This window comes from Sinohyriopsis cumingii, chromosome 14 (assembly GCF_028554795.1).
Source record: "Sinohyriopsis cumingii isolate HCF-2022 chromosome 14, ASM2855479v2, whole genome shotgun sequence".
Lineage (NCBI taxonomy): Eukaryota > Metazoa > Mollusca > Bivalvia > Unionida > Unionidae > Sinohyriopsis > Sinohyriopsis cumingii.
The window spans coordinates 32,193,028-32,314,923 of NC_142974.1; the positions used below are offsets into that span (position 1 = coordinate 32,193,028).

Consider the following 121,896-nt stretch of genomic DNA (forward strand, 5'->3'; position numbering starts at 1 on the left):
TGGAAAATCAGTCCAAATTTGGGACGCACTTTCAATAATATACAACAACTTGTCATTCGTTAGAATTGCTTCATTTGTTCTTTGACATCACCTGTTTGACTATTAATATTTCTCCTGCAGGTAGATCGTAGAGCACTAAATCATTTCTTTTCCATCAGACAGATCCAAAATAGTCACTTTAGCTCTCACTACTATTTGCTAATTTCTCAACTCAATACATTTCCAACAAACCAGCAAAGAAACTTTAATCCACACAACGAGGTAATTAGTCTAATTTTCCTTACTGTCGTATCCAGCTTAAATGTTATGTTTTGTCACGAAGATAATTATTGACTATTATCACTAACGATAATTACCAACATGACAAAAGCTGAGGAACACAGCATTTTTCAGCTCAAGGTAACTTGACAGACGGTCACTAAAGAGCAAACTGGAACTTTATCCTTTGTTGCATACCGCTCATAGATTCCGAAGTGAAACCAACTAACCTGACTGAATGGAAAAGTTGATTGCATGAAAACCTCATTTCCGTTTTAAACAGTGAACACGTGTGTGAGAACAACTAATTGCAAATGACAAAATACGTTATTGCAAAATGTAAAATGTCACACATTGTCAGTTTAGAAGAAAGAAAGTAAAAGCAATGAGACTAAATGAACAGAGAGGGCGAGCCCATCCATCGCTACAGAGACAGTTTATGTCAGAAAGATGTCAAAAAGCAACGTTAAAATACCACCAACTACAGTGAGTGGGAAATAAAATTGACCAATGAACGGAGGTAGGTACAGCCAGATTTGTATCAACATAGCTGTTTTGCATCACGATTGACTACTATTCATAATGTTTTTAATAATTTTGATACTATTTGTATCTAATTTGGTCCATACCCTAACAATATTAAATATTTGAACTTAATTACGATTTTACTACTTTGTCATTACTCACATCAGTGTGACCCCTCTCTAGCAAACCATCACTATCATGATGCCAAATTTATGTAGCAGAAGAGGTGGCCTTATTAGAGGGGGGCAATCGTAAACTTCGACGTAAACATGTGTTCAGTTTGCAACATTTGGTGCTTAAAATAAGAGATTCCACAGGTAAACTTTCAACGTTCCTGCAATTTCTGTATTTCATCGGACCCTTAATATATATATATATATATATATATATATATATATATATATATATATATATATATATATATATATATATATATATATATATATATATATATATATATATATATATATATATATATATATATGTGTGTGTGTGTGTGTGTGTGTGTGTGTGTCTTCAGAAATATTAGATGGTTCTACAATGATCTCTTCCTCTTTCCGATCTTATTACCTGTGTAACATTTTAACCCTGGGACATAATCACTTCAGTTCCGGTGTATAAGGTTGCTTTGCATGGATTCTAGCCACATGGATATAATGGATTAAACATATGTCATTGTTATTGTCGGTGGTATTTCATAATACTTTGTTTGGTAGTCACAAGATGATCTGTTTGCGAAGGACGCTGAGCGGATGAGATGAAGTTTAAATAACATAGACTGATGTTTTTAACTGGTAATGTCAAACTCGACACTAAAATGTTGTACATGTTAATTTTAGTCGGTAAAGTTGGAAAGTGTTAATTGAGCAACTTTACAAAATTAGTTCCAGATAGAGTAATTCAAACTGTCGTGGTTGATCAAATGTTGCATCCATCCAAGCGTAGACTCCAATACGTGCTCAATAAAGGCATTCGAATTTCCTGCGGGTACTGGGACTTTAGCTCTTTAAATTTGACCTAGTAAGTCGTTCGAAAGTTGATGGAACTCTCCTTGTTCGTCGATTGAATATGGAAATAATCCTCAGTTTATACCGAGCGAGATTCGCTATTGGTTGATCTGAACTTTCAAGATCGTGGCGGTAGTAATGATGATAATGACACATCATCTCATCGTAAACATGGCTACGATGCACTATTCCAACACTGCTGCCATTACCTCGAGGACAAATTGATGGTGTCGTTGAGCTTCATTGCTGTCTTCTCCACAGAACGCAGAGAAACGTTAAAAGCAGACGACTACTTAAATTGAATCATTCTGTGATTTAATTATTCTCTTTTGCTCATACGTCACATAGTAGTTGCACGTAAGGCGGTGGTATCATTCAGTTCCAATTAAACTTTCAGCTGATGAAGATGGTGAATGCGCTAATGTTCAAATGTGTAGTGACAGATTCACAGATGATGGCTTGACATTCCGCAACGTCTTGAGAGAAGACTTAAAACCTCTACGACACAAAAGGCACATGTTATGTCTGTAAAATGAAAGTCATTTGAGCCCACGAATGTTCATAACATTAAGGAAAAGAAACTACTGATCCAAATAAATAAGAAACCTGGCACTGATATAAAAGTTTTATCTTTCGACTTTTCTTTTCCACTAGCAAGGAAATTGGTCTACACACAGTTATCCAAGCAAATAAAATTCAGTAAGAGAAACATAAACAAAAAGATGACATTTCAGAAAATTATTAGATAAAACAAGGCGTTACCTATAAAAGCTTCAAATCATGAAAATGAAAATAATAAAGTTAATTTCTGGTAAACAACCACTGCAATTATTCACACTGATTCTTATTATCTGAGAATGTATTAAATGAAAATGGAAAATCCTTGATTTGTTAATTGCAATCCTTTCGTTTTTAATAGTCATCCCTATGTGGGCACAAAATCCTACGATGACAAACATGTACATCAGTCACACCTCCAGTTTTATATATTTGCTTTGTTTGTGATTTGTTTTATTTTTAAAGTTCTCATTTTTTATGTAAGGTTTAGTATTTTTTAATTTTAAAAATGTTTTTATTTTTGTTTTTTATTCTCCATAATTTATATTTAAATGTTTATTTTGCTGCTTTAAAAAAGTAATATTTTTGTGTTTTGTCTTTTTAACTTCAGATTGTGTCAATACTACAGGCATCCTCCATTTTAAAAATATACCAGTTTTTTTCTTTTGACTATGGTTAACTCCGCTTTATTTTCCAAATATAATTTTACCTTTAGTCGCGGCTATCTTCATCAACATTTCGTATTCAGCATAATCACTTGACCATTTAATATTAAGGCAATTGCCGCCCAACAGGGGTTCTATCATCAGTGTAAAGAGGATGTGCGTTGTGTTCAAATAGTAGATTGCGGTCAATAGTGGTCTACAATGTTACATTATCGTAATCCCCGTAACAGCCCACAGGCTAAACCAATGGACGATATTGGCATTATAGTCTCATTTTGTCCCCAAACTAGCTCAGTAGAAGACAACCTGAGATTTCCTGTTGGTCTCAATATTAGAACATTTATTCTTATGGCTATCCACTAACTGCTAATACTATAACTATGTTCAATTCAAATTGTAAGTATATAGTTTGCTTCATTTTATAAAGAGAAAATACATTGTCTTATTGCTACACGAAACCAAGTATGATTCAATAAATAGAGTTTGCAGATTAGTGCCTTTTGAGATACAAAATAGGCAGTGACGTTTTGTATGATATTGTTGTTGTTGGTTAGGTTTAACGCCGTTTTTTCAACGTAAAAAAAGAACCCGGGAAAACCCCAATTACAACCACCGACCCACAGGAAGCTACTGGCAAGCTTTCTCACATATCCGCATTGCTTGTCATGACAACATTAAATAAAAACGAAGTAAGTATACGCTGTATTCATTATGCTGTCGGACTGTCTGGCCTAAGTATAGTATACAAGTGTTAGATAGATCTATAGTGGGTGTTTAAGATTTGGTGCATACAAATCAGCCAACATACTGAATCTGTTTACAGTTTGGGGTAATTTTCCAATGGATGATTGTTGTGGGCTGTATTGCGACATACGTCACGTGGGAGGCATTGCGACATGTTCACTTATTAGAATTGTGGGAATGTTTATAAAAAGGAAGAAGAGAAAAAATATCCATTCATAATTTCTATTTCACTGTATTGCTTTAATATCAGTCCAGAGATGTATTTAATGCTATGTTTAGATTTAATTTGAGAGAATCCAATTTTTCAAATTGTTTATGGAATTTAAAAGATAGAGCTTCCCGATATCAATTACATTTCTACAAGAGATATTCATGAGAAGTGAGCTGACGTATCTACTAAAACCGCAAATCACATTCTGCACTGTCAAAAAGGAAACACAGCTTTATTTCTTTATGCAAGATAAATTTTGTTCTCATTATTTATTACCCCACCCAGCTTAACCGTTTTTCTGTAATATTATCTTGCTTACAAATTTAAATAAATCTTTTCGCACATTGTTATTTATACATATTTTTTTCGTAACTCAAGCTACATAATTGTATCTAAAAATTTTTTAAAATTTTCATAACAATAAATTGTACAAATTTTATTTAGTTAGATTTTACCTGACTAAGCAATTAATTAAGAGTATTAGGAGCGTAAAATTAAATATGATCTATCAATAGATACTACGTTTGTGCTGATAATTACTAAAAATAGTCTTAATAATGTGACCTGACGACATTTGTTTAATGTTTGATTGGCTAGTGGGACTTGAACGGTTCTACAAGAATTCAGTAACTTTAGATTGGTAGAGTCACAATAATAGGCACTTCGGGAATAAATTGAGTTGTAAGATCTATTGGTTGGGGTATCTTGTGAAATAAGTCACAATCGAAGGTGTATATAAGAAGAGAACTGAGCAATCAGACTCATTCCTATTGTTGGAGTTATTCTAATGTCTTGTGTTCCTATTGTAAGTTTGCAGACTTGTTTTATGTTATACTTAGGTATTGTTGGAGATGAAAACCATTTGTTTGGACTGTTCGATGGAAATAAAAACATCTTATTATCTGGATTATCATATTATTCTGGAACTTTTCTCTGTAAGGATTCCTGGACAACGCCATCTTGACAACGTCACCATTCTTGGCGGACCAGTTAATTTGCGGTTTTTAAACTTATATGAAAATTTTCATTCTTTTGTACTTTTATATAATTTTTCAAGATTTGTTTGGATTCACTTCATAATCCTGTACGTTCTTCATACATTATCAGCTCTGATATTTCTATTTTGTTGGTCAAGTTTCACAAACCTTGTTGGTTTTGCTTCTTTCTGTTTCTTATTTTGTGACCATATTGTCGTACCTTTGTGTATCGTATAGATGCATTCAAGAATTATGGGAGCAGACTAAAAGCTATGCAAGTGTTAAAGGAAAATTATTTCCGTTCCAAAGAGTTAAACTGCATTTTCCCATTATAAGAATGTAATGAAAGTGGGTTTTCCCATAATATGCTATGCCATAAATCAGCTGTTCGAAGACGTGTATTGCTTTTAAGCTGATTATGTTGTAGTGAGGACCCTCAGGAAAAGTGTTTGGGGTTGTGTTTTTGCGGAACAGTGGCAGAGGTTAGTTATTTAGTGCCGAGGCATAAATTGTTTTTTATCAACACACTCGTCTAAGAGCTGATAGAAAATTCAACACATATTGTACTATGAGCAAGAATGGTACAATACATGTCCTTCCTTGCTCGCAGAAAAGATCATTTTTAAATCATTTGCTTGAAACAAACCTAACGGTGCCATATTGAAATCTCCCGTTGTCTAGAAAGTATAGTTGGCAATTATTGTTCCGGAAAATATTCCTTGATGAAATTTGCAGATCACTTAGTGAAATCTTAAACGTTAAGTTGACAGGCGCATGAAATTCCAGACTGGTCGCTTGTAATGTAATGTCGTATGGAATGTGATCTTCATAACTACATAGCTATCATGCATATCAACTGTAAATATGTTGTTATGTGCAATGGGATATATTTAATTGCCAAAGGGTGCTTCTCGTATCATTAACAGTTCTTCTGGTAATATTTATATACACTGTTGTGTAAGAATTGTGTATAACATCAGTATGACTAACTCTAGGGAAATCTATAATTTGTAAAGCAGTTAACATGTGTAAACATTGAACTCAACTGAAAGCAAGGAATTCAAATACTTTTTCCCTGACACAGCACTGAGCGGAAAACAAGGACATTAATAGCATAATGCGACTTTGAACCATTGCACATACGCACATGTATGAATCGTGATTTGTTGCAATGGATACGCCTTTCTATTACACCGACCAAATATATATTCACAGGTCCTTCGTGGTCTCCATGGATTATGATAATTCACTCTGCATTGTACAATGCCCAGTTACGAGAATGTTTTCCCAGCATTCGTTTCCTCTAATAATCGAGCCATGCGTCCAGAGAGCCTGTTAGAAATTATCATACACATTGTTATGAATAAACGTATTGTTTGATTTAGGTGATAAAGTTTGCCAGTAGCTTCCAGCTGGTTGGCGCATTTTTCTAGAAATCTTCAGGGTTCTTCCTCCACTAGTTACACTGGTGGCCATGTATAGCTTACTCATCTCCTGGCTTCATCAATAATTTGAAGGGTTTAGTGGAACGTTTTTCTATATGGCAAAATAACATAATACTAATACCAAAGTAACCTTAGATCCAGTATATCATTTCTATTCTAAAAAAGCCATGAAACCTTAATTCACTTTCATATTAGTAATGTATTTTAAATGGTAAATTAATACAGATTATGCTTATGGTAAATCATTTAATAAAGATATTGTTTATCTACTGGTTATTAATAGCGATTGAAGCTATTTAGCTGCATACATGGTCAATAAAACAATTTTGTTCTGTTTGTATTGGCAAATAAATGGGGACATCATATATTTAAAATATAAAGCGGAAAATAGAAATGTAAAATAATGAATTTGAAAACAGTAGTGATCGCAACAAGCGTTGTGACGTACTGAATTTTCTTGTGCGGCAATGCGTTAGACGAGCAAAGAACAAAATCATTTAAGTCACAGGTAATACTCTCTCTCTCTCTCTCTCTCTCTCTCTCTGTGAAAACCTCTGAAAATATTTTGGTAGTACCAAGGAATCACGGTATTCAGTGCTTTCGCTATATTATTTGATATATCGGTATAGTGTAAAATCATTACATTATTAAATCTCAAGAAATATATATCTACAACAACCAGAACAGTCGAGTCCATCTTGAATGTAGGCGTGTTACATGCTAATTATTAACAGGAAAGTAGCAAATAATTCCAAAGAATTCCTGAGAATGTTATATTTTCTGCATTGTGGTAACCAAAATAGATATATAATGTGTCTCGAAATGATTATTTGCAATAAGTAATTAATTATGAATTATTAGTTTTCAACAATAAAATAACACAACAAATGTTGCTTTAGATGAAACTATGCTATTATGAGCACTGTTCATATATGGGTCACCATGGCAACAAGACACTTGCAATGTACTCGTCTCTCCTAGCGCATATGTGCACTATCTCTTATGCAGCATTCAGTTGACTGTTTAAGAGCGGCGTACACCAACACTTAGTGTGTCTGCTATTAATACGGTTGTTAATAAATGCATACAGTAGGCATAATTTGTAATTGGTTAGAAATGTCATTACAAATCAAGCAAGTATTGCATTATTTGTTGTAGATTGTTTAGGAAATTTCGTTGACAAAATCCAGTACCGTATGTTTGCTTTCCTTGCGAAACTATGTGACTACTAGTCATATGACCGTATATAGAATTTCTTGGTTGACGAGTTTAAAAGGGTTACTATTCCTACGTAAAAAGACGTCAGTCCATGAGTAATTAAATAAATAATTACTTTTGTTTCTTGAGGAGTCAAACCATATATATGTTTTGTGAGTTCGTGTGACCCCTGGAGGTATTTCTCTATCTCTCTTTATATATATATATATATATATATATATATATATATATATATATATATATATATATATATATATATATATATATATATATATATATATATATATATATATCCATACATATATATATGCATGTGTGTGTGTGTGTGTGTGTGTGTGTATTCTCTCTGCTAGGAACTTTGGTGTCAGTTGAGCCAATTTTATTCTGGGGTGCGGACGTGTTTTATTTTTCTGTAGAAATTTTTCTTTGTTGTTATCGGTTCAAGCTGCTAGACCTTCCTCGTTTTCTGGAATTTTGACCAGGACAAATCGTCCTGAAAGTTAATTATTTACTTATATCAACTTGTTTTCAGTCCTCAAATTCTGCTGACCTTTCATTTATTATACATTAAGTCACACTCGTACTGGGTCATTCCATCTGTTAAAGATCTCAGCGTCTTTTGAAATCAGAAGTATACGATTGATTGAGCCCCTATTTTAATACTTCGCTCTATTCTAGAATTTGTACGACTTGGGTTAGGGGCAGGATGGTCAATACAATTATCAGGCTCGATGTTTATGTCGTACGCAAAATTGAACCAGAGAACCATAAAGATGTATGTAGATATACTTCCCATCGTCTCTTCCATAAATTCATTTCATCAACACATGTGCCTAAGGGTGCTTTGTATGTCTCTTGTCCTTATTACACTGCTAAAATACTTTCGAAAAGGATTTGCAAACGATCCCTGTTTGTTTTCTTTCAATTGGTTACGTACCACTAGCTTGTGTTTTCCAGCTGGTTACGTACTACTGGATTTTATGTTAACCTTCTGTTTCCCAGTTGGTTCCGTTCCACTGGAATTTATTATTACCAGTTGATTCCGTATCACTGGCCTGTGTGTTTACTAGTTGGTTCCTTACGTTTTACGTTTGCTATGAGTTTCATGCTAAGTGTACTAGGGTCCACTCCTCAATACTTGACGCTTGATTAGTCATTTATGCTTTCTGCTTCCACCACTTCGCTCCATGTCAATTTGCTATGTGTTGCTCATCTCGTTTAGGTCCACTGACCTGTAATTGTTCTGTTGGTACTGGTTTTATGTTGCATTCCGCACCTCAAAACATTGATCCATAATTTTCATAATGATCAGATTTGGTTCCTTTTTTCATTTTCCTTCTAACTACTATCGAGTTCGTGTCTCATCTCACTACAGTGAACAGTGATCTTCATAATGTTATACTAAGGGTCATGCATTTGCAACGATAGCTACGTAGTAATTCACTGAAATTTATGTAATTATAAACTTTTTGTGGCATTTCTTATAGAATGCCCCTTACAAAAAAAGTCGCGGTGGGGTCGCAAATGGCAGTGAAGAGAGCCAGGCCATCAAGATCCAAAACCCAAGAGGCAGTGAAGAGGCCCTTAAAGAATGCACCATTGTCAACACTAACGGCTGCCAAACTTCAACCTGAAACATGAGCGAAGGGGCTTGGATGGACCCCCATCTTCTTAATGTTGTAACCCAAGAGGTCTCCGACAGGCTTACCATCCCAGTGACATATAATGTAAATAACACATTTTATCAGCTGGTACCTATGCTCAGGCCGTCCATGGAAAATAGTCCACAAAGTGGGTTTCAACTTATACCATATGTAGCAACAGGCAACACACCAGCAGTATCCATGGCTCCAGAGCCATTGTGGAACCACGGCTTCCCTTTCATGTACAGCTGTGGATACAGGTAAGGTTGTCCAAATCGTTTTTGCCTCCGGGTGGCTTTCGCAATCACAGTTTGAAAGCTCGTCGGTCACACCATCCACTCTAATCCCTGATAAGGTAAAGCAAACATAAGGACGGGCTCATACATTGATGTTTCTTCCCACCTGGAAAACTCGCAGGTTGGGGGTTTCACATTTCCGTTAGATACGCACATTACTGGTCCTGAACTTAGCATTGTACTAAAAGTTAAGGACGTCCAACGCACAATAGGACAGTGAATTCTCGCTTGGAGCCGGTTCACAAGTGTCCTATGTGAAAAATATCCCCTGGTTAGTACCTCTCTTTCCCACCACATGGAAACTCTCCTTACACTTGAGGATAGACGCGCTGATTGGAGGTACTATGATGAAAACTTTAGACAATTGGTCGCAAAGGGGGAAGCTAAATGGGCCACCACGAATATAGAACTCTACATAAAGATTGTGCTTGAGTCGGGTCATAACAATTACACACAAAACAATACCTCACAAATTACAAACATAAATTAACAGAAGAGAGTTTGGTTTGGTTACCAAAAAAGCGGTCGTTGTTCATCTGGATTTTCATGCAATTTTCAGCACAAATGATTCAATAGTTTAGGGGAACAATCGTTTATTCGCTGTCCCAAGCCAGTTTATATGTCCTTCAGGGTATTTCCAAAATACGGCCAGCAACCACAGGAACCTACAGCAACCAGCTTTTTCGTTTCCAATGATCCAAACAACCTCAAAACACTAACCCGAACAATAAGAAACCTGTCGGCAAATAGTTTTGATCCTTTGCCTACCCAGGTCAGAATTGACCGCTTGCAATATTGGCTCCACGATTTTGATCTTGCCACAAAGGAATGCCTGCTTTTAGATTTTTAAAAGGGTTTCGATGTAAGGTTTAAGGGGACATTGCAAATACACGTATGTAATAATCTGAAATCAGATCAAGCTAATGACCAAATTAATGAGGAATCAGTGTATCACTTTGCAGAGCCTTTTCTTACAAAACCATTTCCAAATTTACATATTTCGCCCCTGGGTCGAGTAGAAAAGAGAATTCCTGGGTATTTCATACTAAGGCATCACCTTTCCTTCCCACCGGGCGATTCGTTTAACTATGGAATTCCAACTCAACAATCAGTAGTACATTACGAAGGCATTGATAGTGCCATCACATATATAAACAGCTGGGTAGGGTATGTTTTATGGCAAAAACAGACATATCAAGTGTTTTCAGTATTCTTCCTATTTGTCCCATACAATATCGTTGTTTTGGCTTGCCGTGGCGGAATATATAATACTTTGACAAATGCTTACTAATGGGTTACAGTTCTAGTTGCCAGATATTTGTGACCTTTAGCAATTCTTTTCAATGGATAGCGAACATAATGTTATCTATAAAACACATGACACATATTTTTGGACGATCGTTTTATGCTAGATGCAACTCGTGTCCAATGCCAGCATAAGCTGCATCGCTTCGTGACTGTATGTGCCGACATTGGCGTTTTATGGCTGCGGATAAAACACTTGCCAGGTCAATAACCATAACATTCATCGGATACGAATTGGATTCCATGAGAATGGAGGTTCGCCTTCCCACGGACAAACTAAAAAAGCGTAACAAACTCATACATGTATATCTGGCCTGAAGTAAAATTACCCTGAAGGAGTTGCAATCCATCATAGGTACTCTTAACATAGCTTGCGCAGTAGTTTTGCCAGGACCAGCTTTTCATAGGCGACTCATCAACTTGACAATATGTATCTCAAAACAGCATCATCACAGTAGACTAACAATATAGGTAAAATAAGATTTAAGGGCCTGGCAAAACTTTTAAACTGGTTTTAAAAGTAGATCTTTATTCTTACTTGACATTTGGATGACTTCCGACACGTTGCACGTGTACACGGATGCTTCTGCTTCAGTCGGATACAGTACGATCCTAGCTACACACAATTTATATGGCATTTGGGATCTGGCATGGGCGAAGCAAAATATAACACTTATAGAATTCTACCCCATAGTTCTAACAGTTGAGGTCTGGAGTGAACACTTATCTAATCAATGTATCTATTTCCAAACAAGCGATAACCTAAGGCCACAAATGCATGCAATTCATTCACAAATTTGTACACTCTTGCCTTAAATTAAATATCGTGTTCAGGGTAAAACACATACCTGGTATACGAAACAGACTTGCCGATGTCCCTTCTCGCCAACAGGTTTCGAGTTTCCACGCAATGGCTCCCTATGCGGAAACGCTCGTTCATCGCATTCCGCTTCTTCCAACCTTGCCTAGCTGGAGAATACGCTGTCCCATTTGCTTAAAAATATTCTACAACAGCTACACAAACCATATATAAGCGTGTTTGGACGATATATAAGAAGTTCACATCAGACACTTTGACCGAGTTATCTCTCCCAGTTTCAATAACAAATTTGGCCCTTTTCATAGCGCACTTAATCAACCAGAAATTTGCTGCAACTTAGATATCCACGTTTGTTTCTTCAGTTGGATATGTTCACAAACTTAACGGCTTCTTCGTCCTTCCTTATTCAAAACTATTCAAACCATTCACAAAAGTAAATATCATGATTTCGTTTACCAACTGGCAAAGTTGCGCTGGATAAGCTTACAATTTCTATGAGGTATACCATCGCAGACCATTTCAGGCGTTACATTGTATTTGTCCATGTGTACATTGGCTTTCCATGCGTTTCTTAGAACAGGATAGATTACAATGCAAAGAACTGCACATCAGAATGATAAATGTTTACAATTTTCTCAAGTCACTTTTTCCTACAAGCGTCTTACAATCACGTTTCGACACTTCAAACACGGCTCGGGACAACCTTATATATTGCATGTTGCTGCCCAACAAAATCCTGTGACATGTCCGATAACTCATTTACAAGTATACATAACCCTCAGGGGTAATACTCCAGGACCACTTGCTATGAACCAAAATGGACAGCCAGAATATAATTTAGTACAGAACATAGAAGAGCGCTTTGCTTTAGTGGCTTTAGCTCTAGCCATTTTAAGTCCCATAGTTTCAGAATTGGGGCCGCCACTGAGGCCAAACAAGGTTTCAGTGACAACCAAAAAAAGGGAATTAAGCCACTTGAGATCAGATGCATTTAAGAAACACACACGGTTAGGCAAAAGGGTCTCATCATTGTAACACTTTAATCACTTTTTCTAAGATCAACATTCTACCGTGTGGGCTTCTTTCTCTTTCAGGTCTCGTGGGTTGCACAGACCTTGACCCCTGGGCATCGAATGTGCTTTGCTGGGATATTCACTCGACCCGGACAAATCTATGTCTACCTGCCTTGTCGACCGCCAGGAGTGTATGAGGATAACCTAACAGCTCCGGAAGACCAACAGAGTATTCAGGAAGTACGCGCATCAGTTTTAATGTTCCTTCCCTATCCTCTATACATGCTGAACATATCATAACTACTTGGGAGTATGAGAGTGCTCTACTGCCCCGGCACTACATAATTCATCAGTTTAAATTTGATCAAAATTGATGTTTTTATTTATTTTTATGCTCGACATTTTTGTTCTTTCTCCCACCCACCTTTCTGTGGATACCAGAAACGCAGCAAGCTCTATGTGCTTTATTTCTGTTTATGGCGGTTTCAGCCTCAAAACATTCTGTATTATACGCTATTTCTCATTGCTCATTTTCTTAGCACGTTTACTCTATAGCCTTTGTCCTAATCGTTGTTATGATGTAAATGCATAGCATATTTCTGGTTCACTAATATCGTTTGTGTTCAATACAAAGTCACGAAAGTGGCAAGCATCAAACACAACGTTTGTCGTTGTTTTAAGTATGTACCATATGCCTTGACAGTGTAACAATTTAACGACTGACCTAGGCAATTCTGTCTTTTCACTCTTTATCTTTCTTTCTTTCGACTATATCGATCTCGGAAAGAGTAGGCTGGTGTATGCACATTTGTTTTTACAATCTTATCAAACAAGTCAATAATATAGAATCCTGTGTTTTCATTCACTTTTCTGACAATAACTTGCCATATATATATATGGGCCCCTAGTGCCATCTCACCTCTGTCTGCGTAGGTTCGAGTCTATGATTCGGGCCATGTGGGTATGTGAGAAAGCTTTCCGGTAGCTTCTCATGGGTCGGTGGTTCTTCCCTGGATTTTCCCGGGTTCTTCCTCCACCAATCATACTAGCCATGCATAGCCTATCGTGTGCTGACAAATGGCGTTAAACCCAACAACAACAACAACAACAACAATATATATATATATATATATATATATATATATATATATATATATATATATATATATATATATATATATATATATATAAAGAATACAAATCATATGACGAATAACAATCCTTTCAAATGCACTAGATCCAACAAGGGATCACGTGTGTCAGGGATTTATTAAGATGAATGCAATAAACTGACAACGAAAATTTTCTTTCAAATAATTCTCTAAATTTGCCTAATTCCTGTGACTATTATAACAATGAAATATCCGGGATACAATTTGCGCTTACATAACTTTAAATAGAATAACAGATTTCGTTATGGCTCATCAATTTCTAGGTCAATATAAATATTTTCCAGTATCAGCAACAAGCTGAAAAAAAATAGTTAAAAGATAATAAAGTTAAAAAGTTGAATTCCTGTAGAAACAGCCATGTAAAGTTTCGCAAACATGCCGTTTTTACTTTTTTTGTCTCGTCTACGTTTTGTATTTATTATTTCATTAAAGATTCGAAAGCGCTTATGCTGGCCATATCCTATTTTCGCGCTGTTCGTTGTTAGTTTACTGCATATATATATATATATATATATATATATATATATATATATATATATATATATATATATATATATACAGTTGAAATAAACTAGTTGAAAATTAATAAATTTAAATGTTTAATTCCCATAGAAACAGCCATGTAAAGTTTGGCAACCACAACGGTTTGTGTGTTTTATTTGTTTGTCTTTTCTATGTGACAACGAAATTACATGTATTATTATTTTGCAAACTAAATGCTTTTTTCATGACATTTACCAAAGTTAAAACACGGCATTAGTCAACATTCTGTCGATGTGTAACAAGTGCACATTTCGATAACATATTTGCAATACAATATTACCTTCCAACCCATGTAGATCCTTCGTTATAAATGACTATGAATGTGTTAAATATATACTGAAGTATCCTTCATTGCAATAGAGGTTACCTTACGAACGTTTAATATACCTGCACCCGTATTAATAAATCACCAGGAACGGCTATGATTTCTTTTTATTGGGGCTTGATCTCGAACAATCCATGGACAGCAATGCCATTTCTGTCATCAAACTACCGATTGACCATAATACCACTAGTGTCAATTTTATAACATGTGGCTAATAACTCTGGTAGACGGGGGAAGTATGCAAATGGTACTGTGTTATTGTTAGGGCGTGGGTGTGGTTATAGCGTGCACACAGATATATTTCCAATATGATTAGGATTACGATTAAGATAGAAGGAAAACCATCAATAAGTGAATGTATTAACTGCTTTGACCATGGTTTACAAACAGATATCAATATAATGAAACAGATAATATGAAGAAATACAATTCCAAGAAACTGAAAAGGAATAGTGCAAGCTCAAAAACATAATTCAAGATATTTTCTGCCTTATAAAGTACATGTCCAGCATGTGCACTTTCATAGATAGCGCTCAGGAATAATGTATTCGAACAACAGATGTTACAGTAGAAGTTCACGATTCCATTTGCTTGATCCAGTGCACTTGAAATTACTGTTATTAGCCATATGATTTGTATTCTTTATATACATTTTGATTAGCAATGACGCACATCCCTAATGAAGAGATGTGTCTTGTGGAAATCCACCCTTAACAGATGAATTTGATCAAGGAGTCGGAGAAAGAAGAAAAAGACAATACAAAAGATACGATGAAGCTTAAAGCTTCCAACCTATATGAAAAACAGCATAAAGTAAGTTTACACGGGAGTACGAAGGGCATCTCAAAACCATTATCATGGACTGATAATAATGTATATAGTGCCATAGTTTTCAGTTGATGCAAGCAGCAAATTTAAAACACAACCATAATTTACATTAACGATGGCACAATGGATATGCATTATATCTAATGAATGAGGTTATCTTTGCTGGAAATTAACGCGATGACTGAATGCGTAAGTATATAAGATATGCATTACTTCCAAAAAGGACAACATTACTATCGATTAACACTTTTTTTTATTCCATCAGCGACTGCATTATATAGGCCTCATTGTCAGATAACTTAATGTCATAGTGTTAACATTCACTCTCATGCCTTTTACGCCTAGGATTCCTATTTAGATTTGTCACTTGATCATCTTAGAGTAGTTAGGCTCTATTTTAGACGAAGAAAACCTTCTGTACGCGTTGACGCTACATTCGGCTTTAGTAGATCGAACACAAGCTTATTTCAAACGTTTTGACATTTTGAATCAAAAAGAGAAAATCAAAGCAAAAGTATAAAAGTAGGAAATAGTTGTGGTGGTGCCTTCTTTATATTATTTGCATCTTGATCTCTTTTAAAACAAAACACTACTAGGTCTAAGTAATATTATATACAGGAGTAACGGATCATACGTCCAAACAATATCAGAAATTGACTTATAAGAGTCATTTATTAAACATAGGAATTTTGTTTGGTATGTCGGCTTATTAAAGAAATGAAATTAGGTCCAAGCTGTGATGAATGAAAAATTACATTATGAACGTATCGATTTTAGCATGGTTCTGATTCACACGGGTCGCACATTGTGCTAGCCGCTGGCAAATGCGACTACAATATGTTGCTAGTGAGACTTTGCGATAATTCCAGGTTTTTGATAGAGAACACTCTTCCACTTAGTCAATTATTACTTTTGAAACATCTTACATATGGTAGAAATATGAAACGTGGACTATTTATTTCCAATAAGATGCATGACGCTGAACACAAGAAAACATCAGACAGGTGAGTGTTTGTATGAAACAAATGTTCAATATATAAATATTTTGCTTCCAAACATTTTAGTCATAAAGTACAAGATGTATAATACATAAGGTAAAGCATCGAAACGAAAGCCAATGGTTTATACTATTCCTTTACAAACATCTGAAAATAAGTTCATATATGGAGAACAATATTAAGTTTAAATGACACCAAGGTTTAAAAAATTGTTGAATAAATAAAACGGAGAGTTAAAATTAGCATTGAGCTAAGTTATATAGTGCACAAAAAGAAACAACACAGAGGGTGGTGAACTATGAGGATGTAAACGAAAGAACATGAAAACTTTTTTAAAATGTAGGACATGGTTTTCTTCTACGATCTGTACAACTTAAGGAGTTCTTCTCGATGCATTCAAGAGAGGCAATGCTTGAAAATGATATCTTAATTGTAGAATATACTGAACATGCCATGGTCGGGGTGGTCTTTCTGCTCTGCCGTCATGAGCAATACGAGATTTTTTTCTATGCCTACGAATTTCTCGAGTGAGAGAGCCATGCTAATTGCGATGTGGAGATGGAACGTGTTGACGAGATCTTTCCGATTTTCCAAGATAACGTACGTTTTATACTGCTTCTGATCCATGTCTCCGATTGGTACTTCCTCCATGGTATTCTAAACCAAGATACTTTTAATATCTTCTTCAGCGTTTGTTACTTACACGTGCTGTCAAAATTGTTTGCACGGTCGTAATAACATATATGTTTAAAGAAATCAATCTTTCAAACACAATCACAACATTACTGAGAAGACCTCTTGGTACATAAATATATACCATGGAATGATCTACCTTTAAAATTATTTTTAATATATCTGAAGATAAAAAGTAAAACTGTCCGGGATAGGTTCTGGAATTATGCGAAACAATTATGGTCACAGACGAAAATATGAAAACACAATTATAGCAGGGCTTTGACTTGGAAAATTCATTTTGTGTCCGCATAATGTTTGAATACTTTATAGAAAGATAACACGTGAGTAAAAACTTATTATCGGAAAAACAATCCACTTGGACTAAACATACACTTTCCCAAAGACGTGTATTTCGCAAAAATTCATTCCCTATTTCTTAAAAAGCGAAGGATGAGGGAAACAAGGTTATTCTGGATAAATCGTTCACAACTAGAAAACAGATAATATTTCCCTTTGAATGAATGAACATAGTAAAACAAAATGGAACCAATGGAACCCGAAGGGCCGAACCTGAGCCACATAGAGGGCGAATGTATTGGATTATTGTTAAGAATCTGTGGTCTTACATTAGGTGCCGGGCAAGAGAGAATAGAACACATAATTTATTTCCTTTCAATACCAAGGGAACATTTAAAAAGAACATACCCTATTGTGAATTAAATCCCAAATTGTCCTAAATATGATATAACAAGTCCAAAATATGTTGTTTCAACTGAATTCCAGTGGTATTCCAAATAAATTCCAAACGTGTTGATTTGCCCGTAGTCTCAAACGTGCTAATGTGCCAGTAACATGAAGTGTGGCTCTGTGCTAAGAGCTTTTAAAATGTATCACAATAATATAATCCAAATTATCCTTGTCTGAATTCACTATAAATCCAAATTAATGTTCCAGTCCATGAATACTATTGGGCACATTGTAATTCCAGTGAATAATTATATGAATAAATTAATCCAATCCATCCAAATAAAACAACGGTCACAATTATAACAATATTTATGCTTCAGATGTTAAGGTAAGAATGAGTAAAGTCAATGTAAACGATATTATACACCCTTCTACTTGTCGCAGGTCGCAATTACCATTTTCCGAAAATACTATTCCAATTTAATGGAATTTTCTATTCGCTAAAAGAAGAATGTATCTTTAACTCAGATTCAAGTATCTGAATATTTATTCCACAATAATAGAGATCAAACTGAGTATGTATTATGGTGTTTACAAAAAAGAACGTTACTAATCAGATATACCATCTTACTGAGTTTTGATAATGTCAAGAACAAAAAGTACATGCATATAACATGCAATCATTCAAACAATCCAATAAATAATACAAATTAAATATAAATATAAACTAAATATAAATTCTACGCAAAACAGAGTGTAATAAAAGTTTTATGAAGTCCATTTGATTATATTATTCCATTACGATTAGAATCAGGTTGGTTTTTATGACATTTGAATTTACGTTGTTTATATTCCAACGGAACAACGAGATATACATGATCTTCTTAATTTTGATTTCATTACTAAACTACAGACTGGAAGTCAGTCGTTCCATGCAAATGGAAACAGTAGTAGTTGTGGGTGATCTTAATATTTGGACCGATCTTGTGCAGTATTAAACAAAATGAACTTTTCATTCCTAGCACATGACGAGATAAATTATATTGACCTTCCAATTTCTCCCGCTATTCTGGACCAAAACATTTTACAGTTTTCGAAATCTCCTATTCCACTTATGTAAGAAAACTGGTATTCGGATTACCAATGGAAGATTAAGTAATGACGCAGATAAGGGTCAATACAGTATGTTTCACAAGTCGCTGAAGAACAATTTTATTATCTTTTGATTATTAAGAATAATTATCCATGACTAAATCCCTAGTTTTGGATTCTTGTGAACTCATTCAACGGCATTTTAATAATTTTGTGATACATCAAGACTGTTGACACATCAGCTTATCCAAATTTATTGGCACATCAACACATTCACTAAGTATTCAAGGGAAACAACTATTTATTGAGATTTACTAAACTCATTAGTTTTGCTTCTTCTGTGACTTACTTTAAGACTATTGATTCGCATCACTATTGGCCGTGTGTGTGTGTGTGTGTGTGTGTGTGTGAGGATAATGTGACTCGGTGGGACATCATGTTACATGTCTGCGGCATAATGCCCCAGTGCTAGAAATCACTATTAACTGCCACACTGTAGACATCGAATAGATATGACTGAAAAATTGTTAAAGCTACGTTAACAATACAAATCAAACTCTCTCTCTCTCTCTCTCTCTCTCTCTCTCTCTCTCTCTCTCCAGGGATTTATGTATCCACACGTTTACATGTTTAAATCGCCACTACTGATTCATTTATCCATTCATTGTGAAACAATTCAATGAATAGGAATTAGATGTTGTACTGACGTATTTCTGCTCGGTTCTGTTAACAATTGTCAAATATATGCTTCTTTTCAAGAGTCCGAAAAGGGCATTCTCTAAGAGACTTGTTAATAAGATAAACTTTTGTCAGAGTCTATTGGCCATGACACACACATACAGTTATTTGCATAACTAGGAGAGGAGGACTCACTAAGAGAGAGACTTTTCAATCTATGTTGCATTTCGTCAGGCGTTATTAGAGGTTTTTCTAGCGTATGAACATGTGTTTCATCTGTATGATATAAATAAATGCTTCAGCGTTGTAAACTTCTTGAGTTCTTTTGGAGAAGCTATGTTGCATGTAAGGAAAGGAATATGTACTGTGATGGTTTATGAATAATTCACAGGTTGATAACCAGCCTTTGTAACATGTAATGATAGATTACAGATTAACGTGTTACGGTTCAGTATGTAGTTGTTGTTTGTTTGTTTTTTGTTTGGGGGGGGGTGGCTTCTCGAATCACATCGATTGATTTGCACCTCTTTGTACGATATTTACTCCAGTGAGAAGCTTGTTAGTTTGCATGGTGATTCGTTGGCTCTCCTATGTTTGCCTCCTGCTCTTTCGATTGCACATGACATCCATTGATTGGTTTTAACGTTCTTCTTCAGCATGCTTTATTCAGTATGCATTGCTTACAAATCAAGACAATGTTGTCAATTATGGCCTGTACTTATTTTGTCAATATCTATATTTCAAGCAATGCCAGTCGGTCGTGTATGCATTGTGTGTAAGGGTAATATAGTCGCAATGGCAGTGTATCTATGCAACGACATATAATAGTTTAACGTAGAAAAGACCCCCGAAACCTGCTGAGAATTAATATTTCATGTACGTAGATTATTGCATTAATAAAGGGAAAGCCCATAACATAGTGATTGCATGTTTTGTATTGATCGTATGTACATATTGCATAGTGATTGCATGTTTTTTGCTGATCATTGATGCCTATCACATAGTAATTGCACGTTTTTGCTGATCATTGATACATTTCACATAGTGATTGCATGTTTTTGCTTATCATTGATGCCTATCACATAGTGACTGCATGTTTGTGCTTATCATTTATGCCTATCACATAGTGATTGCATGTTTTTGCTGATCATTGATGCATATCACATAGAGACTGCATGTATTGTGCTGATCATTGGTGCATATCACATAGTGATTGCATGTTTTGTGCTGATCATTGATGTCTATCACACAGTGACTCCATGTATTGTGCTGATCATTGATGCCTATCACATAGTGACTGCATGTTTGTGCTGATCATTGATGCCTATCACATAGTGACTTTATGTACTGGGCTGATCATTGATGCCTATCACATAGTAATTGCATGTTTTTGCTGATCATTGATACATATCACATAGTGATTGCATGGTTTTGCTGATCATTGATGCCTATCACATAGTGACTGCATGTTTTGTGCTTATCATTTATGCATATCACATAGTAACTGCATGTTTTTGCTGATCATTGATGCAAATCACATAGTGACTGCATGTTTTGTGCTGATCATTGATGCCTATCACATAGTGATTGCATGTTTTTTGCTAATCATTGATGCCTATCACACAGTGATTGCATGTTTTGTGCTGATCATTGATGCCTATGACATAGTGATTGCATGATGTTTGCTGATCATTGATGCCTATCACATAGTGACTGCATGTTTTGTGCTGATCATTGATGTCTATCACATAGTGACTGCATGTTTTGTGCTAATCATTGATGCCTATCACATAGTGACTGCATGCATTGTGCTGATCATTGATGCCTATCACATAGTGATTGCATAATTTTTGCTGATCATTGATGCCTATCACATAGTGATTGCATGAGTTTTGCTGATCATTGATGCCTATCACATAGTGATTGCATGTTTTGTGCTGATCATTGATGCCTATCACATAGTGATTGCATGTTATCTACGGAGCCTATAATTAAAATATTAAAGTTAAAGTCCCCTGCCACAAATGCTAATTCAATCCGGCATTCATAGTACGATGTAGAGACTATTCCACCATTGAAATATCTGCGAGGTTTGCATTGGGATGTCTACAATACTGTTGTGAATATTCCCTTCTAATAAGAAATGGCTGCAATGAGCCAGTGAAGACCAAACTATTAAATTCGCACAGTTCCCACAATTATGCATGCAGTATCTATGATGTGGACAAACATGTTTTGAATTTAATGGAAATAAGCTGTGAAAGGTAAAGTAGATTGGGAGATAACTCAAATGAGATAGCTATATTGCGTGATGGAGCTACTAAAGGAAGCGGTAGAAGCTGAACCCTTATTATGATGAACATCACCTGCGTATAGTAGTAAGTGCCGCAGTCATTTAGTCATGATTAAGGACCATGGAACAGGTCCAAGAAAATATGCGAACATAGTATTATTTCAATAATAATAATTGCCTGAAGACAACGAACAGAGCAATCTCTCAGGTTGTTCCAATTTGTAATTTGTAAGGATAAGGGAAATTCAAACAAGACGGATGTAGTACTTTTATTGTATATTTGGATCATAAACATAATCTATATATTATAAGATGTAGCAAACGTTTGGAAGAAGAAGAATATAATCTATTGATCGAAACCGGATGTTTCTACGAAATTGTATGCAATTTTCAGCAGTTGATGAACTGCTGCTGTCAAGAATATGTGTTTACATACATTACCTAATTTGCTGCATTGTACCAGTGCACTACTTCAAAAAAAAAAATTTACTGCGTGATTCCAGTTGTTGTTGTTGTTGAATGGTATAACACCATTTTTCAGCACAAGAAAGGCTGCATATGGTGGCCAGCATAACTGGTGGAGGACGAACCCTGGAAAACCCCGGTGAGAACCGACGAGAAACTACTGGCAAGCTTTCTCACGTACCTACGTTAGTCGAGCCCGAGACCTAAACCGACGCAGACAGGGGTGAGATGGCAATGATCCGTTACAGTGAACGCTTTATACCACTCGGCCACTCGGGGCCTCGCCTGGTACCACTAATATTACATACATATACATTGCCGAATTATACGATTGAGATTACATGCATATACATCTCTGCGCGGTGCCAATGACATTAGATAAATATATTTTGATGCATGGTACCAGTGACATTACATACATTTACATTGCTACTTGGTACCATGGACATTTCCAACATGTACATTGCTGTATGGTATCAGTACAATGACATTACATACATATTATTTGCTGCGTGGTACCAATGCCCATACATGCATATACATTGCTGCGTGGTACCAATGCCCATACATGCATATACATTGCTGCGTGGTACCAATGCCCATACATGCATATACATTGCTGCGTGGTACCAGTGTCATTACATATACTTTACTGCGTGGTACCAGTGTCATTACATATACTTTACTGCGTGGTACCAGTGTCATTACATATACATTGCTGCGTGGTACCAGTGTCATTACATATACTTTGCTGCGTGATACCAGTGTCAATACATATACTTTGCTGTGTGGCAACTGTGACATTACATTCATATACTTTGCTGCGTGATACAAGCGATATTATATACATATACATTGCTGCCTGGTAACAGGTATATTACATACAAGCAAGATTTCGATTTCAATCCCTAGTAAAAGAAACACTGTAAGGAGCGAACATGACCAGAAGAAAAGATACAAATCAATATTAACGATGAACGATATGCAAGTTCTGGAAAAAGACCTTCATGTGTATTTGTGATCGATAGTTAATGAACTTGAATTTTCAAATCAATGTACATCATAGTGTTGCAATATGAACTATCTGTATTTTTTGGTGATTGCATTAATGTACATTCCAAGAGATCTAACGAAACAATAATGCAATTATATATCAAGAGGTTATTGTTTTAAATACGATATTATTGATTACGGTTAAAGGAATAGACACGCATACCAAATTTTAAAAATGAAACATTGTGATAGAGTAAGAATATGTTTTCGCAGACATGTTTCACTAATGCATACTATTATATACCAGTCTGCAACAGCGCTGAGTAATGGAAATTTAGTACAAATGATAGTTGGATGTTAGGAATGATACTTCATTACAAGTGATAGTCGGATGTTAATAATGAGAACTTAGTACAAATGTCGGTTGGATGTTTGGAAAGAGAATTTAGTACAAATGATAGTTGGATATTAGGAATGAGAATTCATTACAAGTGATAGTTGGATGTTAACTTGTGAGAACTTAGTACAAGTGATATCTGAATGTTAGGAATGAGAATTTAGTACAAGTGATATAGGATGGTAGGAATGAGACTTCCGTACAAGTGTCATTTATCTAAGGATTCTTATTTTGTCCATTTTTTTGACGAGAATTAAATGGTTGGCAAGAGGGCAAAGATGTAATTGATTATTCGGAACAAAGCAATTAAACGGGCGATTTATCAGGATATTTTTCTTCCTTCCTTTTTTCTTCGTTTGGATCTTTTCATTGACCATGATTACTCATGTCATATGCCTGTCAATTTGTGACGAAATAATTTTCTTCGCTTGGCTTTTTGTTATTTAGATTACTATATTCATGGCATACGCTTACCACTGACGTCTGTTAAGGGCTGATTTCAATTTACTAGTTCGCGTGAACATTCACAGCAGATTTTAAAGAGCTTTATATCTGCCTAAAGGTTTGTTACAAATTATACTCCATTGATTGATTTTAGAACCCTTGCACCGATATGAGCATACATTTCGTAATTTTGGAATCTATTTACAATTCAAATATTAATCACCATACAATACGGTGTTCACAGCATACTAATGCAAATCAAGCAGTTTTGTTGCCTTTCGTCCATCCGTCTTCGATAAAATTATATATAGACTTTATCAATAATGCTTTTAATGATCGAATAAAGAAGATTAAAAGAAAAGCCAGACGTTGCAAGAAACATCTTTACCGTCAGATATTTAAATGTTCTTATGGCATTAAATTATGAAAGTATACAATTTCTGTTGTCTCTTATCGACATTCTCAATTTAATAAATTGTGCTATGTCGTTTAAGTCTATGGGTACCAAAATAAGTACCTACTCATAACTACTACCCAAACGTTTTAAAATCACGAAATTTCCTCTATCATAGTATTAAACGTTGAAGTGTTTAGGCTTTATTAGCGAACTATTTCATTTGACGTATGAGGCAACAAGAACTGCTCTTTCTCTGACGTACACATTCTGACTTAGGAATGCAATTCAATCAAGTACCATTAAGTCTGTCTCGTCAGTTTAGAAACTTATACAATGCCATTGACCTTTTGTTTCCTTTATATTTCATTATTTTTTCCACATCTTCAGACAAAAAAGTTACAAATATTGGCAGGTGTCTTACACGTGCTCGAAGACGGCGATTGCTTGATGCAATAAGAACAAAACGTAATAGTCCCTTCAAGCAAGACGGTCAAAATCTTTGATTGTCGTAACGTCGTGAATTCAGGTAATAAAATATGCACTTTTCATAACAATAACAGGTAATTGGACTGAATACAGTGATCTTAAAAACCTCGAAGAACCTATGAACAAGAAAAATCTAAATAAGTTGACCAAATTACGTCTCATACAATATACGTGGTTAAGTAATTACTTAAATATGTTCTGTTAAGGCTTTATTGTGATATTCAGTCTTGGATGATATGAAAGAAATCTCACACGCAGATAAGCGACTGCTGATCCTGATCCATTCTTGTCCATTTCTAAATTTACTTTGACTATTGAAACAACACCTCATGTCATTAAAGTGTGGGTAAGTTCATGAGTGAGTGACAACTGATACCATGGATACCCGAATGGAATGGAATTGTCTTTTAAACCATACGATGAGTCTAAATGCATTTTGTAATTGTCACATAAGCTGTGACTTATAAAGAGTGTCTGCTTGGACAATGAGTAGATGCATTAATAATTTAAAGCTGAATAAAATAACCAACTGCTAGACCTTTATGGGTATAATGATGATCAATCACTTAATAGATATGAAAATATAAACTGTTATGCTAATAGATATCAAAATATAAACTGCTATTTTTGTATCCTTTTTAGGGTGTAGGTGTTAACATAAGAAAAGCTAGGATATAAAATTGAGCTAAAACAACAATCGAGGTTCCGCAATACTTCAAGTAAATTACGAATATTTTGTATATGAATCAGTCGTTTTGCCAGTAAGAAACAGGAGATTAATCCCGACGTGTGCTTCTCGCTAATACTAATTAATTGTTTATTTAATAGATTCTTCCGACAGTTCTAGAAGACTATTGGTAATATTATTGATTTCGGAAGAAAACACTGTCTGTTTAATGTATTTCCAAAATTCTGTTTTCGCATGACATGCATTAATGAAATTATATTTATTGAATGACAAATATATCATCTACTGAGATAATGTGTTTTCAATAATGGTTTTTCTGACTTTGATGAGACCCAATATTCATTTTTATGCATCGCTTTATTTATGTAGAAACGCTTAAATTGTGAATCAACAAGTACATATATTAGGTGATGCCTTTTGACTTCTCAGATGTATACAAGCAGCTAAATTTTAAATATATGAATATATCTCCAGTAGTTTAGTATTGCAAATGGATATTTTTTAAAAAAACTCCTCTGAAAAAAGATACTGTTTATCTTCTTGGTTTTGCATATTTAATGTCTATAAATATAATTAAATTTTATCCAAACATGAATTCAACCTTACAGGCTCAGAAGCAAGTATTACAGTACATCTTGTAAATAATAGTTGTCTTGTTCATGAATAATGGACCAAGTATTATTCCATCATGTCAGATGAAACGATCCATGGATTAATTTGTAACATATTATAAGCAACGTAACGCGATCTTAACTGATTATCGTCAAAGAAGTGATAGAAAATGCATCCGTTCAGATTAAAGACATAATTGATACATATTTTACAAAATAATAATTAGCATCATAAGCACAGAAACGTCAAAGACTATACGTATAATGCCATCGTGTCTCCTACATTACTCGTCACTATATCTAATACTTTGTCAATTTTGTATACTAGTTATACTTGATTTATCTAAACTCAGTTTCTAAAGATTTATCTCTCTATTTAGCAATCTGGCAGCTGCATGCATCCTTTCCGTTTAAATTGTTAACAATCTAGAAATGTTAAATACTTATAATAGTCTGTCTAGGAGCTCCTTTTAGACATACAAAGAACTAGACTGATGTAAAGGTCAATGAAGTAAATTGAGATAGGATAATTGGCCGACACAGTTTTGTATCCATTACGATAGCTTTGTACAATTACATCTGTAATTGTAATAATCGTATTAACTAAGATTTCAATGGAACTTACCTATACAATTTCTGACCCTAAATGGTGCACGAATTTTGCTCTTTTTAATATCAGAACTACTAATTGAAATATAAGTAATTATCATAGCATGTATGCTACAATTGCTTTTTCCCTGGTTATACATTAAGGTTACATCTTTTTGTTTCATACCAGTGCACTTTCAGAATGACCATAATGTGACTTTGGTACCTTCTTGACCATCGTTTTGAAAATTGTGGCAAGGCTAATTCGTTTTTACCACTATCTTACTGTGAGTTGATTTTATGCGTTTGGTTCGTTTCAAATTACTTATTCGCGCGAGCACACCTACCGAGTTGAAAATGGGTGATACCTGCCCAGCTAGCTATTGCAAATTACACTGCCGTGCCGATTTTGTTAATGGTAACCAATATAGGCATGCATGTTATCGTTATCATGCCTTTTAAAATCACCATACAAAAAATTGCCATGTTATACTAGGTACGTATCATACTTGTATTAAGAAAGCAATTTCGTTTTCATTTTGGATATATTTAATTTAGGCAGAATCCGACTTCTGCTACTGTCCATTAGGAGGTGAGCATTTCTGCGTAATAGTGTTTTCTGTATTATTGAATTAAAATTATATTTGATTTAATTAAATTATTTGTAGTTTTAACATCTTATTTTAATTTCAATACATGTCAAAATAATGTAATATTGTTTTCTGGGAATGTTGATATTTTTCAGAACATTTAGTTTGACCTGATTCTTTTCATAAACACCTAATAAACGAAACTGTATTTCTATTTTTGACTTAGTTCCCGACCTTGCTTCATAAATCACTAAGACAAGTAAACAACTTTCTGATTTTGTTTCATTCTCTAAGTAAAATGATTGGTTTTTATCAAAGTCATACTGGAAGTGTGTGACTTTAGATTGTAAATAGCCTCTATTTCGCAATTCTGTTTTTTTCCCGAAATTGCGCAGTAGCTATGTTTAATTGTGATGTTTAGAGAGATACGGAATGTGTTTGCTTACGACCAGTTTTAATTTTATTCAAATTAATTTGATTCTAAAATATCAATTTTTCTCCTGAAAATATTTTAGTGCTCATACCAAATTTTTGGACAAAGACATTTCTTTAAATTTTATTCGGAATTCAAACACCAGAATATTATCTTCTGTGGTTCACAAAGAACTGTAGACACATCGGCGGTATACTGACTACATTATACGTCAACGCCTTCCATTTTGGATTTCATTAAAACATTTCATTACTAGACATCGAAACCTGAATTCGTGTATTATTATTGGATTATTTCTGGATTTGATTTCTTAAAACCCTGCGGTCTTATTTTTTCATTTTCACAATGTTTTTCAAGGAAAATAAATTAGTTGCTAAATGTTTCAAAGCTTGTTATCTTCACTCTTTCTTTGTTACGTATTTTAGAGCCTAAACACGTATCTTAAGAGTGTATACACTAACATTTTATATATTTTATTTAATTAAGAAAAATTTTATCCTGTTACTAATTATACTGAAAAAGTTAAGTCCTTCTGCATTTTCGAATCTGAATATTTATCAGAGAAACATGTTTCATTGTGCGAGTGCTATATCTTCACCATTGTAATGTGTGTTCGTCTAGCTACACCAGGACACACTAATACATAATTCAAGAAACATCACTCAAACCCTAACGACAGAACTCAAATGATTACCAGCATAACGTACTAATATCGCTCATTTGTAAATCAGCGACTCAGAGAAAAGCAACGTCCTCTATATCCGAAATGGTCTAGTCCTTCAGAGTTTGTTCTTATGGTTGGAGCATAAGAGGAAATGATCTTAGCTATTTCTGTAGAGTTCATTCGACTGGTTAGTAATTATTTCTGAGTCACTGACTCATATGGCCTTACTAGCAGATCTACGCTGTGCTAGGCTGATCTGAATATTTTAATTTTATAATTAGATTTGAAAACGGCTTAATTTAAATATTGTTTGATGCAGTGCCCGATGGAAGTGTACTTAGACAATTCCAATGGATTTTAATTGACTTGTCATTTTGTCTTCAAAGCTAATTGTATTTGCTTTGTTGTTTGTTTATTTGCATTCGCATCTCGAAATTCCAGTTGACGCACAATGTCATTAATGGAAACGGTGTATGTTTATGATCATCGGAAGAAAGATAATACGTGTCTGGCTGAGCTGTGCAGTGTGAATAAAAAAGAAATGATAACACAGAAAATAGCTTTGTATTTTTCTTGATGGAGATGATATGCTTGTGACTTTAAATTTCCTTTTTTTGTTTATTTATCGGCGTAATTTTTACAAGTGTGATACATAAGCTTTTATATCATTTTTGTATCTAGTAGAAGCATTGTAAGTTAGGAGCAGTGTCAAGTAGGATCAATATCAGATAGGAACAGTGTCAAGTAGGATCAATAGCAGATAGGAGCAGAATCAAGTAGGATCAATAGCAGATAGGAGCAATGTAAATTGTACATTCTGTCCATTAGTCATACTGGTTAATTTGGTTATCGCCTATCTTACAAATGCGATATTCGTAAATATTTCGATTTTTGCTGGTTGCTTCAGGGAATGATGTGGGAAGGGCTGTGATGGAATCGTAACCAAATAATTCAACCTGTGATACTTTAGTTTTGAACAATAGCAATTTTACATATAAGGCAGCTTTAGTACAAGGCAGCAAATATTGTCCAAAGTAGGGCGAAATATAACGCATATTTTAAAATGTATGATGCTAAAAGTGCTCATTTTAGGTTTCATGATTATGAATTTCATTCTGCAGGTATTTCTTACAAAACAACGTTGGTAACTGCACTGGCTTTATTGTTTTTAGATTACCATGTTAAAAGTATAGTGAGTTAGTGTTCACTCACAATGTCTTTCGGAAATAATTACTAACCTGTCGAATGACTAACTCTGTCCCTCACTCTGTGTGTGTGTGTGTTACTCACGCTCAGTCTGTTATCTTAGTGAAAATACTTTTTCAGATATCACCTGCTACTTGTTCAGTCTCACTTTCTGTTATGCTGAAGTCTTCACGAAATTATCAATATTATACATGCATTTGTTTAGTAAGAAGAGAGTTAATCTTTGCAAATGTAATTTAAACTATTTCCATAACAACCGAATGGTGATTGATTGATTGGTTTCATGATAATTTTGTGCGTTCTCGTGTCGATATTTGGAAGAAAACAAACTTGCTTACCCGGTTCTTTTACTTTATTGTCGAACATATTTATTAAAGCGATTAATCGTCAACGGTAATTCAGTATCCTCTTGTATGGTGTATATTTTATGTCAATCATTCTAGTTATATTTAGACATACCTGTTTATTTATTTTAGGTCGCAAGAAAACGTATTGGTAAATTGTTTTAAAAAAAAGTCACAAATAGAACAAGAAATGGTAAAGAACAGCCACGTCTATCAAGTCGAGTCAGAAACGTTTCATAATTCCTTAGATCGTAGAGTTATCTTAATATTATTTTTTCATGATGTAATTGTTGTTTACTAAACTAAACCGAGCATTTCTATTGCGTTTGCACGTATGCCGTGATTACTTGTCATTGTGAAAGGCATGTAACAAACATTAATCTCTCAAATCTTGTTTGCTTCATGCAGTTCATGATTAAAAATCATCAGACAAAAATTTCACCTTTTTCGACGAAATTGGATAATATTGTTGTGACACAATTAAAGTAAATGATATAACATGTATTTACGAATCTAGGGAAAAGGGAAACCTAGATGATCAAATGTTAGCCGAAATAAGTCTGCCAAGACATGTAACAATTGGAAAGCACTGACCGTGAGTATAAGCAGGCTGAACCATTTTCTTTGAAAGCATTTGAGATATGCAATATTTCATCTTAACAATTCATCGTTACAACAACGGAATGATTTCTTTAATTTTTGACTGGTACAAAACCTGTGGTTAATTTTAAACTAGCATTCTGACTTAGGAACCGTAATGGTTTATTTAATATGATGTTATAGTTTTGATGAAAATCGAAACTCTGAGATTTCATTCATTTGTGTAAAACAAAAACTACTATTGCTGCTTGCGGCAAACAACACCACGTTTGATTTAAAGGCATTTAAGAACACATATTTTGAAGAAACTAAGATACTTCCACCTATATTAATTAGATTTCAAGCGGACATTACCCTGTATATGTCGTTATATCCTGTAGTTTGTTGCATGGCAGATGATGCTTTCATCCATAAAATTGCAATACTTCTACAAAACAAAATGTGTTTTGAGAGCACGTATTTATTGGATATCAAATCTATAATCTATTGACTAATTCCATAATCTGTTGATCAAACATATCGTGCGTTGATCCATTATATCGTGTATTGGTCTTATCTATTATGTAATGACCAAATATATCATGCATCGACTTAATGTGCTTTCAATCATGATGTCCCTGACTTTGATCAGAGTCCAGGGAACCAACATTGTTTTAAAGGCAATTCAACGCGTGTATATATTAAATGAGGCAATGTGGTTCCAAGATCAATTTGACTTCCACGTATTGAATGACTAAGTTACCTACTGCAAGTTATTGATTGAAGTCTCCTGCGGGAATTAATCAGAAAAGGTCATTGGATATAATAGTATTGCCAATTTTTCATTCCATGTTTATATCTGCGCACAGTTCATCTTAATATAACAGACACGTGGTTGAAGCAATTAGGTATAATTACGTCTTAGTCTGAAGTTACCATTTTAATTCCCCATTGTATTTGCTCCAAATGTTTTTGAAAGTAGTGGACTAATGTAACAGAAAAGAAAGCATATTATACTTATTAGAAAATATTCCTTGAGGAGTTAAATACAATTTGTATGCATTATTTGAAACTGTACAAAATGATGGCATGTCTATAATCGTGTTCTTCAATGACTGGCATTTAATGCGCTGGTTAAATGGTATTGTTCAACAGTATGCAGTCACAATAAACTTTAATAAATGATTTTTCTTACAAAGACTAATTATAAAGAGATTATATAATATCTTGGTAAGTAATATCAGGTTGAAAGGTCATAATTGATTGATAAGAGGTATTTGATTTGATTTACTAGTGTGTTTTGTTCTTTAAAAAATTGGGTAATCAAAGTATCACGTGGATAAGCACAGCGATAGCTCTTAACCCGGATGTTGTATACTAATACTCAATTTCTTAAATGGACTGAGCACTGAAAAGTCCATGCCAGAAAAGGTAAATTCAATTCAACATTGAACCTAACTTTACTATTTACATATTCTGCAGTTTAGTCATGAGCGCCATCAGCATCAAAACTTAAAGAGTTAAATAAGTTCTAATTTGACCCTTAATTGCCTATTGCTGACTACAACAATATTGAGGACATACACATTTGTGAAAAAAAAACATTCATCTATGTTTTTATTTCTGGAATATTTTACATTTGCCCAGCCTAAACCTGTGTGATACCAAATGGATATTTGATCTCGATGTTTTATCAAATATCGCATGAAGTATGTTTACATGTATTGCATTCAAATATTTGCTTAGATATAATGTACTTTCATTCTGATACACTTCATATTGTTACGTTCCACAGTAGCAACGTTTTTCCCAAACACTAATAAATGGCACGTAAGTAATGTTTACAACAGTGCCACTATCATAACAATATTGAAATGCTACATAACTGCTCCTTTGGATGCATGACCAAAGCATGACCATTTTGTTTCCAGAACCTGTTCCTTTGTTTTGGTTTTTTTTTTTTTTTGTTTTTAGTTCTTTAAAATCATTATAGACCTCATTTTACTTCATCATAGTTGATGAAAAGTGATTCTTACATTTAAATACGTAAACAAAGGTAAAAATAAAATTCTCCGTTTTGAAGTGGTAATTTGGGATATGCTGTAGAGCCATTACCTGCTGCTTAACTTGATGCTGCTATCTTAAAAAGGGGAAAACAGTGACTCATAAGACATATACTACCACGGATCGTTCGTCCTTCTGCAGCAGAAATTGTACGTTATCAATAAACGTACAATTGGGCACATTTTTAAGTAATATTACTGTTTTTTAAAGTTAATTATCTGAATCATGTCGCCTAACAAACACAGACTATTCTGCGTAGCAATGTTTGTTAATATTGAAAAATTAAACATTAATAACCATTTGACAAGGAATGCTGTTTAAGAAATGAAACGGTGGATGAATGTAAATGCTTATGTGCTAAATTCCTCGTAAATGGCCAGTAATCAAGGAACTGTTGGATAATACACAATTAGTTGTCGGTGCATTTATATCCGTCAGTTTCTGATTAATTAAATGTATTGTAAGCATGTATTTTTGTAAACAAAATAAATCAAAGTTATGTAGAGAACAACTAAACTTCAACATTATATGCATTTTGTGGCAAGCAAAACCAGATTTGCTACGATGAAAATAAGCGATTCACATAGCTTACATGCGGCAAGTTTCATTTATTCAGTTATGGATTAAAGTTTCTCAATATATACTAATACAAATTTAAATTTAGAATAATGTAACTTTATCAGCTTCCCTCTGTATCATCCTACTCAGTTATAGGCGAACCTAAATACTACTGACGTACTTTACAACATATTTAATTTTTTTGCGCTAAATATTGAGCAGTCTCTAGCTTGCAGCGTTTTAAAATGAAAAGAACTGTATTTTTAATGATATATGATGGTAGACAGTCATAATCATTATAATACACGTAAACGCTCCAACGTCAAGTATATGGTGACGCAAATGTGGAAGACTTCTACGACCAGTTACAAGACGTTATGGATATAACACCGAAGAAAGACATTTTGGTTGTGCAAGGCGACTGGAACGCCAAGATATGCGATGACGCTTGCATAAACTGGAAAGGAACATGTGGGTGATGCTGCAATGCACAGACGAACGAGAGTGGACTGAGGCTCAAGGAATTTGCTAGTTACTATGACCTTATGCTGGCAAACATCTTTGGCCAGCACAACGTATCCATATGATGGACATAGCACAGTCCAAGCGGATACCATCACAGTCAGATCGACTACATCATGGCGTACAGTCAAGTGTAAACATCGCCAAGACTTGAAGCTTTCCCGAAGCTGACATAAAAAGTGACCATGATCTGGTGATAATGACCGTCAGGCTTCATCTAAAGAAGGTCAAGAAAGATAGCCACACGAGAATAAAGCCGGAAACTTGAAGAAAAATACATTATAAAAAGATAGACAAAGTAGTGCGCTTAACTTTATAACCACCGAGCCACAATAGATTCAGAGGTACTGAACGTCCCTCTAACAACAAACAAGAACCACCTTATCATAAGTGAAGAAGTAGAAGCCGCATTGAGGTCGCTGAAAAAGAACAAGTAAGTAGGAATGGACAACATTCCAGCATAACTGGTCCAAGCTAGGAGAAAATCAGTGATTAGCGGCCTCACAAATATCTGTAACAAGATCTGGCAAACAAAAGTATGTTCATCGCCGTTGACCCAATCACGGATTTTCACCTTCCCCATCTTCCAAACCACCGTACAATAAGTCTTATAAGCAATCCAAGTAAAGTCATGTTGAGGATACTGCTGAACAGACTGATACCACAGGCTCAAAGGAGCATTGCCAGAGAGCAGGCAGGTTTCAGAGCAGGGCGCAGAACAACAGAACAGACCTTCAACCTCAGGATATGTTGTGAGAAACAACTCTTACACCATCACGATATGTACCTTGATTCGTGGATTTCAAACATTCATTTGACAGGGTATGGCATGCGACCAAGAGACTGTACAACATTGATGTCAACCTCATCACATTAATAGAGCACCTCTATGACAAGGTCACCGGTGCAGTATATTTCAACGGTTGAATAGGGGACTGTTTCACAACGACAGTCGAAGTCAGACAAGGCCGTCTGCTCTCTCTCACTCTACTCAACATATTTCTGGAGACAATCATGGATGACGCGTTTGAAAAGCATAAAGGGACAGTCATCATCGGAGGCAGAACAATCCCCAACTAAAGGTCTGTCGATGACATTGGTGGACTAGCAGGAAATGTGCGAGAACTATCTAGCTAAGTACAGCTCCTCGAGAAAACATGTGCAGCCTACGGCATGGAAATCAGTGTAGAGAAGACCAAAATGAATATCAACAAGACCATGGGCATCAGCACTGACACCAAAGTCCAATGTACGAAGCTAGAAACAGTCCATAGCTTCAAGCATTTAGGGCGAACGGTAACAGATGAAGGATCGAAACCTGAAGTACTCTCCAGGATTGCACAGACAAAAGCAGCGCTGACAAAACTGAAGTCCATCTGGTACGACAAGAACATCGCACTCATTTCAGTGGTCAGACTGATATACTCACTGGTGATCTCCATATTTCTCTACGTCTGTAAAGCATGGACCATAACAGCTGACTTAGAAAAAAGGATACAGGACACAGAGATGAGATGTTTCCAAAAGAACCTCATCGTCACATACAAAGACCGTGTCACCGATGAAGAAATACGGCAAATGATCAGACAAGCCATTGGGTCTAACAAAGATCTCCTGATTGCAGTGAAAAATGTAAACTACAGTGGTATGGGCATATATCACAATCATCAGGACTTGTCAAGACAATCCTGCAAGGCAAGGCACTGTACAAGGAAGAAGAAAGAGAGGCAGTCAGAGAAAGCGGTAGGAAGATCACATTCGAGAGAGTACATGCTTGTCATTGAGCGACTCACTGAGAAAGATGGAGTAATGATGATGATGGTAATCGTAGACGACTGGAGAACAGTATAAAATATGCATTACTATTTATTATCATACTAAACTTTCAACTATATGTTATGAATTATCATAAACATGACCGATGTCTATCTTAGCAAACTTCAGATTATTGTATCGATATCCAAAATTTTATTCTACATTAACATCATATATATGGTTTAGAGTTTTAAAAAATGTTGATTTAATTTATAATTTTGTCCGTATTTTGATTGTATTAATATAAATATAATGTAGACTATATATATATATATATATATATATATATATATATATATATATATATATATATATATATATACATATATATATATATATACTTTGTATTAATAGTCACTAATAGTACAATTGCTGACAATAATCTAGATCATAATTAATAGTTAAGAATCACCAAAACGTATAACCTCTTGGCCTTAGTCTAGATTATATTATTATTCACCATCAGTATTATCTCTAGATTATAACGAAGATTATATTAATAGTCATGATCAGTATTATCTCTAGATTATAACGAAGATTATATTAATAGTCATGATCAGTATTATCTCTAGATTATAACGAAGATTATATTAATAGTCATAATCAGTATTATCTCTAGACCATATTCTAGATGATGGTAATAGTCACCATCACTATAATTTCTAGACCATAGTTTATATTATATAATGGCCACGATCAATAATATCTCTAGACCATATTCTAGATTAGGTTAGTAGTTACCGTCATTATAATCTCTACACCATAGTTTATATTATATTAATGGCCACGATCAATATTATCTCTAGACCATATTCTATATTAGGTTAGTAGTTACCGTCACTATAATTTCTAGACCATAGTTTATATTATATTAATATTCACCATCAATATAATCTATAAGCTACAATGTAACTTCAGCGACTATCAAAGAACTACCTGAACATTTACTTCAAGTGTTGGATAGGAACAAAAATCTCTTCAATATTTTAATTGCTTTTTTTAAGAAACTTGCTTCCTCTTACGAAATGATAGAAAGTAATTATTTAGAAAATGGTAAGTTGGGTAATGCTTTACCTATGTAAGAAGCGGTCTTCGACCTATTTTAGGACGCACATCTTGAATTTTATGTAAATCAATTTGTATAATAGATGCATATTCGTTACGTCGTACACTCCTCTCAAGCAACAGACAGCCATTGACTAACCTCTAGCTGAAACGCACACGTATTCTAATCATCAATAACAGAACTTGCCGATAGAGAGAAACAAAGTTCTTCTTACCGTCAGGCTTCAATTGATTCTGAATCTATCCGAGCAATTGGAGTGTAGGACGAAAGGTCTGCCACTGCAATCGTACGGTTCATCCCAGAGGTAGGTGAAATTATAATATATTAACTCATCGGAACATACGTGTCAAATTTCAGACGTATATTGTAATGTTCTGTGTGCAATATGGACTTTGGTCATAACTAGATTTTAAAATGGAGGATTATGAAATTTGATTAATGGTAGGGCATTTGAAATATTGCGATATTCAGTCTCAGTCAAATTGTATCCCATTTGTTTAATCATTTAAATTTTTTTGAACTTATAAATTGTCCAAAAGTTTGGATAATTTACTTTTGCTTTTATTTAAAGTTTTGAATTTTGTAGAGAAAACGGTGTATTTCAAGGCTTATAAAAGAAAAATATCCTTATGTTTCACGTGCGTGATCATAGTGTGTCGTTCTCTCTTGGTATCTTAATTGCTGAGAAGGCTAATCCCGAGTAAATAGCCGCATTTTCTTTATTCGTTTATGCATCCCTTATCTTCGGGTTTTTAGCTGTCTATTTATTATTAGAGATATAAAAATTCCAAAAGGGTTTTATTCTTGGGTTAGTCCCTAAAGGTTAGTGAGGGTAGTTCTTGTTTATTTTACAAAATTTATTGTTTTTCCCCTTATAGTTGTTCTGTTTGTTCATTTCCAAACATGTGGTGTTTTCTGACGCTCTTCCGAAGGCCTTTTCACTTCGCGTCATACATGTAGGTTCCCTGTATCCCTTAGCTAGAAAACAGTGCACAGGACAGAATAATGTATCTGTGCTTTATTAGTATTATTTAGTGCAAACAGTTACTTAGTATTGCGTTGTTGGTTAGATTTTATTGTTTTCTCTAAACAGTCTGCAATAGTTTGGTTTTGTATATTGGTACTGTGAGGTGAGAGATGAAGGCCGGACATCAGTCTGTATTTGACGCTACTCGCCCCTTGTTGGGCGGTATGCCGAAGCCCCTCCCGCATTTCCCCTGTCCCTGGCCAAGACACACAACCTTGAAAAGAAGACTTATTGTTAAAGAGAGGATTCTTAAGTAGGATTAGATAAAAGAAAAGAAAAGAAAAAAAAGAAAACACACAAAAAGCATCGTTATTTAATCATTTGTACTACTTGACCACTAGATAGCATAGTAGATGTAATGTAGTCAGTTATTTTTAAAACCACTTTATTTTAAAAATTTACATCTAGATGTAAAATATTGCTTTTGTGATACTTTTACTTTTTACATATTTGCAGAATTAGCAATATCCTATTTATTTTTTTTATTTATTTTTTTTTTTTTTTTTTTTTTTTTTTTGTTGCACTGCGCGATCGCATGGAGTTTTGTGAAATTGGCAACTTAAAATAAAGGGCATTTCGGTATTGTTCTGATCATATGACGTCTGAGAGCTTCTTCGCCTGTGAGCCAGGCGTTGTGCAGATAATTAAAAAGTATGCTTTGAATTTTGACGGATCTTATTTTCTCCCAATTTTTCCAAGTTTTTCCCCGGTTTACCCACCCCCAGTTGTCTCTTGTTCTACTCTACATCTTATACTTTTCGTTACATCCTCTCTTATCCAGTCATATGTTTTTCCTGTATCCAATGTCCATAATTCTGCTTGATAACTATATTTTAAAAGTATTTCCTTAACGAATCTGAATTTTCGTGGCACTTCGATTTTTTTTTTCTTCTTTTTTTCGTAATTTTATTATTTCTGAATATCTCCTGTCGGCCCCTTATGGTGAAGCCTAACCAGTACATTTACAGTGCCTTATGTGTTCAGGTTGTAAATTTTTCAATCTATTTATTATATTAGTTACTTTTGGTAGTAGTGGGCTTGGTAGTCCTAATCCCCCTCTACTTTGTGCTATATACAGAGTCTCTTTAATCATATAATAGGTTTTGTAATTCCATATTTAGTTTATTATTTCCTTATCCAACTTATTCAGAATGTTATGTTTCATGTATATTGACCTAATTGTATAATTAATATTTGAATACATTTAGCAGTTTTTCGTCTCTAAAATTCAGACGCGAGTTGAATCAATGACGTTGAATTAGGTAATAGTACATGTTTATAATAAAAAGAAACATTTTAACTTTATATGGGGTGACTTTTTAAAATCTTCTAAATAAAATTACAAACGAGGAAAATAGATGTGCATTGAAGCTATGTTTATGTTTATAGCGTTAAAACTCTTTTTGTAATATGCCTTACATTTCTTATACTAAAATTGTTTTCTATTGTATTGCTAGTACTACATATTCATCCGAGTCATTATTTATTCTGTTCTACAAAAAATCTTTCGCTTTAATTAAAGATGCGAGATTTGTATTTTTAGTTAGCGACAAGGAGCAAACTAGGCCTGATGTAAGGTGTCATATAAATTAAATTTGCTAAAGGATAGCAAATAATTGAAAAAGTAGTTCGAAGGTACTAAATATATGTCTATGATATCCTGATTTTAAAAGTTTAAATTCTAAGAATTTGCCTCTCGTCATGTTTTCCATGTAGCTGAGTTTACTAACGCAAACGTCTTCATGGTAATTGGATTACCTGGTTAAAAATTATCGGGAATTACGTTTCCTTCTTTCATTTTATCTTTCTTTCTTTCTTGATGGTTGTGTTGAAATTAGACCACACACATTCGTTAATTAGTTTCTTGAGTTAATTTCAATCAGCTTTGTCATTAGTGATTGCTCTTTAAATACACGCTTTAAAAGAAATTTTAAAGCAAAATAATCAATTTTGTAAACGTGGATGGTTTCGTGAGCTAATTACCATGACAAAATATCCTAAAAATAAACTTAGATGTTACTCACAATATTTATATCAAACTTTCTTTTTTCAAACATAACCTTTATTCGCTGGACAGTGAGTGTCTGTTTAGTTTAAACGTAATGAGCACATATGCTTGTGTGGCCTATAATATGTCAGAGATGACCCTCTAACCCTAAACTAGTGGCCGAGTGGTCTAAAGTGCTCTCCGTTATGGATCACTGCCATCTCACCTCTGTCTGCGCGGGTTCGAGTCTAGAATTCGCCCAATGTGGGTATGTGAGAACGCTTGCCAGTAGTTTCTCGTGGGTCGGTGGTTCTTCCCGGGTTTTTTCCGGGTTCTTCCTCCACCATTAATACTGACCGCCATGCATAGCCTATCGTGTACTGAAAAATTGCATTAAACCCCACAACAAGAACAACTAACCCTAAACTGAAATCAGCATAAGGACCTAAATTTAACACGCACTGAGTATACACAGAATTTAACATGGGAATATCACTCTGGCCTGTATAAGAACGAATATTTGTTGATGTCACTTGGAGGACCAAAATGTCACACGGACCAAAATATGTGTGGGTTCATGGAAATTAAATATTGGCTGCTAGTACAAAAATGGCGTTCTGACAACAAAGATCATTTATAATAGCCGGCCATTACAATCATGACACTAAAGAGTCCAACACGAATTTAAAATGGGTAGGAATTATGGCGTCTAAGTGGAATTCGACATGAGCGAGGTACTATGGGGTCTTACCGGTGTAACGGTAAAACTGCCTTTACGTATCTTCTCTCCATTACCCGCACACTGTCCTATACATATACATCTACTATCCAACATGTCGTTTTGACAGACCAACACTAATATGTATTTTGTCGTAACATGGCAGAGATGGGTTGTAAATGAATGAGGTATAAATAACAATATTTTAGGTGCTTGTTGCAAACAAATTTAAATTATCCTCCTCATGTCCACACTATTGACGTTTACGAACAAAGTCAAGCGCACCAACTCCTGCCATCCTCTTCAAAAAAGAACTACTATCCCTTACAACCTTGATAATCCCTATCATTTTACCAGTTTAGTCAAACACGCAAATCAGTTTGACTTCATATGCACAAATATAAACAGATCTTTCTGATGCACACGCATACCCATTTAAATCATGTGAGAAGAGTACGTTAGTTTGAGAGTTTTTGCAGATTTATAAGTAGTGAATGGGGATACTGTAGGGACAATGGGACTTACCATTAAAAACATGAGAGTTGTACCCTGGGGACAATGTAAAATTTAACATTAGAGAAAAAAAATTGTACCCTAGGGACAATGGGAATTTAACATGGGACTATAGTTTGGGTCTGTCTAGGGACAAGGGGAATTGAACAGGGGAATAGAGTTTGGGTCTGTCTAGGGACAAGGGAAATTAACACAGGGAGGGTCTCTATTTTTTTATTTAAAAAAAATAATAAAATAAATAAAATTGGGGTAGGCAATTGAAAGTCAAGATCTTTTCGAGACCTATGAGTGGCCCTGAAAAGGGCCTTTGGGTTTCTTCTTCTTCTAACCCCTCCACTTCTTCAACCATCTTCTCACTTTTGACACTATTCCTGTCTTCTTTTTCTCCTTTTCTGGCATCCAGTCAGGATGGCCCAATGCTCTGAACTTTTCCTGGAATTTGATCTAATTTTGATTGAGCCTCTCAAACTCTGTCTGTTTCTTTTTGTTTTCCTGATCTTTTCTTTCTTTACTCCATGTCTCTTTAAACTTCTCTACTTCTTCCTCCATTACTTCTCTCTTCAGATCTTCCCCTTTCTTCATCTTTTCCAACCCCCATTTTAAATTCCTCCACTCTGTCCAGTACAATATCTTTTCTAGGAAATACCGGACTTGGATGACATGATCCAGTACTTCCTTCAAACTTCCCACTCTGACATAAGGTGGGTCAATGAAGCCTCTTGACTTATTGACTTCTTCTTCTATCATCCCTGCTATGATATCTATGGCTGCCTTTAGACCTTGAACTTGACTGGTTACCAAGTCTTTCATATCTCCATGCCTCCATTCCTTTTCTATTCTTTCCACTACATATTCTACATCCATTATCCAAAATTAGATGTCTCTCAATAGATTAAATAAAACTGATACTTGAGTCATTTTGTCTCAGTTATTCCGTAGAATGGTGCGAACGACGAACACTTTGGGTTCTTATACGAAAAGTGCGGACGTGAAGGAAAACATCCCCCATAGACCTAAAACTTATATTACGTAGATTATCACTTAAAAAGCGCGGATGTGAAGGAAAACATCCCCTACTTTTCTCATTTCATATTATCTACTATCCACATACGCGAACCAGCAATAAACTAACCCAAAATCTACCATCCACACACGCAAAGCATTAAAATCAAATCCCAATAATCTACTATCCACACTAACCTATGCTAGCGCTTATAAACACACAATGATATACATAAACTCATACACTCACACTAGGAAAAAAGAGTCAGTGTTTATATTCACACTACTCTCAATACACACAATGGCAAATGGATTACTATTTCTTTTCTAAAGGTTTGGGTAGCCCTGAAAAGGGCTGTTTGTTTTGAACTCCAGGGCACCTGGTTAATGATGGCACCTTCCAGGCTTGGCACCACACACACATCTTCTACTCCAGTCTCCTTTTACTTTTTTTGTTGGGAGCGCAGAGGCGGAATGAGTGGCATCAGAATCCCAATCTTCTGTCTCTGGGATTCTGAAATTTCCTTCTTGTGTCTGTGGTACAGCCATTCTTCTCTCCTTTTCCTCCTCTTCTTTTTTTCTTCTCTCCTCCTCCTCTTCTTTTTTTCTTCTCTCCTCCTCTTTCATCTTTCCCTCTTCGACGATGGCCTCCGCGGCCAGTTCATTTAGTATGAGCCTGGCATATTCCAGGTGCACATGAAGTTCCAACAGTTTCGCTAGCCTTCTGCTCATTCTCTAGTGTTGATCAATCAACAAGGGTAGGTAGACTGCCGAGCGACTTTCAATTTATAGTTAAAGCGCAGACGTGAAGGAAAACATCCCCAAAACAAAACTTGTATTACCTAGATCATGACCAAACAACGCGCTGACCTAAAAGAAACACTCACTCACTTTTTTATACTACCCATCACTATTCAAAAAAATTTTCATTTTAAAAAATAATATACTATCCCCACACTTCAAACAACAAAAAAACATTATCATCATCTACTATCCACACAAACGTACCTGAGCGCTTACAATCACACACACACACATTTTTTAACTAACAAAAACAATTCATGTGCTTATACACGCACTTCTGTTTTTTAACTTATTATAGGCAATCGATTGTTATTTCTTTTCTAGAGATTGGGGTAGCCCTGAAAAGGGCTGTTTTTTGTGCGCGAAGTTGAAGCTAGGGCAATCTTTTATATTCTAAGAATGCGACGTCCTCTGACGATAGACTTTCTGACGATAGGTCTGCTTCTTCGGAAAGAGAAGAAGAACTCTTTGGTGTCGATACGACAATCGACAAAGCCTCTGTCAGGTTCAGGTTGCTGCTGCTGTTGTTGTTGCTGTTGCTGCTCTCTCTGTTGTTTCTGAAGTCTGTACTTCTCTATCCATTCTTCTTTCTCCCTGTTCATTTCTTCTCTGAAGACCTCTTCTATCAGGTCTTCAGTGACTTTTAACATTCTCATATTCTCTATCTCTTCTGGCTTCGGTATCAGACTGTATCTGACCCTATGCAAATTCACGTAGGCTTCGTTTAGCGTAGCTAGTCTGGAGCACATCTTCGTAGAAGGATGAGTCGACAATGGATGGTTAGACTGGAGGCTACCCCGGCTTTAAAGTCAAAGCGCGGACGTGAAGGAAAACATCCCTCCACGGTTTTCGAGTCGGAACGTTCAATGAGTGTCATGAGAGGGATAGTAAGAAGTCAAAGAGCATGAATCAAGATTCCTATAGCAAAACAAACCACAAAGGCATTTTTTCTTCAAAACAACATTTTTTTATTCAAAATCACTTAACACTAACAAACAACTGTAATATTTTTAACAATAATCAAACAAAATAACATCAAACATTTTTTTCATATCACAAACATTTCTTTCAAATCACAAACATTTTTTTTCAACTAACACATTATTTTGGACAGGGCTGACAACGTTGTGAATGAAATTGTGATTTCCACTGTTGGAAGTCATTAGGCCATTGATGGACACTACGTTTCCTAGCTTGAGACAAAAGATAAGTATAATGGTCATAGAACCATCAATCTACTTTCACATCATTTCTAGAAGAAGAACGAGGATCAAAATGAGTCACTAAATGTTCTAAGGAATAGCCCAGGCTGCGATGATGCAGAAAATACACACAATATTGTCCACACACCAAGGAATCTGTGCCCTGTAATTTCACATTATTGAATCGGGTGGTCTGAGCATTTCTTCTCATAAAGTCAATGATATCGTCTTCCAAAGGAGGCAATCCATACGAATCGAAATATTCCACACATCCTTCTTGAGGAAAGTAGACGGCTACCCAGTGGGTTCCTGGAGATGACTGTCGTCCGTGTTGATCACACAAGCTTGATGGTCTTGAGATTTGCGATGAGGGAGTTCATCTTTAGCACAGACGACAGGATTCCAAGAAGCAGTATATGAACTGTGGTTCAAAAGGTAATAAAGTTCCCAGGTATCCATTTATTTGTGTGGTTTTTTTCTTCACAGGTAATGATAAGTGATCAATTCGATCCTGACTTTTTGCTTGAAAATATCTGACAAGTAAAAGGCGTTTAGCTCCGACTTCTTACTCTGGTCAAAGAGAGATTCGATGCGACGGCACTCCAGAGACGTTAATGGAGGAGACGAATGTTTATCCAAGCCTTTATACCACTCGTTCAACACGAATTCTATCTCGATGAGAGCCCAAGCTTTGTCCAGATACTCGTCCAATTTTTCTTCTTGACTCAACATTAGACATTTGTCGTGTTGAATTTGACTGGGATGATCGTTGTGACATCCATAGCACTCTTCCTTAATCAATTCTTTCATTTTATCTGCCAGGACTGTAGCAAAACAGGAGACTAAATGGGCTTCTTGTTCTGGCCATCTGGACTTCATCATGATAACTTCTTCGTCTTGGGATTCTTCTTCTTCTTCCACAGTCTCCTCACATTCCATGTCCAAAGTTACTCCACTTTGTAAAGAGGGATAACAGTCTTCCATGGCTTCTAATAATCTAGAATGACTTCTCTCAAACTGTTGATTTATATGGTATTATCAAATTCTGCATACAGGATGACGTTCACCGTGTGGGGTAGAGCATTAGCAAACTGAAGTTCAACTCGAATCTGGCCGGATTTTATAGGGTGGAAATGTCCCTCGTCGCTGCCTTGGTCTGGAGTGAAATCAAAAGCCCACAAAGTGTAGCCTTGTGCATAATCCTCGTACGAAATGCCATGACTGGTGTTGGTTCCCAACTGGCCGGTAGCTTCGTACAAGGACAAATACGATCTCAAGTAATTCTTCTTGTCAAAGTTAGGTTCGAAAGGTCTTGTACACAAGGTCTTGCCATCGCGACTGACTTCAATCTTCGACACGTTGTAGTGATGAAAGTTGAAAGGATTTTCATTCTGGTATCCATTGAAGGCTGTATTGCTCACGATACCAAGTATTAAACGTTTGGGTAACTGACCTTGGAACAGATGATCTTCGATCATGGATCGCTGTCCGTGGGGAATAGTGAAGGTTTTCACTTCCACGCGGCGTATTGGATACTTGGCGGTCGTTCTGCTCAACGTCTGACTGATTTCGTTTCCCACTTTAGGTAACACTTCCACGCGTCGTACGTAGAGTTTGGCTTCCTCGATTTTGGTTTTGTAAGCGTCATCAGTTGCATCCATTAAATGGAAAGCGGTACTGCTACGATTTAGTCTCAGGCGAATATCCACCCCATTCAGTAAATACTTTTCTTGTAACCACATGTCCAAATGCAAACGATCCATCAGTTCTAAACTCTTGTTGTCTGTGATTTATTTTCGTCGTTCTATAAATCCCTTATTGTGGTCTTTCTTTGTATCCACTTCGGGGTTGTTAAATTGACCTGGTGTGTCAGGTTTCCATGCCACGCAAGCATCCAGATGAGTGTTCTATTCCGTACGTCAAGAGATTTTCCAGGTAGGCACGATAAGGGTAAGTATCCATACTGCTACTGATCAGTTTGTTATTCAAGTACAAATCCACTGAGTTGAACAAGGAATGAATACAATTGTTGACGGGAGCTACTGGCTCAGTGTCTATAGCATTTCCATCCTTATCCTCAACTTTGATTTTCAAGTACAAGTAACTGCTATTCAGATCTATGTAATCTTCGGGCTGACCTTTGATTTCAAACTCGAGGGGAGTTGATCCTGAGTCCATGACAGAGGAAACGGGGTGAAATTCCACCCATTGGGATTCTTGCATCGTCATCATAGTGGGTGGCATGGCAAACAGATCCAGTTCCGACTTAGAACAAGCGCAAGATTCTCGGTGCATCATTTTTTCTGTTTCTCAATAATTTAATAATCGAAAACGTCTAAGTCTCGAACGGTTCTTCTTTTCTTTGTCTTTCTAGCTTTAGACGTGTGAAGTCTGGTGAAGGGGTGTTTTCTTCGTCGTCTCTTTCTGTCTTGTCCTTGCTGAATGCCTGATTCGGTAGCGTGCAGGGCATTTATAGGTGTTTCTCGTCGGCTCAAAAGGTCTTTACCCGTTTTCAGCAAGACATTTCTGCCTGCCCTCAAGAAGGCTTCTTTGGGGTTTTGTTTGTCGATGATGACATTTTGGAGAAATCCTTTGCCTTGCGTCAGTGCGGCATCTTTCAAGGCGTGCAATCCGCGTGTCACCATCGGTTTCAACACGGGGGCCACCGAACGAAAGGCCGATTTTAGCATATCTCCTAAACCGTGTCCTCGCTGTCGAGCAAACCCTCGGTACACTGGATAAATGACTTACGAATCGTGAGAGAATCGTTTTCTAAAATGGAGTTTCACCGTGACTTTTCCTTTGGTGAATGGAATATTTTGTCCCAGATCTCCTTTCATAGCAATGTTGACCATGTCCAAATACGACTTACTGACAGGCAAATAGTGAGGATTTACAAATTCGCGGTGGACGTGATAGGTGTTTCCACCTTCCTGGTCATTGGTTGTGGCACTATCCACTTTGAAAGGAATGACACGCAGTAACGGTACGGAGGTGTGTCCCACCACGCTGTACTCCACCACATCGGAGTACACAAAGATCAAATTCAGTCCTTGGTTCAGTTCTACAGGGAATCGAAAAAACTTGTAAAAGTCCGTATTGCTGTTGATCTTCGGTTTAATATTTGGAGCCATTTTTGTGTCTCCACCTAAAATATGAAACAAGTCACGATTAAAACTGATGGACAACGTTTGGGTATCCTGAAATTGCATCAGTAAGCGACGAGCCACTTTATGGTACTCCAGGGTGACACTTTTTTTGATTCTGTTCAGGGCTTTGCCAAAGGCTAACTCGAACCTGGAAGCAATGATATCCACCAAATGTTGGCCACTAAAATAAAACCCTGACACGATGTAACTCGAGTAAATAAAACGTTCCTTTGAGCACTTCTCCGTTCATGTCTTCCAATTTATAGACGGCAGGATGACGGCCATGTACTCGTCCAGTGACACGAAACAATTCGGTAGTCCAGTTAGGTAAGTAACCTTTGTCGAAAGTGCGTTTGGTTTTGCCAATGCGTACCCAATCTACTACGGCCAACACTCCACTTTTCTTGGGGACAGCCCTCGTCGGGGACGTACCAAACAGGCGCTCAAACACCAGCACTTCGTTCTCGGGAGTCACCTCTTGCGGGGCACGTCCAATGCTTCGATGGTAAGATTGGTTGTACGCTTGCACCAGGTGCGGTAAGATGTCGATGTACTTCAGAGTGTGGTGATGCGTAAAATATTTCCACATGCGTTCTTTCAAAGTGCGTTGAAAACGTTCCACGATGCTGGCTTTGGTTTCGGGATTCTCGGTGATAAAAAAATGAATGTCACGTTTCTTTAATTCTTTTTGAAAGCTTGGTTCAGAAATTCGGTGCCTTTGTCCGTTTGCCATCGAAGAGGGTGACGACCGCTTTTTATCTTGCTCCCACCAGTCCTCCCAACACGGTTCCCAAGACTCCTTTCAGCAATGGGCCTAGCAAGAGGGGTAAAATTCCTCCACGTTGGACCAACATCTTCTTTTGACGAATGGGGATTTTCTTTTGAACCATTTGGCGAAGAACGTGACGATGTTTGCCTAAGCATTGTTTCTGGTGTTTGGATAAAGGGATCGTGCCTTTCAACACGTTCAAACAACATTCGCACACGGTATCGATGACCTCTTTGGAAGCTGATTGAATGAGTTTTTTTCGTAGGGGTGGAGAAGCTTTGGACAGGAGAGGTAACATGTCCCCATGTTTGACTAAACGAGGAGGCAGTCCTTTCCTTTTCTTTCCTTGGGGTTTAGAAGAGGGATGTTTTCTGGAGAGTGACATCTTTGAGTCTTCAGCACAAAAACAATGATACCCCTACTTGGTCACAGGCCTTTTTTATACTGGAACGCGTCGCCACTGATTGCATTTACGTCGTATCAACTTGAGGACAGGCATGACACGTCGTGCAGGGGTACGCAACGGACTAAATCGAGCCAGTTCTTGCTTGGACAAATACAGTAAACTTTGTAACATGCCCGATCTTTCTTGAACTTTGATTTTGGGAGAAGGTACTTTGTGAGCAGCGGCCACTGCTGCTAAATTGGAGGGTCCTGCCACTGGAGAAGTTCTTGGGGTTATCAACGGAGAAGTTCTTGGTGTAATCAACGTCTCCAAGTACGTTTCAGTTCTTGGTGTCATCAACGGAGAAGTGAATGAACCTGAGGCTACCGGAGACGCGGTCACTGCCGTTGCAGGTCGTGGTTTGCGAGTGTAAGGTTGCGTCCTGACCGAAGTGCCACTCTTGCGACTAGTTTTCTGTGGGCTTTTCTTTTTCTGTGGACTTTTTCTCTGTTTCTTTTTCTGGGGACTTTTTTTTTCCGTGGTGGTGACTGATAAGAGGAGGGTCCCGCCACTGGAGAACTTCTTGGAGACACGGGTCTCCTTGGGGTCCTGATCTTGACACCGTGGCTCTTTTTCTTCTTCTTGGAGCTACGTTTGACTTTTTTCTTGGGGAGAAGTTTGGGAGCATTAGGATCCCATCTTAAGAGAGAGCGAATGATGACCCCTCCTAGAGTACCGCTCCCTCCAGGTTTCACAATGATTTGTTTTTTGGTTTGAGTGTCGATGCGGGGATCGGCCAGTTGGGTCAAAGCGACTTTGTTTCGATCAAAAAAGCCTTTGGTTTCATAAGGAATCTGAATGATCCCTTGGAGTAATTGACGTGTTGTCACCGTGAACCATCGAAGACTTCTTTGAGACTAGCTTCTAAGACACGAGCTTGTATTTGTGGATTTTTTTCTCGACTGATGCCATACAAGGCACGAATCGATTTGACGGGAAGAGGCGACTGAAGGGACGTTATGTTCAAACTGTGTGAGACAGACGAAAAGTGTCTGAGGTTTTTATAGACTTTTTTTTGGAGTGAAATGAAGTCGAGGACGGAGACGTGTACAGGACAGGCCCTCCGTCTTGGCACCAGTGGTGAAACAAGTGGGTACGAAATCGCAAATCATCGGGGTTCGTAGATTTCAAATCGGCGAGTAAATAAGCGTGTGGAGTTTGAGTGGCATCGTCGTACGCCTGAGTCAGCCAAGGCGTTCCTAACTGTTTGGCTAAGACTTGCACTTGCGATTTATCTCGAGGGCTTTTAAACAAGACCACGTAATGCGCCTTGAGACTGATGGTGCGATGGGCTTTACTTTGTTGAAACAAATTTTGAGTGTTGTAAACGACACTGGCATTACGGTGATGCCCTTTGCGCGTAAACCACAGTTTAATTTCTTCTTCGTCTTCTCCTAACATGTCGTCGAAAATGACCAAATGGGTTTGACGGGAGTCAGAGACGATGCCGTCGTCTTCTTTAGGAATGCATTCCACAAACACGATGGAATCGCCTTGACTTTCTCGCAAGAGGCTGTACGCCGATTGCCACTCTTTGTAACACCACACGATGCGTTGAGGTGACCGATCGATCTAATGATGCTTATGTTCGATCAAACGTTTGACGAATTCGGTTTTGCCTGAACCGCTAGGTCCAGCAATGTGCATGTTAAAGGGATGGCGAAGATACAAAGCCTCCCAACTGGCACGATCTAAGTGTTCGTCGATGACTTTGACAGTAGAGGAAGAGGGAGCAGAGACCGCAGAGGTAGCCATAGTGTTAGGAATGTCACTTGTGACACGAAAACAGACAAGACAAGAGTTTATATACTTTTTTCAGGACACGTTTATTGAGGTTTTTAAACATGAATACGAAAGACAAAAATACATAAAAGCCAAAGGCTTAAATACAACGATAAAAGGCACATCAAAACCATCAACGTGGAATAAAAACAAGTGTCTGTACAACATGTTTTAGGTAATGTTCTGAACAGTTCTATAGGGGGTAAGGTCAGACAAGTGTCCTCCCGAAAGGGTCTTTCAGGCATGTCCACGACAGTTCTGTCCTGGGTGACGGGTTCTTCTGGCACTGTCACTAACACAGGTTGAAAAGTAACTTTTTTCCTTGAACAACTCTCGTGCATACTGGGCCACTTCTTGGGTCCAAGACTCAAAACCCCCTTTTTTCCAGGCACGGACATCTGTCCAATGGGGGTGTAAGTCACAAGCTACACACACATCGTCATACACGTCTTCGGTAGCTAAAAGTTGACGAATCTTTTTTCTCCTGTTGAGGTCGAGAAGTATCCAGATGAAAACGCAAGGCTTTGAGCAAAAGGAGTCTTTCGTGACCATTTAAGGCCATTTGGGTGGTAAGTACTGTTCGTAAAGAGTCCACAAGGAATCGGCTGGTAAACGAAATCCCAGAAAACAAGTCACTAAGACACACACTATGCGTCGTCCCAAATTGAATGGATACAGTTCTTGTAATAATTGATGGTAATGATCCACGGTTTGAATATTTTCATTGAGTTCCTTCCACGGAATCTGTTCAATCACTTGTGATAAAAGTCGTGGCATGGATTCCTGTTTTTATAGTCTCTTTGTTTCGGAAACAATACACGTACTTTCTACTCAGAGATCTTCGTTCTCCAGTGGGGAATCTAAATGCTCCAAACTGTAACCTAAACTTCAAACTTCGATTAGAAGTTTCCTCTTCCACTAAGTAGATTCCACGTAAAAGATGTTGGTAATCCTTTAACTTGTCTTCCTCAATGCGTTGCACTAGGTGAATTTCGAAGTAACCAAAATGATGAACATTTCGTTCATTCACTATCTCAAAGTGTTGAACAAGGTCTGACCATTGAAACAATTTCTGACGAATCAGTTCTCTTATACAGTTCAGGTACCAGTGGTTAAACATCTGGTGACGTAACGGATGCAATTGTTCTTTACGTTTCACTTGTATTTTCACCAGTTCTCGGTCAATGCGTTCTCTCACCTCCACAGGCAAAGCACGAATGTTCTCTTGCAAAGTATCCATGAATGACCTATTCATGACCTATACTAAATCCTCTTTCTGACACAATAAATGTACTGTTTGCACAGACATGGTTTTAATTCATTGTCGAATCTAAATCGTTTAATCACTAATTTACACATTACAATTAGTTCAGAAGTTTCCTCTTTCACTAACTTGACATTGCGTAAAAGATGTTGGTAATTTGTTAACTCTTCCTCTGGAATTCGATCCAGTAAGTTTACAATGTAGTAAATAGAATTATCAATACCTAACCAATTCTTTTTAAGACCAGGGGGTCGTTGATCAATGTCTGTCCAATGGAACACTTTCAACTCAATCAGTCCTTGTATAGCATTCAGGTACAAGTGGTTAAACATCTGGTGACGTAACGGATGCAATTGTTCTTTACGTTTGACTTGTATTTTGACCAGCTCTCGGTAAATGCGTTTTCTCAACTCCACAGGCAAAGCACGAATGTTCTCTTATAAAGCATCCATGAATAGGTCAGTCCGTACAATTCACAATCTTCTCCCTGAGCAAAAGTAATCCACATAGTGAGTAATTTCTGACCACTGCCACTCAGGGTAACGTCCAAGAATCTCATTGAACTCTTTTGATGTAAACGGTTTAGAGTAATATAATAGGATGAATGCACCCTTGACCCAGAGAAATCTAACACATTGATTGACTTTTTTAACTTTCCTCTTGTGAATTTCTCGGCACAAACGTTCTACAGTCACCCATTGACATTTCACTCTGGCAAGCCCCTGCCAAACTTCCTTGTAAATCTTCTCTGCAGTTCTTTAGGTAATGATTCAATATCGTTTATGAAATGAAGTTTAAATACTGGTCTCGGTGATGTCCAACATTTGACTCCTAACCAATTTGGTTTCTTCTTCAACGACATGGTAAGTTACTTCAATGTCTCGGTCCCACTAAGGGTAAGTAATGACAATTCGGTGACCAACGAGCATGTTCTAGGTAGGCCAGTGGTGAAGTGACACACCGCAACTGAAGCACTTGACTTTATCCCCTTCGCCCAAGTAGAAAAATCCGGCTCTGGCTAATTCTTCGGGGGTCGGTCCTCCCAGATACTTAGGCCATTTTCCTTTGAACGATTGAAGACGATTTTCAAAGTCGCAGTATTCCGACAATCGCACAGGAAACGAATATTCGTCTTTCACAGGTTCGTTTCGATGAGGGTTGGGTGACATGGACAGGAGTTTGCTCAGGGCTGGATGACATCCGTAGGGTGGTAGATGTGAAGGTGGACATCCACATTTAAAACGAAACCCAGTAAAGTGTCCAAGAGGACGAGCGGCATCGCTTTCGCATCCCTCAGGTTTGACACGCACAGCATCACTTTCCATGATAGGGGTAGTGACACTAAAGTTCCCATGATGCTTTACGGCATCGCTAAGGTCACAGCGTACAGCATCGTTCCCATCGCAAGGATCACAATCGCATTCCACTTCAGAGCCCCCAAACTTGAATTGTGCCTGTCTGAACTTGTTTTGTGTTTCTCTGAAAGTATTCATCTTGTTCGCTTGGTCTTGGTAGTCACAATGAACTATCGATCTTAGCCATAGCCCCCTTTTTATACTAGTCGCAATGCAGTCTCAAGCTTGTACATCGTTCCTTTTTTATGTCTAGTTTTGGAAGGTACCGTCTCTAAGGTACCGTCATAATTGTACCGTAGTGTAATGGGTGGAAAGTCCATAGAAAGGTAAGGGAAGTGCGGAGACCATCGAGTATGTTCCAGAATAGCTGAATCTTTATAGATGCATAGATCCATTCGTAACTTCAGTCCACAAGCGAAACACTGTACTTCGTATCCCAATCCTGACTCAGGTCCCAAGTAGACAAATCCTGTTCTAGCTGAAACATGCGAAGAAGGTAATCCTTCCCTATCCCTAGGCCATTTTTTAAACGTGTCCAATTGATGGGCACAATCACAATAGTCAGGTAAGAAGACTGGAAAATGGTAGGGTTTGAACTAGAAGTTCTCATCGGGTTTCTCACTCGATTCTTGTTGTGGCGAAGTCATGCTTCTGGTGAGTGGCTATCCACTTACAACCAATGTTTTTTACCGACATGTCCATACGGTAAAGTGAAGTGATTGGGAAGTCGCACTCGCTTCTGGTACACGATTTGATAGACTTTTTCCAAGGGTCGACTGACGATGTGGTGAGTGGGTAAACGTACAATCTTGTTCGGTTGATAGGTGGTCACTTTAAAGTGGTCATCTTTTCCAGAGTGTAAGGCTTTTTTCAATACGCCAAAGTTCACCACTCGACTGGTACGATAATTCAGAGTCAATCCTTTCACTTTACACTTCGTGTGCACTTCTCCTTGTTTGTCCCGGTATTCGTAGCCGTAATTTTTTGGACCACCACTGACGAAACTTAAAATCTTGTCGTCGGGGTGCTCGTCTGTCCAGGCTCCTAAAAGGTCTCCTTCGATGTCAGGTTGATGTTGACTCGGGTGATGGATGTAAATGCAACTGTCCGTGTCAAAGTACAAGACACGTTCCCCTAACAGTTCTAAAGCTTCGTACAATTTAAAACGAGCATGAGCTGTCACGTAAGCCGCAATGATGACATTTCCAAAGGGGTGGTCTTGTACAAAGTCCAGATCTTCTTCGTAATTGACCAAGATCAAATTCTCGCGAACGACGTCCACGTGTTTCATGAATTTGGTTTTGTCGTGAATCATCTGGAAGTAGCGGGAAGGTTCGGTCAAATATTCCATCTTGGGTAAACACGGTCGTTGTGCCATTTTACCCCGCAAGCAATTTAACATCACTTTCGCAAACGATCGCCTGCCTTCGTTTTTCTCGATGTGATCTAAAGTGATGCCTTCTTGTTCATAATATTTCTCTTTGAATTGTATTTGGTCTTCGGGAGTGTGACACCAGGAAGGATAGCCACTGGCTTCTTGCTTTAGTTTCAAAAAGTCAGCCACGTAGTCTGCGAAAATGCCTTTCTGAGTGGGGTCACCCTTGTGGTATTGTTTTGTCTTGGGAAAGTGACAAATTTCGTACACTTCTAACAATTGGTACCCCATGTCCATAGCTTTGAACAATTCTACGCTGAGCCAGGTTCCCGTCAAGGCCCGTTCTTCCTGGGTGTGCTGGCAAGGTGGTTGATCTTGGTTGCACGTTTCGGCACAAGTACGGCACAAAGGAAACATCAGTTTGACTTGACAATGGTGAGGTAAGACGGGATGGTACAAGTCCGTGGGAGGCAAAACTTTGCACTTGATCAAGCCTTCGTATTGTCGAATGTTTTTCAGGTCGATGTGTTCCGTTAGCAATTGCGGGTGCCCTGCAGGAAAGCGACAATATTTGCACACGTAAGGATACAACGAACACACGTCCAAGTATTTGATTTCTTCTCCTTTCTCTTCGTCAGCTTGGTACAGCAAACAGGTGGCATTGGTCCTTCCTCCGTACAAACTCTCCCTCGGGTTCAGGGGGTCCATGAACTGGTAACTTTCCACGAGGCGTTTATATTCGGGATCGGTTTTCAAACGGTGATCGTACTCGTGTTCCCACATTTCCACCACTTGGTATCCTTCCTGTTCTAACTTTAGGCGTCGCTGACAAGTGTCCTGGTACAAGTCTTCCATGGTTCGTTGTAAAAACTGATTTTTAGTGCCACGATCAGGGTAACAGACGTGACATCCGTGAAATAAGCAACCGTTAAACTCGTACACGATCTTGGGGTTTTCTAAGTCCCAGCCATCGACCGAATACGTTCCGATGGTCTTTTCGCCCCCTCCGTTGCGGGCATGCTGAATCCATTTGTCTTCCTTGTCGCACAAGTAATGTAACCAGCGTAGGGCTTTGACCGAGTATTGACGTTTGACATTGTTAGTCGTTTGAGGACTGATGACAGCCACGGTGTTTTCAGGCATGAATCGTTGCCTGTACACTAAGGAACACGCTTTGGCAATGGTGCAAGCTTCTTTCAAAGGATCGACCCCTCCGTGTTCCATGAACAGTTCTCGAAATTTTCCACAGCATCGTCGTAAAATGTCCACGTCGGAACGACAATACTTTAGCATTTCTTCCTGAAAGTCGAAAGGGTCGGAGGCGTGAGCCTGGTACCAAGCGTAGAAAGCTTCTCGTTGTTTGATACGCATGTTGTCGGGTTCGTAATAGTGAGCCTCAGGCAAATGGGGTAGAACGGCGTGTTGATTGGCTTCCGTATTGAAAAAGTGTGGAAAGTACCCTTTAGCCATTTCTGTCATTCCAAACGTTTTAGGCATTCGACTTAAAGGCATGGCTAAGTAGCTCATCGAATCTTTAAACTGCACTTGTCCCACTTGCATGAAAATGATTTTGGCTCCGTTCAAAGTCACTTTAGGACGCTCGGTGCCATGTTCCGTATAGTATCTCAAAAGAAACTGTCCATCGTATCCGGAGAAATTGTGAGCCATCACCGTGGCATGACGATGACAATCTCCGTAACGTTCGATGTCCTCTTGTCTCCACGTCTTGTCGATGGGGTCTAAGACCCATTGTGCGAAATCGGCTAGCGTGTTCGGCCCCCGAAAGATTTTTTCACGTCCTCCAGGAATCTTGCTGCAGTGAGGGCAATGACTGAAGATAGGTTCTTGAATGCACTTCTCGCACGCTCGATGAGCCACGCAGAAATTAGGAATGTGAATGCCGGTCTCTTGCATGCATTCGAAATCGAAAAAGATGAAATTGCCTTTCTTCTTGTGACCGTCTTCTTTCTCTGGTTGGGATTGGTATTTTTGCACGTAGCATTGGTGTTCCAAGTTCACGATGTGGTGACAAATGTGACATTTTTTCTTTCCTGAACATACGTGTGCCTTGGTACTATTGGTACGTATGCCTTGTCCACACGTAGGGCACAATCTCAGCAGTTGACAAGCACATTTCTTCTGTGAATCTTGCATCTTCAAATGTTGTTGGTAACAGGTAGGGCTGACAAACGTGCGCAGACAAGTTGAACAAAGCACTGGTTCTTGTCCTTCGCTCAGACAGGGTGGAGAGGCCAAACATCCTGAGCATTTCGATCCACAATGCTTATGTTGTTCTCGATTGTTATAACCATAGTCACATTTCTCACAGTAATAACCGTATCCCAGGAATGCGGTGATAGTGGTAGTGGTATCGAAATGTTCATCGTGATGATAGAAGTGAATGTATTTTCCGTCCTTAAAGTCTTGGCCTCGAAACAACAGAGGTCCGCGCACTTCTTGATGGTACACTTGCAAGGTGTAGCATGGAGTTAGGACATCTGGCAATTTTTGCATTTCAGGAATGCCACAGGGTGTGTCTTTGGGGAAGCCGGCTTGTTGCAACAGGAGTTCTGCTTCGTTTCGTTGTTTTGCTCGGTCCGATTTTCGAATGTTCTCCCAGGTTCTTTTCCATTCTACCGTGTCGTTTTTGTTGGCATAGATTCGTCCCACCACGATAGCCCTGGCTAAACACATCTGGTCTTGAGGGTTGTTAGTTCGGACGAGACTTGTTTTGGTGCTGCAAAGCTCGTCCACCAATAAGATCTTTTTGCGTCCAGTCCCTTGAGGAGGAGAGACGTGGGTCATGTCCAGTGTGGCTTTTCCATCGGTGATGTCAAACTGGTCATTGCATTGTTGTACGTGTTCAATTTTGTCCATGACTTTGGAAGCGGTCAATTCTGCAGGGCTGCTAAACTCGATCCAAACAGGGGATTTCAAACCGTCGTGTTGTATGGAAAGTCTCAAGCGATCGTCTTCTTTGGGTTGACATTGTCGCTTGAGTGTGGTGAGCAAAGAATCCCACTTGTCGGTGATGAACCCTTCTGCTTTCTCTAACGGTACTTCGGACTTGAAATCTTTAAACTTCACCGTGTATTTGTAAGCCGTGGTTCTAAATTTTCTAGAGGGACGCTTTTCCGTCTCTCGAATGTCATAGTACTTTTCAGGGTTGACTAAGGGTGATGAACTTTGTTTAGAGGGTTTGGATTCTGGTTCACTCATGTCCTCTTCAAAATCACTGGCATGAATTTGTGCCAAGACTTCAGCCCTGGTACGAGGCGATAGATCACGTTTCTGCCTCTTACTTTCTTCTTTCTTCTCAAATGAATTGGATCGTTTCATCTTGATAGCAAAAAGTCAAATGACTAAAGTTTAAACATCATGGACTAATTTATAGTCATAGTAGACCAGCGTATATAAAAGGGTGTATGTCTTGTCCTTCCACTATTCATTTCACTTTCAAACCGAGCACAACGATGGAAGAGACTAACCAAATCGAACGTTTCATCAGAGCTTTGCGAGGGGTCATCCGAAAATTCTCTTCAGACCAGCCGACGGACTACTCTCCTTCCTTGCGAGATAAAAGTCAAGATACTTGCTATATCTGTCAAAAGAAAGGGCATTGGTCTTCAGAGCGTCCAGACCGTCAAAAAAGATAAAAGGGGCTAGAAAAGACAAAAGTCAAGATACCTGTTATTATTGTCAAGGAAAAGGACATTGGTCTCCCGATTGCCCAAAAATGAAACAAGAGGAGTCAGAAGAAGAGACGGATTCTTCAGAGGAAGAAGAGGAAGAAAACAGACAGGTGAAGAAAAAGAAACAGGAGAAGAAAGGAAGAAGGGAAGAAAGTGAGGAGGAAGAGGAGGAAAAGACTGTAACGGTGAAGAAATTGAAAAAACAGAGTGAAAAATGAGACAGAAGAAGTTTATGAACTTTTTAAAGTGCTATGTTGTGAATTGTGAATTGGATTGTAAATATTTATAAGAGAATAAATTAGGTATTAAAAGGTAAGTGTCTTTGGGTTTTGATTTTTAAAATAAGAACGTACACTCACACACTCATACACACGTACTATAGGGGTAAAATGGTTATTTTCTTTTGAGTTTCAATGGATGTTGGCAATTGAAAGTCTATCTCTTTTCTATAGACTGGGTGGCCCTGAGAAAGGCCTTTTTTTTGGTGCAGGGGTGAGGTTAAGCAATCAACTTTAACTGCCTTAAGCCTTTGCCACGGCCAAGGCCTACTTCTGGACTGCTTACTGTTGATGATGATGATGATGATTTGGTTGAAATCACTAAGGGTGGTACGGTAGGCTTAGTCACAGGGTTGGAGTGTTTAGCTCGGGAAGGTCGTATTCTCTTCGGTCGTAATAAAGATGTCTGATACATTTGTTTCAGACTTCTTAACTCCGCTAAAACGTCTAACAGTACCGTAACCGTTTGATTTTCACACCCTTGTTTCTTTGCTGATGCTTCTTCTTGTTGCTATTGTTTTTTCTTACCTCTTCTTCTTGCTGCTGTTGCTGTAGGAGAAAAGCTTGTTCCGCTTCCTTTTGCTGTTGTATAAATTTCTCCAATTCTTCTTTCTGTCTCTGTCTAAAATTCTCCACGTGTGGTAATGAAGGAGAAGGTTCCGGAACAAATTCTTGCGAGGTAAGAAAATCCACAAAATCCCAATTCATCTCTTCTGAAAGTAAGTCCGGGTTCCCTTGGGTGGTCTCCACGGCTGGTGCAGCCCAATTTATCGTTTTCTGAGTTTCCGTCATGTTGAAAAACTGTTGCATGAATTGACTGCGCACAGGCGCTAGCGAATCTATATAGACCACGTGACGTCACAGACTGCTCTCTTCGGATTGGATGTGGGCTGACTGAATTTTGTTGTTGTTGGGTTTAACGCCATTTTTCAGCACACGATAGGCTATACATGGCAGCCAGTATTAATGGTGGAGGAAGAACCCGGGAAAACCCCGGAAAGAACCACCGACCCTCGAGAAGCTACTGGCAAGCTTTCTCACATATCCACATTGGCCGAATCCGAGACTCGAACCTACGCAGACAGAGGTGAGATGGCAGTGATCCGTAACGGAGAGCGCATTAGACCACTCGGCCACTCGGGGCCCCCCTGAATTTTGTAACGCGTGTTTGGAGTGGTCAACGAACTCAATCCGTTTCAATCCTTCCTCTCCCTATAAATAAGTACAGTTCACTGCATTCCTTCACCTGTTCTCGGCGCCTCAACATGTGGACCGACGTTCAATCTTCTACGCTTGTGTCTTCGATGATGTTCAGGACGGACATACCAATGTATGTCCGATCCAAGTAGACAGTTGTCCATAGGACCGACACCAGCCTATGGATACGAAGAGTCTATGTGGAGAGGCAAGGATGCCTCAAAAGAGTACTAATCTATGGCCCTACAGTTAGGCGAAGCTTAAGAAGAAGAAGATGTCACATATGCCTTTTATGTTAAGGGTAAATTAACATAAACCCAAAGGCCCTTTTCAGGGCCACTCATAGGTCTCGAAAAGATCTTGACTTTCAATTGCCTACCCCATTTTTATTTTTTTTTATTATTTTTTTTTAAAATAAAAAAAATAGAGACCCTCCCTGTTTCAATTTCCCATGTTAATTTCCCTTGTCCCTAGACAGACCCAAACTCTATTCCCCTGTTCAATTCCCCTTGTCCCTAGACAGTCCCAAACTATAGTCCCATGTTAAATTCCCATTGTCCCTAGGGTACAAATTTTTTTCTCTAATGTTAAATTTTACATAGTCCCCAGGGTACAACTCTCATGTTTTTAATGGTAAGTCCCATTGTCCCTACGGTATCCCCATTCGCTACTTTTAGATTTAAATTCTTTCCTTAAGCTGCTGCTCGTTGTCACTTAATAAACGAAATGGCAGGTAATTTGTTACAAAAGAAATCAAATATAGTGACATGTTGCCTTCCATCTAAGTAATGCTAGATTGCCGTCGTAGAATTATTACGTTGAGTGAAAATATCGCAGTAGTTTTTAACGTTTGTAACTCTGTTGATTTCACAATTTCACTGGCATAAAGTTTGCAAAGATTTCATTTTCTAAACAATTATTGTTTTCGGTTTTGCTACGATAGTAGACAGTTTGACCTCCGTTAACCTAGTGAGAGAGAGAGAGAGAGAGAGAGAGAGAGAGAAAGAGAAAGAGAGACCCTAATGAGACGCAAAAATTAAATTTCAAGAAAGAGAGAGAGAGAGAAAAATTGGATAAAAATGATGCCAAAATCTAGCTTGCGAAAGAGAGAAACATTGAATTAAAGAGATGCAAAAAATATTCCCGCGCGCAAGAGAGAAAAAAATATATATTAACAGGATGCAAACAACTAGCTTGCAAGGATGCAAATAATTAGCTTGCAAGGATGCAAACAACTAGCTTGCAAGGATGCAAACAACTAGCTTGCGAAATAAATGGAGACATAAAAGAAAGAGAGTTTCAGCAACAGTGGCAACAACTATCACTTACACTGCATCAACTTGGGCATGGAAACATTTTAAGACATTTCCAAATAATCTTCTTAAGTCCATTATTGTTTTTATTAATTCGAAACCCTTTTCTGTATCCATTAGATATCATGACATATTTATATTTCGCACCAGTGTCAGTTTTAAAAAATTTAATTCGTCTATGTTATCACTTGTGTGTTAAAGTGTTTGCGTATCTTATACATTTTGAAGAATTAAATCAAGAAATAGGGACACGTTTTTCGTACATATACAGCTTTTATACCAAAGTTAATCACCAACACTTTTAAGCATCTCTAAGGGTGTGTATGGTTATGTGTGTGATTATACTGTCCATATTTTTAGACAAAAAAATTACTTACGCTTTTTGGTGTATTCACAAAAAATAAAAATAATTTTCAAGAGCACGTTACCAAGTCTATTTTGTTTCTTCTTTCGATCTTTCTGGTTATATTTTTACCATCATGTGTGTATGTGTCAGCGCACGTTCTTATAATATTACAATGATACGTTGATGAAGAACTAATACACAATATTACAATAGTATATTTATTTACTTGAGTCAAAGCAAAAGTCTATTAAACATAAATTGCAGATTTTGTGCTGTTGAATTATGTTATAAAGTAAAATTCATGTCTTATTTCAAAATATCTTTTACGTTGTTTGCGACGTTACCCAATATTACAAGAGTGAATTGCGTATGTTCAGTGCATTGAGCTAAGATGCATTTCTCTGTTCCATTATAAAGCATGGATATAAAGCGTGCTTTTTAATTGGCATTAAGGTAGGGGATTTATACATATCAAGCACAATATTTCATTCGATGATGCCGTAAAATAAAAAACTTGTACTGACAATGATAATAACTTCAGGCAAATTAGCAATACAGAAGCAACGCCTCTTGTAGTAAGTGTCTAGCACACTTTGACTTCAATAACCATATTCCGAACGTTTTATTCCAGTGATCTCGATGTTTTGTAAATGATTTTATGTTGAAAATTAATTTTGTGATTTAGTCTAGTTGGAACAATAGAACTAAGATATATTATCTTCAATTATATTTTAGTATTCTTGCCCTATTTGTATTTGTAATTAATCAAATCCTGTAATTACCATAATCACATGATGTCGTTTTACTCTGGGTTTAACATACAGTGAAGAATGATTTTCACTCCGGGCTGTAAATACGATCAAATTACCAAAGAAGTATTGTGTCCATTTTTACTTTAGACTGCACACATTAAAGAGGTAGTGACCGTGTCTGCAACTAAAGGTAAATTATACTTCTAGTAATTTTCGTAATCTCTGACATCTTCAAGGCTGAGATCCTGGCAGATATATAAGACTTTCCTACTTAAAGGAAATGGTCTTTGTGGATCTCTTTGCTGGTGTCAATTTGTTCTTGCCTGTTATTTACCTAAACCAGGACAAACTCAGAAATGAAGTTTGACATGAATGATCTCCCAGTTTTACTTTTCAGTGTGATGTCGATAGTGGGATTCATCTACTCGAGAAACACGCATCTTGCATTCGTAGTGTGGCGCAATTATCTCGATTACATATCCAGTGCAAAGTACTCATAACCGTTATAACTATATTGCTGGCAAGATCACTGGCTGATACTTTCCCATGAAAGCGAGTCTTATATGTCGATCTATACATACAGATTAGAACATTACATGTACTTTATGTGCAACGAGTGGTTTCATGACGTAAATCCGGATTACTAAGGCACGATAAACAGGGGACTTTTTTGTTAGAGTTGCAATCTTCATTGCATATGCCATTCAAGCACATGTTTCGACAAAGGTACGTACTAACTTTAAGTTGTTAACGAGTTGAACAAGCAGGAGCCACTTTAGTAACATGCTTCCTCCATTTGTATCTGAGCTGTTAAAGTGATCTAGTTAATCACTACGATATGTTCTATGTATTCGGAATTCTTCGATTACATCCTTATCTCTCCAACCAGTTCACCGTAGCGTACCAACAGGTCCATCCATATTTCAGTAGGTACTTTGACAGATAATGGAATGACGTACGGAGTGGGCGGAAATGTGTTCACGAAAAGAGTACGGAACAAGAGATTGTTATTATTAATACGGTTTAATTTTTTTTAAAGTCATCTCAAGCTTCATTTAAAACGTAAACTTTCAATAATGGGATTTTGTTACGCCTTGAAGCTTTCTTAAAATGCGGTCAGCGACTTTCTAGCTTGTAGCAGCTTTAATACCTAATAGCTCTGTGAGCACGAATATCTGTGTGGAGAACGCTGAAGTTGTTGTTGTTGTTGTTGTTATAGGGTTTAGCGTCATTTTTCAGCACACGATAGGCTATACATGGCGGCCAGTATTAATGGTGGAGGAAGAACCCGGGAAAACCCCGGAAAGAACCACCGACCCACTAGAAGCTACTGGCAAGCTTTCTCACATACCCACATTGGCTGAATCCGAGACTCGAACCCACGCAGACAGAGGTGAGATGGCAATGATCCGTAACGCAGAGCGCTTTAGACCACTCGGCCACGAACGCTGAACTAACATAATAGATATGCTTTAATTTTAGGATAATATTAGCTATCGCGCATGTAATAATCATAAAATAACTTCCAATCACAATACGTTACGTACGCATTTCTTGCACTAATAGCGAAGTAATATGTTGCCCCTCAGTCCTAATACAAGAACTGAGCCTATTAGTAAGTCGTTAATACACCTCTGCAAAAAGTTAAACCGTTTTATCACCCATCAATGCTTTCGGAAATTGTTTATTATGATCGGTTGTCAAATTGTCAAAATTGAATTAGTCAAATCCTTATTTTCCCGTTAATAAATACCCACCTTTGGGTGCCTAATTTAATTTTCTGCTGACATTTGGCATAGAGCAATGGCTTGCTAATGGGTTCGAAATATAATTAAACGAGGTGTTTGATCTCGTATTCACACGTGCATGTTTCAATTTCCTTTTTGTAACAACTGTGTAGGATTTTCACTTGAATCTTAATTAAAGGATTAGCTCCCATATATATATATATATATATATATATATATATATATATATATATATATATATATATATATATATATATGCAATAAACTGACAACGAATAGTACGAAACTAGTATTTAAATAGCCTGAGCGCTTTCGACTTTTTATTGAGTCTTCTTAAAAGCAAAATGCAAAACATAGACAAGACAACAACAAAAATGAAAAACGGTTATGTTTGCAAAACTTTACATGGTTGTTTCTACAGGAATTAAACCTTTAATTTTATTATAATTCGACATCTGCCATGCACAAATAAGATTATCTTTTGCAGCCGACAGATTTTCTTTAAAATAATTTTCTAAATTTGCTTAATAGCCTTTAATGACTACTAAAACAATGAAATATCTTATATATAATCTTAGCTTAATTTACATAACATAACAGATGTCGTTATGGCTCATCGATTTGTAGGTCAATAAAATTATTTTTCCAGTATCAGCAACAAGTTGAAATAACCTTGTTGAAACATAATAAAGTTAAATTTTTAATTCCTGTAGAAACAGCCATGTAAAGTTTTACCGTTTGTCTGTTTTATTAGTTTGTCTTGTCTATGTTTTGTATTTGCCTTTGAAAAAGACTCATTAAAGAATCGAAAGCGCTCGGGCTAGTTATAAATTAGTTTTGCACGGTTCTTTGTCAGTTTATTGTATTTATCTTAATCAATCCCTGACACATGTGATCCCGTGCTGGATCCAGTGCACTTGAAAGGATTGTTATTCGCCATATGAGTTGTATTATATATATATATATATTATATATATATATATATATATATATATATATATATATATATATATATATATATATATATATATATATATATATATATATATTATCAGCCAAATTTTAAATAATTCCAATCAATTTGCAGCCGTCATTACAAAGAATGAAAACGGAGATGCAAGACATTCAATGAGACGACACTTTATGCCGTATGTTATACATTTCTCAGTTGGGACAGATTGCTAATATTTGATTAGACGTACTAGTTCAACATAAGTGTGCGGTGTTAGAATAAAAAGGAAATACACTGTATATCAATTGACATGAATGTTCATACTATGCATATTGAAAAAGCAGATGATAGTGTGTTTGGCGTGTAGACCGTTCGCTGTTTATGACTCTTAGATACCATTTTAATACTGTCATTTGCGTATGTACGAGTCATATATATATAAATGCATTTTAATGCTGCTATTAGGTGTTCATTGGTTCAGTGTCTTATAGATATGTATGTATTTTTAAATCTGCAGTTGAAGGCTTCCCTAGCTCAGTGTGTACGTTGCATTGATATCTGGTTTTTTCTAAAGCTGCCATTTGGATGTTTAGTCGTTCATTGTTTATGACTCGTAGATATAGAAGCATTTTTAAAACTATCATTTGGTTGCTCAGTCGTTCCTATGTATAACTCGTACATATCTAAGCAATGTTGCTAGATGGGTGTTCAATCGTTCTGTGTGTACGACCTGTAGGTATATAAGTAATTTCAAAGCTGCCATGTGGGTGTTGAGTTCAAGTTTAAGTCAGAACATATTTTGGTGTTAGTTTCCTGTGAATTTAGTTTAATCCAATTATTTTATTGCATTCTGTCTTAAAATAATATATGACAAAGATCATTTGATGTTTTATGTCTCTGTTTATCTTTTATATCTACGTATCTCGGTGAAAAAGTGAAGAGCTTAAAACTCAGATTGTTCAAATATTTTCCATATCAGTAAAATAATTGTTTTGGCTAGGTTTGCATATTCGTATTTTATCATTTCTTTACCACCAACAGTCAGTCAGAACTTATAATAGACATATATTTACTAATCATAAGGGTTTTCCGTTGATATAGCGTGAAGTTAGCGAAATCTTACCAGTCAATATCCAATTCTCAAAAATATACTCTTTTAATCAGAATCAGTTAAATAACTATATGGCTTGTAGGATTGGAATTGTCTACGTGGCAATAATATGAACGTATCAGGCCTAGTTTACGTTCCATGGTAACAATTTCGGATACAGCACAATCCAGATTACACGTCGTTCGTACAGTTTGATGGTATAGCAGTAAAAAGAGCGAATGTTTCATAGCAAGACGAAGTCTCCGGTTGAAAAATGTCTCCAGACGTTCCATCCAACGATTGAACTAATAAATTTGGTTCACATTGGTATCTAATACGCCAGCAAAAGTTTCACTAATTTACAAACCCAAAGTAAAATTGTCATGCCTCCTTTGTACGATAGCGAAGGCGGTTTAGATCTTATTGACCTAAAATGCGTTTGTGTCACACTCATACATGCATATATACATGTACACATTATATATGTGTATACATCAACCCAAACAAAATTTATACACACACTATATAAGCAGTATTCGAAATGATGTTCTCAGTAATAGGGTACGAACATCATACGTGAAGTATTGGGGTAAGAATAAGAATAATTATTACCAACTAAAATTAACTAAATATTATAATTTTAAGTACTATATATCATGTATGTTCAATTAGTTTTCTACTAACCATAATGTCACAGATGGGTGAGTTTATATAGTTCTTTTTTAGTGGCAAATATGAGTCACATACTTTCAATCATAAGTTAATATAGTTCCAGAAATAAGTGGTATACTTCTTCCGTAGCGGCAAATAACATGGGTGGTCTCATTGATACTCATCTTCCTAAACGTTGCACAAAACTACATATTCTTTGATATACTATGGTGCTATATAGTCTCTTCCGTTTCTCTGGTTCAATATCAAAAGTATGGGTAGACATCCGTTTTCTCAAAAGACTTTTCCAAATAATGAAACTGTTACAAAAAATTCAAATGCTAATTATATCCCAAAATTTATGAAACATTACTATATAATCGAACTCTTGAATATTCTCCGATTCTTGATTGACAACTAAAGATAAACTGATTAGATATCTGATAACAGTGTTTCCCTTTACGCACATGTGTGCGTCAGGGACGCACGCTGGAGAAAATTGACGCACACATTTTGTTGCTGTGCGTTTTTATTGACGCAAAGGATTTTCTTAATATGATCATGATTTATTTAATACCCAATTCACTGGACGATGGATGGCATCGTATATACTTCGCGTATAGGCATTGACTGGTTCCCCGCTTTGTTTTCCCCCTGCCTTGCGCTCCTCTATTCGTATAGCAAAGTGCAACGCAGGGAACATATAAAACAATGAACCAGACTAGCATAGGCAATGTTATGACGGAGTAGCTTCCCCTAATCTCGCGAGCTTCTCGCGATTTCCATCGAGCTCAGCAAGCTGTTCTAGATATTTAACATCAAGGCTCGTTGCACTAGAAAGTGATCGCCAGATTAAAACGTCATGCACTAAAAAGCATTAGCGAAGAAAGTGAAAGAAGCAGAATACAAAAGAGCAACTGTGGATCTAACTTTAATGAAAAATGGAGAAAATTATTCCCTTTACTGGAATATTCATTATGATTACCAGTGTGACTTCTGATCGCGTGATTGCAAAGACTGCAAAAGTGAATAATCCTTTCGTCACAGGATTTTAAATTTTTTAAAAATAGGCCCTCGTTCGCCATAAGATATCTGGAGAACACATTATAATCTAAGACATTATTTCACAACAAAGAAATCAGTAAACTTGCAGAGACAAATGCGTTATTTGGATTACAAAGTCAGCGGGTCATTGCAGATTCTGTTGGCTTTTAACTTTTACTGCAATAAAAGAAAGATCTTAAAGTTCAAGTGTAACTTATTAGAAAGAAGATGAATCAGTATCCTCCTTGATATTTGGATAAATGTGTTCTAGGACGTAGTACAATAAAACCTATGATAGTATACATTTGATGAAAGGCAGTAAATTAACTCCCATTTGGTTAAAAAGATTTATTTGGCTTTTTGTATTGGCTTATATGTAATGTGTTGGGCTGTAATATTGTTGAGGAGACCCTTAAAAGTACGACTTTAAAAGAAAAATGAACTAATAAAATTATTCTTTGAATGGACAATGCATTTGTTTGTTAACTGTGCATGTTGGTGTATTTGTATGTTTAGAAAAAGAGAGAGCGAGAGTATGTTGTGCAAGTTGCAATATCCTATTTCAAGCTGAAAAAGTACGAGTCGTATGAAAATTTGTCAGTACATTTTTGACCCCCACATTTTTTATTTGACCCCCAGTTTTGACACCTAGGGGGTTTTTTTTACCCTCAATTTTACACCCCTGGGGGATACACTGTATTATCTGGTTTCTGACCTAAGATAATAAACGTTTATATTTAGCACAGATCTACAGACACTTACCTCAAAATCAACACACTGAACAGTTAAGGAGATAAGATTCAAATCTCTCCAACTAACATATATAGTAGGAGTTCCCTCGAGCATTTTTAATATCCCCTTGCATGAGTAATACATGACAACAGCTACAGCATCCATATAATAGTCCTTATGCATATACTGTTTATTATGAATACTATTTTGGAATAACAGTGCTGCAAATATTAGTTCAACTGCAAATTGCACACACGTGCTGATAAATAAATAATAATGTGTAATAAATGCAGGCTACGATGAGTGAAACATGCATTTGTAGTCCCAAAATCCTACAGTCATCACATATGTTCATCATATTATCAACCTATGTACAATATTGGATGACATAAAACGAAAATGGAATGAGGTGAGGTAGCAACTATACAGAAGCACGTTGGAGGAGATCACCATAGCCACCGAGCTTTAGTGTGGGGACTTAAAATGATTTTTTTTACAAACTTTGTATATATCTTTCTCGTTAGAAGATCCACTGATCTTATTCTATAAGATAGCTTGATCTCATGAAATAACAATACTTATTCGACCATCAGAGTATCCACTGACTCTAAACCTTAAGAACGATTTACATCCTTAAAGTAGCCTAATACGCCATCAGAGCAGCCACGACCGTAACTGTAAGAAAGATTGATCTCATGAAAAAAGGTTATTGGCTGGAACAACGTATGATTCAATTTAGGTCATATAATGCACGTCGTTCCATTGCAACCAGGAGTTATGTGTTACTGTTATCTTTATGTAATCCGGATATCGTCAGATAACTTTCCAAATATATTTCCAAATTCAATTTCATATATACAATATAGGGCTTTTCACGCGTCAGCTGTTTTAATATTTAAGCCTTTTCGAATAGCAAATAAGAAAATAGAGATATTTTTCTATTGATACCTTTGCGACGATAAACAGTCCAGATCCGAACGCTTCCGTGTAAAGTTTGGGTCCTAACGTTATGAATGGCACTTTGATTTCGATACAATTATGTACTTTCCTGAGATTTTGATGTTAGTGAGAAGCTAAACAAAACGAATGTAACCAGATAAAAGCTTGAGGTCATTAGAGATTAACTTCACTGACAAACGTTGCTGAACTTAGTGAAGGAAAGTGTTTTCAATCATCTTTATTCCCTGTATAGGTAAAACAATCTCATCATAAACAACACAACTTATTGAAAGTGACAATTCAGTATATTATCGCTAAAGGTTTCTAAGTAGTAGGAATTGATTACAAAATATAGTCGCGTGTTTGTTTTATCACCGAAGCCTTCTGGCCTTAATTATATATTAGATTTTTTTTTTTTTGTTAAACTACTTGCACTTAAATCAACGTAACACCAGTAAAGGGACATGAATCGCAACGCCATTGCTTTTATCAAATTCGTGCAGTTTCCTCTGATACTTAACTGTTCAATACCTGATTGGTCCATTCATCATTTATTTATTCTTTATTTCTATTAGTCCGTATCTTCAATCATTGTTTCTGTAGCTTGATGATGCCTGGTTCGAATTTGGGTTGAGCAAAGACAGAAAAAGGTAACTTCGTGAATGAGAGTTTTATCTATAATGTAATTGAATGATGAATGATTCTGATATTACACTTGTCCGCATTAAATCTAACAATGGATGTAACGAAGATTCGAACACCGATTAAGTAGCATCATTGTTGGTGATGTGTGCTTAGTCGTGATGGAATATAGGCTGGTGTGTAGATAGATGAGAATTAATTACTGGGTCGCAAAGCGAATGTCTCTGCTATACATGAGTGAACCTAACACCGAATACATAGCATCACGTTTGTTAATGTGCACTTAGTCGTATTGGAATATGGAGTGGTGTGTGCAGAAAAGGGTATGAGTGCCATTTACCTGCGTACCTGGGTTCCAAATCTCCGTAGAGTACGGATTAAAAGTATCTAACCTGTATAATAGTATTATATATATATATATATGTACGCTCGCATAAAGACATTTATGGGAGGTGTGATTGGGTCTACAATTTCCCGCCAAAATTGTAGTGTAACGCGCTTGTCAAAGGCCAATACATTTAAAGTTTTTAATAACGGAGGGATTCTCTCTGCTAAGGACTTTGGCGTCAGGTAAACCAGTTTCCTTCTGGGGTGCGTACGTGTTTTATATTTCAGTAGACATTTTTCTCACCTCCACCCCATCATACATCCCTGTATATTTGATATATGCTATGTTGTTGTTAGTGATATTTGTGTTTATTGTTGTTATTTTTTATCTCCATTTATTCGGTTTTTAGGCGGTTGCATCCGCAGTAATCTCAGTATATAACAACCATGTTTGCGGCGACTGCATCCTCAAAACATAACCATAACAAGGTTATAAGGCTTATACATTCTTGTAGTTTTATAATGCTGCTCGTTTCTGTGTTTCATTTGTTAGCACCTTTACTTGATATAATTTGTTTGGCCACTTTTGTGACTTTGTATTGAACATAAATGATATTAGGGAACCAAAAATGTGCTACGTATTTACAGCATAACACAACATTTTAGACAAAGTCTATAGAATAAAAGTGCTAAGAAATTGAACGAGACATAGCGTATAATACAGAAATGTTTTGAGGATGCAGTCGCCGCAAACATGGTTGTTATATACTGAGCAGACTCGACTTAAAATATGTATTTATAGCAGTATAACTGATTACATATTTTTTAATTTTCTTAATCTCTGACATCTTCAAGGCCGAGTGCGTGGGAGATATGGAAGAAATTTCTACTAAAAGGAACGTGTTTTGGGGTATGTTTTGATGCCTCCAGTTTGCTCCTTCCTATTATTCACCTAACCTAGGACAAAGACGAAAACTAAGGTGGGCAAGAATGACATCTCAATTTTATTCGCCAATCTAATATGAATTGTGGGCTTAATCGTGTCGAGAAAGATTAATTTTGTATTCATAATCTGAAAGACTAATCTCGATTACATATCAAATTCATCGTGCGTATTACCATTATATCTATTTTGTCGGCAGGACCATTGGCTGATAATTTCCCATGAAACTGAGTCTCTTAGTCGATCTATACATAACAATTTGAAAATTACACGTTCTTTATGTGCAACACGTGGCTTCTGTGATATAAATCCAGATTACTGAGGAAGTGTGTACATCGACCCGATCAATAATTGACGCTTATCAGTGTTACAATCGTTGTTGCATATGCAGATTTAGCTGTTCAAGCAAATGTTTCGACAAAAGCACGTAGTGACGTTAAATAAGTTGAGCAAGCATGAGTCACTTAAATAACACGCTTCATCCGTTTCTATCTTAACTGTTTAAGCAATTAAGTTATCACTAAGGTATGTTCTGTATTTTCAGGGTTTATTGTACTGTTCATGATTAAATGCATTTCTCTCCTTTGGTTCCTTCTTAAGGGATCCATACATAGTTCATTAGCCACTGCACTGCTAGCGGAATGAATTACGGATCTGCCGCAGAAATCTGTTCTCAGTTACAGCGCTGAACAATCGTCTTTTTGTTTAAAACGTAAGCTATTTATGCTTATCGTTACTAAAATCTTGAAACTTCCCTTACTTTCTGTCAGCATATTTCCAGTTTCTGGTAGCAGTTTTAGTAGCCAATATAATCTGTATCTCTCCCGGCAGCAAGAATATGTGGCTAGATAAATATCTATCAAAATATTACTGCTCACGTAGCCTGCTCTAATTACTAAGTAATATATTGCCTCTGAGTCATAGTACAATAACAGATCCTATTAGTAAGTCGTTAATAAACCTCTCTGAATAAAGCTTAATTATTTGTAATATCCATCTATGCTTACGAAAGTTGCTTATAATGATGGGTTGTCAAATCGTCAGAGTAGAATTGGTCAAATCCATACTTCCCACTAACGGACATCCAGTCAATTATAACATCTTTTGTATCCAAACTTATTTTTTTCTGGCATTTGACGTAAAGCAATGACTTGCTAATGGAGTTGAAATGTGATTAAACGAGATGTTTGATCTTTGTATTCGCACGTACATATTTCAGTTTGGTTTTTGCACTGATGTAGGATTTTCATTTGAATGGTAATTAAAGAATTATCTGGCATATATTTGGGAAGTCCTTAATAATAAAGGATTAGCCGCCAGTATAAATACATCCTATCAATTTACAGCCAACATTTCAAAAGATTTAAAGTAAAATGTAAAGCATTCAGGGTGAAAATATTTTGTGTCATGTGTCCTACAGCTCTCATGTTGAGCTGAGTGCCATATTTGGTTAGCGGTAGTAGTTAGACGTGTGCTGCGTTAGAATAAAAAGGAAATACACTTTATATCAAATTATAATGAATCTACATGCTATACATATAGGCAAAATGTTCACATATCTATAATGCATAAACACGGAACGATTGAACACTAAATGGCGACTGTATCAATTTCCAGATACCTATGCGCCATACACATTGAGCAATTGAACACCAAATGGCAGGCTTTAAAAATGCTCAAATATCAACATGTCATACTCATAAAACAACTATGATTAAATAATCGAATGGCAGCTTTAAAAATGATCCGATATTAACGAGTCAAACCCACCGAATGACCAAATAATCAAATGGCAGCTTTAAAAATCCTCCGATATTAACGAGTCAAACCCACCGAATGACCAAACACCCAAATGGGCAGCTTTAAAATGATCAGCTATATACATGTCATACACGGTGGACGAATGAACAACCAAAATGACGGTTAAAAATTATAGAGATCCACAAGTTATACACAATGAATACCTAACCAATCAAATGGTAGTTTTACAAATGCTCATACATCTACAAGTAATAAATAATGAGTATTTTTAGCGATGCCATTTTGGCGTTTAGTGTGTGTACTACTGCTCATATATATCTTAGCATTTTAAAGCTGCCGTTTGGATATTCAACTGTTAAATGTGTATGACTTGTAGTTATTCGAGCATTGTTGGAGATGCCATTTTGGTGTTCTGAGTTTATAACATTTAGATCTATTTTGTAAAGCTGCCTTTTGGTTGTTTAGTCGTAGATATCTAGCATCCTTAAAGCATCGTCTAGTTGTTGAATCTGTCACTGCGTATTTCATATAGATGCTTGAGTATTTTTAAAGCTGCCATTATAGTGTTCAGTTGTCCGGTGTGCTTGTCACGTTGATATCTAAGCATTTTTAACACTTCCATTTGGGTGTTGTGTTCATTCGCCCAGTGTGCATGTTTCGTTCATATCTGAGCATTTCAAAGCTGCCATTGGATTGTGCAGTTGATATCTTAGCATTTTTAATGCTTCCGTTTAGGTGTTAATTTCCAGTTAAAGTCAGGACATATGTTGGTGTTACTTTACGGGGTATTCAGTTTACACAAATTCTCTTAGAGCATTGTCTTAATTTAATATATGGCAAAGACCATTTGACCTTTATTGTCCATGTTTATTTTGCATGTTTTTATGTCTCTGTTTACCTTTACCGAAAAAAAGCGAAGAGCATAAAGTCGCATTTTGCGTAACTGTTTGCTCATTAAAATAATTTGTTCTAGTTAGGTTTTGAGTATTTGTGTTGTATCACTTGTAATAACTACTTGATGCTGCTGCTTCTGCTGATGATGATTTCTTGTTATGTTTTTGCAGTTAAGGGGTCTTGTAATTATTTTTCTTAAATAGTGAATTGAATCAATACATTGCAGAATAACGTATTTCCGTGGTTTACGTCATGATATAAATTGAAATTATTTGCAGTAAACTGTATAATCAGCCAATCAGAACTTATACATTTATGTACTAATAATGAGCGTTTTCCATTGCTCATTGTGTAGTTAGCTAAATTGTATCTGAGTACAACAGTGCTTTTTAAATATATGTTTTATATCCCCATCACCACCACACTACACCCTCCCCAAAACAATAACTGGATTGCTTATCGTGTTAGATTTATGTATCTCATTAAAATATAAACTCGCTGGTAAAATATTGAGATATGACAAAATCCGTATCATACCTCCTTTTCAAAGTTCGATGGTCTCAAATGATTCATCGAAAGACGAAGTCACCGAGTTAATAACAAAACACTATAGTCCACTAAGATAGAACTAATAAAACGTGATTCACATAGTAAACTTTACATGTATCCTCTATAATTATACCTAAACATTATATATATATATATATATATATATATATATATATATATATATATATATATATATATATATATATATCCAAACACATGCGTACACATACCTACATACACGTACATATACCAATATACCTATTCAAACGCTATGTAGTTAGGGTTCGAAATGCGTTTCTTAGTATCGTGAGAACATAATACATTAAATATTGGAGATATTATTAACGATAATAAGTAATAACGAATTAACTAATTACTGTCCTTTTTAAATATTATTCATCATATTATTATAGTCAATTTTTGCTCCATAAAAATAGTTTCACTATTCTTAACTCAACTGAATTCTTTGAATTTCATCATTGAATGGCGATCAGTATAAATGAGTTTATAAACTTCTTTATCAAGAGGCAGATAAACGAGCTTATACTTCCAAAAATGAATTTAAGTACTCCTTTCTTAGTGGCAAATACAGTTGGCAATCTAATACAAAGTGATACTCAATTTCCAGAACGTTGTAAAACCAATTAATTGATTGGTAACATGCTACCTAGTTACATCTATCTCTCTAATTTAAGATCAAAAGCATGGGCATTTATCTTTATTCTGGAAAGAGCTTTTCTGGATAATTACACTACTTACTCCTTTTAGGCCACCTTGTTTGACAACTATCTATCTATAATCTAGGTATTTTAAAAATTCTAATTCTTTTCTGCCAAATTAGGATAAACTGGTTGGATAACTGATGTGTTACCAAATGTTATATTCTGACTACATTCCCGTTTGTTTGTACCCCCCTACCGATTTCAAAAACGAGAACGTTTAATGTGATAAAAAGTGCACAGAACTAAGTCAATTAAATCATTGATTTATAATTTCTAATCTGACTGTGACCAGAATGACACTAATGCTGGCATACCCTGCACCATTTCATGCTTAACGGACTTTCCATACTAACACGGCGCCATATTGTGTACATTATAGGCTACTTTATTTCCATCAGGTAACATAATGTCGTAGTTCATCCTGTTCGTCAACCGCCGGATAATTCCGTAAATTACATAACGTTGAGAGTTTGGAATTATATCCCTTTGCATTTATGAGCACAGAAATTAAACCCCTTGTTAAATCCACATGAAAAGCAGATTTGTAGTTGTCATTATTTTCCTTTGCTTGATTCGACACTGTAAATATCGGAAGCAGACGACTTATGTATGTGCATCTGTAGTCGCGATACACCCCTTTGATGAAAAATGGAATTGTCCAGAAACTGGAAATGGATCCAAGCATGTCCGTCTATTACACTGAAAACTTTCGTTAAGCATGAAACGCGCATAAGATGACGGTGTTAGGGGCACTGTACTCAGTCAATTTAGAAACTTTAAATCAATGAATGAATTGACTAAGGTCTTTGGACTTTTTATCACATTAAAGGTTTCCGTTATTTAAATCAGTAGGGGGTAAAAACAAACGGGTTTGTATTGTCAGACTATAGTAAATCTTTATGTTCACTACTGATGGATTTACCAAAACGTACCACAAATTCAGACACTAAACTGTTAACGAGATAGGATTCTACCATCACCAGAGTATCACACATATTATGAGTTCAACTGATATTCCTAATCATCTTTACATAGATAGTATATATCAAGAACTATAGTCTTTTTACTGGTACTTATTTATATTTTAGTCCTTATATATGTTATATATATTATATATTTTAGTCCTTACACATGTGGTTATGAATATACTGGTTATGATGCACTTGCGGCCTGGTCCTTTGCATTTACTAGTACCTATGCATATACTGGTCCGTATGCATACTGGTCCTTAGGTTTACTGGTCCTTTTGCATATACTGGTCAGGTCCATACGCTTATACTGATCTATATGCATAAACTGGTCCCATGTATAATGGTTATTTTGCATATACTGACCTGGTCCTTTTGCATACTAGTCCTTTTTCATACACTAGTCTCTATGCATATAATAGTCCTTATGCATACTGGTCCTTTGCATATACTTGCTGTTCCATATGCATATACTAGTCCTTATGCATAAACTGGTCCTGTGCATACCGGTCCTTTTTTACATACTATCTTTATGCATATACTGGTCAGTATGCATAGTATTTTGCAAATATTACTACAGCAGCAAAGTCTTCACATCTGGATCTTGATAAATAAACAAAACACGCAATGCAGTTTACAGAGATGTCAAACTTGCATATGTGGACTCCTTCCAAATCCTCTCCTTATCGCAGATATTCTTCGTATCGTCAACCTATGTACCATGTATGCTTACATATAAGGAAACTTTTTGAAATGAGGTGTGGTAACAAATAGAAAGTCAGACACATGAGGTCACAATACCACCTCGATAAAGTACTGGGGCGACAAATGAGGTTTAACTACCTTTGTCTAGATCTGCACCATTAGAACATTCACTGATCCTAAACTGTATGCCAGACTGACCTGATAAGATTAGAAGTTCTGGAGCAGCACATCTTCCACCCACCCTAAACTGTAAGAAAGTTTTATATCATGAATAAAACCATTAATGGACCGTCAGATCAGCCGCCGTTCCTAAACTGTATGAATGATTGTTCGCATGACATAAAATTAGTTGGAACAATGTATGATTATAGTTATGCACGTGTCATTCCATCGCGACCAAGATTTAGCTGTAACTATTATCCTTGAGTAATTGTAATTGTGATATCGTCGGATAACCTTCACAATATGTTTGAAATTTCAGGTATGCAATGTGGGCCTTTTCATGCATCAGGTGTCCAAGTATTTAATGGCTCGTTGAATACGAAGTTCGGAAGTAGTGATAGGGGGCTATATGGCGAAAGTGGGAAAATATATTATAGAACCCATTGGGTACGTTTAGCGACAACTCTTTTTAGCCCACCCTGGGCACATTTAGCGACAAGAGAAATTTAACACGGGGAATATTGGGCTTGTATAGCGACGAGGGGAAGGTGAGTTGTTGTATAGAGACAATAGAAATGGAACAGGTGAAGTGACGTCACGATACTGGATATTGGTAACAATGTGGCAAGGGCTTGACCTGAATACGTGCTAAGTTAGGGAGAGAAAAATACAATAGAGATATAAACATACACATTAATCTATACGACACATAGGCATAGATTGACGAACATCAATCTGTCACACCTAAACTATAAAATCGGCCAATAAAATTTTAGACAAGAGAATAAATATCTTTTCGACACAGTGAAGTGGCCCTGAAAAGAGTCTTTGTTTGTGTTTTTTTTTTCTTTCTCTGTCTTTTAATTCCTTCTTTTCCACCACCATCTTCTTAGTTTTGTTATCAATGTTGTCTTCTTTTTTCTTTTTCCTCCTTCTGTTTCTCCTTTTCACCTTTCCTCTTTCTTTCATTTTTCATTTTCTTCTTCCTTTTCTATCTTTTCATTATATTCTCTCATTCTTATTATATCCTCTTCATCTTCCTTCTCCTCTTTTCTTCTTTAACCACTTCCTTTAACATGTGCTTTGATTTTCTTAGATTGTTGATATCCATCTTCACTCGACTGGGACCGTAATAATAAAAATCGTCATACAATTGGACTAAACTTTCTTCGATCATTCCCAAATTATCGAGAACGTCTTGCAGCTTATTCATGTTATCAAGGTGGTTATTTCCATCATGGTTTATTCAATGGTGCATGGCGCGAATGATGATGATGAGATTTGATTAGCGTCGCGTACGGACATAGTGCATGCGCGACGATCATAATAGATCTTTTGATGGGCCTCAAGTATAGTCCGGAGTGCGTCAGTGAAATAAATGGCTGAAGTGTTGTTTTAAAGTAGGTAGGATCAAATAGGTCGGCCACATAGTTGTGTACGTCTGTTTGGACTGTGGCTTGGTCAGTCTTGGTTGGGCCGCTTCTTGTTTTTGTTTCTTTAGTGTCTTTTTTCTCAGCAGCTTGTAGTAGCCTTGTTTTACTACTTTCTGGTGGTGTACAGCTTTTTGTTCTGACCCCAGTGGTTGCTGGCTTGTTGTAATTGTTGTTGTTGTTGCTTCAGTTGGAAGTGTAGTGGGTAGTTGTTTCTTGGTACGCTAACTAGTTTTGGTTGTTGTTGTGAGTTTCAGAGGATCCGTAGTTTCCCGCTAGATGATTTAGGGGGTACTGCAGTAGGAGATGTCAGTGAGTCTGCTACTCGAGTTGTTAAAGTTGTTGTTGGTCCACGTTTTGGTTTAGCAACAGTAGTTGTTTATTTTGTTGTAGTTGCTTCAAGTGGAATTAAGATTGGTTGTTGTTTCTTGGTGTGCTCACTAATAGGTGACGTCGGAGATGTCGGTGAATCTGCTACTGGGTCTGTTGTTGTTGTTATTATTAAACCCGTGTCCATTTGCTGTGCTATGAGTGGTAGTGTACCTGCTACAAATCTTCTTAATTTGTTATGGTTTTAATGTCGTTTGTTGGTATTGGGATAGTAAAAGAAATTGGAACTGTTTCCTTTTTTCCTCCTCCCTTGGGGTGTCCTCCATTGCCATTGACTCCTTCTCACTAGATAAATGACTTGATTTCACCTACATGTCCCTCTCTTGAACCTCTTTTCCATTTCTGGTAGAGATTTCAACTGTTCGTGTTACCAGTTGAATATGTGGAGGTGGTTTTACAGTTGTTGACATCAATCTGTGGGTGGGAGACGTTAAGTTGCCGACGCTGGGAGTCATTTGCAGCTGGGTGTATATATTCTGATGTTGAAAGTTGTGCTCTCTCTGCTGTGCCTTATTTTCTCTTCTTGGTGTCTGTCTTCTTGGGGGCACATTTCTCCAATTTCTTCTAGTGGCACTTCTCCAATTATATCTGCTGTCTTCCTCCCAATCAGTAAAAGTGTAGTTCATTTTGCTTGAGCACGAAGGCTCCATCCTGTGGCAACTTGAAGGCTTAACCCCCTTACTGCGTTCAAGGCTTGCGTATGGAAACTGGCTTCCATCGCTGACTCTCACGTGCTGCTTACTGCTTCTCATGTCGTCTAATATCCTTGGCGCGAATGACAAACCCCCTACAATATATTGTCAAGTACGGACGTGAAGGAAAACATTAATTACACTAACTTCACATCTTATCTACTATTCATACAAACGCACGCGAATTCATACAAACACAATATATACTATCCACACAAAAGTAAGCGAACACATAAGAACACGATATCTGCTATCTACACAAACGTAGGCGTTGCATACAAAAACACACACTACTATCCACACAGAAGTGATGGTGAAAAAATCAATGTCTAGTATCCACACAAACGTACGCGCACGGATATAAACACACAATCTACTATCCGCACAAACGTACGCGAAAGTATACAAACAAACACATACATATATATTAGGAAAGACGTGAGTGCTTATGATCACACTACTCCACACTCACGCAAATTGGCAACTTGAATAGTCTCTTCTAGAGATTTGATTAGCACTGAGAAGGGTTGCTTTTTTAAACTCCAAATACACCTGGCTAACGATGACATCTCTCAGGCAGCCTGGCACCACAGACACATCTCCGACTCCAGTCCTGCTCCCAATTTAAGATTGGGGCTGGTAACGTAGAGGGGTTGAGCGGCTTCAATATCCAAGTCTTCAATTTCAGGGATAATGAAGACTTCCCTCTCTTTTCCTATACCACACGCGTGGATGCTGTGGACTATTTATTTCCTCTTCCCAGTTTTCAGTCTGGCCAACCACTGATTTTGATACTGTTTGCAGAAGCTGTGGCTGTGCTGCTGAGATTGCCTGCGGAGGTGTCATCACCTCAGGCTTCACCTCACACAGAGGTCTTAACATGCGGTGAGGCATCTTCTTCTTCCTCCTATATCCTAGCTTGTTCGGCTATGGCCTCCATAGACAGCTCATCTAGAAGCCGCCTGACGTTATACAGGTGCATCTCGAGTTCCAATAGTTTCGCTATTCTGTTCTTTAGATGTATCGTTGACGATGGGTAGCCACACTGACGAATGTTCCCTTTCATATATGTGAACCACGGATGTAACGGAAAACATCCCGTGACACTAAAACCTACATTGCCCATATCATCACCTAAAAAACATCGATTTCGCGGACCTAAAAGAAACATCCACGTACTCTTTGCTTCCAATCACTTACTACAAACACCAACTCATACAGACTATTTGATAAGCTAAGGAAGCAAAGTGCTTATAGACACACTTCTATTTTGTGACCTAAAATAAAGACGCGAAGTGCTTATAGATACAATTCTATTTTTTAAAGTACAGACAAACAAACGCAATTGAACTAGTTTGTCTTTTCTAGATTATTGAGGTAGCTCTGAAAAAAGTTTTTTACGGACGGGGATTATGGCAATCTTTTATCCTCTAAGATTGTGTCACCGTCTTGCTCAGGCTTTCCCACATGATAGGATCTGCTTCCTCGGAAAAAGAAGGATAACTCATTCTTGTCCACACGACGGTCTACAAAACCTCTGTCTGGTTCCTGCTGTTGCAGTTGATGTTGCTGCTCTCTCTGCTCTCTTTGTCTCTTTGCTTCTGAGGTCTGTACGTCTCCGTCCACTCTTCTTTCTCTTTCTTGATTTCCTCTCTGAAAACCTCTTCTATCAGATCTTCGGTCACTCTCAACATTCTAACATTCTCTATCTCTTCTTCGTGGTTCGGTATCAGGCTTTGCCTGGCACCGTCTAAATTTACGTAGGCTTTCGTTCACTTTTCTAGTCGATGATATCGTCTTCCAAAGGTGGTAATCCATACAAATCAAAGTACTCCACACAACCCTCTTTAGGGAAGTAGACGTATATCCAGTGGGTTCCTGGGTGATGACTGCCGTCCATGTTGATGACATATGCCTGATGGTCTTGAGGTTTGCGATGAGGCAGTTTGTCTTTAGCGCTCACCATTGGATTCCCAGGCGATGTGTGCACACTGTTATTCAAAAGGTGATAAAGTTCCCAGATATCCATTTCTGTGTTTCTGTGTTGTTTTTGTTATTTTCCACAGGTAGTGATAGGTTATCAATTTAATCTGACCATTATAGTTAAAAAAATCTCTGGCAATTAACTGTTTCTTTGCGTCGTCTCCGCACTCTGAGCCAAGAGAGATTCGATGTGATGGATCTCTAGAACAATCAATGGAGGAGAGGAATGATCACGCAAGTCTTTATGTCACTGATGCAACACGGTGTCTTCTAAGATGAGACCCCAAGCGTCGTCTAGATACTCGTCCAATATTTGTTCTTGACTCAGCATCAGACATCTATCGTGTTGAATTTGACTGGGAGAATTGTTTTGACATCCATAGCAATCTTTCTTGATCTATTCCGTAATTTTATCCGCCAGGTTTTGGGCAACAACGGGAGACTAAATGTTGTTATTGTTCTGGCCATCTGAACCTCATCGCTACGTCCTTTTTGTCTTTGTCTTTGGGTTATGCTGCCACGGTATCGTCCCATTCAATTTCCAAAGATTCTGAACTATTCAGATAGGATTCACAGTCTTCAATTGCTTCTAATAGTCTAAAATGCCTTCCCTCAAACTGTTTATTTCTATCGTACTATTAAATTCGGCATACAGGATCTGTTTTATAGCAATGTTGACAGTGTCAAAATACGACTTACTGTCGGGCATATAGTCAGGATGTACAAATTCTTAGTGAATGTGTTTCCACCTTCCTCACCAGTGACCGTGATAGAAATCACTTTGAAATGAATCACATGCAGTAACTATACGAAGGTGTTTCCCACCACGTTGTACTCCATCACATCGGACTACACAAAAATCAAATTGAGTCATTCTTTCCGTTCTTCAGGAGATCAAAAAATCTGTAAAAATCCATATTACTGTTGACCTTCTGGATCAAATTCTGTGCTAGCAACTGTGGATGTCTACCCCAACCAGCAGCAGGGGGGGCGAATCCGACATTTTGTCAAAACGTCATTTGGCTTAATTAATACTTTCTGCACTCAGCGGATCCGGTGTCGTCAGCGCCTGGTAAAAAAAAAACGACGTCGTCGTCGAGGGGACAAGTCGACAATTGTCCGGACGTCATTTGGTTTAATTAATACCTTCTTCGCGCCGATCCCAGCGTCGTCAGCGTCCGGTAAACACATCGACGACCGCGTCGATGTCATCGCCCCCCCTGCTGCTATGATCTTACAAACAGAGTGATCACTAACTCCTCCTCTTGCAGATCAATTAGGTTATTTGACTGATCGGTAAGTCTGAAATTAATTCTCGTTAAAAGCCGATTATGGCATCGCATATAGACCGGATTAATCGGACTCTCAATGATCAAAAATCCCGGAGGGGCTGTTGGTGAAAACGAATAAAGGATATACCCCTGTTGAGCTTGATTTGATTGCTTGGTATCCACCTGGTAACTCCCTTCGATAACATCACACACCAGATTGATTGCTATCACCGATGCAATATTTACGTTGTATGGAGCAATATGCCTACCACCATCTCCGTTATCGTATCTGAGGATAGTTGATGGGGGGGCGTCCGCGGGTGGATTCTTAGGCCATCCTAGTATGGTTCTCATTGAACTGTTATAAATATCAACCATATACCCCGGTGTGCTTATTTCAATCGTCGACGATAACGTCGGTTCATGAACCGTAATAGCGATTTTTGATTCCTTTCCTGTGATCGATTTTATCCTGCGTTGAAATTCCTTATTGATTTGTTCTATTTGGTATGACCCAGTTGGTATTGTAACCTCATTCCAATCTGGGGTCCCATCGGGCTTATTTGTCCATGCAAAAACCAGCGAGTTATTAGGTTGTTGTCCGTTAAATGCGTCCGCTCGGATATTAGGCCAACTGTGATATACTCGCAATTTTGCCAGCGCTATTTCCTTCACTGGAACCGGCGACGGGAAGTTCACACTGAATTCTGGCTTCGTTGACGTTATCGATATCATATTTGTTTGTACCGGAGTGGTATTCTCCGCGATCCGCTGAAGTAATTGAGACCCTTCGGGGTTCAGCGACATTATTATTATTCGTTGTTTTTAGTGTCTAATTTCAACAACCAGGTGGTTCCGGCTTCCAGTTGAAAATCCTCGATTTTTGACATCGCGGAGCTATACAACTGGACCATCGTGGAGAATTCAACATCGGATATGAACAAATTATCAATCGATAACGAGATCAACCCGGATAATTTCGAGTACGCGTCGGATACTATTTGATGTTTTACTGTATACTCGTCGAGTTTTTTCTGAAAACACGATGATATCTTTTTAGTGATTGCGTTGGCGACTCCAGCAATTGTTGTCATCGCGGAGATAGCGATTGGAACAGCGATCGGGGCTATCGTGGTTACCGTGGATAAAATAACACCGGTACCGGCTACTATACCCGACACCGAGTACACGACCGCGTCGATGGTGGTTATTTTTCTGCGGTATTTTCTTATTTTTGCGCGGTATTGTTCGGAAAGCGTTTTCAAATTTGCGGAGAATTCTTTTGCGGTATCGAATCGATATTGATGTGACGTCGGTGATACCTCTGATTCAATTACCCTGGTGGTCATTTTATTTTAAAAGAGCTAGTGTTTTTAATTAATTAGATTCGCTACAAATTCCACATACCATGTGATGTTTGCCCGGGCTAAATTTCCATCAACGGCATAAATTGTAAACTGTTCAGTTGCGTTCTTGTCTATAATTGTTGATATTGTATTGTTAAACCCGGATGAACTCGACGATGATATATTAAACTGCATCACTGAAACCAGTGTCAATCGATAAATGCCCTTAACAGTTGCGGTAATATTTACTGTATTCTGTGTAGGAGTCCAATCGAATGATCCATGCCGAATTGTGTATACTGTGTTGATGATGTTCTCATGAGGGATTTTTATTTTTTCGAATTGCTCTGCTACTCTCGGTAGTCCGTCTTTAATCGCTTCAACATCAGTTCTGATTATTTCTATTCTCCGCAAATTCGCGTCTGTATTAATCTTGTTCGCTGCAACCCTAGTAATGAGTATATCTATTTCCTGTATATGCGTGTCTACATCTTTTTTGTTCGCTGCAACCTTAGTAATGAGTGTATCTATTTCCTGTGTATGCGCGTCCACATCTTTTTTGTTCGCTGCAACCTTAGTAATGAGTGTATCTATTTCCTGTGTATGAGCGTCCACATCTTTTTTGTTCGCTGCAACCTTAGTAATGATCGTTCCTATTTCCCCTGTATGCGCGTCTATATTTCTTTTGTTCGCTGCGACATCAGTAATGAGTGTATCTATTTCCTGTCCATACACGTCTATATTTCTTTTGTTCGCTGCAACCTTAGTAATGAGTGTATCTATTTCCTGTCCATACACGTCTATATTTCTTTTGCTCGTTGCAACATCAGTTTTGATCGTTCTTATTTCCCCTGTATGCGCGTCTATATTCCCTTTGTTCGCTACAATATCAGTTTTGATCGTTCTTATTTCCCCTGTATGCGCGTCTATATTCCCTTTGTTCGCTGCAACATCATCTTTGACTGTTTTTATTTCCTGTCCATACGCAGTGATATCATTTATAGTTGTTGTAATCTCATCCAGCTTGATATTTTTTTTACCAAAGAATTTATCAAAGTTGTTATCGATCCTGTTAACATTTTTTCGTAACGTGTAAAATTGGCCCGACAGCGTTGTAAACTCCGAAATAGTAGTTTTTATCCCCGCAAGATTCGGTTCGGTTACCGTCGGGGTCCCAAAAAAACTAGCGGTAGTGAGTTGTATATCGGTGATAGATTTTTTCACCTGCGCGTCAAGTTCGGTCACCGATTTATCCAACCTTGTAAAACCGTCTCGGATTAATGTTATCGTCGATAGATGTTCACCCGGTTTGAGTCGTCCGTCGCTGGTATACAGCGCGATAGCGTTCTCGGCGGCATCACGCTGTCGTGTTAAAACGTCATCCAGCGACACATTACTGGATTTCAATTTACCCTGGCGGTCTTGAAATACAACTATTTCGCCCGGGTCGACACTGGTTAAATTCAACGTATCAGCGATTTCATCCTCGATTAGTTTTTTTATGTCATCGGTGGCGGGTGTTTCCGTGGACTTTTTCAGCGCCGAAACCGGTCGTCCCCAGATATCAATCATCGTTATTGTAAAAAAAAACGGCGTTTCTAATTAACCCGCCGGGCCTCTACGACCCCACTAGTGTATTCGTTTACAACCACATGAGGTGGTTTCCGCGATGATGAAATCGCCGCGAGTACGTTCAATACCTCACGGCCGCATATCGGCGGGTCGCATAACTGCTGTGTTGGCAGCGTGGAATAAAAAGCCCGGGCTGAACACGCCCGGATATACCGCATGAACTCGTTCGGCGGAGCTAACCCGTATGAATCAAAATAGACGATCGCACGCGGATCAATCGCGTACGCAACCCAATGAGTTCCCGCTCCGGAGGACCCATCGAGGTTAATTATGCCGGTTTCAATATTCCTTGGTGCCGCCGGTAATTGATCCCTCATAAAAACACCCCTGAAGTTTTTTATCGCTAGCGCGTTTGCGGCGTCTATTAAATCAAAATTAGACATGGGAGTCATTGACTCCTGAGTCAATAAACGGTTCCCGGTAGTCTTAGACCCTTTCCCGAGTACCATGAATACGGGGTCCCCGGTAGTCTTAGACCCTTTCCGGCTACGGGTCGTTTTTTTTTATAGCCTTTCCCGGTTGCCTTCTTCAGTGCCATCCCCGCCGCGGTACCAACGGCTCCTAACGCCGCCGCCTTAGCCACTGCTGGTGCGGCCGCGTCAATTAACGCTGGAATCGCAGCTAACAGCGGAAATATCCCACCGGTCTTTTCCATGTTTTTAATCGCTGCGGCCGAGAAATCTATTTGAACACCCTTTTTATTCTTCATCGCATTATTGAAATGTTTTATTTGACGCGCCGTCAACGATATCTTATGATTACCACCCGCCATCTGCGACGGCTTCAGCGTTATTGTGGTTCCGCATTGTTTAGCCGACTTTGATCGTAATTTCTTGACTTGACCATCAGTCAACTCTACACTGACGACACTATACGACATTTTATTGTAAACGTGTTTGTGCTTTCAATTACATGTTTTCCACTGGCGCATCAACGATTCTCATTCGTCCGCCAACACCTTCTAGCAGCATTGATTTATCGCTGAGAATGACAGCAACCGCTCTATAATTAACACCAGCCGGGGCTATACGAGCTCGGAAGTGTATATCAACGACGGATTGTCTCGTTAAATCAAGATGCTCCAACGAAAAATAATAAATCGGATACAGGTTTTTAAAATCAAGTTGCGATATTTGCAAACCAGTGTCGACGTTTTGATCACGACCCATATATGAAAGCAATCGATGGTACACACGTGCGACATGGTTGTCGCCGTAATTAAGCTGTATATCCTCGGATGGTTCCTGTTGTCCGTTTATTCTCAGCGAAACATCCCTGACTCCTAATTGATCAAATATCATATGGCTGCGTTCTTGATTACCCAATCGTTCCCTATTCTGTAGCGCAACAAATATATGACGCGGGGCTGAAACACCCTGTTTTGATGCCAGGTGCCATGTAAACGTATCGGCGACGTTATCCTCTTTAGCATCAGTTGTTACCGCTAGCCAACTCAACAACGATTTCCCTCCCTGTTCCATAAATGATAACAATCGTGCTTCCGTGGTAACTGATGGAGTCAGCACCGGCATCCACAATGCCATTTTAGTTAAAATGACTTTACCGGCAGCGACGCCAGCAGCACGCCATATTGCATTGTTATCATCGCCCCTTCGCGTTAGCGCGATTGTATGCTTAGCCCCATAGATGACTTTTCTAACATTTCTGCAAAATCCAAATATGTGATGGAGTGGAATCGCGCATGAAAACTGTCGGCGTGGTCTTTTTAGCATCAATATTCGTGCTGCGAATCCCATATTGTAATCATTGTTGATACTCTTTATAATATTGAAATTAGCTCCTGGTCTTGCTCTGCGGTCTGGGTTATTTGCTTCAGCCTGTGGGTCAGTTGCGGTATCTCTTTCCACCAGCACGTTGATGTACTGAAAATGGTCAGCGTTATCGGTGGTGTCCTTCGCAAACATCATAGATGGGCCCGCCGATCTTGTATAATCATCCGAGTATCTCGCTAACCCAATTATCGTCGTTGCAACATCAACCTCGCGTTCTATTGACTCAATTTCTCGCCCGTCAATAAGATATCTGGCACTCTCAAATAACGCCATGATACCGTTGTTAACGAAGCCAACTCGAACACGATCGTCATCTGCGTATGGTGCATTATCGGCGGCATTTGTCACGAGTTCTCCCTCAATTTCGATAAACGCTTCACACGGCAGAAAATATTTACTGGTATCTTGGACTTGAAGTTCAATTCGCGATCGTAGGTCGGGTTGCGCTGCATAATAAGAATAATATTGATAATCACGGACAGAATCATCCCTGCGCACTGGGGCATCCATATCAAACGCGGGATCAGCGGTTCGCGCAAACATTTTATTATTTATCATGTTGATGTTTTCAATTGCGATTTTTTCGTCGTAAATTCTTTGAATTCTGTTTAAGACCACTCCCCCGCTATTGCGTTTATGGGCGCGTTGGTGGGCGACTGAGCCGCCAACGACTCTAGTTTTTCTTCCACGGCGTTATTTATTACTTTACTGACATTTGCAGGCATCACCGTCGTTGATGGCATCACCGGTGGTTTCTATTTTTTTCTCCTCACCAACGACATTAGTTTGTCCTTTGCTGCAGAAAGCGCCTTTCCGGCAACGTCTCCAATAGCACTAATACCCTTATCACGAATAACATCAATAGCCTTCATTCCTAATTGTTTGGCTAACGGCGCTACTTTTGGAGCCATTCTTGTGAATAACCCCGCAATGGTGCTACCGAGACCGTCTCCATAGTACGCGCGGTAAACAGGCAATCGCGAGTTTACCACGTAGACGAGTACTGGTTTATCGTGGTTGTAGTGTATGATCATCTTTATTATAAAAACACCGGTTTTTCAATTAGTGATTGTGATCACCAGTGATTGATCCCCCCCCCTTCCCCCACCGCCGTGTGGAAAACCGGAATAAATTTTATCAAAATTTCCTTGGGTTTTTACCCTCGATAAAAATCCGGTTTTTTTCCGGTTTTTTCTTGATTTCTAGTCATTTTTGGTCATTTTTTGTTGCCTATAGTCGTTTTTTTTCGATTTTCAGCAAAAACATCGATTTTCTCTAAATGATTTCCTGGGGTTTTTGCCCTCGAAAAACGGTCAAAAAATGGCAAAAAACGGTCAAAAACGGTCAAAAAATGGCAAAAAACGGTCAAAAACGACCAAAAACGGTCAAAATTAACAAAACGATAATTTTTTTAATTATCCACGAGTTCGTCTATGAGCGTTCGATACGCACTAACGTCCATGATACCGCCCGTAAATAGCCGCTTGCAAATATCAGCGGCCTCATTGATTATTTCCGGAGAGTTATTTCCGGCTCGTTTTCCTCCGATTAGTACCTCTAGCCGTGATATATCACTGAGAACACTGTTAGGACAGGTAACGCCGTAGGATTCTTTGCCAGCAGAGTATCCTTTTCCTTTTTTTAGTTTTACCCTTTTTTCAACTTCCTTGTGGAATGAGTCGTAATCGGGATCACCACGATGTGGTAATGCATTCTCGTGTTTACTCGCTAAATACACTATTCTTGTCCAATCCTTTAACGTCTTTATATTTTTCTCGTAACCGCTATTGATATGCTCCTTATCTCGTATGCTCTTAGCAAAATTGGAGGCAGTAAAATCAATTAATTCTTCCTCCCCGCTGCTGAAGCCTCTAATTTGATCTATTGTGCTCTTCTTAAGTACATTACGGGGTATATTCCCCCTTTTCTCTTTTTCTTCCGGTATTTCTTCCGGTATTTCTTCTTCTGGTTCTCTTGCGGTAGCACCTAGTTCTTCTTCGTCGGCCATTGTAACATAAGGTTCTTGTGGGTCCATTATAGCGAGTGGTGGTGACTTCCGTGTTGTGGCAGCCGCTATTTTCGCAGGAAGTGTTTCTAAAGACCTTTTTGTTTGTTCGGTCTGAGCCGCTATCTTTTCAAGCGCATCGAGAACGGGTACAGTTGCCGCCGTAACATCTTTGGTCGCTTTAGTTACCGGGGCAAACAGTTGTTCGCTTCCAACAGTAAAATCGGTTTGTAGTTGCTGCCGCGTTTGAAGTTGTTCTCGGACCCTGTCTCGTAACGGTATGAACTTTTTAAGCGCCGCTAGCCGCTCTCTGGCTAGCCGAGTAGTGAGTGATTCGCCTACCATTATTGCAATTGCGAAGCAATTTCTAATTTCTCGCCGGAGTTTTCGTCTATAATCCTTCTAATGTTTTTGATCTTGCTAGAAATCTCCCGGCGTCGTTCATAAACACGTCTGAGTTTTTTTCGTATTATTTCAACGGCAGTAAATAGTCCAATGAATGCATTTGCGTCATTGTGGTACAAGTTTTCATTAATCGTATGTTGTAATCGTTTTATAAAAAAGTACTCGCGGGCCAGGGTAAAACGCCCCCGTTTCGATTGTTCGTTAATAATCTCATAATCGGACAATATTTTTTCACTGTCGAGACCATCAGATAATTCAATTCCTTGATTTTTTAATTTTGAAATCTCGGCTAATATATTATTGATGTCTTCGATATTCATTATTCTTATAAAACATCTTGTTTTTAAATATAAAAAAAATTATTTTACAAAATGAACTCTGCGTATCAATTCCGAGGTGTGTTAACCGTAGGATAATTTATTTTCTTCCGGAACAGACAATAACGTTTCACACTGTCATGGCGACTTCGTCAGCGCCATGGGCGCCGGTGACTTCGTATCTATATATAAAAATCGAATTCTGTGGCCCGTCTTTTTTGAGATCGCTGTTTTAGTTATATTCTCTGCAACATCTCGAACTGAGGCTCTACAAATATCGAAATATTTTCCTGCCTCATTCATCGACTGAAATATTTTTTCCTCGTGCGTTGACGTATCAAACGATTTGACGCCCGTTGCTTGCTTTGAAAACTTGCCAGTTTGGCCTTTTTTATTATTTTCACTCTGAGAGATGGCTTGCAGGTTTGTAAGAGAATTATCAGTCTTATTATTATTAATATGATCAATAACGAGACCGTCGTTGATCAGTCCGTTAAATGCTTCAAATACCACCCTGTGAACAAGATAAATTTTCCCCCTGGCACCAAATATCAAATACCCGTGATTATTTACGGTACCAACCGGCTTCTTCAGTCTACGATTTCTGACAATGCCGTCGCGAGATTCCTCGTAATTGACGAGCAGGGGATGCGGCTGAAATTCTCGGTCCATTTGTATAATAATACTACTTGTCTAATTTATTATTTGGTTTAATTATGAATCTTTCAACGTAGTCTTGGGGGGTTTTAATGACGAAGTCAGCGGTGGGGTCAATGACGGCGTTTTTAATTCGCTTGTCGTAATAACGTTTTAACTCTCTGTATCGCTTTTCGCCACAATTGATACACAACTGCGATTTTCCTCTTACACCGACGTGGCAAACCAAGCACGGAAGGGGGCCAAGAGAACCATTACGAACGCTTTGTAAATGGTACCCGCAGAATTCACCTCTACATGATTTATTGCACGGGGTTGTCGACCCAATCATCAACCATTTGCAGTGATTCATTATACTATATTCTTTCATTTAAATACTTGTTTTAATTATATGCATGAGTTCGAGAGATTAGCAGCAATTAAGCCCTGGAAAAATATTAAGTTCAATCTCGATAGAGTCCTCAGGGACACACCAAAAACGGCAATAAACGATAAAACCCTGTTGAGTAAAATACGCGATTGTATCAATGAATTCAAGCGTGATGGTGCATCTCATAGCTGGTCAACATTTCGAATTGATGGCGTTGTTGATGCTACCATGAACGACAACCGCACGGCAACGATAATATCACAACTTGGCTCCAGCAAGTATTTCTTCAGAGTAAAATTCATTGTCCGGGTGGAATCAGGTGATTGGATCATACGTGATAAATTTGAACCAGTTCTCAGCGACAAGAAAACAGTCATTGTCAGCCGCGACTCCAAGCCGGGGTTGTTAACCGGAATTGACAGACCATACTATGAACGAGCGTATCCTGAAACAGCAGTTGTTTATGGAATATACCCGTTAAATAAGAAACCTGATATCGGAAAACTGAAACCAATGAAACAGTCAACGGGGATAAATTGTGTAGCAGAACGAGTAATAGAGCATTTTACAAATGCGTGTCGAGGAAACAAATTGACTGATTTACGACGTAGCAAAATCAACCAGTGGGAACTAACCGTAAAAGAGCGTGGAGCGACCATCAGCGACATAGCGAGATTAGAAACGTCGTTGAGATTTCCAATAACCGTTACAACGATAACCGGTGAAGTATTATACGAATCGAAATATAAATCAAATGGAGCCCCAATCAAAATTATTGATCATAACGAACACGCATGGACGCCCGCGATCACAGTGTTTCCACGGGATAGAACAGTAAAGTATATACCCGAAGAATTCTCCCGGGATGGTTTTCTCGCGGAGAGGAAACTATTTGATGCTATTGCCTACTTGTGTAAAAACGACCCTGTATCAGTGTGGTTACTTCGCAGCGCTGATACCTTTGATCAGTTTGTAAGACCAAACGGTGAATTATATCGCACTGAAGCATTTCACAACAAGATGAAGAAAACCGCCATGGAATTTGAAGAGCATGATGAACAACTGCTAACAAATTGTTTTACGATTCCATCGGTTGTAGCTCATGTTGCAGCGGGGAAAAATGCGTGGAGACCAACGCGCAGGGAATTTCTACCGGATGTACAATCCAGTTGTTTGGAATACTATCACGGTGGATTATGGAACACTGAATACAACCGCGACGCTATGATTTCCGTTGATATGGTTGCCTGTTATCCAGCGAGTTTTCTCGGGTATGGTTCCGCCGCTGAGTATTTCAAACGATTTGGACACCCCAGACATGAAATGATTCGTGTTGCTATTAATGGACCACTGCCTGATTTTGATTTAACCGGATTCGCTCGCGTAGTATCATTTGAGTTCGCGGCAGGACTTCATCGCTGTTGCTATGTTTGGATCGGTAGACACATGACTGAAAAAAAGTGGCTGCCAATAGCGCTGCTACGGTATATGATTGATTGTAGCATGCTTGTATCGTTGATTGTCAGTGACGCGATTATATCATACCGGGCGCAGACTGAAGTCTGGTTACCAGAACCGGAGCGTCTAGATAGCATAATTGACGAGTCCAGAAAAAACATTGATGCCGACGAGGAATATATCGTCGAATGGTCCAGGAGAATATTTAACCAACGAAACCACGAGGCAAAAGATCTCGGTAGAAGAATAATTGGTAAGTTCACACAAGGTGGAAAAAACTGCGACTACAAACGATATTGCTCACGGCTGATTATAGATGACGCAGAATATGATTTCGTAATCAAGGACGCAGTGGCAAAAAATAGATACGTGAACTGCGAAACAGCTTTCTTGTCCAATGGAACAAAGTTGGGTACAGTTGTTACCTACAGCGATGGAGACAGCCCGGCATACCCGCATTTGAGGGCATCTATGCTGGGTTACGCCGCTATCAATTTATTCTCGATGATAAATAGATTCCCCGACACCGCGGTTAGAGTAGCCGTTGATTCGTTTTATGTTGACGTAGCGTATAAGGAAAACGTAGCCGGGTTTACTAGTCCGGACGAGAGTTGGGGTACATGGAGAATTAAAAATGAAATACGACGCGATTATTCCCCGTCAGCAGATGTCGCCGTTGAGAACAATTACTTACGCGGTGATAAATTGTCAGAATGGTCTAATGCACCACCGTGTTCTGATCCAATTTGTAGACACAAGACGGTTTATTTAAGCGGCTGTGGCGGGTCAGGAAAGACGACTCAGGCAATTGAATTATTTCGAACGCGGGCAAGTATAATCGTGCTTACACCGACCCATAGACTAGCGCGAGAGATAAAACAACGAAATGTTGACGCCGTTACTTATCACAGCTTTTTTTCGATACAGCGGCGGTGAGTGGACTCCTGATCGAATGGGCGAAAGATTTATTCCTGAGGTTATCATCTGGGATGAGATATGTACTGTTTCGTTAGATGTTTTACAAATGTTTCTTGATTGGTTGCTGCTCGCGAATACAGCGGTGATCATGTGTGGCGACCATGGCCAACCACCACCATTTGTCGGCGAGGGTCCGCATGATTGGTTGAGCGGGTTTGTGGACTATTATGAAGAAACCGATACTGATTACCGGGCACTTGATGAACAACTGCGCGAGGTTAAAAAATTAATCAGATTACAGCCGGATAGAATTCAATGTGAAATAATCCGCGAGGTGATTCCGGAAACGCCGTTAAATGAATTCTGGGAAACATGGAGACCAAGCGATTTGATTGTAGCGAGTAGAAAGATAGTCAGAGACACACTTCAGCGGAGGTTGTTTACGTTGCATAAGGAAAAGTTTCCAACGCGTCCAGTGCCGTTATGTTATAGACCCGCGGATACACGGCGGCAGAACATTGAAGTTGAGATTCCAGGCCGGACAGAAAAACAAATTCTCGTGCTGAATGATATTGTGCTCGTTGATATCAGCGTCGTCGAGGACGCGCTACGTGCTAATAAATCCCCGTGGACGCTAGGATACGCAACAACAATACATTCCTCGCAGGGACTAACCATCACGGACACAATTGTTTGGATAGTTGATAATCGCATCGAATGGTCGAATCTAGTCTATCTTACAGTGTCCCGAGTACGGAGGATAAATCAGCTTCGAAGAATTGTTATTGACGGAGTCAGTGACGGAGTCACCAACGACAACGACATCATCGATGCAAGCGTCATTGATAGAAAACTCTCGGGTTACCGCCAACAGGATAAAAAAAAACATCGGCGTTTTGATATTGATGCCGAATTAATAATTGCGTTACGACAACAACAGAATAATCACTGCGCGAGTTGTAATTGTATAATGAGTTGGCGCTATTCGGATAAAGACACTCGCCAATTTACCGTGGATAGGATCGATAACAGTCTCGGTCATGTCAAAAACAATGTGAGGTTGACCTGTCTTGAGTGCAATAGACGCAACGGCGTTAGTTAAGACCACGTGGGGGTAATTGAGTATCGTTAGGTATCACTTGTAGTTGCTCGCGTGTAAATCCGCGCTGAGGAGCAGTTGAATCGAGTCTATAGATCGGTGGTCTACCAGTTGATCGTGTTATCGTTGATATGTTATGTGTGGTAACACTCCAGATAGGATCAGTAGCTCTTTTTTTACCGCCTTCAAGCTCTCCTGGTTCATATAGATATCTCACGGTAACATCGCCAAGAATCGGCTTGGAAACGCTATCTATTTTTGATCTTCCGGGTATATACTCGTATTTAATCGCGTCGCTGGGCTTCATGTTAATTGCTCGGGTAATCTCGTTATTTAACGCTGCAATTACGCCTGGTAACCTTTTGACCCATTCACGAGATCGTTTTTCTTGGATGAATTCCTTCGCGTATTGATATCCAAATAACCGTTCAGCAAGAGTCCGATTGAATCGTTCAACAATTGCCTGATCACGATGTAGCGCAGTATGACCTCGTCGTATCGCGACGCTATGATGTTTCAGCGTTGATAAAACAGCGCCGCGAAATTCACTACCAGGATCAACTTGTAATAGATTTGGCCAGCGCAGAGGACCTCTTCGATAAATCCGCTCAAACGCAGCGGCTACTTCAGTTGCTGACTTTGTTTTTAACGGCTCCGCTTGTTTGTATCGACTCGCAACATCAACTACGGTTAGCGCGTATTTGTAACCGTTGTCATGCGGCAGAAATAGTATATCAGCCTGATGAACTTCATTAGGTACGCTGACATCAAAGCGCGAGAAGTTGATTTGTTTAGGCGGTGGTAGATAAATTTGCCATATAGCCTGTTTGGATAACCAATTAGCCGCAGTGGCCTTTGTTACCTTTGCAGCGCTTGCAAGCTTACCAATTGCGGCCTTCCCCTTCCAGTATCCTCTCGGAGAATAATAGATGGATTCCATGTTGTTATTATAAACGCTAGCGTTTTCAATTACCAGCGCGAGAGGCTCCGCTTCCAATCATTAATTTACCTTTCATAGCCGATTTTACCAACCATGAGGCCAATTTTTCTTTGAAGGATTTATCAGGAATAGCATTTAACGCGTGAATTAATTTTACGTCCGCGATATGACGCTGTTGCAGATCGCTACTTTTGTAGTAAGCAACATCATGAGCATGACACGCCTTATCGATAGCGTTTATTGGATACTCACCGGGTTTGGGCTGATTTTGATCATCGAGTCTGATATCTAATCGTGTTCCGGGGCCACAGTAGCTATATCCTGGGAGGTGTTTTTCTCCTGGATACTTTGCCCACGGGGTTCCGGGGAGTTTTGATAACTTGGCTGCAATATCACCTCCTCGCTTTTTTTTAAAACATCCCCGGGTCTAATAGAAATAAATCTAAATTTCTTTGTACCGCATTGTACACACTTGCCAGTAAGCGCCGATCTGTTATTTCTTGTTGTAGCGGTTGTCATATCATTTGTGCCAGTACGCACTCTACACTTTACACAATATAGATCCATAATTTATGTATAGAGATATGAATATAATTGATTTTTCGGCGACTAAAACAAGAGAACCAGTTAAGCATGTTGCAGCGTTACCAAACTCGATCCGGATGATTATCATCGGACCATCTGGATCGGGTAAGACGCAATTGTTACTCAATTTAATAATGAGATGGATGAAGTGGGATAAGTTGTATTTGGTTGCTCCTAGCGTAGATGATCAACGATGCTACGAGGTGTTGAAAGATTTCAACGAGAATGCATCAGCGATCGCTAAAAAAAATGTCATCGAGTTTATTACAGATATCAATGATGCACCAGGTATTGATGATATTGATGGCGACGTTAACAATCTAGTCGTGTACGATGATGTTATGTTAGACAATCAAAAGAACCCAGCTAGGATATTTTCCAGAGGCAGGCATAAAAACACTGACGTGATATATGTCACTCAACGATACACTCAGATTCCAAAAGTAATCAGAGACAACTGTAATATTCTTGCTGTATTCAACGGCGTTGATACACACACGCTACGAAATATTTGGCAGACATGGTGCGGCGGTGACATGGACTTTAATGTTTTTCGAAACTTTTTTAGTCATGCTCAGTCGACCCCACATGGATTTGTAACGATAAATTTACATGACCCTCGGACACGATATCGTATCGGACTTGACCAAATATTCGGTTAAATTGTAAGCAGCAGGGGGGGCGATGACATCGACGCGGTCGTCGATGTGTTTACCGGACGCTGACGACGCTGGGATCGGCGCGCAGAAGGTATTAATTAAACCAAATGACGTCCGGACAATTGTCGACTTGTCCCCTCGACGACGACGTCGTTTTTTTTTTTACCAGGCGCTGACGACACCGGATCCGCTGAGTGCAGAAAGTATTAATTAAGCCAAATGACGTTTGGACAAAATGTCGGATTCGCCCCCCTGCTGCTAAACCTTCAAACAAACTACCATTAAACCTGATGGACAACATTTCGGTATTATAAACTTACATCAGTAGGCGACGAGGCACTTTATAGTGCTAAATCTAAACACTTATCGGGGCTTTACAAACGCTGCCTCGAACCTGTCAGTAATTGTGTCCACCAAATATTAGCCGCTAAAATAATAGCCTGACGAAATTTACATTGTATAGATGCTTAATAATGGATTGCTTGCTGACTTTTTGTCACCTGAAAACCCGATTTTCTTCATCTCTTCTTGCAATTAGGCGTTCAAGATTTCGACCTGGAAAGTGTTTTGATTTGTGTAGGGTAAATCATTTCCACCAAAGCCACTTTCCAATGGGTTTCGTGACCGAATTCGATGACATGAGGTAATTTGGCTGTCTAACAACACAAAGTGTTGTTGGGAAACACCTCCATGGAAACTGTCACTGGGTAAGGTTAAGTGAAATCGGTTATTGTTGTTCATAATTCCAGAGTTCTGTTGATGTCCTAGTTGTCCCTCGAAGTGAGAGACGTTTTTAAAAGAGGATTGTTGTTGGGCTGGTTATTGCTGGAGTGGTGATTGATGTTGAACACAAGGGTCATACTGTTCCCGTTTGAGGAGTATTCCAGGGAAAGTTTGGGAAGAAGGTAACCGATGGAAATGCTGGATTTGGTTTCGGGATTCTCTGTGGTGAAAAAATGTATGTCACGTTTCTTTAATTTATTTTGGAAAGCATGGTTTAGAAATTCTATGCCTTTGTTATTTTTTTAACTTTTAAGGCTCTCACTAACTCACTGCTCAATTTAGAAGTCAATGGCACGACGCATGCAAATTTATAAAAGACGTAATGACACACAAAAATATTTGTAGCCACAAGTGTTGGTGGCCAAATGAGAGGCATCTGCTAAATCTTCTTGCCATTGCTGATCGATACCCTCCACTCGGGTGCGACTTCTGGACACTTTTCGTCGAATGGGTTTATGTAAAGCGTACGTAGATTGTTCTTGTAACCATGGTTTCACTTGAGATAAACGAAGACTTTTGCACACGGGATTTGCTAGCACATTACAATTTCTGAACTCCTCCGTATCCCATAGGATATGATGGATCGTAGTAAATGCTGGACAACATCTACTCCAATTTTGTTAATAAGTCACCCACTCTTCACTGATGCTACTCTTTCTTTCGTGTGGTAATTTCTCGGAGTGCAATGATTTGCGTGGCCGGCGAGCGACAGGTAACGAGGAGGATGGGGGTGTCTGAGCATGGATAATCGGTTCTTGTTTCACTTCTGTATTCACCATCTTTCTCTGTTCTGTGGAACAAGGTGCTGCCATCATTTTCTTCTCATTTTTCTGTCTTGGTCACTGGGGGTAGTGGTGGTGGCAGACTTTTCATCAGGTCTTAAAATCTTTCGTCTACAGCTTTCTAGTGAAAGAGATGCAGTCGTTGCAATAATTGACCATACTATTGCGATTTTTCTGTTGCTGACAAACCGTTGCGATGCATCAACGATGGCAATTCGTGTTGTAACTGGGACATCTCGTTCAAATTATGAGTTGACGGCAAATGCGGGGTGCGATGTTCTTGCCAGCGATGGTATTAAAGCAATTGATTGTAAGGCACTAAAACTAATTTATGTCCTTCCATTCGATTTCAAAGGTCGCGTCTGAGATATTTTGACTCCAGATGTCACTTTTATATTCTTGGTCCTTTTATTTTGGACCTATCAGTATTCCCAGCATAGCTTCAGCTATTCCTTGGACAAGAGGTTCTAACACAAGCATCCGCTTGGCGCCACCATCTTTTATTTTCTTTTGAGGGATCACAAGTTTCTTTTGGACCATTTGCCAAAGAACGTGTCGATCCATGGCTTAGCATTCTTTCTGGTATTTAGACAACGGAATCGTTCCTTTCAAGACATTCAGACAACATTCGCTCATGGTATCGATGACATCTTTTGAGGCTGTTTGAATGAGTTGTTTTCCAATGGGAGAAGTAGTTTTGGACAGGAAAGACAACACGTTACGATGGTTGGCTAAACGAATAGGCAGTCCTTTCCTTTTCTTTCCTTTTGTAACAAGAGAGTGGTGTGCATTTAGTTTAAGGGACATCATTTTGGTTCTGGAACAAAAATAGCACTGATCGCCATTCTTTACCGTACGTCTTTTTTATACTGGAATGCGTCGCCAATGATTTTTTTACGTCGACTCATAACGGACTAAATCGGGACAGTTCTTACTTGGACAAATCCGTAACATGCCCGATCTCTCTTGTTATTTTAAGTAGATGTTTTGGGGTCTTTCTGTTGGCTTTTCTTTTTCTTTATCTGTAGGCTTTTCTTTTCTAGTCTTTTTCTTTTGAGTCAGTTTGGATTTTTTGAGAGAGGCTTTTTCTAGGGGAGAACTTTGGTGAAATTGGTATCCCATTTTATAAGAGAGCGAATATGACACCTACTAGAGAACCGCTACCTCCAGATTTCAAAATGATCTGATTTTCGGTTTCTGTGTCGATGCGAGGATAGGCCGGTTGCATCAAAGCTAGTTTATTTTATGTGGAATGTGAATGATACCTTGCAGTAATTGCCGTGCTGTCACCGTAAACCATCGTAAGACTGCTTTAAGACTGGCTTACAAGGAACGAGCACGTATTTATGGATTTGTTTAGCAAGTGATGCTGTGCAAGGCATGAATCAATTTTACGGGAGGATAAGACTGAAGGGACGTTATGTTCAAGCTGTGTGAGGCAGACCCAACGTGTCTGAGGTTTTTATAGATTTTGTTGTTATTGTTGTCAAGTCGACGACGGGGAGGTGTACACGACATGCCATCTGTCATGGTACCAGTGATGGAACAGACGGGTACGAAATCGCAAATAATCGGAGAGGGTGTTTTAAATCCACGAGTAAATAGGCTGGTCGGGCTTGAGTAAATCGTGGTACGCACGAGTCAGATAAGGCGTTCCTGTTTGGCGAGGACATCCACTTGCGATTTATATCATAGGGCTTTTAAACAAGACCACATAATTAGCATTGAGACAGATGGTGTGATGGGCTTTAGATTGTTGAAACAAATTTTGAGAGATGAAAATGACACTGGCATTACGATGATGCCCTTTGCGCGTAAACCACAGATTAATCTCTTCTTCGTCTTCTCCTAACATATCGTCGAAGATGACCCGATGGGAATGACTGAGGTCACACACAATCCCGTCGTCATCGCCTGGAATGCCTTCCACAAACACGATGGAATCGCCTTGATATTATCGAAAGGAACTGTACTCCGATTTCCATACTTTGTAACACCACACAATCCGTTGAGATGGACGACTGATCTAATGTGTCCGGCAATTAACATGTTAAAGGGATGGCGAAGATATAAGGCCTCCCAACTAGCACGATCTAAGTACTCGTTGATGACGTTGAAAGTGGAGGTTGAGGGAACATGAACAGTAGAGATAGCCATTTTGCAGGGAATGTCACTTTTGACGCGAAGACAGACAAGACAAGAATTTTTATAATTTTGCAAGACACGTTTGTTTCAACACATAAAGTCAAATGGATAAGTATAGCGACAAAATACTATCCCCGCGATAAAAATGGAATTTAAACAAGTCACTGTACAACAAGTTTTTGTTAACAAAGGTGTCATAGGGTCTGTGTGTAATAATCTTGCAGCCTCTACATTGGGTACAGTCACACATGTGTCCTACCAGAACGGTCTTTCGGGAATGTCCATGACACTCCTGCCCTGAAGGGATCCTCGGTGTTGGGTTCTTCTTCTGGCACTGCCACTAACACATGTTTACAAATTACAATATTCACTGGACATTTGAATTTAGGATCACACCCTTGGGCATAACTGGCTACTTCTTTGGTCCAAGCCGCGAAACCCGAACCTTTCCAGTCACGTACATTTGTCCAGTGAGGGTGTAAATCACAAGCTACACACACACATCGTCATACACAACTTCAGTACCTAAACGTTGACGAATCTTTTTTCCCGTGGAGGTCAACATGTATCTACATGAAAGCAAAAATAACAAAATGAGTCTCTCATGGACATTTAAAGTGACCACTTCCATGTTTCATATGGTGGCAAGTACAGTTCGTAAAGACCCCACAAGGACTCGGCTGGTAAACTAAATCCCAGGAAGGAAGTGAAACAGACACACACCACATGACCACCCCAAGTCAATGGACACAGTTCATGTTATAATTGGTAATCCTCTACCGTCAGAAAACTGTCGTTGAATTCCTTCCACGGAAGTTGTTGTTTAACCCTAATTAAGCCCGTGGTATAATAGCCCGTTTTATACCTCTTTTTGTTGGTGGCTATAAGTTTACTTTCTGTTCAGAGATGATCGTAATTAAGTGAAGAATATAAATGGTTTAATCACTAATTTGCAAATAACACTCAGTTCAAAAGTTTCCTTTTGAACTAAGTTTACATTGTGTAAATGATTTTGATAATCCTCTAATTCTTCTTGTGGAATTCGTTGCAGTATGTTTACCTTGTAAAACGAATGAGTGACAACAAACCAATCAGTCTCGCCCTTGTCCAGTTTAACAATGTCTGACCACTGGAACACTTTCATCTGAATCAGTCCTCTTATGGCATTCAGGTACCAGTGGTTTAAACATCGGTCAGGTAACGGTTGCAATTGTTCTTTGCGTTTCATTTGTATTTTGGCCAGCTCTCGGTGAATGCATTCTCTCAACTCCACAGGTAAACCACGAATGTTCTCTTGTAAAGTATCCATTCATGTCCTCCAATAATCAGGAATCGCAGGATCTTGTCCAGTAGCCTCGTTTATATTTGTACCTGAAGTAGTGTCCTCCCATAATCAGATTTCGTTTACTTTAGAAATAGTATTGTTTAAAAATGGAGAAATGATTTTGAGTTTGCGTTTCACTTGTATTTTGACCAGCGCTCCGTAAATGCGTTCTCTCAACTCCGCGGGCAAATCATGAATGGTCCCTTGTAAAGTATTCATCTAGAGATTACTGAGATCGTCCCAATAAAGGTAGGTAGTGACAATCCGGAGACCATCGAGCATGTTCCAGGTAAGCCAACTCGTTCTGCTCAAACTCTTGAAGTGACACACCGCAACTGAAGAACTTGAACTTGACTTTATCCCCTTCGCCCAAGTAGATAAATCCGGCTCTGGCTAATTCTTTGGAGATAGGTCCTCCCAGATACTTAAACTATTTTCCTTTGAAGATTTGGAATTGACTTTCAAACTTTCAGTATTCAGGCAAATACACAGGGAACGAATATTCGTCTTTCACTGGCACATGTCGATGAGGGAACAGCGAAATCCGTAGGAGTTTACTTAGGGTTGGATGACATCCATAGGGTTGTAGCAGCATGGTTTCACGCGGAGGATGATATTTACGAAGAAAACCAGTAAAATGATAAGATGTTCTATAACGAGTGGCATCGTTTTCGCATCCGTCAGGTTTGACACACACATCATCACTTTCCATGGTAGATGTATTGGCAGTAGTCATAGCAAACCTCTAACGATCTCCTGCTGAAGTAGTCATAGCAAAGTTCCCATGATGAGATACTGAATCCCTAAGGTCACAGAGTAAGGCATACCTGCAGTCCCAAGACACAGCATCGTATTCCACTTGAGAATAACCGAATTTGAAAAATGTCTGTTTAAAAGTATTCATCTTTCTCGCTTGGTCTTTGTAGATACAATGAACTGTCGTTCTTTCACTTTTCTATGCTGACCAATATCGACGTGACCGAACGGCAAAGTGAAGTGGTTCTGAAGTCGCACACCCTTCTGTTACACGATTTGATACACTTTTTCCAAAGGCCGACTGACAATTTGGTGTGTGGGTAAACGTACAATCGATTGCGGATCGTAGGTGGTCACATTAAAGTTTCCATCCCGTCCATACTACAAGGCGTCTTTCAATACGCCAAAATTCCCCATTCGACTGTTGCGATAATGAGAGTCACTACTTTCACTTTACACTCGGTAAGCACTTCTCCTTGTTTGTCCCGGTATTCGTAACCGTAATTTTTAGGACCGCCCCTAGTAAAACATAGAATCTTGTCTTCATGTTGTTCGTCTGTCCAGGTTCCTAAACGGTCTCTTTCGATGTCAGGATGACGTTGACCCGGACGATCGATGTAGATGCAACTGTCCGTGTCAAAGTACAGGACGCGAACACCTAACACTTCTAAAGTTTCGTACAATTTTAAGCTGGCATGGGCTGTCAGGTAAGTCGCAATGATGACATTTCCAAATTCGTCGGCTTGTACAAAGTCCAGATCTTCTTCGTAATTGACTAAGATCAAATCCTCACGAACGACGTCCACGTGTTTCGTGTATTTGTTTTGTCGTGAATCATCTGAAAGTAACGGAAAGGTTCTGTCAAATACTCTGTCTTGGGTAAACACTGTCGTTGTACCATTTTCCCCACAAGCAATTTAACATCACTATGGCAAACGATCGCCTGCCTTGGCTTTTCTCGATGTGGTCTAAAGTGATGCCTTCCCGCTCCCAGTATTTGTCTTTAAATTTCTTTTGTTCTTCGAGATTGTGTCACCAGGAAGGATAGATGTTGGCTTCCTGTTTCAGTTTCAAAAAGGCATCCACGTAGTCTGCGAAAATGTCTTTCTGAGTCTCGTCGCCCTTGTGGTACTGTTCTGTCTTGGGAAAGTGGTAAATTTCGTACACTTCTAACAGTTGGTATCCTAGGTCCAGAACTTTGAACAATTCCACGCTGATCCAAGTTCAGTCAAGGCGCGCTCTTCCTGTGTGTGTTGACAAGGCTGGTCTTGGTTACACGTTTCAGCACAAGTACAGAACAAGGGAAACATCCGTTTTCCTTGGCAATGGTGAGGTAACACGCGATGGTACAAATCCATGGGAGGCAAGACTTTGCACTTGATCAAGCCTTCGTATTATCGAATGTTGTCCAGGTCAATGTGTTCCGTCAGCAATTGCGGGTGCCCTGCAGGAAAGGGACAATATTTGCACTCGTAAGGATACAGTGAACACACGTCCAAGTATTTGATTTCTTCTCCATTCTCCTCGTTGGTGCAGGCCTCTTTCAAAGGATCGGACCCTCCGTGCTCCATGAACTGTTCTCCAATTTTCAAGAGCAATGGCGTACAATGTCCACGTAGGACTGACACTACTTTACCATGTCTTTTTGAAAGTCGAAGCGGTCTGACGCGTGAGAGTGGTACCAAGGAAAGAAAGCTTCTCGGAGTTAGGTGCGTATGTTGTCGGGCTCGTAGTAGTGAGCCCCAGGGAAATGGGCGTGTTGATTGGCTTTAGTATTGAAAAAGTGCGGCAAATAGCCTTTGGTAATTTCTGGCATTCTAAACGTTTAAGGTATTCAGCTCAAAAGCATGGCCACGTAACTCATCATCTTTAAACTGCATATGGATGAGTTTGACTCCGTTTAAAGTGACGTTCGGACGTTTTGAACACTGTTCCGTATAATATTTGATAACGAATTTTCCATTGTATCAAGAGAAGTTGTAAGCCATCACCATGGCATAGCCATGACAATTTTCGTAACGTTCGATGTCCTCTTGACTCCAGGTCTCGTCGATGGGGATTAAGATCGATCGGGCGAAATCAGCCAGCGTGTTATGTCCCTGAAAGATTTTTTCACGTCCTTCAGGAATATTGCTGCATTGATGGAAATTACTAAAGATAGGATCTTGGATGCATTTCTCGCACGCTAGATGAGCCATGCAGAAATTAGGAATGCGAATACCGGTCTCTTGTGTGAATGCGCAAACAAAAAAGATGAAATTGCCCTTCTTCTGGTCATCGTCTTCCTCTTGATGTTTGGAATGGCATTTGTGAATGAAGCTGTCGTGCTCCACGTTCACGATTTGGCGGCGAATGTGACCTTGTTTCTTTCCTCGACAAACGTTTAACTTGGCACGATTGGTACGTATGCCTTGTCATCGAGTAAGGCACAATCTCAGAAGCTGACAAACACTTTTCTGCTGTGAACCTTGCGTATTCAAATGATGTTGGTAGCAGGTTAGACGGACAAATGTACGCTGAAAGCTGGCAATATACACGTTCTTGTCCTTTGTCCAGACATGCTTGATATGTCAAACATACTTCTCATTTCGATCCACAATGCTTGTGTTTTTCTCGATTGTTATAACCATAGTCACATATCTCACAGTAAGAACTGTATCCCAGGAATGGGGCGATACTGGTGATGGCATCAAAATCTTCATCGTGATGATAGATGTGGATGTATTTGCCGTCTCTGAAATATTTTCCTCGATACCACAAAGGTCCACGCACTTCTTGACGGTGCACTTTCAAAGTGTAGCGTGGAGCCAAGTCGTCGTTCAATTTTTGTAATTTTTCGAGATAAAAGTCAAGATACTTGCTATAGCTGAAAGAAGGAAGGGCATTGGGCTACAGAGAGTCCATACCATCAGAAAAGCAAGAGAGGTGTCAGAAGAGACAACAGTCAAGATACATGTTTTCATTGTCAAGAAAAAGAACATTGGTCTTCATAAAGCATTAAAACCCAACATGAGTAAGAGGTTGAAAAAGCTTTAGACTAGGAAGAAGACGTACCCTCCCAAAAGGAAAAGCCCAGACACGTTCAGAAAACAATGAAGACTTTCTCCTCGAAAGTGAGGAAGAAGAGGAGGAAAACCTGTGTAAGTGAAGAAATTAAAAAACAAAAAGGCAAAGAAGTCTATGAACGTTTTAAGGTACTGTGTTGTGAATTGGATTGTAAAATTTGTAGCAGAATAGAAAAGACGTAAGTGTCTCTTGGTTGTGAGTTGTTAGAATATGAACCTACACTTACACACTCAGTCACACACGTACATTATGTGCCAATAAGTTATTTTGAATTTTAATTGATTCTGGAAAAAAGAATTATATCTCTTTTAAAAAGATTTGAGTGACCCTGAAAAGGACCGTTGGGTGTTTGGTTTTTATACAAAAAGATCTCAGGAACGAGATGCAATCAGCTTTAACTGCCTTAAGACTTAGCCACGGCCAATGCCTACTTCTGGATCTGCTCCTGTCGCTGCTGATTTGGTAGAACTCATATGGGTGGGTATCTCAAGCGTAATAACAGTAATAACAGGATAGTGCTGTTTGGCTCGGGAAAGTCTCTTTCACTTGGATCTTATTGAAGACGTCTGATACATTTGTTTCAGACTCATTAAATCTGCCAAAATGTCTAAGAGTACCATCACTGTTTGACTTTCACTGTCCTCCTTCTCTCCTAAACCTTGTTTCGTCTCTGCTGCTTCTTCTTCCTGTCGTTTCCTTCTTGCCTCTTCTTATTGCTGTTGCTTTTGAAGGAGAAAGGTTTGGTCTGCATCTTTCTGCTACTGTAAAAATTTCTCCAATTCTTATTTCTGTCTCTGTTTAAAATATGCGACGTGTGGTAAGAAAGGAGAAGGTGGCGAAGGTGCTGCTATAGGAACAAATTATTGCGAAGTAGAGGGAAAATACACTAAATCCTAATTAAAATAGGTCTCTTCTAGAAGTAGGATTGTGTTGCCTTTGGTAGCCGTTGCGATGCCATCGCATTACGTACCCACGACCGGTGCACTCCAATTCATCGTCTTCTTAGTTTTGGTCATGTTTGAAAACTTGGTCGCATTGATTCACTGCTCACAGACGCTAGATCATCTATAGAGGAATGTGACGTCACAAGCAGCTCTCTTCGGAATGGAAGACAGACACCACACTGTGACTGAATTTTGTAACGCGTGCTAGGATTGGTACAAAATAAAACTCAATCCGTTTCGATCCGCTCTTCTACTATAAATAAACGCGGTTCATTTTATTCCCGTCACCGCTTCTCGTCATAAGATGTGCACTAACGTTGATTCATCTACTCCCGTATCGTCACTGCTGTTCCTTACGGACTGACCCATGTATGTCAAATCGCCATCATTAAGATCACCGATACGAGCGTTTGGAAAAGCAGGTTATATGTGGAGAGACAAGGCTGTCTGAAGAGAGATCTCATCTACGGTCCAGAAGTTAGAAGAAGTTTGAGGAAGAGAAGAAAACATATACAATTTTCTCTATGTTGATGGAATGGTGTTAACAAATACCAAAGGCCCTTTGCAGGGCCGCTTCACTGTCTCGTAAAGATTCGTATTATCTTGCCTAAATATTGTAGTCGATTGTGTATTTTAGGTGTGATAGATTCATCTTCATCAATCTATGTCTATGTGTTGTATATGTATACGTCTATGTCTATATCTCTACTGTATTTGTCTCTCCCTAGAGTAGTGTGTATTCAGGTCAAACCGTTGCCACGTTGTTACCAATGTCCAGTACCATAACATCACCTCACCTGTTCCATTCATGTTGTACCCATACAACAAATCAACTTTCTCTTATAGCTATACAAGCCCAATATTCCCCGTGTAAAATTCCCCTTGTCGGTAAATTTACCCAGGGTGTGCTAAAATGTGTTGTCGCTAAACGTGCCGAAGGGGTTCTGTAATGTACTTTCCCATTTTCGCTAAACAGCACCCTATCACTACTTTCGGGTCTGAAGAAAATTGAGATCCTGGTGTTCTGGCGGGTATTTGTGCTCGATTATACCATTTTTATTTCGACACAAATTACACACTTTCCTGAGCGTTTGATGGGAGTGGGAAGCTAATAAAAAACGAATGTAATCAGATAAAAGCTTGAGATCATTAGAGAATAACGTCAGTGACAGAAATTGCTTTTAGGGATATACAATATTTTCAATCATCTGTATTCTCCCTATAGGTAGAACAATCTAACGAGACTTCCTGTTAAAGGTGAGCATTCAGCATGATGTTTGATAATGGTTTCTACATAACAGGAATCAATGAAAAATGTATGATCTTTATTTTGTCACCGAAGCCTTCTGGCCTTCTTTATTTAGTGAATTGATACGTTTTGATCTGGCTCTTACTTTTCATCCTTATTTATTTCTTTTTTTGTGTCAAATATATCTATAAATCCACTCATCTATCTGCAACCGGATGAAGGCTAGTTGGGATTATTCGTAGCAAGAACAAAGAAAAACATTTAGTGACTGAGGCTTTTATTTATAATGTACTTGAACAATACATAAATCTGATATTATAATTGCGTGCATTTAAGCCCAACAATGGATTTAACTAAATGATGCGCATTGAATTTACCAATATGTATACAAGCATGATTCCGTTCCTAAATGGAAGTAATGTGAATATGCAGCTTCAACTTATGAACATATATAATTGAGATATATATTTATCCCATATATATAATTTAGTCACAAATATGAACAGTGTATGGTTGTGTCACCAAGGGTGAAAATATACAGCAAGTATGCATAACTATGAACAATGTATGTTATATCCACAAGAATAATGCAGGTGTCATTAATTTGCTTTCATATGGCTATATTTTTTAGTTTCGGAATTATAGTTATATATAATAATATAGATTAAAAAGATATTTTTCCTGGCGTATAGTCGACGACCACGATATATTTCCTGTTTCACAGTTCTCGTCAAATAGTTAGAAACACACCACGCTTACTCCATGCCTTTCAGACTGCCAAAGACTCAATCGAGAACCTCTGTATCTCCTACAGAAAAGTTGAGCCCGTGCCTTTTATCCCTCACTGCAAGTAAACAAATATCGAATCAAGCATCTGGGTTACTGGAAACTAGATCAAACATGAGCTACGATATAATGACTTAATCCTGTAGTACCTGATATGCAGTAAAAAGGTTCAATCATTTCAATATAAATTCCGTACTTGCTATTCATTATTAAATAGCCACGTTCGTAAAAGAATATGTAGTCACTGGATTACAAGAACTTGAACATTGCTGACCCTTTAGTGCATATTACGTATAATTCGGGTATTTTAGTCTGTTCAGCTATACAAATGGCTAACATGAAACGTGTTAACTGATATCATGTCGTTATTTGACACAGGCAGCACAAAAGAATGCTGTTTTATATTGCACATACCTCTACAGCTGTCGATTGCTTCCTTAAAGGTTATTGGCATATGCTGTTTGCAACACACATTCAATACCTAGTTTGATTATTCAGATCCCATTGTAAGACAGCTTGCCTTACAGGCTTTGTGTTGGTCAGGAAGCTGTCCTTATGGTGGACAGCTTCATGACACAACTCGTATTTGGGCTATGCTGATATAATATTGGTCTATAGGTACACTGGGTTTAGTCAAATCGATTACCAAAGAACTTTAGGTAATTGGGTCTCTCTGCAAGTACTTTTCGAACACGGCAGTTGCTAATGGGACACAATATTTTGAAATAGTTGAGGTGAAAACAAAACCACACACTGGTAAAGCATTGCGCGGTAACTAAATCATTTTTGTTCTTTGAATTGAGTCTTCTTGAAGACTTTGGGTAAAAATAAATCGATGCAGCTTCCTAGAGCTAGATACCACGATACACTTTGTGCCACGTTATACTGTGGTATTTCTAAACATACCGCGATACGCACATCGGTATACCGCGATTACACCGCGGACTAACAATTTAATGTTTTGGGACAATGGCTTGATATTGTCTACAGCTTGAAGAAATACATTCCTCTGATCTATAGCAACATACAAATATCAACTATTTCAATCAATTAATTATCTGGACATAAAGCAAAATAAAATATCTCAGCACCAAAAAATATCGCAGACCTCCCACTAAGACGCCCAATAAATAGTCAGTACCTTAAATGGATGAATTTGCTACACCTTGTGAAAGACATTGTTGAACCATATCAATAATTGTCCGTAAAATAAATAAGAGTAGACACTGACTACTACAGTTTACTATATACGCTATGGATAATGTTGGATTTGGCACCAATTTCTTTCATTACATATTATTTAACCATCAACTCGGTCTACGTTACCTATGTTACGCTTAAAAGATAATAAATATATTTGTCGTATTCAAACTTAATTTGTTGAAAAGTAAATACTTTCTAAAGTTGTTTTGAATGAAAAAGGAATACATGCTGTTGATATAATTAACTTCTTAACAAGATTACTGATGGAAACTACATAATTACCGCTACATTGAAAAATTTACGTACCGCCGAAAAGATACCTCGATAATCCGGTATATTGGTTATGCTGTGCACCTATACAACTTGCATATAGTTTTATTAAAATAGGTGCATGGTGTCAATTACAGTCACACCATCAAGCGCCTTTTCCATCGAAAAGCACAACTTTGTTTTCTTTCGTGACAAAGTGCCATATAATTTTCATAATTGCTCTTAAAAGCAGCAAACTCACAAAGTTCGTATTTAAACATCTGAAAACCATTACATTATTCCAAATTAGAAATACATTTCAAGATGACGAAAATCAGTAGATATAACCTCGAAGCTGATCATATCTCTGCATTACTTTTTGTGCGTGTAAAGTGAATGTAAATCATACCTCTAAAGCAAACCAGCCGTCTTCCCATGCATCTACTCCATCCCTGAATCATACATCGATATTCCGTCCTTTTCTGCATCTCTTCATTATTTATCCCTCTTCACTCATTATACGTCGTTACTACCATGCTTGTCTCCATCATCTATTCGTCTCCGCACATCATGCATCATTACTGCCATACTTATCTCCATCATGTCTATTCATCTCCCCACATCATGCATCATTACTAGCATACTTATCTCCATCATCTATTCACCTCCCCACAACATGCACCATTTTTACCACGCTTCAGTCCATCATTTATTCCTCTTCCCTGATACGACTTTATGATCATAAACTAAGTAACAAAATGAAACAAAACCAAATAACCAAATGATATAATCATCAAGATTTGAAGATAAAACGCGTGAGAAGAACTTTCGGTATTAGGAAATGAATTCAAAATAATCCAGAAGAGGTTCTTTTAAATTCCAAAAGAAAGAAACGTTCTGTATACATGTTAGAACCAGAAATGTAATTGTTCGCCAAGAGTCGTGACGTTGTCAAAATGTCATTGTCAAGAATTCCTTTGATTAATTTACAGCAGTTACAAAATAATATTATAATCTATTGAGCACTTTGTAGTCCCACTGAATAATCCAAACAAATAATTTCCTTTTCAAAAAATATCATAGCACAACGAAAATACATCATTATTCCCATAGTTATCTCAATCATATATTCCCCTCTCACATCAAACATTATTATTACACTTACCTCTCTCTATTATCTACTCACTTCTCACATTAAACAGCATTATTTAATTTACCTATCTCTATCATCTAGTCCCTTTCACGCATCATACTTATCTTATTCTTATACTTGTCGTCTTCGTCTATTCTCTGCCCACATCAAGCATTATTATTCCCAGACATTGCTCTGTCGACGATTTTACTCCTCATAAAATACATCATTCTTCCTCTAGTTTGATCCTTATTGCCATCACCTATTCCTCTCCCCACATCACTCATGATTGTTACCATACTAATCTCTCCATCATCAATTCCCAGTCCCACATTATGCATCATTAGACCCAAATTGTATATGCCGCTTCCCTATCCAACTTCATTATTCCATATATCTGGCTATCGTATATTCAACTTCCAGCATTATTCATCATTAGTTCCATTATTTATCCATCATTTATTCCATTTTCCACTTCAATCGTCTATATATATAAAGATCCATCTAGCCACCACCTTACACAGCTAATTATTTGTTAAAAGACTGTGATCACCTTCATTGGGCCCCGAATCCAATTCTAGACTTTAAAGTCTCTATCTTTAACGGTATAGGTACAGATGTATTTGTTTTCTTCAGTAATTGTTCTTTACTTCATCTTTTACTGATCGTCGCTAATGATTCCTTCTTTGCAACATAATTTTACATCATCAGTGCAATCCATTGCTCAGAATTTTCTCCATCAGGCATTTCATTACGTCATTGTTGCGTTTTGGTAATTGATATGCAAATTTGTAACGTTTTCAAACATAACCAAACGGAGAATGGTTGATTACGGCATATGGAGACTGATTCGCCTATTGATTCTCGAAGACAGTAAAAATTAGATTATATAATCTGCTTTTCTGTAATGAAAGAATACTTTCCTAACGTTGAATTGAATATGTAATTATCTTATATTGTCAACATAAGATAATTTGCGATGTTAATATCCTAGTAATGTTAGTTGCCATATAACAAGGGAGTCTCATAATGAATATAACATTTTCGTATATTGTCCAGGTAAGATAAATTTTATAGTTAAGGTGGTATTATATGTTATTTTCCATATAACAAGGAATTCTCATAACGAATATATAATTATGTTATATTGTCCATATAAAAGGGAATTTTTGTACTGGATATATATTTATCTTATATTGTCCACATAACTGCGACTTCTCGTAATGAATATAACAGATTAACGGATAGCAAAGTGCAAAGCTCATCTCTGAAGATAATGACTGAATATTCTCCATAAAGAAAGAAAAATAACATCTGAAATGCATCGAAATATACTGGTAGCGTGTAATACAGATTCATGCATGTTATCTAAAGATCCAAATTTTTTCAATCGTTTATAAGTATAAATAATGCGATTTATGTTGGGTATTTTTTTAAAGCATGCGATACAAATTTTGAAAATAAGCTGCAACATATTTTGTATCAACTAATCTTTCGTCATCGCGAGTGCCTGAATTCTTACTAAACCCCATTAACTAAATCACTGGTGTGTCAAACTATCATGTTCCGAAGTAAATAACCTAAAAAAATACCCATCGATATAGTGTTGGTTAAATATTGCATAACACTATTATAATCAAGGATTTAATTGTTGTTGTTTTTGTAGACTTTAACGCCATTTTTCAGCTCAATATAGGCTATACATGGCGGCCAGTATAACTGGTGGAGGAGGAACCTGGAAAACCCCAGGAAGAACCAACGACCCACGCAAGGATTTAATGATATAGTCCTAACTTCATACCCTTTCGTTCTTCCTCAGAACTCTTTGATCAATATCGTCTCACTTCACTCCGAAATTCTTACAAATAATAAATGTCAGCAGCATGATAACTTGGTTATATGTGTTGACGACGTTTACTTTTTGAAGTGATATTCGGTAAAATGATTTGCAAATCATTTAGGTAACTAAGGTTTGCTGATTATCCCTCTTTATGTGCATTGTGATACAGTTCCGATGATTGGGATGCAACGTAATGCAATTTATGTATACAGTTTCTAGATAAATTCTGAGCTTAAAGACGGAGGATCATAGGGTATGGTTATGAGGTCAAAGATGGTGATTAATAGGTACGGTCATGTGGTAAAGAATAGAGGTTTGTAGGGTAACGATATGAGGTAAAGGATGGAGGTTTATATAATATGGTTATGAGGTCGTGGATGGAGATTTAGAGGGTTAAAGTATGAGATCGAAATGGAAATTTATTGGGTATGGTCATGATATCAAGAATAGAGATTTATAGAGTAGATATTTATAGCGTATGTTTTAGAGATTAAGGATGTAAATTTATATTGGACGGTTATGGGATTGATGATGGAAATTTATAGGGTATGGTTTAGAGATCAAGGATGGTGGTTTATAGGGTATGGGTATGAGGTCAAGGATGGAGGTTTATAGTGTAAGGTTGTAAAAGCAAGGATGCATATTTAAACGGTAATAGTTCGAGGTCAAGAATGGATGTATGTGTGTAAGGGTAGAGCTCAAAAATGGAGGTTGATAGAGTAAGGGTATGAGCAGAGACAATTGAAAAGAAAACAAGCAGAACGTGAGTATTCAGAAATATTAGTCGTTGTTGATTTTTGTTATATTTTGAATTGCACTTTACAATGCAAACTAATATTTATCTCTATATCAGAATTTAAAACCATTGCAACACCGAATGATTATTCTAATCCCTCACAATCCTCTGCGGATTAATAACAATAGTCAGTTAATATGTCATATAGGACTTCGCACATTGTACGTTTGTTTACATATTATATTCAAATATGATTTATAAAAGAACCGTAACAAAGCTTGCATGGAAATATATCCAACTAATTAACATGGTTTTGTAATACTGCAACATAACATTGAAAGGCAGTAAAGGTAAACGTGAGGAGAGCAGAATGATTTTGGTGCTGGCTGTAGCCTCTTGGAAAGTAGTAAATGTACGGAAATAATCTATTTCAGATTTTATAGTCGCATATATTACTTCTGACTTGAAAGTTTGAAAAGCAATAGAAGTCTTGCCTAAGCGATACAAATGTGCAAGGAAATTCGTGTTCAAGTGCTCATTATAAGCATGTGTCATACTGAAGATTGCACATTGATGTATGTGTGTTGAAATTTCAAAATGTTATTAGTTCGTAGCGCCCAGCCGTTGTGGGTTATAAAACAATAAAGCGTGAAACTGTTGTAACCATTTTTAAGGTTGTAATGCTATACGAATTAGCATTACCTTGTAATCGTGGAAGTGTTTTTATTTGCCTTCCATTCTCAAACGAACATAAATTCAAAATGTTTGGCTGGTGAACAAATAATGTCAGTGTCAGTTAAGATATAGGTAACTTTCAAAGTAAAGTGATAATTGGTGTATAATTTAAAAAGCAAAACCTGTTAATGTGACTATTGATACGCTCTGATCAGATACGAATTTCGTTCCATTTCGAATAAGATTATATATATATATATATATATATATATATATATATATATATATATATATATATATATATATATATATATATATATATAATATTGGATGCACAGAGGTAGACAGTAGATAGTTCTACCTTTATGTAAAATTTCGCTCTATGATCTCAAACCTGGATATGTTATATTTCTTTTTCCCGGCAGATGTTACAATTTAGTAGCTAAAGACATTATGGATGTTACAATTTAGTAGCTAAAGTCATTATGGATGTTACAATTTAGTAGCTAAAGACATTATGGATGTTACAATTTAGTAGCTAAATGCATTATGGATGTTACAATCTAGTAGCTAAAGACATTATGGATGTTACAATTTAGTAGCTAAAGACGTTATGGATGTTACACTTTAGTAGCTAAAGACATTATGGATGTTACAATTTAGTAGCTAAAGACATTATGGATGTTACACTTTAGTAGCTAAAGACATTATGGATGTTACAATTTAGTAGCTAAGTGCATTATGGTTGTTAAAATGTAGTAACTAAAGGTGTTATGGATGTTGCAATTTAGTAGCTAAAGACATTATGGATCATACAATTTAGTAGCTAAAGACAGTATGATTGTTAAAATGTAGTAACTAAAGGCGTTATGGATGTTTCAATTTAGTAGCTAAGTGCATTATGGTTGTTACAATTTAAAGCTAAAGACATTATGGATGTTACAATGTAGTAACTAAAGGCGTTATGGATGTTACACTTTAGTAGCTAAAGACATTATGGTTGTTACAATTTAATAGCTAAAGACATTATGGATGGCACAATTTAGTAGCTAAAGCCATTATGGTTGTTACAATTTAGTAACTAAAGGCATTATGGATGTTGCAATTTAGTAGCTAAAGGCGTTATGGATGTTACAATTTAGTAGCTAAAGGCATTATGGATGTTACAATTTAGTAGCTAAAGACATTATAGTTGCTACAATTTAGTAACTAAAGGCGTTATGGATGTTGTAATTTAGTAGCTAAAGGAGTTATGGATGTTACAATTTAGTAGCTAACTAAAGGCGTTATGGATGTTGTAATTTAGTAGCTAAAGGCGTTATGTATGTTACAATTCAGTAGCTAAGTGCATTATGGATATTACAATTTATTAGCTAAAGACATTGTGGATGTTGCAATTTAGTAACTAAAGGCGTTATGGATGTTACATTTTAGTAACTAAAGGCATTATGGATGTTACAGTTTGGTAGCTAAGTGCATTATGGTTGTTACAATTTAGTAACTAAAGGCGTTACGGATATTACAATTTAGTAGCTAAAGACATTATGGTTGCAACAATTTAGTAACTAAAGGCGTTATGGATATTACAGTTTAGTAGCTAAAGGCATTATGAATGTTACAGTTTAGTACCGAAAGGCATTAAGGATGTTACAATTTAGTAGATAAGTCATTATGGATATGGCAGTATCTCGGTGAGACAAAATGACAAAATGGATCTGCCTTTAAAGTTGACCTCCCGTCGTCACATTATCCAGCGTCAGCTATCATCTTTCACTATTATCTAACGTACCGCAATCCATCTAACTTCGGGCAGATTACCGAATTACTAATGGGGATGAGGATAATAAGTTGCACCTGTTCGTGCCTTGCAAATAGTTTACTCTGATCTTTACTTTTATTGCAGACCAACACAACAATGAACCTGGCTTGTCTACCTGATACCCATGGATATGATGATGGGATTGCCAGTCTGAACTACACATTGTTTAACAGTACCAGTTTATTAAACAGCAGTTATTGGAACCTGGGAGATTACCAAGTTGATAAACCTTACATTGCTAAAGCAGGACGAGATTTCCTTGCATATTTCACTCCCATCATTATCGTTGTAGGAATTGTTGGAAATTCACTCTCACTAAATGTGTTCTTATCCAAAAATATGTGGATGCTATCCGCAAGTACCTGTTTAGCAGCGATTTCATTGTCAGATCTGATGACGCTTCTATTTTATGTCCTGGTGGAATGGCTTAGGAGAGGATTGGTCCACATATCGCCATCTTCTAAGATTTCATTTCTGGATACGCACGGAATTTGTCAAATTCAGCTATATTTTTCTTACGTTTTCCGTCTGACTTCAGCATGGCTTGTTGTGACTTTCACCGTAGAACGATATATCGGCGTCTGCCATCCTTTACGGCGCCGTAACATTTGTACACGGAGGAACACTAGAAAAATCATTGTTTCCTTGTTCGCGATTGCTTTGTTGCTAGTCTTATATAAACCTATTCTGAGTGGGGTATATTGTATCGGAGACAGGATCGTCTGTGCTAGTTACCCCGATCATGAATTTATATCATTCATTCTGGATAGTATTTATGCTGTTATGATTACATTTATTCCATTTTTGATCATTACGGCAATGAACATTTTGATCATTCGAAGACTGTTGATTCGAAACCGGCGTCATAAAGAAAACCACCTAATCACACAGGAATCGATGATAAAATTGGAATTTACTCTGATACTTTTTGCAATATCGTTTTGCTTTATTGCATTTAATTTGCCATTCTTCACAGTCTGGTGTCGGAATTTCCTCCAATCAATGTACCTTTACTCCCATGGCGTTTCAAATCTGGATGGCACAGAGGCAGACTACTGGCGAGGTGTACTATTCATTGTGAGGACCATATTCTACATGAACTATTGCATAAACTTCTTTCTTTATAGCATTACCGGCGTCTATTTCCGCAGAGAAATGAAGAGGGCGCTAACTTCTTGTTCAAAGTCTCAGCGTACGGTTGGCTATGTAAAATGTAAAAGAATAAACTCGAGAACTTCTACTTCCCAGTTTACAACTGCACAAAGCTGGCTGTGACACACATACGATGTGATGTCCTGATTGTTTGTATCATTAGGAGTGTACATTTCATGGAAGTTCGATTACATTACCTAGAGATATAATGCCAACCTATATGATCAATCAAATCAACATTGGCTTAATAGAGCCGAACAAATATTGAAACTTCAACTACGATCTAAGAAGGTTTACCCTAAGTGACAATATGTATCGCAGACAAACCTGACCAAATGATATAATGTATAGACTTGAGCAGTGATATTATTATTAACTAGATTGCTTTTTTATTTTCTTTTCTTTCGGGAGTGGAGGGATTACATGTAGATTCGTATATTTTCACGTTATTCATAAAATGCATCGCTTGTACTTCACACGCCATGTGGCTTGTTACAAATGTAATTTGTCCTCCCAACAAAACCAGGATGATGATCAATGTTGATGATAACTGTAGTTACTTTAATAACCAGCACTTCGCGTCATTATTGTCAATGTTAAACCTGACAATACGACACTATGGATTGAAACAAAATGCCACGACAATTTAAGTGTTATTTATAGAGCTCATTAAAAGTTTGCATTTTATGTGTGTACTTTAAGTTCTCAGCCCATTGTAATTAATACATACACAATATCTGAGGCAAAGTCGTAAATTGATACTCTTTCATTTTCATTTGACAGCAGTCAGATTCTCATGCTGATGAATTTCTTCTAAAAACTGGATTCGGATTGTGAATTTGGTTACGATATAATTTGTATTGATTTATTCTAAGATATGTCTTGTTATGAATTTTCTGAGACCAGTGTAACATGAGTGTTTATTGGACTCCCGGTACAAATTAAACAGAACGATTTAATCCAGTATAGGCATGGGTGAGTATAATATATAATGTATATGGTTAGAAGTGGTATGGTTGCTTGATAACGAGAAGTGAAACGTATCAGCATTTTGCATAGCTTATCTTATCAATAACTAAAACGAGATGGCGAAAATGTATTTCAGATGAGCTACGATTTTTCTTTGCTGGTTTGTTTATTCAACCCCTTATTGGTGATGGTTGTGTTGCTCAGGCAAGTTATCGGTTTCCTATTACTCCCTCCGAGCGCATGTGCTTCTCAAACGCAGGAGTTCGTAAGACTCACTCAACACAAACGCATACATCACAAATAGTTTTACACTGTAAGATGCCTGTTTGGTCTTAAATTTTAAAAACTCATAGTTCCTAAAATTTCAATATGCGGTAATCGCCGTGCACCTGCTACCTAACAATCCAGTGATTTTCATTTCAGTTTTGCGCTCATGGGGATACAATGTAAACTGTACGGATGTACAAAGAGAGCTAGACTGGCTTTGTAAATGAAGATTATTTTCACACTGTTCAAACAAACACCTTTTTACCCATGGTCTTCTAATATTTGCTTTCCTCTTTAAACATGCCATCAGTGACATATTACATAATGAAGTGTTGGATTACAGCTTAACCTTAATAAGAATCCGACATCGCTTGTCTTCCTTTTTGGAACCTTTCTTTAATCTGACAATGACAACATAGATTTATTCGGCAGGTTTGGAAATGACTCCTTGCCTGTTTTTGTGACTGCAGGACATATTTTTCAGTGTTTGCTACACACTTGTAACGTCAGTGTGTTGTGCGATTTAATTCTTTTTATGTAATGCGGGTTTCTAGATTTTGCTCTGGAATGTTTCGATGGACTCGGGTCAATTTTTCTTTAAACATCAGGCCTTTAAAAGGCAGCCTTATTCCTCCTTACCTGTCAAAGACTCAACAAATTCTCTATGGGAAAATATTCCTTGTGTCTTAAGCTGCTGAATTTTGAGTGTCTTTGAAAACCTCGTCTCTGTGGTACCGGTAAAACTTTGGAGGGAAAAGAAACCCCCACCTTTATAAATTAATTTATAAAAGATTCCGCCACCGGATTTACTAAAGAAATCGACGAAATTTATATCACATTTATGTATATTTTATACAGAAAGATTGTCTTGTTTTAATTCTAGTTAAGTCAGAAAAATTAGTCTTTAGAAGTCTCATAACTTCAGACTGTCTAAAAGAATTATAAGGAAGTTGTGCGTTCAATATTCTCTGTTACGTTGGCTAACCCACAGATTTAATTTCCGGTTTCGACATAAAGAGTATTGCTTAAATGTTCTTGTTACTGGTCGAACACGTGGGTCTCGATTACAAGAAGTGGATTTTTTTCCTTTTATACACCGACACATAATAAGGTTGACGAAACGTGTGATTAGTGTCAATAGCTAATGAATGAACTGTGACACCAGGCAGTAGGTTCATGACTCCATTTGTGACTTAACAAGTCATGTAATAAATATGTCGTATAGTGAGCACAATACTATTTGCCTCTCGAGCACATGCAAGGAATTACTTTATGAGTTACTGAACCAGCCTATGTGCTATATCATATTAAATAATTTATTTTAAAGAATAAATGTCGCTGACTGACTGAAAATATTTATCAGAAATAAATTATATGAGAATGGTTTGTTTCAAACCATTGTGAAAAAACTAAAATGTAAATATATATCGCTTTGCCAAATGAATATTCAAATGAAACATTACTTTCAGGTTTCGACAAACCCGTCACGAAGTATCTGGGCCTGTAACTTCGAAAGAATGTTTGCATTCCACCTTTTATTGATTTTTATATAGTGATCATAATATAACTTTCAAAATATACCATTTGCGGTTAGTAATAAACTAACTAATATTTTTTTTTTTAAAAATCTTCACATTTAGTTTTGGAAATTATATATTTTAGAAACTAAACAAATATATTCTTTTACGCCTACACTATATAAAGTAATGCTTTTGTTTTCACTAACGTTAATTCTTTAGTGAATGAGAACAGGTTTTGAGCGACAAAATATAAGTGGAAACCATCACATTTGCCCTGAGTCACACACAAAAAATACCCTTGACCGAACATCAGTGCTGTTTTAGATGAATGAAGGAGGGAAAGAGAAGAGCAAACTGGTATACTTTGGTTGAGTCCAAATAATGGTCTCCTGCATTGCTAAAAATAAGTCATCATCCTGTTCCATCCTCTCTCCGGTACCTCTTTACTTAAAAAAAAAATAAATATAAAGCTATGTATGTTAATACAGTGGTTTATTTCTTTAATAATTAATTTATACCTGTTCCTTTCGCCTACTTGATTGTCGAAATTTAAGATTCTATTGTAATTATCACATGACTTCGCTTCTATTGTAATTATCACATGACTTCGCTTTTATTGTAATTATCACATGACTTCGCTTGTTTACTGTTTCCAGGCATTACGTATCGGGTCCATTTTGGTCGCTGTTGCTTTGCACCTGTCATATTGATAGTTACGTGATAATATTCAGCAATTCGGTCACTGATTGACCTGGTAAGACGACTGTGACCTATGTGATTGAAAGGATTGTTAAATGACCCATACGGTACTCTTTACGATTTTACTTACAGCTTGGACATCCTAAATGTTGATTGCATGATCACTTAACGACGGCTGCGTGAAGATGTTCATAAAACACTTAAAAGAGTGCGTTGTGAAGATGTCCATGAAAAGCGGTGTATTTTTAATGCTTTGACTTTCTCGGACAAATGCACTGAATACTGATTTCTGAATCGTGACAAAATCCCATGTACATGTTCTGGCTATTTACAATTTTCTATGGATAGAAACACAGACTGTTTGTTACACGCAATCCACACATCTAAATAAATAAATCCTGTATTGATACAGTGAAACGATAAGAACTGCCCACGGAATTTTGTAAGCTACTGATAGCTGGTTTTAACACAGCGGCAAGGTATCGTCGATAATACGCTTTAATAAGAAACAACTTAATTGCTTTTCACGGCCTAGCAGAACAATTTAAATTAAAGGTCTAGCTTTCCCTTTATGGACTTACATATATGCCTGTACACTACTGTAATTTTAAATTTGTTTATTTGTTTGGTTTTCTCTTGTATTGTTACTTTGTTATTTTTTGTTCTTTTATTTTTCCGGCCAATGTCACAACAAAAGTTTACATCATGTTTAAATACATATAACCATTTTGTTTAAGTTTATCCTGTATGGCCTCTTCATGTTCTTGTAATTGTGTTATCGCTGATATTCACTTAATCGCATGTTACTATCTATATTCAAGAAATGTTGTAAAAGAAATGCAATTCACTGAGTGTCCAATTTGTCCGTGCTTTGGCAATGCATACGAATAAAGCTAGTTAGACTTACCTGTACTGCACGTAGCATGTCATTTTTATTTCCCAATTTTATACCATAATGTCTTAAGGGGGGGGGGGTAATTTTCTTGTCGTTTTTTTATTATTTTTGAAGATAGTTAAAACAATCAAACGCCACAATGTCAGATGTTTATCACTGAAAAAATATGGAACAAAAGTTCTTGTAGGTCGTCAGTAAGTTGATAAAATGTATATCCGGTCTCGAGTTGTTGGCTGTGCTTGAAATAGGGATGTGCTACCATGGGTCCAA

The 121,896-nt window shown here is 37.8% G+C and overlaps 1 protein-coding gene across 1 annotated transcript; it reads left to right on the forward strand.

Annotated features, from left to right (window-relative positions):
- Window positions 1-62,513: 62,513 nt before the first annotated feature.
- On the forward strand, window positions 62,514-121,643 carry LOC149783526 (cysteinyl leukotriene receptor 2-like). Its single transcript, XM_089931770.1, has 2 exons — window positions 62,514-62,582; window positions 116,209-121,643. Exon 2 carries the CDS (start codon window positions 116,221-116,223, stop codon window positions 117,397-117,399), a length of 1,179 nt encoding a protein of 392 aa, XP_089787896.1. The 5' UTR covers window positions 62,514-62,582; window positions 116,209-116,220; the 3' UTR covers window positions 117,400-121,643.
- Window positions 121,644-121,896: the final 253 nt, after the last annotated feature.

Excerpts from the sequence above, each read along its gene's own strand:
- LOC149783526 (XM_089931770.1), top strand. The coding sequence starts at position 116,221 with ATGAACCTGGCTTGTCTACCTGATACCCATGGATATGATGATGGGATT.